Source organism: Pseudorca crassidens, chromosome 10 (assembly GCF_039906515.1).
Source record: "Pseudorca crassidens isolate mPseCra1 chromosome 10, mPseCra1.hap1, whole genome shotgun sequence".
Taxonomy (NCBI): domain Eukaryota; kingdom Metazoa; phylum Chordata; class Mammalia; order Artiodactyla; family Delphinidae; genus Pseudorca; species Pseudorca crassidens.
The window spans coordinates 37,643,342-37,787,520 of NC_090305.1; the positions used below are offsets into that span (position 1 = coordinate 37,643,342).

Sequence of the window (144,179 nt, forward strand, 5' to 3'; positions counted from 1 at the left end):
GAGCCGAGGAGTTGGCGAAGGAGAGGCTTGGGGAATGGGAAAGGAAAATGGCAAGCAGAAAAGGAAGAACAGGGCAGGAAGAAGAAAGGGAAAAGGAGAAGAACAATATGGGGAAAGTGCAGCAGATCGTTTTCCAAGATGATTGCAACAAGATCGCCCATGCCACCTGCTCTCACAGTGTGACACTGACATGCCTCACATTGCAAGATGGCATCTGTATTTCCTTCCCTTGAATCTGGGTGTGTATATGACTCCAGCAGAAGTGATGCTGTGCCATAAAAGGTGATACAGCTTCCACATGGCTTTTTTGGGATGCTCTTAGAGCCCAGCCAACCATGACGAAGTGGAGAGGTCACATGAAGAGGCCACATGTACATGTTCTGGCCAATAGTCTGAGGTCCCAAATAACATGGCAGACTTATGAATGAAGGTACCCCTAGAGGATACCAGCCTTTGAGTCATTCTGCTGAGGCCCCAGACATCGTGGAGTAGATCTAAAACATTCCTGCTGCGCCCCATTTGAGTTCCTTACCCATACAGTTTGTGACCATTACACAATGGTTATGTTAAGCCATTTGGTTTGGGGATGGTTTGTTACACAGCGATTAAGAACTGGAACAGGAAGGGTGTGTGTGGGGGGACCCTTGGAGAGTTGTTGGTTGTCTGCTTTATATATTAGTTAGGGTAGTGCTAGCTGCTGTAACATACAAACACTAAATTTCAGTGGCTTAACACAATAGAAGTTTATTTCTTACTCACATAATTATTCAGAGCAGTGTTCCTGGTCGGTGGACAGCCTTCCATTAAGTCACTCAGGAACTCCAACTACTATCATTCTGTGGCTTCTCTATTCCCCAGGGCTTGGAGTCCTCTGCATCCAGAAAGCAAAACAGGGGATGAGAGAATGGAGAAGGCACACCTTCTTCTTAACTGTCTTGTCTCAAAAGTGGTATATATTTTATTGGAGAGAACTAGTCACACGACACCACCTAGATCCAAGGAAGTTTGGGAAATGTAGTCCCCGGTTAATCAGCCAATTCCCAGAAACAGTTGTATACTATGGAAAGGGGAGCATGGATTTTGGTAGATAGCTGTCTCTGCAGACTTTAGAACTGAAGTTAATGAACTAAAATGATGATCATGACAAAGCTTTCTCTTTTCCTCTCTCCCATTTCCTTTCTTTTTATCTCCCTGGAATAGAGGTGGCATAAAGGGATGGAGTACAAGTGATCACATTTTGCTCACTCTGTGGTTTTTGTGGGACCAGCCCTTACTCAATTCAGTAGTAAACCAGAGGCTACTGCAGCATGGTAGTGAGGTGTATGGAGTTGGAGCTAAGTTGCCTGGGTTCAAATCCCAGCTCTGCTACTTATGAGATCATGAGCAAATTACTTGACCTCTCCAAGCCTGTTTCCCCATTTATAAGATAAGGGTAATGATAAGGATAGCATTTAACTTATAGGATTGTTGTGAAAATTGATTTGGTTAATTCCTGTAAGATAGTTATGCTTGGTACATAGTAAGTACCCAATAATTGCTAGCTACTGTTGAAGAATGGAGTGTCAGCTTCTGCAGAAGCTACCTCCTGCAGGTATAAACTCTATCTCCCTATGCCTCTTCTATGCTCCCTTGTCCAGGCATGAAAACAAGGTGTTTTCTTCTCTTTAAATTGGTGAAGTTATAAAGTAGAAATCCCTTCAATCAATTTTAAACTTTTATTACCTGTCTCCAAGCAAGATGGGTTTTTAAAATGTCTAAACGAGAGAGCTCTCTCTGTGAGCAAGGGTTGATTTAATCTGGGGCACATCTCTGCCAATTGATTTGAAGCATGGTTCCTCTTTGTGAGGTACAGTAAAGGTGAGGTGGGACTTTTTCATTGTGTTTTTTTGAAAGATAGAGCAGAGAAGAAAGGGGTCTTGATGTAGCATCTCAGGTGAGGTCCTGTGTTTCTCCTTAAGTACTCTCTAACCTTGAGATCACAGGCCAGGTTTTCAATAGACTGCTACAATTGGGGGTGGGGTAGGCAGTGAGTGCACAGATGGGTCTCTTAGACTTGGAGGAATTCAGGGTAACTGAAGGGAGGTAAAATCCCAGAAGGGGTGATCCAGCCTTTGCGTCTGGGGGTGGGGGTCAGAGGTGGAGAGTTGAGGCTGACGCTCCACATTCTTGTTCATTCTACCCTCTTTCTTACTCATTTATCCTCCCACCTTCTCTCCTCTGCCCATCTCCAAAATGGAAGACTCTATGCTGAAAGAATCAAGGAAAGATGTCTTTTATTTTTGAAAGAGAACTGTTTTAGAAAACAGCAAGTAGGTGAGGAGGAAAAAAGGGATCAACTGCTTTGAACAGCTTGTTTATTAAGTGCTATTTTATGTAAACATAGGGTTTCAAGTATAGAGTCGTAAGATATTTCTGATACCTTTAATTAAGTTTATTTTGGAAGTACTTATAAGTCATCGAATTTATTATATTCTGGAGTTATCTGTAATCAGTAATTAAGGTGGATGATTTGGAGGTACTTGAAATAGTACTGGAGGAAACTACCTTCTTCCTTTTTTGTTGGGGCCCTGGCAAAGATGTTTTTAAACATCTTTATTAGAGTATAATTGCTTTACAATGGTGTGTTAGTTTCTGCTTTATAACAAAGTGAATCAGTTATACATATACATATGTTCCCATATCTCTTCCCTCTTGCGTCTCCCTCCCTTCCACCCTCCTTATCCCACCCCTCTAGGTGGTCACAAACCACCGAGCTGATCTCCCTGTGCTACGCGGCTGCACCTGGCTGTTTCTTTAAGCATCTATATCCTTTAACTTGCCAAGGATCAGTATCCGGTTTAAATATTTATTACCCATCTGATTTTATTAAAGGGGGTGCGAGGTGAGGAGGTAGGCAAGAGGGAGGGAAAGAAGGCCGTGGGAATCAGGTATCAATAATTACTGCCTTGTTTTCCTCTCATTGCAGAGTTGGCTTCAGACTGTTTATTTTGCAAGTAATACATGGTACAAAGCACCTAATATAAAATCAGGCTTGGGGTGACTTACAGTTGGATCATATCACTCTGAATTGGCTACTTTGGGACTACAAAAATCACAAAGATCCCTAACTCAATTCACTTTCATCCGGGGTTGGGGAAAGGGGAGAGAGTGGGGCTATTTCTCATTTGGAGAACCTTGAGTTCTACAATCCAAGGTAATAATGCAATTTTCATCACATTTTTTTGACTCATAAATTCATTGCACTATCAGCTTTAGTATTTATTATTCAGGACTTGTTGAAATGTGCTTACATTTTTTACAGCTAGTAGAAGCCTTCTCTCTCTCACTTCCGTAGTAATGTCTGGAGCTGTGTTTTTCAAACTCAGGTTAACGGTAAAGAGTCTTGACCAGCATTTTTGAAAAATGGAATACAATAGAACAGGTCAGAGGCCATCACGCATAGGGAGGCTGGGCACTGTTTGTGAGACGTTGTTCATATTTGTGTGTGTGTCTGTACTGGGTCTCAGTGTAAAATGTGTGTTTTTACTGTACGTTGTGATCAAAACGTTTGAAGGGTTTTTGGTTCCGGACAAGATGAAATAAGCCCATTGCAGTCTCTCTGCCAACAGTTACAACTAAATATTCTCGACAAAATACAACTACCTGAGAACTCTGCAAAGTAAACAAGCAGGTAAATTAGGGAGCTTGGAGAAGCTATCTGTATTGGATAAGTTTCTCAATTTTTTTTCCTTTTTTTCCTCTCAGCTTTGACCGGAGAGTAGGCCCCAATGGGAAGCTTCACAGTAGCAAAGTCAGCAAAAACTGAGAGAAACCTAAAAGAAAACAACTCTTGTTTCTTCTACTCTACTCACAACTCTACTTCTGACACCAAAAGTGTGGGGGTTTTTTCCACACCAACCAATTCTCTTCACTCTTCAGACACCGACTGTGTGTCCTACAGCTCAATTCTGACGTTAACTACCTGGAGTTAGTGCAGACCTCGAAGGTTAAGGGCGGGCTTCCCTGGTGGCGCAGTGGTTAAGACCCTGCCTGCTAATGCAGGGGACGCGGGTTTGAGCCCTGGTCTAGGAAGATCCCATATGCCGCGGAGCAACTCAGCCCGCGTGCCGCAACTACTGAAGCCCGCGCGCTAGAGCCTGTGCTCTGCAACAAGAGAAGCCACCGCAATGAGAAGCCAGTGCACCGCAACGAAGAGTAACCGCCTGGCTTTCCTGGTGGCGCAGTGGTTGAGCGTCCGCCTGCCGATGCAGGGGACACGGGTTCGTGCCCCGATCCGGGAAGATCCCACATGCCGCGGAGCGGCTGGGCCCGTGAGCCATGGCCGTTGAGCCTGCGCGTCCGGAGCCTGTGCTCCGCAACGGGAGAGGCCACAACACAACAGTGAGAGGCCCATGTACCGCAAAAAAAAAAAAAAAAAAAAAAAGAGTAACCGCTGATCTCCAAAACTAGAGAAAGCTCCGTGCACAGCAATGAAGACCCAATGCAGCCAAAAATATAAAATTTATTAAAAAAACAAAAAGGTTAAGGGCTCAGTCCCACAAGATTGCCCGTTTCAAATGCCAGTCACAAGTCCCAGGTTGTCACCTATATTCTGACCAACTAGCTACAAATTGGGGGTTCCCATACCCTACCTCTTCCTCAGGTTCGATAATTTGCGATATCAGCTCACAGAACTCAAGGAAACACTTACTTACATTTACCAGTTTATTATAAAGGAAGATGAAGAGGTACATTAGGGGAGGTCTGGAAGGGTCCCTGTGAAGTTGGGGAGCACCACTCTCCTGGCACATGGATGTGTTTACCAACTGGAATCTCTCTGAATCTTCGGTAAGGGTTTTTTATGAAGGCTTCATCATGTAGGCATAATTGATTATTAATTCAATCCCCAACCTTCCTCCCCTCCCCAGAGGATGGGAGGTGGGGCTGAAAATTCAAAGCTTCTAATCATGGCTTGGTCTTTCTGGTGACCAGCCCCCCCATTCTGAAGCCACCCAGGAGCCCACCAAGAGTCACCTCATTAGAACAAAAGATGCTCCTACCACTCAGGAAATTCCAAGGGACTTAGGAGATCTGTGTCAGAAACTGGGGGGCAAGGGGGAGGGGGCGGGGAAAGACCAAATGCTAGAAAAAAAGATACTCCTAACACCCCTATCCCTCAAAAAATTACAAGGGTTTTAGGAGCTCTGTGACAGGAACTGGAGATAGAGACCAAATATATATTTCTTATTATGTCACAAACCCCATCTCTCTGACCAGAGGACTTGGGAAAAGGGTTCTTCCAAGTCAGAATTCTCATTAAAAATGTTTTCTCTCTCTCCCAGACCTGTCCCAAGGGCAGCCCTCAATTGTGGGGCAGTGGTGGTAGCAGTATAGGCAGCTAAAATTTCAAGAGAAACACTGTCATTCTGGTTCATTGACTAGGAAATGGAGCCCTGGTGAACCAGAGAGCATAGGGAGAATCCCAGAGAGGAGCCAGCTAGAAAGGGAATCCCCTAATTCTGTGTATGAACTAGCACAAGTTTTACAAACCCTAAGCAGCATAGCAAAGCCTCTGAAAAACTGAAATGACATCAGAACTACAGCCCATAGAAGATGAGACAGAACTTGCAGTTTGAACCTAACTGGATTGCCTGATAAAACAAAACAAAATCAACGCTCTCTACAGCAGAGGTCAGCAAACTTTTTCCATAAGGGAACAGATCTTACATAGTTTGGGCTTTGTGGGCCATACAGTCTATCACAACTATTCAACTCTGCTGTTGTAATGCCAAAGCAGCCATAGACAATATGTAAACAAAGAGGCAGGGCTGTGTTCCAACAAAACTTTACTTATAAAAACAGGAGGGGGAAAAAAAAAAAAAAAAAAACAGGAGGGAATTCCCTGGCAGTCCAGTGGTTAGAACTCTGTGCTTTCACTGCCGAGGGCCTGGGTTCAATCCCTGATCAGGGAACTAAGATCCTGCAAGCCATGCAGTGTGGCTAAAACAAAACAAAACAAAACAACAGGAAGAGAGCTGGATTTCAATAAGACCCAGAGTCTCACACACAGTATTCAAAATGTCCAGGATACAATCCAAAATTGCTCAACATAGACGACTTAGGAAATGTTAGAACCGAAAACCACAATATCTGAAATTAAAATTCACTGTATGGGTTTAATAGCAGAATGGAGATGACAGAAAAGGAGTCAATGAACTTGAAGATAGATGAAGACAGATCTGAAGAACAGAAAGAAGAAAAAAAGATTAAACAAACAAATGAACAAGAGTCTTAGAGACTGTGGCTCCAACATTCCTATAAGCAGAGTCTCACAGGAGGAGTAAGAGATTGGTGCAGGAAAAAAAACAAATTTGAAGACATAGCTGAAAGATTCTCAATTTTGGTAAAAGACATAAAATTACAGATTCAAGAAATTCAGTGAACCCCAAACAGGATAAATGCCAAAACAAACCAACCTTCCAAAAACCAAAGAAACAAAACAACTTACACTCAGACGCATAAACCCAAAGAAAAAGAAAACAAATCTTAAAAGGACTCTGAGAAACAATATGGTGGTTCCTCAGAAAATTAAAAATAGAATTACCATATGATCTGGCAATTCTGCTTCTGGGTATATGCCCCAAAGAACTGAAAGCAGGGTCTCAGAGAGATATTTATATACTCATGCTCATAGCGGAATGTTCACGATAGCCAAAAACTGGAAGCAAGCCAACTGACAGATGAATGGGAAAACAAAATATGGTATATACATACAATGGACTACTTAGCCTTAAAAAAGAAAGTCTGACATATGCTACAACATAGATGAACCTTGAGGACGTTATGCTAAGTGAAATAAGCCAGTCACACAAAGACAAATACTGTGTGATTCCACTTATATGAGGCACCTCGAGTGGCAAATTCATAGAGACAGAAACTATAAGAGAATGGTCGTTGCTAGGGGCTGGGGGGAGGGGAAAATACGGAGCTATTAATGGATACAGAATTTCAGTTTTGCAAGATGAAAAGAGTTCTCGAGATAGATGGTGGTGATGGCTGTACAACAATGTGAATGTACTTAACACTACTGAACTGTACTCTCAAAAACGATTAAGATGGCAAATTTTATATATAAAATTTGCAGCTTGCAGGATCTTAGTTCCCCGACCAGGGATTGAACCTGGGCCCTGGCAGTGAAAGCACCGAGTCCTAACCACTAGACTGCCAGGTCACCCTTCCAAAAATGCTCAAGATGGCAAATTTTATTTTATGTACATGTACATATTGTTACAATTTTTTTTAAAAGCAGTCTGATAAAAATGATTAATTAGATATAGAACAATGATTTCCATGGCTGTGGATTTCTCATTAGAAACTGTGGAAGCAAGAAGACAGTGGGACATCTTTAAAGTGCTGAAAGAAAATAACTATATCCAGAGAGAATAAATTCAGGAATGAAGGCAAAATGAAGACAATTCTCAGATGAAGGAAAACTAAGAGAATTAATTAGCATACTTGCTCTAAGAGAAGTGCTCAAGGAAGTTTTTCAGGCTGAAGGGAAATAATAGCAGAGGGAAACTTGGAACTTAAGGAATTAAGGAAGAACATACATTGTAAGTGTCTCAAGTTCTTTAAATTATGTATAACTATTGAGAGCAAAAATTATAACAGTATCTGGTAAGGTTTTCAATGTACCTTGACATAATTTATACAACAACTACAGTATAACATAAAAGGGGGAGGGTAAAAGGGTCTATATAGCTGTGAGGCATCTGCATTTTACTTGAAGTGATAAAATAATAACTGCAAGTAGTTAGATATGTATATTATAATCCTGAGAGCAACCTCTTAAAAAGTATAGAGATATAACCAAAAGTCAATAGATATATTAAAATGAAATACTAAAAAATATTCAAATAATCCAAAAAGTGGCAGGAAATGGGACAGACAGGAACAGAAAACAAATAAAACAGTAACCTAAATCCAACCATACCCATATCATTCGTAAAAAGTCTATTTTTAAATTTCTTTGGCCACACCCTGTGGCATGCAGGACCTTAAGTTCCCCAACCAGGGATGGAACCTGTGCCCCCTGCAGTGGAAGTGCGGAGTCCTAACCACTGGACTGCCAGGGAATTCCCTGTAAATGGTCTAAATGCAAAAATCAAAAAAAAGAGAGATTATCAGACTGGATTGGAGAATAAGACCCAACTATATCCTGTCTTAAGAATCCCACATTAAATATAAAGACATAGGTTAAAGGGATGGAGAAAAATTTTGGGGACCAGTGGCTTGAAGAGAAGGTCTGGGTTTTCCTCTCTCGGATAGCTGGGTGGGGTAGGACAGGTGTGTTTCGGTCACTACAGAGACAAGCATGGTATCCCAACAGCAAAAGCAGTGAATCCCCCGAGTCTGGCTCCCAAACTCCCCACCTCAGCTATCAGTTCAAGCAGGGACTTTCACATTCATCATCCAGAAGCCAGAGTTCACAAACCACCTGCTGAATCAAACTCAACAGGGATTCTCCTTGCTTCCAATAACTCTAACTCAGCTTTTGCCAAAATAAGGGCATGCTCTGATCGGCTGTAGCTGTGGCTATCCTGGCAAGCTGGCACAGGCTCCAAAGAGTCTGGTCTTGTACAATGTGCTTTATGTTCTCTGATCCTCTGTGAATCTCATCTTTTCCATCATGAGTCAAATCAAAAGTGTCTCCAACTGGTAAGGGAATATTGGAAGTCCTGAGGAGACGAATGAAGAGCTCAGTGACTGGGCCTTAGGTTCTGACTCCAATCCTTGAAGCTTTACAAAGCTGTTTGACATGGAAAGTCCAATCCAAGACAAGCCAAAAGCTTAAAATGAGATGCATGCCTCTAGGAGCAAATGCAGTCACTATTCGAAGAATCTGTGCCACTGTCCCCTCACAGATGAATAAAAACAGAGGTAAGGCCTACTTAAGTAGAACCGTAGAGGTTTTGATCGCAGAAAGAACAGATAAACTACAGGTCAAAGTATGCCAGGATTAGTTTGAAAGTTTTCACCAATTTCCTAATCATGATCAAACATATTTCAGAAAATGATTAACTTCCCGCATAAATGAAAAACAGAATTTTTGAATGAAGGCTAGTCCAGGTCAGTTATTTTCTCTACCAGCCTCAGGAACAATTAATGGTCTTCCAAATAACACCAAGTAGAAATACTGTCCATGTTTTGTTTCGTTTTGTTAATTTTTATTTTTTTATTTATTTATTGGCTGTATTGGGTCTTCATTGCTGCGCACGGGCTTTCTCTAGTTGCGGCGAGCGGGGGCTGCTCTTCGTTGCGGTGCGTGGGCTTCTCATTGCTGTGGCTTCTCTTGTTGCAAAGCACGACCTCTAGGAGCACAGGCTCAGTAGTCGTGGCCCATGGGCTTAGCTGCTCTGCGGCATGTGGGACCTTCCCGGACCAGGGCTCGAACCCGTGTCCCCTGCATTGGCAGGCGGATTCTTAACCACTGTGCCACCCGGGAAGTCCTGACTGCCCATGTTTTATGAAAAAGGTTAAATTCTAAGGTTAATCGTGAAAAATCACTTGAATTTCAGTCAGATCTACCCCCCACCCCCATATGCTTATGGGAAAGTCTGGTCTCCATTTTCAACTTATTTTCCTAAGTTCTTATTGTACAGATTGCTACCTGAATCCTAGTATCTGTTCTCCCCTTCCTCCATGGTATAGAATCCTGATTCTGAGCCAGGCAAATGGTGGCCTGGAATAGACTAATCCCCCAACCTCCCTTGCAACTAGGTGTGACCTACCATGAGACTAAGTCCTAGCCTGTGAGTTGTAAGAGGAGATATTATGGAGCAGCCTTCAGGAAACTTCTATAGAACACTGCTCACACATTTCCTGCACTCTTTTCTGTCTCCTTTCTTTAATCCATCTAGTTGCTTGGAAAGTGGATGTAGTAGCTGGAGTGCTAGCTGCCACCTTGACCATGAAGACCTGGAGGAGTCCAGGTTCCTAAAGACTTTGTGAAACAGACTCATCACACCAGCCCTGGGTTGCCTACTTTTGGACTTTCATGTTAGGGAGAAGTAAATTCCCATGTTGTGTAAACCCTGCTGTTATTTTTGGTTTGTGTTACAGGTAGCTGAATCTAATCCTAGTATAGCTCCTAATGACTGAAACCAAGAAACACTGTCCAGGGATTCCCAGGAAGACGTTCTAGGTGGAGAAACTACCATTCCAGTCTATTCTTTGTAGAAGAAAAGTGCGGTCAACTGCCTTTCTTGAGACATTTCACAGTAAGGTTACCAAGAGAAAAACCAACCAACCAACGAAACAAAACAAAACACAAACAAAAACAACCAACAACCCCAAAACCAAAACCTTAATGAAAACCCTAAATGGAGAGCCAGTCTTTGAAAACATTTTAGTTCTGCATGATTTGGTGGGAAAAACACAGTGCAGGTAAGCTGGAAGGCCTGTCCTCTTAGTTCTCATTCTGATGCTCCCTTCCTTGGCCTTGGGTTGGGTTTTCCTCTGTGAACAGTGAGGGTTGTTGAACTAGATATCTCTAGGCTTTCATACAGCACTGAAATTCTAGTCCATTTTCTAACTTCCATTACATTATATACTCCTTTTTGGATAAATTAAATAATCCTCAAGTGTTTTTCACAGTGCTTGGCACACGGCAAGGTGCCCTATAAACGTCAGCTAGGAGGGACCACGTTACTCATTGTTGTAGTTTCCACAGTGTCCTGCACAGAGGATGTGCTCAGCAAGTGTCTGCTGCATCCTCCGAGGCTGCCTTATCTTCTGTTGGTCCCCTGCCTGCCCTACAGAAAGCTTCTCCCCTGTACTTACTGGCGTCAGCACGAAGAACCTGAGAAAAGGAGACGTTAGGTTCCAGGTTACACAAATCCATGGCAGAAAAATCAGCAGTGGAGGAGGAAATACACTGTTTATTTACAATTCTTTCACTTTATCCACAATTTCCCATACAAACATAAAAACTAAAAAAATAAAACCACCACTTGGGAACACAAGTGTCTTTCTTTAATTAGTCCATCGAGGGAGGGTCACAGCCCTCTCACTCTGTGAAGGAGACTATTGAGGCACACTGAAGGGGAAAAGGAAAGGGCTAGAAAGAATGCCTGAGAAACAGCTCCCGATGAGAAATGTAACATGCCAGCGTGGTGGGCTTCACTGGCAGGCTCAGGGCCTTACCCACAGGGGAAAATTGCCTGGCTTTCCAAGAGGGTGCCGGCTGTCTGCCACCTCTTCACTACCAAACACCCAACATCCAACACAGGTCACACATCTCATGAGCTGTGTGGGGTGTGATGGTGACAGTGGGGGACACCGAACACCTCTCTCTGGGAAGAGCCCAAAACCCCAGGGACACACAGGAACCCCTCTCCTTGGCACTGACAGTCAGTCACAGCTTCTGTCTTGAATACAATGCTGACTTAAAAATGTAAAAACAAAAGCCCTCCCCAGCTTCCAGGGGAAAGGCAGGGGCTAAAACATGCAGAAGGGCTTCTGCCTCTGTAGTCCTCTCTCTGGGAGGCTGCTAGGGGAGAAGGGTGGGGAGCTCTGACCGCTGAAGACGTGTAAGGAGCACGGCAGATGCTCCACAAAGGCCTGGGGTAGGGATTGAGGGGTGGGGGGCAGGGAGAGAAAACTCTGAGACACGGATGCCTGGGTTGGCTGCCACCCGGTCTTCAAAGCAGCTCCATCTGCTTGGCTGTGCTCACTCTAGCAGACTCCCGTTCACTCCCCTCACAGGAGGGCACCCAGAAGCCAACCTGGAGGTGCTGAAGCCACCTGCCCGGCAACTTCATTTGTGCTAGTGACCTAGATTGCTTTCACATGTTGATGCACATTATAAATATAAAATCATATCTGCTACAAAGAAGACATATATTTATACATCTTTACCCATATACATAATAACACAATTTACACACAATATCTTGGAGTGGGTCATCATGGAAAAAGCGTCTGGAGAGGTAAAAAGCCCCTTCTCCCTCCCCCACCCTGATCCTTCTCAAGGGATGCTTGTGTATGTGGTCACTGGGGCCCTTCCCAGCTGGTTGCAATGGGGATAGTCTGGACACAGACATTCAGACGTGTAACTAAATGCTGATGGGTGTGTATACCCACATACACACACAGACGCAGGCACACATACAGATGTCTGGTGAGAAAAGGAAAAATGAAATTCCTAGCCCTTGGGTGTAGGCCTCTTCCCAGAGTTATAAGCATCAGTGCCTCCTCCATCTGAGAACAATGGTCTTAAAAAGCTGCCCCTCACTGGCTCAGACTTGGGCAGAAGGGGAAAGGCTAGGAATTAGGGATAGAGGGGAGGGGCCAGGAGTCTTTTGAAAACATAAGGCGTTTTTGACCTGTGAGCAAATCAAACTATGTCACAAAAAAGCAACAGTATCAGTTGGAGCTGGGAGGCAAGAGACAGCCAGTCCATGTAGGGCAATGTGACTGGAGACCCTGAGCCTTCCCCTTCTTCTGTCCAGTTTCTTTTAAAGGGGCAGACAACCCTGTACCTCCTTTTCTGTCCTCTCCCAGAGCTGGGCCCATCCACATGTCATGGAATACTGATAGTGGTCCAGGAGAGCCATCTGGAGACATGGAGTGGTGGACAGGCACGCCAAAAAGTTAAGACCTGGGTGGCGGATGTGAGCTTTTTACAGCAGGAGTGGTTCCTGGCCGGGGTCCACGGCTCGCACAGTGGCCACAGTGATCAGATTGCCATCAGAGATGGGGGCAGTCTGGGTCCCCGCGGGGAGACAGCACCTATCGGCGGTAGTGATTGGGGGCGTCGGCAAACATGTACTTGAGTCTATACGCCTCAGCGAGGAGCAGCCCAATCTCTTCGTTGCCCCAGTGTATCGTAGGTAGGTTTTGTAGCAGCATGAGGAGACCCTGGAATGCAAGAAAGGACTTTCATCATTTTATCACTGACCAAGGGACCGGCAGGCCCTGGAATGGAGCCCCTTCTCCTGGGTCATGCATCCCAAGGGTCTGATCTCCCTCCTCCCAGGCGGCACACAGCCCTTGGCCCCTAGTTCACATTCAGGAAGCCTTGAATAGCCTCTGCTGAGTCTCTGATCCACTAACACCTGCTTCTTTAATAATATTATAAATAGAGAATGACAACAATAAATAAGGATCTTTAAAAGAGAAAAATAATCACTCATCATCCAAATATACCTCTCTTAATTTCAAAGTATTCCTTTTTAGTCTTTTTTCACATGCATATTTCTTTAAATAGTTGTAATCATAATTATGATTTTACATGCTTTTTAACCATCCTTTTTTACTATAATTTTTGTGTTTTCCCATGCAGCCTTCAAAAATGATTATTCTCAATGTCAGTATTCTAGCATGTGGCTATACCCTAATTGACTCAACCCTTTCCCTTTTTCCCTTTTATTAGATACTTAATTTGTTTCCTTTAAGGAAACAAAACAAAACAAAACCTTTATTGATAAGGCTGCTATGTACCCTTTTGCATTTGACATCTTTCTCTGAATCCCAATGTTCACTTGTAATCACTTTATCCTCTTTCCTGTTCTCCAAAGACTCTCCTCAACCTACCTATCCAGCTGATTTCCCACTGTTCCCAACATATGAGCCTCATCCAGCCAAGTCCACTTCAGCCACATTTATCTGTGCCTCCAGGGTTTAATTTAGGTTGTTCCTTTCGCTTGGAACACCTCCTCTTTTCTCCTCTCCCTATCTAAATCTTATTCAGTTTTCAAAGCCCAGGTCCCTCAAACAGCTCCATGGAGATAGCCTATTAAAGAGGATATTAGAGTAAAAGATGAATGTGAGGATTTCCCTGGTGGCGCAGTGGTTAAGAATCCACCTGCCAATGCAGGGGACACGGGTTCGAGCCCTGGTCCGGGAAGATCCCACATGCCGCAGAGCAACTAAGCCCATGCATCACAGCTACTGAGCCTGCGCTCTAGAGCCCGCAAGCCACAACTACTGAGCCCACGTGCCACAACTACTGAAGCCCGCGTGCCTAGAGCCCGTGCTCCGCCAATGAGAAGCCACCTCAATGAAAAACCCACCTGCTGCAACGAAGAGTAGCCCCCACTCGCCGCAATTAGAGACAGACCGCGCACAGCAACAAAGACCCAATGCAGGCAAAAATAAATAAATAAATTTATAATAAATTAATTAAACTTTTTAAAAAATGAATGTGAGACTTTAGGTTATCTCTGTAATTTAGCTACCCATGCTTCTGCTGGTACTTTGTATTCTTTCTCTGTCTTCTTTCTGAACTGGATATTCTTATTTTTCTGATTATTAAAGAAATAGTAGCAAAACAATACCCAGAGACAGAAGGAGACTGACAGATTTGATACAATTTTGAAACCTCAATATGTGGAGGCACAAAAACAAGGTTAAAATAGAAGAAACTGACTGTAAGAAAACAGAACACTTATAAAGGACAAAAGGTTAATATCCACAATAAAAAAAAGGAGTACCTACAAATCAGTAAGAAAAAAAGGAAAACCACCAAATGGAAAAAATGGATGCGAATAGATAATACACAAAATATCAATGGCCCACCAACATGCTAGAACATGCTAGAACCCTGCCTTTGGCTGACTTGCACCATCCAGCAATGCTTTGTAGTTTTCAGTGTAGAGGTCCTGCATATCTTTTATAAAATTTCTTCCTTTAGTAATAGAAAGTTAGTGGGGCACAAAGCTGCCTCAGCACATCAAGGCTATGTATGGCCAGCATGATTAAGTTCTGGCCAATTTTGGAGACAGTGTAACTCCTGGGTTCTGCCCTAAGCTTACCCTTCTCTCCTTCCTAGAAAATGGCTATGAATAGAGGAGTGGAAGTGGTCACCTTAGACTGTAAGAATAAAGCTATGTGTTGAAGATGGCACGGCGACATGAGAGAAGAAATCCGAGTCCCTGCTACTCTGGAGCCCTGTTAGCCCTGGACTCTGTTAGTTGAAGAGAAGTAGACAACTACCTTGTTTTACACCACTGTTATTCTCCGGTCTTGGTTTCAAGAGACAAGTTTATATCATCTTAACAAACACAGGCCACATCTATCAAAATCAGAAATGCAGGTAATTCCCTGCTGGCCCAGTGGTTAGGACTTGGAGCTTTCACTGCCAGGGCCCGGTTTCGATCCCTGGTCAGGGAACTAAGATCCCGCAAGTTGTGGCAGTGCGGCCAAAACAAACAAACAAAACAAAAACAAAACAAAAAACCAGAAGTGCACATGGTCTCTGATCCAGCAACTCAACTTCTATGTACCTCTCCTTAGGAAATATTCGCACTCCTGTACAAGGGTCTGCACTGCATCATCGCCTCAAATAGTGGGGAAAAGGACACGAGGGAAGTGTCTGTCAGTATGGGACACTTAGATAAACCAGTTATCCAAATAATGAAATACAAGGCATCACCTGTAAAATGAAGCAGGCCTACATATGCCAAGGTGCAAAGATATCAAAGACATTTTAGGGGGGCGGGGGAACAAGCAAGTTGCAGAAAAATACTCATAGTACGATCCCACTGAGGTAAAAGAAAAAACACAACTATATGTTTGTATATGTACACAGGTATATAAAATTTTTAGAAGGCTAGGTGGTAAACTGTTAACAGTGGTTACCTTTGGGGATGGGAGACTTTCACTTTTTCTCATCATACGTCCCCTTGTTTTCAATTATTACAATAAAGTCTTTGTATATTACCTACTTATAAACTATTTTTTCGAGTAATACACATTCTCTGGAAGTTTAAAGTTTTGTTTACTTTATAAAAAGTAAAAAATCAGAAAATAAATTACCCTTAACTTTATAATCAAGAGGAAGCCACGTTTAAACGTTTTGGCATATTTCCTTCCAGTCCTTTTTCTGCACATTTTACACAGTTGAAATACTTTCTCTAAATAATTTTGAATCTGTTTAGCATTTATCATAAGCATTTCCTCTAATATTAAAAACTCCTTTTAGACATTTTCAACGGCCAAAGAATTTTCCATGATGCAAATGTACCATAATTTACATCTTCCTGCTTTGAGTGTTTAATCATTTCTGGTTTTTCACTATAATGAAATTATAATGAACAGCCTTGTGCAAAAAGCCATATTTTAGATGATTTCCTTGGGCTAAATTCCTAGGAATGCAATTACTGTATCAAAGGGCATGAACATTTTAAAGGTACTTAAAGCTCATCCAGAAAAATGCTTATTTCCCTAGATCTCTACCAGCACTGAATACTCTCATTCAACAAACTTTGTTAGTTGTAACTCCTGTCCCTGAGATTTCCAAGCCTGAGAACAGAACTCAAAGCCGTAAGTCAAAGGAATTCCCTGGTGGTCCAGTGGTTAGGACTCCGTGCTTTCACTGCCACTTTCACCGCCGAGGGCCTGTGTGGCGCAGCGAAAAGAAAAAAGATAAATCTGTAAATTGGAAAACCCTGCACTCAAGTTATTATTTTAATGTTTTCACAATTTTTGTACAAGCATGTACTCATGTAATGTGAAAAAAATACAAAAATGGGGAAAATCATCTCGATCTATGCTTTCTGACATTATAGAACACCCACTATATTTTGTACAGTGATAAAAAGAGGTTACAAAAACAACGCATACAAAATGTTTCCATTAACAGTTATATACATACAGTGTGTTTTTATTCATATGGATTTGCATGGCAAAATGTCTGGAAGGAGATATATCACCTTTGTGTGGTAAGATTTCAGGTAACTTTTTTTTTTTCTTTTTGCTTATTGGTATTTCTAATTTTTCTATAATGGTTACACACACTTGCATAATTGACAAGCAAAAATAACCAACAAAGGGGTGACCTCTCTAGAAGAGAATATTCTTTGATAGGAGAAGCTCTACCTGTAATTTCCAATTCTTCCAGTCTTGCTAGAAACCTCCCAGAAGCCTTGAAATATTTCTTCCCCTGACCAAAGTCAACCTCCCACCTCTCCCAAGGGCAGGGAGGCTTAGGTGGAGGTACCATTCTGCCACCTGGCGGCCATGCCTAGGAACTGCACCGCCCACACAATGCTGTAACGATGGGAACCCTGCCCATGATGCATTGATAAATTAGGGATAAAGAAGTAGAAAACAAATTATCACGTGTGGGGAAAGAAGGTGTTAATCACAAATCAGGTGCTTTAATCAAGGGGTAGAGAAGAGACACTGCTAGGGTGGGGAACAACTGAACATACGTTACAAAGCCAGCTCATGGGAGCACTAAACATAACATGCAGTCAGGTGAGACACTACAGTCGTGAGAAGACAACTTGTGGGGCAAACAGCAGAAAGTGTTTCCACGTTAACAGAAGGGGGCAACGGCTTTCAGAAAAGAAAAGCTGGAAATGGCTGAAAAAGGTACCTTCTGAGAATCCACAGATTCCAAAGGAAACGGAATATTGCAGAGGAAGAATCTGAGCCATGTGTGAGGGGGTGGGGGGAAGACAACGATTAGACAAGGGGGCCAAAGGAGAAGGGATAGTAGGTAACAAGCAAAGAGGCCTTGGTAAGAAAAAAATGCAGGGGAAAGTCATTAGAGAATGTCCAACAGATGGAAGAATTGATGAGGAAGAGGGGGACCATGAAAGATAATAGTCTTCATAATGGTAATTATCATTTACTGAGCACTTACTACTCACCAGATGGGGTTCTTCACACGTACTCTACTATCACATTTAATTCTCATATCAACTCTATGAGGCACATATTATTACCTCCATCTTACTGATGAGGAAACTGAGGCACAGAAGTTAAGGAAGTTGCCTGGGGTCAGAGCGTAATGCTAGGCTGGGATTTGAACCCAGGCAACCTGGTTCTAGAGCTTGTGCTCATAACCACTATACTATATGCTGCATGCCTGGAGTAAGAAAAGTGGGGCATGATGGAGAAGGAATGAAAAGAAGTCATAGAAGAGGCTGTTTGAAGGAAATCTGGAAGAGCTGATTAATTTTACTCGGTAATAAGGGCCAAGGACAACCAAAGAGGATGAGTAATAATTAACAGCAAAGAACTTACAGGTCACATTAAATATATACTATTAAATATGACACTGTGTACAGAATCACCTAGCAATACTAGAATACTCTTTGCAAACGTTAAGTGTATTCAGGCATGTAAAAATACTTTCCTATTCAAATAAGTATTTTGAAACAAATCCCTCTTGTTTTGAGAATCAGTGAGGTAGCAAAACAATTCCCTTGGTCTCAATAAAAACTTTCAAAAACATGTCCTTGTATGTAAACTTTTTCAGTCAAATGTATTCATAGGCTTCCCTGATGTCAAAGCACCTAGTACTTTTAGCAAGTTCCCCCACCAGAGAAAGCCGTGTCCCCCTCCAATGTTTGTTTTGTTTACATGTTGAGGAATCGTGCCCTTTCTCACACCAGCTTGTTCTTGGTGGAAGATCTTTAGGTCCCAGGGTTGTCCCTGAACCCTTCTTCTGGGCAGGATTCAAATTGGCAATTTACTGGATATCTGTGAAGATGGGGCCTGCATTTGGGCAATGTTTCACAATCCTACCCTTAAGTTCCTGCAGAAGTGGTGGGTGGACGCCATCTGGTTCAAGGGATTTATTTACATTTAGTTTGTTATTTAGGCCTGGAACATCCCACGGGCTTAGCACTATTTCATTTAATAACTCTGACCTATCTCCCACAAAAGTCACTTTCAGAGTGGGAATCTCTCCAAGGTTTTCTTCCATAAGATGAAAGCAAAGGATTCTGAGACCAGCTGCTACTCTGGTTTAGAGTCATCAGCTGTCCCACAACTCCTCTGCCAGTTCCCTTTTTATGTATTTAAAGGAACTGTGGTTATTAGTCTTAGAGTTCCCTGCGCGGGGCTTCTCAACATCACTTCTGAGCCATCTGTGGGGTCCCATGTTCTCCTAGACTCTCAAAGATGCCGCTTTTCCTGAGGGGACGCTTTAGGCTGCAGGTGACCAGGCATTTGCTCAAGTGCCTGTCCTCTCTGACTTACATAAAATAATGTATTTAGGAAATTATTACCTCCATAATAATGGAGGAGGGGGAGGGGGAGGAAGAACCTTGCCCATGAGCAGGTACCACGTAAACCGAGTTCACGTGCCCCAGGAAGTGCCTGTCCAGGCCCTGAGGGAGAGGCATCAGAGTATAATCCATGCCTGGAGCACTGGTTCCAGGTTTCTACACTTACTCCCTGGGTGATCTTGGCCTAGTCAATCTCTCCATGACTCAGTTTCCCCATTTGTGAAATGGGGGTAGTAATTACAACTTATCTTGTGGGACTGTTGCAATGAATTAACATAGAGAGACATTTAGGATACTGCCTGATGCATTAAAAGTACTAAGAATTAGCTATTATTAGATTGAACCTTATTAAATTGCCAATACTTGATTCTTTTGACCTATAAAAATAATTTCATAAGATGCAACCTAACATTATCACCATTATTCTATTACACCAGCCCAGGCTGAGGGCCAGAATTGCGGAGGCCCCCTCTACCATGAAAGAGCCTTGGTGCAGCTCTGCTGGAAGCTCTCATTTGAAGCAGCCTATGGCCCAGAGGACGGGGCCATTCTACCCCTACAGCACCTGTGCACGGACACGCCTGAGGTTCCCTTGCTCAGAGGTCTCAGGAAGGAAACTTCTTTTTTTGTTGTTGTTGTTGGCCGCGCTGCGATGTGGGATCCTAGTTCCCTGACCAGGGATCAAACCCGTGCTCCCTGCAGTAAGTGCAGAGTCCCAACCGCTGGACCACCAGGGAAGTCCCAGAAACCTCTTAAAGTGAGTCTCCTGTGTCAGTTTTTGGTCCCCTCTCCCAGGCAGACCCCAGACAATCGCCCAGCTAGGGAGAGGCAGATGCCTATCTTCTGGGAACTCTCACCACAGCTGGGGCACCGCCCTTTGCCCCTGCACCCTCTGAACACCTCCTCTCCAGCCCCATTTGGTCATCCAGCTTGGTTTCACCCAGGATTAGCCTAGCACGGTTTACTCAGAGACTTGGGTTTCTAAAGCTGTCTTCACTTCACTGCTCCCTGGACTCAGAGTACATTGCAGGAAGTAATATTAGTGCTAATAAGCTCACTGTTTTGAGGGCCATATGCAAAGTACACCAACAGCTTCACATGTGATGATTTGTATAATCCTCGTAATAGTCCTAGGAGGTAAGTACTCTCATCCCCATTTTACAGGTAAGAAAACTGAGGCATAGAGGGCCAATTTACTTGCTTAAGGTTGCACACCTAGAAAAATGGCAGAGCTAGGATTTGACCCCAGGCAGACTGGCCCCAGAGACCGTGGCTTAACCACTGTACTATTCTGCATAGTCCCCAACTTTAGAAGGAGGGTTCCTGCTTCACCCTATACCCTCAGCTGGCTCCCCTTCTCTGCTCTTTAAGGGTGATACATCGCCAGTCTGCTGGAACTGCCACAACTCTTTTATATCTGCAGCTACTTCACCTGGTTTTTCTTCGAGTCACTCAGCTTTTAGCCCTAAAAACTTCTGTCCCCCAGGCTAGGCCTGTTTGGCTCTCTGGGATACCTGTATTCACTGACAGAGCTTCCTCTGCAGTGATTTAATTGCAGGCAGCCCTTTAGCAATTAGGATGTACGGGCCTTCTTTCTCTACAGAGGTCACAGAACAGCATCTCACAACCCCACACAACGCTCTTCTGCCCTTGTTCCTCACACCCGTGCCATGCTTCTGTCTCCTAAGGGACACCGCTCGTCTATCCTAACACAGCCAGGTGCAGTTTTTCTTTTATTATTCATAGAATTATAGAACTACGGAGTTGGGAGGAACTTTAATCACCCATTCTGTTTTATCTAAAGGAAAGAGGGGAGACTCCTCTATGAGTAGGACTAGCTGAGGTGCTAATAAGCTGACAAAAAGTCCACTGTCATTCTGTGGATTAGTGCAGAAAGACCTCAGGTCCATCAGATAATCGAATATGCTACCCAGCATAGAATACCTCCATGTCTACCAGAGTTTTAAAGTCACAGACTATCGTCCTGTACTCTATCGATATTGTGAATGGCTAAAAGCCATTCCAGGAATCATGTCCACCTCCCTGAGCTAATCTCGGAAGCACTTTTATCACATATGACAAGGCCCTCTGAGCCTGGCTCATGATAACCAAATTAGACTTCGTGCTCTCGATATCCTGCCCCACCTCAACCACATTATCAAAACTGACGGCTCGCCCAGCACGTGGCCAGTCCGGGCCCTCGTCCTCATTTATCCTAGGGCGTCACACATGCTGCTGGTTGGCAGAAGCTGTGGCTCTTTATCCGCTGCCTGCAGCCTCGGCCCCATGGCTACCATCTACTCACAGAAGCCCACTCTTTCCTTTTTTCTTCCAAAGCCCTTCCTTGGGCAAATTGGGTCCTGTCTTTCCATTTATCTGCTGAACAGGCTTCTGTGCTTTAACCACCTAACACCAATTATAGAGTGGGACTTCCCCGGGGGTCACTTGGAGATGCTGCCGTTCTTGAGAACACCTATGGTATCAGTTAGAACTTAGAAAAACATTCAACCCCCTCTGGCTTTTTCCCCTCCCATTTTTAAAAGGAATATCTACCCATTAAAACAAAAACAACCAGGCTTCCCTGGTGGCGCAGTGGTTGAGAGTCCGCCTGCCGATGCAGGGGACATGGGTTCGTGCCCCGGTCCGGGAAGATCCCACATGCGCGGAGCGGCTGGGCCCGTGAGCCATGGCCGCTGAGCCTGCGCGTCCGGAGCCTGTGCTCCGCAATGGGAGAGGCCACAACAGTGAGAGGCCCGCGTACCGAAAAATAAAACAAAAAAACAAAAACAACCCCCAAATCCCTCAGTTCAGCAACATACAAAGCAGAAAAACAAAAGCCCACTGCCACCCCCGGAGATCACGACCATGAACTGCCCTCAGGACTCTCTCTCTGCAGATGACAGAGCCTGGCAACCTGTCTCCTCAATCCCCACTCCCCGTCCCCCTGTCCTGGGCCCCCTGCAGCAGCTGCCTGGCTTCCGCCACCTCTTCAGTCTTCTTCACATCCCCCCCTCGGGTTCCAGGACACTGGGCTCCCACTGGTCACCTCCCTGCCTCCTGGCCTGTCTGCCTCGCCTCCCTGACCTCTTGCGTAGGAGGGTGCAGGGCTCAGGCCTGGCCCTCTCCTCTCCTCTGTCCACTCCCACCTCCTTCGGATCTCATGCAAGGCGCTGGCTTTAAAGACCATCTAGCCAAAGGCTCCTAAACATACACGTCCAGCCAGATTGCTCTCTCTTCCGACTCCAGCCCCCTAAGGTTTATCTCCCTATTCTACCTCTCCATTCGGATGTCTAACAACATTAAGAATCCGACACGCCCAAAGCCGGACTCCTGATCTTCCTCCGTAAACGTGCTCCTCCTACAGCTAGCTTCTCACAAACTGTAAAGCCACCCTGACTCATCCCTTTGTCATACTCGACACACAATTCCTCAGGAATTCCTGTTGGCTCTACTCCTGTTGGCTCTATACCCAAGCTCAGGCCGCTTGTCACACCTCCACTCCACCATCCAGGTCCAAGCCACTCTCGTGTGTTACCTGGAGGACTTACACTAGCCTCCTGGGTGGTCTCCCTGCTTCCAGCCTTGCCCGCACCTGCAGTCCACACCAGAGTGAACCTCTGAAACCGTAAGTCAGATCATGTCCCTCCTCTGCTCAAGACCCTCTTCCACTCAGAGTAAAAGCCAAAGTCCTTACTCTGGCTATGAAGTCCTCCATGATCTGGGTCCCTTGTGACTTCTCTGGCCTCACTTCTTCCTACTCTTCCCTTGGGCCACTCTGCTCCAGGCCACACTGGCCACCATCATGGTTCCACCAACAGCCCAGGCACATTGCGACCCCATGGCCTCTGCAAGCCTGTTCCTCCTGCCTGGACGCTCTCCCCGCAGATCCCCAGATGTCCACATGGCTCGCTCCCTCACCTTCTCCCAGGCTTTGCTCAAATGTCACCTTCTCAGTGAGCCTATCCTGACTACTTTGAAATTGCAACCTGTCCCTCCCCTACCACCTAATAATCCCTTTATCCTACTCTACCTTTAAAAAAATTATATTTCTTATCTCCTTCTAACATTCATTTTAATTTACTATGTACTAGGCTTTTGTTTACTTTCTCTCCCCAACTAGTATGTAAGCTCTACAAGAGCAGAGTTCTCTGTTCAACTTTCTCTATGTCCTACTCCCTCAGTGGTGCCTAGTATGTTGCAGGCGTTCAACCAGTGCTGGTCAGCAAATGACTGAAAGGTCTCTTAGACCCGCCCAGCTGCTCTGCAGCCTTTCTGGCACTAAGACCCTTTCACACTGAAGAACTCTGGGCCCCAGTGCCTTCCTGCCAACTGGGAAGGGCACCCTCTTGTGAGCATCCTTTCTCCTTTGCTCTTTCCAGCCAGGTACCTGCTGTGGTAGCTTCTATGCGCACAGCCCCACTAGAGGGATGACTCCCATTCTGACGCTCATTCCCCGTGCGGGCTGAGCTCCAGGCCACTCACCTGAAAGTCCTCCTCATCCAAGATCTCTTTCCTCCACTTGATCAAGAAGGCTGCACACACGTAGAGATGAAAGTGGGAGAACCCTTCGGGTTCAGACTGCGAAGGGAAAAAACAGTTAGGTCTCCAAGCCCTCTCAGAGCCACTCCTTCTGCAAGGTGGGAAAGCAGAACAGCACCCCTTTAATGGCTGGGTGAGCAGAGGCCTGAAAAGATTTAGCAGAGGCCCTGCCCATGAGGCTAAGGCAGACACAGAGGTAGAAAGGAGGTGGCGGGAACTTCCGAGCAGCTATACTGCACACCCGGCAGGGAGCTGGGTGCCTCAGGGACAGCCTGGCATGGAGAGGGCAGGGGTCTCCTCATACCTGGTATGTGTCCCACAGGCGGATGGTGCAGCGAAGGGGAAGCTCCCGCATAAGCAGGTTGTTCATCCAACGAAAGGCAAACTGTAGGTATTCGACCTCGTACCTCCTGAAGTGATTATGTACCTGCTCTGAAACAGAAAGTGTCATTGGCCCCCTGAGAGTAACCTAGGGGACTGGACCCTGAAAGAGTCACATGAGCCAAAAAGGTGGTTTCCATTTCTTTTCAGCCACTCTCCCTGGAGAAGCCAGACACAGAGGGGCCAGACGGGCATCTGACCATCCTTTACGTTTGATTCCACCACCTCACAGCAACTCTGCATGGTTACGACTCAGCCCTGCATGTAGCAGAACTATCTGAACACCCCATAGTGATATTCTAGGGAATATCACTTTCTTCCTTCGCACGGCTGCTCGAGCCATAGAGCAGGAGACGTTAAGGCTCACTTGGCTGCTTGACCTTGGTACTCATCAGAGAAGAACCCAGAATGGAAAAGAACGGTGCGGGTCACCTTGGCCATCCTCCCACCAGTGAGGATTCCTCTCAGCCTCCCTGACAGATGGCAGCCAGCAGGAACTTAAACCGCCAGTGAAAGATGTTCACCAACTCCACTCAAGGGCAGCCTCGCCCACTGATGATTAAGTGATTCACCAGGAAGTGCCTCGTCGACACCAGCAGACACTAGCTCCCTCCCCACTCCCGCCCCTTGGTGTTGGTGTCGTATTCTGGAGCGACCCAGACAAGCCTGACCCGTTCTACATGACAGCCCCTCGAATGCTGCTTGACAGGATTAAAAAAAAAATCACTATCCTCCTCAGTTCCCTAATCTATAAATGGAGATAATCATCCAGACCTCAAAGCCTGGGGGAGAATAAAATGAGAAAATAAAAGTGCTTACAATAGCACCTGCATGGGGCAAATACTTAATACAATTTTTGAAAGAGTAACTATCAACGATGGTTATTTCTGGGGAGTAGAATTTAAGGAAGGGGGAGGATTTTTACTTTTTATTCTGTGTTTTTCTCAAGTGTCTAAATTTTTGTAATGAGTAAGTATTACTTCTATAATTCAAAGCATAAAGATATATACATTTAAAAATCCACCATCCTAAAGTACTGTGCCTGTATTTTTCAGGTATTTTTGAGGGCTGGAAAAAGGAAAAAAAAAAAAGGACAGGCCAGGAAGTGGCAAAAACCAGAGCTCCGACCCTCTGGAACCTGGCCCTTGTCAGACAGCTTAGCACAGGCCCTGTACCAGGATCCAAGTGAGGGATGCAAGAGAGCTGGATGTGGGCCCCATCATGGAGCTAACAGCTGGGCCAGGGCAATAATGCAAAGAGGCTAAAAGTATCCCACATACGATGCACAGGATAAAAATAGTAAATTATCAAACATGCTGGGAAGACTGAAATCCCAAGTCATAAAAGGAAGCTGGAGTGAGTGGAACAAATCACAGAAGGTTTTCATGGAAAGAGAACCTGGGAAAGGAGAAAGATACACAATCTCTATACTGGGGAAGGGAATGCTTTGGTGAAGCAGAAAAATCCATGATAGAAAACCAGACAATGGGACTTAACAGTTGTGTAGTAATTGGTGGAATTAATTGGTGCTAGAAATTCCTCTTAACAGAAGACCTCGCTGTCAGACCTCTACGTGACAGTAATTCCGACTTCTCTCCCTGGGCCTCAGTTTCCTCATCGGTCAACAGCAGGGCTTTCCGAGTTGCCTTCAGTTCTAACACTCCATGATTGCATGCCAGAGCCGAGGACTTACTGTCGGGCTCCTGTTTCTCAAAGACATTCTGCATCAGGAAGCCACGACTCATATTCCCCACCCAGACAGGTCATAGGGAGCTATGGGACGTCCTGTTGGGGTATCAGCCAGACCTGGGGACCCGGCATGGAGCCCAGGAGTCCTGAGTCACATTGCAGCATGAAGGACAAGGTCAGACTACCTCTGACTTGATGCTAAAAGCAATGGAGAGCACAGGAGGTTTCACAGCAAAAGAGGGACATGACCAGAACAGTGCTTTGGAAAGATGCAGGTGTGTGATAGATGGTGTGGAAGAGCAAAGAGTATGGAGAAGGCAAGTCCTTCTAGGAGGAAGTTGCAAAAACCCAAGCAAGGCTGGACCAGAGCTGTGGCTATGGACATCGAGAAGAAAGAGGGAATTTGAGGAGAGATGCTGAAGGAGGACTGACAGACCTCAGTGGTAGAAAACTAAGGAGAGAAAAGAACTTGACATAACAGCAGAGTTCTCACCTCACCTTCCGGTTGAGATGTGGAAGGATGCCAGCGCCGCCAACAGCACAGAGCGAATTGAAAAGGGTCGTGGCTAGGAAGGGGGCTGAGTTATGCCCACAAGCATAACTGGCTTGTGTCAGAATCCCACTGTGCTATCGCTAGAGAATTCTTCCTCTGAACCTACCATCAATCCGACTGACAAGCTCTTCTAGTGCCTTGACCTTCTTCTGGATCCCTGGTTGTGCAAAGGTGTAGTTATCCTGCGAACAACATAGGACTCAGGATGAGCAGGGATACCAAACAGTCGTGCCGCCATCCCTCAAATTCACTGAAATACATTTATAAAACACAAGCTGTTTTTCCGAAGCTGGTGCCAGTGTTTTGGGGAACAAAGGAATCTCATAGAACAGCAGAGTGTGAGGAAAGCCTAAAAGAGCCCTGTGCTGTGGAGGCAAACAGCACGGCCGGGGAGCACAGAGGAAAGGAGGGGCACAGTCTGATGACAAGGGCAGGGCAACACGGAGACCTCCTTAGGCTCCAGGGGACACTAGACGATTGCCTTTTGAAAGCTGTAAAGCTAATGAACGAGGTAAAGATGGATGGACCAAAAAGGGGAGGAGCCATGCTGGGTGGGGGGCCCTGTCTGATGCAGAAGAGCAACAAGGAACCCAAAGGGCTGCAGGGAGCCCCAACCCAGGTGTCCCACAAGGGCAGAACCACTCACCTGTATCCCATCCAGCAGTTTGCTCATGCACCAAAAGCTGTCGGCTTCTATGCTTCGCAGCATGTCCTGAGACAAATTGGTCACGTCAAAGTTCTCCACATCCTCTTCTGTAAAACAAGAGGGGAAGAAAGTCCAGAGGTCTTCTCCAAAAAATGGAGAGAGAAAGACAGAGTCTAGCATCTTCAACGGGGTCCTTAAGGCCAGGAGAGCCAGGCTAACACGATGCCAAGGAATAGGGGCCTGCCCTCCCCGTCCCCTTGTCAGGTGGGCAAACATGTCCCAGGAAGGCTCTTGAGGATCTCCTTACAACGCTGAACAGGCCATTTCTCACACCAGTTTTGCTGGGTCCAACACATCTTCCTCTTCCACTGCATTTGTTCATTTAGTTTGAGGAAAAAAAATACTTCAGGCCTCCTGTTCAAAGAGCTATATCCAGGAGCTTCCCTGGTGGTGCAGTGGCTAAGAATTCACCTGCCAATGCAGGGGACACGGGTTCGAGCCCTGGTCTGGGAAGATCCCACATGCCGCGGAGCAACTAAGCCCGTGCACCACAACTGCTGAGCCTGTGCTCTAGAGCCCATGGGCCACAACTACTGAGCCCGCGTGCCACAACTACTGAAGCCCATGCACCTAGAGCCTGTGCTCCGCAACAAGAGAAGCCACCGCAATGAGAAGCCCGCGCACCACAACGAAGAGTAGCCCCCGCTCACCGCAACCAGAGAAAAGGCCATGCGCAGCAACGAAGACCCAACACAGCCAAAAATAAAATAAATAAAATAAAAATAAATGAATTTTTTAAAAGAGCTATATCCAGCCCCCTGGAGATGGTCTGGAAAAATTCTTTGATTTCAGAAATTCACTGAACTGTCTAGCACACTCACACTTACAGGTAGTGGAAAAAGGTGGGATCAGGTAGCCCCAATAGTTCATTTTAAAGATGGGATCCCCCAGTCCTGACAAGGCAGACCCATGGTCTCACCACTCAGAAGTGAAGATGAGTGTGTGAAGGAAGATGGCCCAAACCCGTGAAAGCTCCCAGGATTTAATCTCACCAATCTGGAAGTTATCAAGATGGGCTCTGCAAAACCTCAATCCTATAGGATATTCAAGAAAAAAGGTTCCACAGACAAATATGGTTGAGAAATGCTGCATTATATAACCTCGTCTTGGAGGTTCACGAAGATCATAGCATACAAAAGGATTTGAGAAGTTATTAGACATTCTGCATTAAGTAAATCTCCTTAACCTTGCTCACCCAGCATTTCCCCAGCTTCTTTAGCCATGGGACCTCTTTGAAAGAGGATCGCCTATTAGCTTCTCATGGAAATCCCACACTAAATGACAAGAGTGAGAGGTTGTCTATCTGGTCTGAGATACAAGCGGGGAGAACGTAAGAGTCTTCTAGAAGAAGGAAGAGGCCATGTGATGTTTCCTTCCTGCCAGAGAGAGGTGGACAAGACAGGCCACCTCAACCTTCAGGTCCCTGCATGCCTGTCAGAGGCCACACATGGAAATGTTCAGGCCCTTGAGTTCTGTGCCAAACACAGCTTATGTCCTTGGAGCCCTGTTTTGAAAACAGGGTGTTCACTGCAGTCCCTGGTGCTGCAAAGAGACACAGGCATATGATGAAATGTATTCTCTTTCATTTATGAGAATTATTACTCTATTTAGACCTACATCTGGACCTTCTTGGGGAAATGTTTAACAACTCTCAGATTCTCATCCTGTATAAACAGTGTTTTTCTAATGGACATCAAGGGCTGTAAAAACCCTTTTGGGGAGGGCGGGGTGCTTTGTCAGAAAAGCTATGACCCTGGGAACACTGTAAAAGTCCATAGTTAATACAAGTAAAGTGTCAACAACAGTGCCTGGCACACAGTAGGCACAATATAGTTTATTTTAGATGAAGTTTACTAGGAATTTGTAATGACATGGGAAAGCATGTCACAGCATTGAGGGAAAGGAGTAAAGTACAAAATTATTTATGGTTTACTCTCAACTACTGCACATACAATATTTATGTGTTTGTATAATCACAGAGGAAAGATAAAGTGTATCACAAAGGTTTACAGTGCTTATTCCCAAGGTGGTAGGGATAAAGAATTTTTATTTTCTTTAAGCCTTACTATTCAAAATTTCTACAATAAGCATAATTTTTATAGTCAGGAAAAAATGCACATGATTTTAGAAAAAAGGGGCTACCATTGACTATATCTGCCTTTCACCATCAAAAAAGAACAAACAAGATATTGTAAAACAACACTAAGCCTGAAGAAATGAAGACTTCAGATAATATATAAAGGTCCGTTTAAGAAACCACGCAAAAAAAATCCTTCCAAAAATACCATCTTTCTATTTTTCTAACTTAAACACTTATTGTATAGTGGAGGCTTGTGTGTGGGGGGGGGGTGGCCATATATATACTATTAATTTATTTAAGTGATACTGGGCTCTAAGACCCAGCTCAGAAACTTCCTTTTTCTTGTTGCTTCATCTTACATTTCTAAGATCCTTCCGTGTTGCTGTACAGACCTCTAGTTCACTGCCCCACACAGAGCACCACCCCTTTATATATCCGTTCCCCCCATGGATGGATACCCAGGTGCCTCCAACTCCCACTACCGCGAACAATGGCCAGAGGAACCATATGAGAACCACTCTGGGCCACAGGTTCAAGTGACCTAACCTCTGGTACCACCAGACCACTCTCCAGGACCAGACACCCAGCAGTGCACTAGGGAAGTGTGTGTTTTCCTTTTTAGTGAGTGAGACTGATCACACCAACCGTCCAAGGCAGTAGTTCCCTCTTTATGAAAATAGGGTTGTGGAACTTCCCTGGTGGTGCAGTGGTTAAGAATCCGCCTGCCAATGCAGGGGTCAGGGTTCAATCCTTGGTCCGGGAAGATTCCACATGCTGTGGAGCAACTAAGCCCATGCGCCACAACTACTGAGGCTGCGCTCTAGAGTCTGTGAGCCACAACTACTGAGCCCATGAGCCACAACTACTGAGCCCGCATGCCACAACTACTGAAGCCCGCGTGCCTAGAGCCCGTGCTCCGCAACAAGAGAAGCCACTGCAATGAGAAGTCCGCACGCCGCCATGAAGAGTAGCCCCCGCTCGCCGCAACTAGAGAAAGCCCGTGTGCAGCAATGAAGACCCAACACAGCCAAAAATAAAAATAAATAAATAAATTTATTAAAGAAAAAGAAAATAGGGTTGTAAGAAAAAAATGAAACCCACAAGGAAGGCTCAAGACAAAACCATCCCCACTATTCATACACATTTCCCAAAAGAAAATCCAGAGTGCCACAATAATTTGAAGGGTCTTTTCCTACCTGGGCATTCTACCATTCCAGAACATTGCAGCGGGAATGTCACTGGGAATGGAAACCACACACAGCAGAGTAACAAGGGAGAAAGAGCCTGGGTCCCCAAGTAGACTGGGGAGCACAGCTGCCACATCAGCCCTGGTGACCTGTGGCTTTTCTGTCAGATATAAGAGCACGTGGCTAAGAGCACAGACTGGAGCCAGACTGTGTGGCTCAAATCCTGGCTCTGTCACTCACGAGCTATGTGGCTTTAAGCTAGTGACTTTACCTTCCGTGCCTCAACGCCTCATCTGTTAAGGTGGTAACATCCTACCAATGTCAATGCACATTGTAAGGATTAAACAAGTCAATACACGAAAAGTGCTAACAATGCCTGTCATAAAATAAGCATTATGCAAATGTTAGCTAGTATTATTGCTATTATATGAGGAACAAATAAACTTCTACCTTGTTTAAGCCACTGTTATTTTAGATCTCTGTTATTCGCAGCCAAACCTAACCTAATTCCAAACGTACCTAAAAAATAAAAGTCAATTTTCAAAGCTTTCCATTTCCACCTTCTGGTCTCAAGGAAGAAAACTGAACATGAGGTTTAAGGTGGTAAGATACAGCTCTCAGTAACTGTGCTAGTTCCAAACCTTTAGCTGTCCAGGGGGAAAAGGGACCAGACAGGATGCTGAACCCTCTCTTGGGGCCTCGAGTTGGGGGTTGTTGTTTCCCCATGTTCTGCCCTTACGCCTGGCCTGCGTGTTAGCCCATGGCTTTCACAGTCAGCGGGAGAGCTCACAGCATTTCAGAGAGTGGGAGGAGAGTTTAGTTCTGGCTGCTGAGAGGATAAAATTCACACATTCAGTCAAAAACTGTGAGCTGAGTGCACCATCAAAAAGCAGCAGAGAAAGGGAGGCCCAAATGCTCTCTGAAGGGCTTCATTCAGCATAAACAGTCTGTTCAGAAGGATCATTAAACGTCCCACTTGAGAAAATTCAACATATAATTGAAGAGGAACGGGAAACCATGCCAGCAACACAGTCTCCAATGAGGGCAGCGTCTCTGGTTGTCATTATGCAGCGTTCAGCCGCCAGGACTCAGACGGGAGGGAATGAGATTTTAAGGGATATTTTATGGCTGTTTTAAGATGCAAAGCATCCAAAAAGAGGAAACCCAAAAGTTCTTTATAAAAATCAAATTGCCCATTCCGGGCTTGACAAGAACATGCTGTCAAGCCCAGCATTATTAGCTGATAAAATGTCCCACCTGAGTGGTAGCCCCAGTCAAGTATTTATTTTTCTGAGAACTCCAGATCTCAGGCCTAAAATCAGCCTCACCTATGCCTCAAACACTCCCCTACGGCTTCGGGAAGAACGGCTTTTGCTTAAACTGACAAGAGTTAACTTGTCCATTAACTGCTTTAGGCATTTCCCAGGAACCATCTGTGATCGCAAGGCAATTTCTAGATTTTGTCATCTGTTGGGTCAGAATTAATCAGCCTGACTGGCAGGCATGAGAGGATTCAAGGCATCAGACTACAGACGGCCCTTCTATTTTCCAAAGCCTCTGGCTTACCTGATGCCTCTCTTTTTTTTTTTTTAAACTGGACTCACAAGAATACCTTACATAATATTTTCTGATCACAAAAGTAAACTGATTGAGAAAAGAAAAAAAAAATCTTTTCAGCTATACATCTAAAGAACTTCATAAAATAAAAGTTAAACATTTCATCCAGAAAAACACAGTTTGGGGCTTCCCTGGTGGCGCAGTGATTAAGAATCTGCCTGCCAAGCCATGGGACATGGGTTTGAGCCCTGGTCCGGGAAGATCCCACATGCCGTGGAGCAATTAAGCCCGTGCGCCACAGCTACTGAGCCTGTGTTCTAGAGCCTGTGAGCCACAACTACTGAGCCTGCACGCCACAACTACTGAAGCCCGTGCGCCTAGAGCCCGTGCTCTGCAACAGGAGAAGCCACCGCAACGAGAAGCCCGCGCACCGCCACGAAGAGTAGCCCCCCACTCACCGCAACTAGAAGAAAGCCTGTGCAGCAGCGAAGACCCAACGCAGCCAAAAATAAAAAGTTAAAAATATATATATATTAAAAAAAAAGAAAAAGAAACACAGTTTTAAGAAAAGTGTCACGGAATTCATCTGGTCACCTGTATGTAATAATTTTTAAGAGGTTCAAGTGCTATAGAAACTTATTGTTGGGTGTTACTCATCTGGTATTTTCAGTCAAGTATTTGATAGCAGCAGCTGAGACAAGGCCACCACAGCTGAGCATGTACAAAGTAGAGGGGCCCCAGGACTTCCCTGGTGGTGCAGTGGTTAAGAATCCGCCTGCCAATGCAGGGGACGTGGGTTCGATCGCTGGTCCAGGAAGATCCCACATGCCGTGGAGCAACTAAGCCCATGCACCACTACTACTGAGCCTGCACTCTAGAGCCTGCAAGCCACAACTACTGAGCCCACGTGCCACAACTACTGAGGCCCACATGCCTAGAGCCCGTGCTCCGCAACGAGAAGCCACCGCAATAAGAAGCCCGCGCACCGCAAAGAAGAGTAGCCCCCACTCGCCGCCAACTAGAGAAAGCCTGCGCAGCAGCGAAGACCCAACGCAGCCAAATAAATAAATAAATATTTAAAAAAAAAAAAAAAAAGGCAGAGGGGCCCCTTGGTTAAACCCAGAAAAGTCAAACCACCTAACAAAGAAAGGGCATTGAGGACAGGGAGGAGGTTAGAGGAAAGACTTCTTCTGAGGTTCCTAAAGAGCAGAGACCCATGCCGGGCTTTTCTGCTTCATGAGGACCGTATTCCAGACTGAGTGAGAGGAGACGTGCTGTTTTCAAGACACAGAGAAGCAGCTGACCATGGAGCCCTTCCCGACGCTGTGCCTGTCAATCAAGGCAGTGACTAAAAGGTAAATATTAACTCAAAATGATCTCTGGCTGTCCACTACTCAGCGTGGGGCAGCCTGGCTAAAATTAATTTTAAAAACCAACATAGGGGCTTCCCTGGTGGCGCAGTGGTTGAGAGTCCGCCTGCTGATGAAGGGGACACGGGTTCGTGCCCCGGTCCGGGAAGATCCCACATGCCGCGGAGCGGCTGGGCCCGTGAGCCATGGCCGCTGAGCCGACGCGTCCGGAGCCTGTGCTCCACAATGGGAGAGGCCACGGCAGTGAGAGGCCTGCGTACCGCAAAAAAAAAAACCATATCACTAAACTGTCTCTACTTTCCTGAGGTTCCTGGATTACTTTTACTTTTATTTAACAAACACAAGTGACTGCTGGCTATGACCTCAGATTACATGAACCTGAACTATATGAGTATTCAGGTTATGGGGCAAGGGAGGGGCCAGGTCCAGCACACACTTCACCTTCTAGGACCTGTCCAAAGACTACCCACAGAGCCAGGCAGCATGTCACCAAGACACTGTGTATGTCAACAGGCTGTAGGGAGTCCAAGGTCCCCTGTGCCAGAGGCTCCTCATCTAGGCTCAAACATCTTGACTATGTTGGCTACCTCAATTTCTCCTCTGTTATAATTTCTCATTTTTGGGGGGGTCAGATGAGAGAGAGAGCAAGTGAGCATGCATGTGTCACTTGGTTTACCACCAGGGAGAGAGCAGGCCGGGCCCTATAGTGCCGGAGATGACAAGCTACAACTCGCCCTTGGAGAGCTTACCTCCTACAGGGGAGAAAATCCAGCACTGGACATCCCACCAAATGCTCACATTGCTCTCAACTGTCCGCTGAAAGCAGCTCAGCTCAGCACTCTGACTGGGCGTCTCCACATACATGTCTGTTGCTGGAAAGAGTCTCATATGTCTCAACTATCACATATGAGGCTGCTGCATCTATGAAGACGGGGCCAGGAGGCACCTTGAAGAAAGGGGTAAAGTTCCAAACAGGGTGAGCGCTAAAAATTCAGCATCGGTCTCACTCCCAGTTCCCTCCAAACCAGTAGCATGAAAATGCAAAGGGATATCCTTACTCTATGATTCAATTTATATAAAGTTTAGAGACAGGCAAAACTAATCGAGGTGTTAGAAGTCAGTAAAATAGTTACCCTTGTGGGGGCGAGGGGAGGGCCTGGAAGGGAACACAAGGGAACTTCTGCAGCGCTGGAAATGTTCCACTTGGGTGCTGGTTATTTAGGGGAAATTTATTGAGCTGTGCATGTAATGACATATGTACTTTAAAAAGTGTATGTTATACTTCAATACGAAATTTACATTTTAAAAGGAATAAAAGGAACGTCCTCTTAAGACAATGAAAGACTACGGAAGTCTGTCCAGATTCATCTTTGGCCTCCACACCTTGCCAGGTGGGGAGGAACAGGATCGGCAGGGCAGAGTCGGGTGTGAGATGGACAATGAAGCCTCCCAGGATCTAAGAGCACGGAGCTGGAGTATAATCCACAGCAGCCCAGGAGCAAGACACGGCAACAGGGGCCACGGTACCTGGGCATGTGGGGAGTTATTAACAACAACTCCTTTCCTCTGAAAATCTGAGTGTTAACTACCAAAAATTAACTGCATGGTTCACCCCCTCTCCTCCTTCAGGACTTTGCTCAAACATCGTCTTCTCAGTGTGACCCCAGCTCACTACCCTGATTAAAACCTGCTCCTGTTCCCACTCTTGCCAACAGGGCACAACTGTGTCCTTCTTTCCTCCTCTGTTCTCCTGCGTAGCACTTAGCTCGGTCGAGGTGACAAATACCTTACTGATTTTTCTATTTATTGTCAGTTTCTGCTCATCAGAATTTACACTCAGTGGAAGAGATTTAGTTTTACATATAATTTACATACATTAGACTACACATAAGCTCACGGTTCTGTTTTGACACATGTATACATCCGTGTAGAAAAGTGCCCCAGGGCTTCCCTGGTGGCGCAGTGGTTGAGAGTCCGCCTGCCGATGCAGGGGACACGGGTTCGTGCCCCGGTCCGGCAAGATCCCACATGCCGCGGAGCGGCTGGGCCCGTGAGCCATGGCCGCTGAGCCTGCGCGTCCGGAGCCTGTGCTCCGCAACGGGAGAGGCCACAACAGTGAGAGGCCCGCGTACAGCAAAAAAAAAAAAAAGTGCCCCAGTCCAAAGAGAGAACATTTCCAACACCCTATAAAGTCTCTTCTTGCCTCTTCCTAATCAATGTCCCACCAAGAGTCGACCATCGTTCTGATTTCTATCACTGTAGATTATTTATGAACTCCATTTAAATGGAATCATACATACAATGTGTACTTTTTCGGTATCTGGCTTCTTTTGTTCAACATAATGGTTTTTGAGATGATTTCTTCCATGTTCTTGCTTTTATCAGTAGTTCATTCTTTTTTATGGCTGAGTAATATTCCATTGTGTGACTATCCATTCTCCTATTAACAGATATTTGGGTTGTTTCCAATTTTTGTCTATATTAATACAGTTGTTATGAATATTCCTATGCAGGCTTTGGGGTACTATACGCTTTCATTTTCCTTGTATAAATACCTAGAAGTGAAAGGCAGGGATTTTCGTCCACTTTGTTTATGGTCGTATCCCCAGTGCCTAGAGCAGCGCCTGGCACGGTGTAGTTCCTCAATAAGTATTTGCTGAATGAGTGATGGAACTCCATCTCCATCCCTTACGAGAGAGAACTTTTGACTATCTCAGCATAGTAGCAGAATACTGTAATTCACTGCCCTCCAGTGGCCAAGCCCAGCAAAGCTGCACTATTTCCTGAATATCTAGCAACGTTATGAAATTTTCATTCTTTCATTCATCTAGACATGTATGGAATGCCTATTTTGGACACCAAAATAAAAGCACTGGGAATATAAATATGTTTAAAATAGTCTCTGGCCTCAAAGAACCATACAGTCTGGTGGGAGAGGGTAGGAGGGAAACACAATAATTGGTGTGGTAAAGTCCTACAAAGGGGAAATGCACAGGGTTATGGAAAGAGTACCACTGGGGTGGTGGGGGTAGGGAAGAAGTCTCAGGGCAGGCTTCCAGGAAGTAGGGGTGTCTTAAAGGATGCAAAAGGACTAGCCCAGGGGATAAAGAGGTGGTACAGGACAAGGCTTTAGATTAAAACTGTCAATTTTGGATTTCTGAGTTTAAGAGGTGAGGCAGGAGGTAGAGCACACAGGGCCTTGCACAAGCTAGAGAATCTGGACTTTTTTTTTTGGCTGTGCTGTGTGGCTTGCAGGATCTCAGTTCCCCGACCAGGGATTGAACCCGGGCCATGGCAGTGAAAGCCCAGAATCCTAACCACTAGGGCACCAGGGAACTCCTGAGAATGTGGACATTTTAACTGTAGGTGATAGGACGCTAATGAAGGGTTTTAAGCAAAGGAGCTGCACTGACAAGTCTGTGTTTAAATGGTGTGAAAGATGGGAAGAACGGGACAAAAACCAGAGATGGGAAAACACACTTGGCCATTTCAGCAATCCAGGGCTAAGCTAGGGTAGTCACAGGAGGAATAGAGGGGGAAGCAGATTCAAGAAATATTTAGGACATGAAATCATCAGAGCTCTGTAACTGATTGGATATGCAAGAATGAGAAAAAAGGGCTTCCCTGGTGACGCAGTGGTTGAGAGTCTGCCTGCTAATGCGGGGGACACGGGTTTGAGCCCTGGTCTGGGAGGATCCCACATGCCGCGGAGCAACTGGGCCCGTGAGCCACAACTACTGAGCCTGCGCGTCTGGAGCCTGTGCTCCGCAACAGGAGAGGCTGGGATAGTGAGAGGCCCGCGCACTGCAATGAGGAGTGGCTCCCGCTTGCCGCAACTAGAGAAAGCCCTTGCACAGAAACGAAGACCCAACACAGCAAAAATAAATTAATTAATTAATAAACTCCTACTCCCAACATCTCCTTTAAAAAAAAAAAGAATGAGAAAAAAGAATTACAAACAAGTCTTAGCATTTCTGACTTAAGTGACCGGAAATGCTGGCAACTGAGAGAAAAGGGTGGCTGGGTATGGAGAGGAGTTAGTCAAACACTGAGTCTGAGGAGCCTAGGGATAGCAAAGATTGTCACTATACATAAATAACTATAACCCACTCCTCCTTGGTGAAAGGACCCATAAGGGTACTGGCCACCTGGGATACAGACTGTGTTTTCCAGGCTCACTTGCAGATGGGAATGGCCATAAGACTAAGTTCAGACAAGAGAGATTCAAAACCAAGTGTCATGTACTTGGGAAGTGTCCTTCAACAGAAGGAGTATGCCTTTCTTCCTTTCCCCCTCCACACTGGCTGGAATATAGATGTGATGGCTAGAGCACAAGCAGCTATCTTGGATCATGAGTACAAAAACACACGCTGAGAATGGCAGGACGACAGAGAGAGGAGGCTGGATCCCTGATACCATGGAGCCCCAGACTACTTACCTCCTGACTTTTAATGTGAGAGAAGTAAGCTTTTCTCTCCTGCTTAAGGTATTGGTTCCCTGTCAGTGCAGACAAGCTAATCCTAACTGGTCATTTATGACATATCTAAGTGTAAATGTCATGCAGGGAACACGAGTCAGAGGTATGGGAAAGACTTCCCTTCTGGGAGTTCTACTGCTGTCATGCTTCTAAGTAAAACCTGAAATGAAAATCCTGCTGTACTACTTCATGCAGAGGAGAAGAGGGAGAGTTATTTGACAGTGTTTCATTTTGTAACGAAAGAAATCACCAGGCACCACTCTTCTTCTGAAAACAGGACATGTCATGAGCCCCACTTTTCTATACAATTTCCTCATTTGCATCACTTGAACAGTTGCTGTTACGCAGCTTAATTTGGTGATGGCCACATCATCGATTACATTTGACCTTAATATGTTCCAAGCTAGATCAATAATGTCATCTAAGTCCAAAAGGTTTTGGAGATGAGAGTCTAAAGGCATTCCACCATCTCAGGGGTCACAGTCCAGAGACTGTATCTCCCCAGGGGTGACCCTCCAGCATTGTCACCTCTGGACCCAGACATAGCTGGCTTATCCACAGAGGACCCACTTCTATGTGAGCAGCTGGTTTCAGCAGATAAACAGGCTACTGGGGGGCTAAGCCAGCTACAGAAAAATCCTCTAGCAACTCAGAGCAGAGTCACTGGTTCCCCCCGTTTTCAACTATTTTACAACAAACATGACACAAAGCATGAAGCCAGCTTAGGTACCAATTTATAAAAGTAATAAAGAAGAGACAGGGGAGGAGATAGGAGAGAGGCCAAACAGTGTTCTGGTGGCATGTGGATCCCACAGCTCTACTAGGACACATCCTCCATGCTACAGCTCAGTAAGATGGGGCGGTGGGCTAAGGCTGCCTGATGATACCTGCCTGGGATGATGAGGGCAACTGCCTGGCCTGTTCCATGGGTGAAGGATACCTGAGGCCTCCTGTGGTAGGGAGAGTCATATCAGAGAGGTCATGACAACACACCTCTCACAGTAGCTGCCTTACTAGGATATGGCACTATTAGAGAAGGGAAGAAAAGCAGCATTATTACTCAGACAAGAGAACTATTCTTGAAGGCCACAAACAATGTTGAATCTATGTTCAGGAAAGGCCTTGAGGCTGGAGGGAAGTCTGTATGCCTTGTTTCTTTGAAGCTTAATTTATACCCAGCAACCGATGAACAGACAAATAAAATGTGGTATATTCATACAATGGAATATTTATTTGACCATGAAAAGGAATGACCATTTTTATGAAATGTCCAGAAAAGGCAAATCCATAGAGACAGAGAGTAGATTAATGGTTGCCTAGGAACAGGGGGGGGTGCAAGGGCTTGGGAGTGATGGCTAAGGGGTACAGGGTTTCTTTTTGGGCTGATGAAAATATTCTAAAATTGACTGTGCTGATGGTTACACAATTCTATAAATATACTGAAAACCACTGAATTGTACACTTTAAATGGGTGAATTGTATGGTATATGAATGCCATCTCAACAAAGCTGCTATCAAAAAAAGAAAAAAATACCCCAACAAACTAATTTGTAAATTTACTGCACCTCCAATAAAAATTCAGAAGGGTTCCCTACATCCTGAATTTGGCAAGTTGATTCTAAAGTTGACCTGGAAGAAGAGCCAAGACAATTTTTACCAAAGGATGATGAAAGAGACTGGCCCTGAAATAATAATAAAACACACTACAAAGGTCAAAAATCCAAGCTGTTGGTACATGCATAGAAATGGAGATAAATGGAACAGAAATAAGTAAACCATATAAGTAAAGAAATTTATATTATATTATGAAAAGGGATTTCACATGAGTGAAGAAAGGATGTACTATTTATAAATAGTGTTGAAAAAATGAACTATCCAGTTGGAACAGTAACTTTAAATCTCAGCCCCCACTGTACAGGAAAATAAATTACTAATGGAATTTAAAAAGCTAAATGTAAAATCAAAACCACAAACATATTAGAAGAACACATGGAAGAATATTCTTATAATATTGGGGTGGGGAAAGACTTCCTAAGCAATATACCGAATCTAAAAACCATAAAGGAGGAGGTATTTCCTTCATGTCCTTCTCACACTTTGCAATGACTTGTTTAATTTTTTGTGAGCCCCTTAACCCCTGCACTAGATGGGAGGCTCCGTAAGGGCAGGGCCCACATCTGTTATCTTAGTCACTCTATCCTCTGGCACATAGGAGGAGCTCAATAAATACCTGTCGAACGGACAGATTTGACCACATAAAAATTAGGAAGTGCTACATTAGGAGACACAATAAACAAATTTGAAAAGACAAATGATGGTCTGGGAGGGAAAAAAAAGAATTAGCTTGAACTATATAAAAATTCCCATGGAGGGATGCGGCAAAAATCGTTGAATATTAGCAATTTCATGTGGTTTGACCTAATATTTTTAACACATAGCAGATGAAAAATGAATATATCTAATCCGCACAAAGCTCTTACAAAACAAGACCAACAGTCCAATAGAAAAAACTGGATAGGACTTCCCTGGTGGTGCAATGGTTAAAACTCCGCCTGCCAATGCAGGGGACATGGGTTTGATTTGGTCTGGGAAGACCCCACATGCCACAGAGCGACTAAGCCCGTGCACCACAACTACTGAGCCTGCACTCTAGAGCCCACGAACTACAATTACTGAGCCCACGTGCCACAACTACCGAAGCCCACACGCCCTAGAGTCCAGGCATGGCAACTGCTGAGCCCATGTGCTGCAACTACTGAAGCCTGTGCACCTAGAACCCGTGCTCCTCAACAAGAGAAGCCACCGCAATGAGAAGCCCACACACCGCAACGAAGAGTAGCCCCCGATCGCCGCAACTAGAGAAAGCCCGCGTGCAGCAACAAAGACCCAACGAAGCCAAAAATAAATAAATAAATAAATAAAGTTATTTTTAAAAAAACGATAAAACTGGATAAAAGAATTTTTTTTCGTTTAAGCCTACAGCACCCGGTATTCCCAGGCGGTCTCCCATCCAGGTACTAACCAGGCCCAACCCTGCTTAGCTTCCGAGATCAGACGAGATCGGACACATTCAGGGTGGTATGGCCATAGACTGGATGAAAGATCTGAACAAGCAGATGACAAAAGAAACAAATGCTAATACACAAAAGAAAAGATAAACCACCTCACTGAAGAGCAAGTGGAAATAAAAATTGAAAGACAAACCATGGTTTATTTGCCAAATTGGTGAAACACAGTTAGACTAAAATACCCAGTTTTGTTAAGGATGTGAAGAGTGCACCCAAACATTAGTGGTTGGAGTATAAACTGCTGTAAACCTTTTCACAGTGTAATTTTGGAGTGGTACCTATTTGGCATGCTTTTAGGACTAGTAATTTCCGTTCTATGGGCTCTCTTTCAGGGAAACATGTATTTTAACACGAATGCATAAGAAAATATGTACAAGGATACTCATTGAAATGTTCTTTATAATAGCTAAAAATTGTAGATTATTTAAATGTCCTATTATAAAAGAATTGTTTACTATAGTAAAATTTGATGAAAGTAATTGCTGAAAGTGATGAGGTAGATCCATATGTCCAAATTTGGAAAGCTGGCCAGATATTTGTAAATGAAAACAAGCAAGATAGAGAAAAGTATGGATAAGTTTGATCCCAGTTTTCTGGATACAACAAAGAAAAATAATATATGCAGCTCTATCCGCACACAGGAAAAGGACTGGAAAAATACACACCAAGAGGTCAACAGTAGTTATCTCTGGTGATGGGGCGGGTAGCAGTGAGGTAATAAAAATTCTATATTGTTTTTAATAAATTTATTTAATTATTTGTTTATTTTTGGCTGCGTTGGGTCTTCGTTGCTGTGCGCGGGCTTTCTCTAGTTGCGGCGAGCGAGGGCTGCTCTTTGTTGTGGTGTGCGGGCTTCTCAGTGCAGTGGCTTCTCTTCGTTGCGGAGCACAGGCTCTAGGCACGCGGGCTTCAGTAATTGTGGCATGCGGGTTCAGTAGTTGTGGCTCACGGGCTCTAGAGCGCAGGCTCAGTAGTTGTGGCACACAGGCTTAGCTGCTCCGCAGCATGTGGAATCTTCCCAGACCAGGGCTCGAACCCGTGTCCCCTGCATTGGCGGGTGGATTCTTAACCACTGCGCCACCGGGGAAGTCCTTGATTTTTTAAAATGAGTATGTACCTCTACTGTATTTTTTTTTTTTTTTTTTTAAGAAAAGGAGCAATAAGAAATGTGCTGCCTGCTTTGGAGCAGGGAATGGAGAAGAGGGAGCCACTAAGTTGAGATACCACCAATCTCTAAGTTGGTGCTACCTCTAAGTTGAGATACCACCAATTCTTATAAAAAGCACAAGTATTTAGGTCAAAGACCTAGGTTTGAGTTTGGGAAGCTCATTTAAAATAGATTGATACAGGGCTTCCCTGGTGGTGCAAGTGGTTGAGAGTCCGCCTGCTGATGCAGGGGACACGGGTTCGTGCCCCGGTCCGGGAAGATCCCACATGCTGCAGAGCGGCTAGGCCCGTGAGCCATGGCCGCTGAGCCTGCGCATCCAGAGCCTGTGCTCCGCAACGGGAGAGGCCACGACAGTGAGAGGCCTGCATACCACACCCACCCACACACACACACACACACACACACACACACACACACAAAAAGGTTGATACATCTACCTTAAGGAGATATTGGGGGCTACTAAATGAAATCAGCAATGGTTTCACTGGTCAGCAAGTGAGACTGACAAACCAAACACCCAGATCAGAATGCAGTCATATCAAAAGACCTAGGTTTGAGTTTGGAAAGCTCATTTAAAATAAGGTTGATACATCTACCTTAAAGAGATATTGGGGGCTACTAAATGAAATCAGGTAAGTCAAAGTACTTTGCAAATGGTAAAGTGCTTTAAAAAATCAGGGTTATATTACTGGTTGGCCTGGCAAGTCCTAGTTTGAAAACTGGAAAACTAAGGGTTAAAGGTACAAACGCCTAAGGAAAAGAGACATGGATGGGAACTGATAGATTAAGAGAGACTTAAGAGACATATCAACCAATTAGTAGAATGTGTGGACCTGATTTGAACCCTGATTCAAACAAACTGTTAAATATATTTACGGGAATCAAGAAAATTTGAATAGTGTTATATATTAGATTATATTAAGGACCTATTATAACTTTTTAGATGTAATAATTGCATTACAGCTGTGAGTTTCTTTAATCATTATCTTCGAAAGGTACATATGGAAATATTTATGGATGAAATTATATGGTGCTTGACAGTGAGATTTGCTTACTCACAAAGATGAGTGGGTGAAGAATGGACAGAGTTATGAAGTTACATGACAGGTATATAAGGATTTATGGTATTATTTTTTCTACTTGTACATATGCTTGAAACTGAAAAGTTTTTGTAAAAAAAGAATGGGCCCCGCCTTCCTAGTTCTAGGAGGAGGTACCAAATACCCATCTGAAGTCTGCTGCAGAGGTGAAACTGAGTACAGCCTTGCCGAGAAAGGCTTCCTTGCTGAGGAGGGGCAGAGAAGCCCATGCTTCACTGTGTAAACGCTGTGGGTCAGCAATGGTTTCACTGGTCAGCAGGTGAGACTGACAAACCAAACACCCAGATCAGAATGCAGTCATATCTATCAAAGAAAGGCAGAGTGGACTTCCCTGGTGGTGCAGTGGTTAAGAATCTGCCTGCCAATGCAGGGGACACAGGTTTGAGCCCTGGTCTGGGAAGCTCCCACATGTCGCAGAGCAACTAAGCCCGTGCGCCACAACTACTGAGCCTGCGCTCTAGAGCCCTCGAACCACGACTACTGAGCCCATGAGCCACAACTACTGAAGCCCACAGGCCTAGAGCCCGTGCTCCGCCACAAGAGAAGCCACCACAATGAGAAGCCCACGCACCACAACGAAAAGTAGCCCCTGCTCACTGCAACTAGAAAAAGCCCGTGCACAGCAACAAAGACCCAATGCAGCCAAAAATAAATAAATAAATTTATTAAAAAACAAAAGAGAAAGGCACAGTGCTTGGTGCGGCTGATGGTAGCAATGGGATGGGCGCCTATAGAAGGTAAAGGAAAATTTGGTACAAAATATAAATGACAGCTAACAAGATAGTTAATATCCAATTAGAACTGCAGCTGCTGAGGATTTCCCTTAATTGGCATAAAAACTGGCAATGCCAGCGTTCAGACCTCAAATGTAGATTAATGAATGGATTAATACCTTCCTAGGCTCATCCTTGAATACCATTTCAGAAAAGTACTACTGCAAGAATCAACCCCCAAATCCCAACAGACCAGCTGCACCACTCTTTAATAAAGTTAAACCACACAGAATTAAGGTGCCTCTGAAAACTGACCTATTGATGTGAGGGGAAAATGAAAGTTCTCCAGCAAAAGCTTTATTTATATGCTTTTGCTTAGGGTCACTGGACAGAGTGGACAAGAGTGTGACCTTCCACCCTTACTCCCAGTTCTGCCCTGGCTGCTGTCACTTAAGGGGAACAGGGAATGGCATCATTAGGTTGCCTTACGTTTTGAGTAATGAAAAATTAAAAAGGCTGCCACATGAAAGACCAAAACACCACGCCTTTGAGTCCCACCAGAAAACCTGAATGGGAAGGATCAAGTGAGACATTTCTTATGCCCTCCCCCTCCAAGGGGCTCCACTCCAGTCCCCTTCTCATTACCATCCTACCCCCTGCAATGGCTTTCTATGAAAAGAATAACCCACCGCCCTCAGAGTCTGAAGAAGAGGGTTCTGGTCCTAGCCCTGCCACTAATAAGGAGGCAGGGAATCTCACAATCCATCCGTGAAATGAGGGGAGTAGACGGATAGTTTTCTAAAATCCTTTTCAATGTTCTTGTTCCCACCTGAACTTCTCTTTGACTAAGAGAACAAAGCACCAGGCCACGACAGATAGGTTTCCCTATGAGTCTTGAAGCACAAGTGACTGAGGAAACCAAAAAAGTGGAGGATCCTCGATGCCTTTTAAGACTCTGCCTGATTTAGGCCTGGCCGGAGCAGGTGGCTGGAGCTGTAAGAAAACCTAACTGCTGCCGTGACAGCGAATCACTCTATTCAAAGTGACAAGAACCCAGTGGGGTAAGAGGTGAAGAAAGAGGAGGAGAAACCAAGGTCCCAGAGCTCTCCTTGGCCCATTCCATTACCTCCAGTGTGAGCTGGATTCTGGCACCTTTCCTGCTCTATACGTCCACATCCTGCTCCTAAGATACAGCATGTGAACTGAAGTGTGAAGGCCTAATGTATAATCTAAAATTCCAGCTTTCACAGATGAGGGCCTGCATTTGAGACGAGTTCAAAATAATCCAAAAGGAACCTCAGTCAAACCATCAAACCATCTGTTTATGGCAGAACATAAATATATCAATTTGGTCATTCTTTGGCAAAGGTCTTCTTAGGTGAGATCTGCGACCATCTCGAGAGAGAAATTCCTGGCTGCTGCTGCAGCTGCTGTTAAAAGAGGTTTAGCTGTGTATTCTAAAGCCACTATCTTTTTTTTCAGCAAGACGTGCCCACTGGCTGCACTCTTGGGAAAAACAAACAGACCACAGATAAGAAAGAGCAATAGCTTGTTCAACTTGGTACTCATGCTTCTTACCGACATATTCTGAGAGGAAGACGACAAAGAACGGAGTGACCAGGTCATTAATTCCTTGGACATACCCACTGGCAGGGTGTCGGATGGCCCAAATAAATAGAATTCTTTCGAAGATCTAGGAAAATGAGAAAAAAAGACAACATGATGTTAAATCACGGGGATACTCTCCCTCCCTCCATTTACCTACCTCACAATTTAACTCAGCGTTGCTACAGAATTTGTAGAAAAAATTTTAAAATATTGTGGACAAAGGCAGTCTACAAATATAAAGTTTCTAAGACACTAACTGTTTTTAAACAGGGGTAGGTGCTTCTTGCCCTTTCTCTTTTCAGTATTTAGCCAACGTGATATAAAATTGGGAAACGTAAAGGAGAGTGACACAAATGGCTTAGAAAAAGGTTTGCTGTGGATGTCATTAATTCAGGCCACCATGCTCATTTGTAGATGCTGTTTCTCTATTTCCAGGAGCAAGATATCAGAATATCTAAGTTCTGATACATTTTCTAAATCTCTTTCGGTCATTACAGGATTTAAAGAGGAAATGCCTTCTTTACCACACTCCCCTTTCTCCCTGCTGAGACGGAAGGAGATCTAGATCTGGATTTAGTTCTAACCCAGCTTGACTAGGAACCAGTGACAGACTCTAAATGCAGGAAGTCATTTCACATATCAGGATGCAACCCAGACGTTTACTGGGGACAGGAAGTCAAATAAATCAAATCCTATGGACTCCTCCAGCCAGGAACTTGAGAACAGAGATGTCAGCCAGGGCCTCCATGGGGAAAGCCTCTGGGGTTAAGTACATTAGCCACAAGAGGCCAGAGGACTAGACTGGGGAGAAAGAAAAAATCTTTTTTTGGCCGCACTGCACAGCACGCAGGATCTTAATTCCCCAACCAGGGATCGAATCCGTGCCCCCTGAAGTGGAAGCACGGAGTCCTAACCACTGGACCACCAGGGATGTCCCTGAAAAGATCTTTATGGTCCTTTTACAGAGTCCGGCCCTGTCGCACTCTGTTACACTCCTCTCTGTTTTCACTATGCCCTTGGAGCTTTTCCCCTGTCTTCTCTCAGCTTGCTGACACTCATCCCCTGGCTCCATCCTGCTGACCACAACTCCTGGGCCCAATACATTCCTTAGACAGGCTTTGACTGGGCTGCCTCAGGTCTCTGAACCACACCAGAGGGATGACAGAGGTGGTAATGACTACATGTGGAGGGACAGGAGATTTGGGGCCTCCACAGCACCTGGCTCTGCAGAGCCCAGAGTCAGTCAGCTCTGCAGGCAAATTGAAGAGGCCCTCTCGGAGGTCAGGTGCAAGGGAGAAAAAACCTCCCATGGGGAAAAGTAAAAAGGAAGTGGTCGTATGGTTTTGGAGTTGGTTAGCCAGTGTAGGAGAGACGTGGAGAATCTAGACACAATAAAGGATGTTTCCCAGCCCTTGTGTTGAGTCTGCCTTCCAGCTGGCAGAGACAGCCAAGAAATACTCCCACCGTCAACACCCCTGCCCTCGCAGGCAGTGAGAGCAAAGCCCAGCCTGGAAGGAGTTGGCCTCTGCCTCCACTAGATGGGCCCACTTGCTCCCCGGGGCTGAGCGAAGGGTGCGGCGTCCTCATTTGTGTTAGGCCCAACACTCCAATGGGACCCCTCTTACATTCCTAGCTGCTAAATACCCTCCTCCCTCCCTTGAAACTGTGGCTCAAGCTAGACCCACCAGGAAGATCTCAAGAGTTCCCTGCTCCACTCTGTCTCCTCACACCTCCTGTGGCCTGTGTCTGTCTGGATGTCTCTGCTAAAAGCTCTTCCAGATCAATCCTTCTGAAGGACTTATCACGGCTTCTACTTCACACTATCAGCTCCTTGTGAATACACAAATCCCTGGTGACTGGCTTAAACAATGGCCAAGCGCAGGGAAGCTAGCCATTCAGAATCAGGAGACCTGCAATAATCCCTCTCTAGTAAGGATGGGACAGTGCAGACACTGTACTCACACTGTACAAGTGAAAATGCCAAAGAGATGGAAATAGATGAGCACCAAGCCTGGTTACCAGGGGAGACCATGGAATCTTCCCTACAGAAAAAGCCTGGGACAATCTTGTCTACCTCTGAGACACCTCTTCTACTAGTGTGGGTAATTCTCACTTACTATAGTCAATTCTCAAGTATCTTTAGGTTTATAAAACGAGTTTTTCAATACTCAATGTTACTTAATTTATTCTGTTTATGATAACTACAGTCTGCTAGATGGAAAGGTGAGTCAAGAAAAATTGGGAAGACTACAGTTTGAATTTCTTTCTCTGTAGGCAGGTTCCACTACTAGGAGAAGCCTTTTAAATAAACTACTTTCCCTCTCTCCAAATGTAAAGTAACCATGCACAGGCAAGAGAGAAGAATCGGAACATCTTCAAGTTAAAATGAGGAATAAGCAGGGCTGAGCCATGGGAAACTGAACGGGAGACACAAAGGGATCCCGGGCGGCTTTCAGCTTCCTTTGAGCTGACTCTTACAGGTAAAATAATGGTGTCACCCTCAAAATCTTCTTTATGCTAGTGGTAAGTTATGAGGGATCCCATCAGTAGACACATCTATATTTAAACGGAATTATGAGTATAATCTAAAGTCAAACAGAAATTATTTTGAGCATTTTTTATCACGTTTTCTCTATTATGAGGATGAGTGAAAATATAATTCAAAGAGCACTTACATCCAGTATCCTAGCTACTATGAAGCTGCAAAGGAAATCCCTAATCTTCAGGAGTTTATATCAATACTTACTGCTTGGTCAAAAGATTAACAGTCCCACTGAAACCTTTCATGTGCTTTGCCAACTTGTTAGGTCTCAACATATCACTACTAATTGACTTCTGGGTAGGTATCCGAAAGAATTTAAAACAGGGACTCAGATATTTGCACACCCACGTTCACAGCAGCATTACTCACAATACCCCAAAGGTGGAAGCAACTCAAGTGTCCACTGACAGATGGCAGATCAACAATACGTCTTATACAAATATAATGGAATATCATTCAGTCTTAAAAAGGAAGGAAGGGGGGCTTCCCTGGTGGCGCAGTGGTTGAGAGTCCGCCTGTCGATGCAGGGGACACGGGTTCGTGCCCTGGTCCGGGAAGATCCCACATGCCGCGGAGCGGCTGGGCCCGTGAGCCATGGCCGCTGAGTCTGCGCGTCCGGAACCTGTGCTCCGCAAGGGGAGAGGCCACAACAGTGTGAGGCCCGCATACCACCAAAAAAAAAAAAAAAAAAAAAAAAGGAAGGAAGGGGACTTCCCTGGTGGTCCAGTGGTTAAGACTCTGTGCTTCCTATGCAGGGGGCACAGGTTCGATCCCTGGTTGGGGAACTAGGATCCCACATGCTGCGCGGTGCGGTCAAGAAAATAAATAAATAAAAATAAAAAGGAAGGAAATTCTGACACATGCTACAACATGGATGAACCTTGAAGATATTATGCTAAGTGAAACAAGCCAGTCACAAAAGGACAAATACTGTATGATCCCACTTATTTGAGGTACCTGGAATAGTCAAATTCATAGACACAGAAAGTAGAATGACAGTTGCTGGGGGATGGAAAGTTATTGTTTCATGTGTACAGAGCTTCAGTTTGGGAAGATGAAAAAAAGTTGTAGAGATGGATTGTGGTAATGGTTGAACAACAATATGAATGTACTTAATGTCACTGAACTGTACACTTAAAAATGGTTAAAATGGTAAATTTTGTTATGTATGTTTTCTACACACACACACATACACACCACTACCAGCTAGGTAAAGCAGAGCAAACACAGGACAAGGAATTCTAGGGTGTAGTTTCTGTCTTCATTCTGTCACCAGGTAGACTCAAGATGCTAGGCAAGTCCCTTAGCCTCTCAAAGTGCTACTCAGCCCACAGGTTTGTTATGAGGATTGAATGAGAATGCATAAGAAAGTGCTCTGAAAGGACCAAAGCTCCTTTGGGAACACAAGGTACGATCACGATTAGCCTTAAACCTGCCCAAGCCTAGAGGGAGGGCTAGGCACACATCCACACAGAGGGTGCCACAGAAGAATGGGGGGAGGAGGACTGAGAATGTTGAGCACTTCCCTCACCTCCTGTACAAGTGGTTGCTGGAACAATGGAATGAGAGGATTCGTCCTTGGAATGTCGATGTGAATCTGAAAAAGAGAAGCCGTATCCAAAAACACAAATGCCAGTTTGTTCTTTTGAGAAGTTATTTTCTTAGGAACCGGAAATCAAGGGAGTAAGAGTGAGAGCACAATTTACCTTTAGAAAGAATTGACTGACATACAAAAATAGTCTAGTTAAACCTACCTACCTGTGCATCTGGAATACATTCCCATGACAGCAATAGCTTTTTGAACAGTGAGGAAACCTTCCCAAATAAACCACTTACACTAAACAGCAATAGGCTTCACAACTTAAGAGAATCACCCGCTTTTTTCCTATTGTCTGGAATCTGTTTTACTCTGGGCTGGTACTTATTTAACAGGTATGATCAAAATGTGTACGTCTCTTTCAGATTCTTACTCAACAGTTCCCAAGAAGTAAAAGAGCTCTGAAAGCTGCAAAAACATGCCAGGATAGAGAACTAGACGGAGCTGGCCTTTAATAACTGGCACTGAAAGTTCTGACTTCTGTTACCAAAGAAGTCATGATGATTGGTTTTGGCTTCGGGATTTCCCAAATGTCTAACAATCCTAAGGACTGTGTCAATAGCCGCAGAGGCTACTTCAATTCTTGGAGCTTGTTGTAGACAGTTGCCTCCCCCAGTATTTTCCCCTCTGCAACCACGAGACTCCCCTTCACACCCTCCACCTTTCTGCAGGCTGTGGGGACCACTATGCGCAACGATAGAACACTCCCTGCTAAGGCTGCTGAGGGCTATGGCTCCTGCAGACAGACAAACACAGTTGCTAAAGAGGCACTGCAGCTGCCAGAAGGACACACTGATGTCACAGTCCAGAGGGATGGACCACAGAGTGAACTCATCTTTCAGCTTGTGTCCCATAACCCTTACTACTCTCTGTGTGGTCTGTGGACCAGCAGCAGGTGGCATCACCTGGGAGCTCATTAGAAGTGAAGGTCTCACCCCAGGCCTCCTGAATTAGAATCTGCATTTTACCATAATCCCTAGTTGGGATTTTATCATAATCCTAGATGATGTGTACGCACATTAAAGTCAGAGAAGCACTGCCACTGACCAGGACCCCCCAGAATCTATCTATTTAAAATGGCTAAGATAAGAGCTACTGAATTAGAAAGAGGGGAAGTAGTTCTGGGAATAAATTTAATTCCTAAACAGCACACTGTAGCCTGAAGACTTGGAAAACTCGCACCCCAAGAGCACTTCCAGGAGCCACACCTTAAGATTATGACTAGTGAGCAAAAGGGCAGCAGGCGATGACTGTACCTGTCTGTAGGTATCCTGGTGATGTTCCTCATTTCGAGAGTCATAATACTGTTCAATGAAGCCAAAATACTCCTCCCGCTTCCGCTGCAAGGTCAACTTCCTCCTCTCGGTGTTTGCTGGGAGATAGCCCTGTAGACAGGACTGCTAGTCAGATGGGGACAGGCACTGGTTGGATGAATCCTTACTTTTTATTTTAGCCTGAGCAGTGGCTTAGAAACTATCAAAGGAACCGAAAGAAAGCTGCCAAGACACAAGCGTAAATCCCATCTTGGTTCTGGCCACCCAGTGTTTGCCCTCTCCTCATTCAATGAGATGCACATGTGGGCAGATGAAGCACGGCCAGCCAGGGTTATTTACCCCTGCACCCCCTGCACTGCGCTAGGAGCGGGTACTACTGGAGCACTGCGGAGCTCCGGAGCTGGCAACAGTAGAGAAGCGAATGTAGGTCAGTAGGAGGGAACTGGACCCGAGTCAGGACCTCCTGGGGCTGCGTGTGCATGAGGCAAACCTTCCCAGGGTCACGGGGAGGTGGCCACCTCTGTGGCATATCTCAGTGGTGTGCCACGTGAGTCGGTGCCGTTTACACATTCTTTTCTACGGTAACATTCAGAATTACCAGCTTAGGAACCTGAATGGAATCTGTGACACAGCAGCTGCAACGTCCAGACACAGAACTGCTGGCAGCAGCCCCCCTCCTGGCCCCAGCTCCAGGCCAACTTACATTATTATCCCTGGTCTAGATCCCACTCTCAATTCTTACATCTCTTGTTCCCCTTCCATTCTCACCACATCTACTTCTAATAGCATTCAAACTTAGAAGAAGCTGGGGCAATGATTACACGGCTGCAAGACTGGGGGTGGGGGCAGTCAGGAGAGAGCCATCCTCTTGCAGGCAGCTAAGGGATACATTCCATAGCGAGCGAGCGAGCAAGCGCCTGGAGAGCAGGGGCTGTGCCGTCTCCACTTCCCTATATCCTCACAGCACCTGGCACCATGCCTGGCGAACAGCAGGCCCTCAGTAAATCCTTATAGGATTTATTGAACGAATGAATGAATTTTACAGGCTCAGGAAATCAAAGTGTTCGTATCACAGTGACAGGCACAGTGCTCCGTTACTTAGTGAAAGTGGGACTAGTGCAGGCTTCTGAGGGAGGCCCGTTTATCAACTCTTCACAGTTGCAAAGTGGGTTTCAACCACCTTGGTTATTCCTACTGAAAAAGGAGGGAAGCCCAGGGAATGTGGGAGCCTGTTCAAACAAGTACTGGCTCACCCAGCCTCACTGTATTCTTCCTCCTTGGTGCTGAGAAGGCGAGATCAGGACTATAGGCACAAACGTGTGCTCTTCTACATGTGTGGGAATAAACTCTCAAGAATGTGTTTCTTTATGCAAAGCAATAGGACTACGGTCCCACAGGTCTGTCACATCCAGTAGGACTAGAGAAGTCTACGGTGCAAGACTTATGTGACCAGACTAACCTCAGCAGGTAAGAAGGGCTGTGTGAGGCTCACGCTTCTCTACACAGTGGGTAGAACTCACCGACAGGAGTCTCCAGGTTACAGGCCGAACCTCCCTGGGAACCCCTGGCCAGCTACACTTCCTCAGTTCATCTGCAAATAGATAAAGGCTTTGTTGGATTTAGCCCTTCCCACAGATGCCCTAAGACAAGCCTCAGCCAGCGCTGCCTGGTGCCTCCCACCGTTCCAGTAGGACGATTGCCATCGCCACCGCCACCACTGCTGCTGCCACCACCGCCAACAGCTACCGACAAGCACAGGGAAAAAGCCCAAAACACAGCCCTGAGCAGCAAAGTGCTCTGCAGCAGTGATCCAGTCAGCTCAGAGATTAGAGTTACAGGGGAAGAGAAAGGCCAGTAGGTGTGGATTTCAGTAAGAATCACCTGGAGGTAGGGGAGACCAAAGCCAGAATAGCTACAGGCCACAGAATCCAGTCCCACCTAATTTGGTCCCTAGTTCCTAGTAACATATTTCTGACTTAATACCTGCATGTCACTTCAATGGGCACCAGATCAGGAGATGCTGGAAAAGTAAAAGAAGGAAGAATAAAGAGCAATAGCTTCCAGGTCTCTGAGAATTCCAGTCACCGAGAGGTCCTAGCTTTGGCCCAGGGCTCACGGGGACTCACCTAAGTCGGTGTTGTGGCTGGAGAGAAGCTGACGGAATTTTTCTAGGCGGGTTTTCTCCCGGACAGTCATCGGGGGTGCCCCAGAAGCGTTCTGGTCCGAGATCCGGGCAACAAGGGGGATGATGGGTCGGAGAGGGAGTGACTGCTGTTTGTGGAGTGGGTTCCTCAGGCATGTATCACCTGAGATAATTTGAAAGAGAAAGAGAACAAGCTGTGTGAAGAGCACAGATTCTGAGAAACCTTAAACCTGACTGTTGAGCACTGGTCTCCTCCACCAGAGCTGCGGCTTCATGGTTTGTGCGCTGCCTGAAGGTGCTCAGTGTGGAGCGGCCAGGGGATGGAAACCCAGCTGCGCTCCATTCATCCGCCCAGAGGAAGGGCTGCGTTTTTATCATACATACCAAGGCACCTTATGTGCAAACAGAGACTCCAGCTGCGGTAGCAAATTTGACAACATTTTTTTGTGACTTCAGAGGAAAATCAATTGTTTTCTTTCTACCCCAACCTGGAACTTTTCTTGGTGCCTAATAGCAAGTTTTGGGGCAACGCAGTCAAAGGCAGTGCTTGCCTTCCTTTTCCACGTCACAGAGCACAGAGAAAATGACACTGTAAAGCACACCGCCATGAAAGGAGGTGGCTGCTCTCCCGAAGCCCCAGCCCTAGCCAGCTGCCCCAAGGGCTGAGGGGATCAATACCTCTGGCACAACTCTCACCTGTTCTTGGCCCACTAGTTGTGCTCTGCACACAGGTGAGAGGCTCTGGCCTAAGGCAGGTTCCTCTGCGCTCGCATATTTCTCACCAGCCAATCACATTTCTCTAATTGAAATGACAGGAACACAGACTCAAGCTGAACTCTGTGTCCAGTTCTAGACACTTCTAAACTAGATGGTAGGTAGGAGAAATGAGCAGTATAGGACTAACATTTATTGAATGCTTATTAAGGCATTATGCTCGTCACAGTTACATATGACCTCTCATCTGATGCTTACAACATACGGTAGGAATTTATCGCTATTTTAGAGATTAGGAAACTGTAGCTCAGAGAGGTGAAGTAATTTGCAAGAGAGAGCTGAGATACCACCTTAGGTCTGCCTGATTCCAAAACCCTTATTTATTTTACTACCCCAAATGAAACTCAGTTTTAAATTCTGATTGTCCTTTCATGACTGTTTCATATTCTTTACATATTAGGGCCTTAAAAAGTAGTAGTCACAACAAGAATAAAACAGTGAATACTCATCAACCAGCATGACAAGAAGGTTTACAGGAACAAGTGCCACGGAGTACTTGGCTTGGATGCCTAGTGTAACACGGGGCCTAGGAAACGCAGACCACACGCTGCAGAGCTCAGACCAGCGCGCACTTTCGGAATCAGTGACTGACAGACACAGATGGTCCCAGGAGGGAACCTCGTAACAGGAATGGTCTGGGCAGTCCTGGCTGCACAAGGGCAGCTCATTAGGGATGGTGGTGGGGCCTTCCCTCACACTGGGACCCCGTGGAGACCCTCAATCATGTGTGAAGACACTGCCACAGCCTGTAGCTGTGGCCACCCTGTCAGTGGACACTGAATGCCTGTCCTGGGCACGTCATTGAAGGTTCAAGCTGGGGCCCGAATCAGCCACGGAAAGTGACCATGGAATGATTTTAAAGGCCTTTCAGCCTAATTTCCTGACCACAACCTTAGTCTGAAACTGTAAAAGAAGTTCTCTTAGAACATGAGCCAGGACACGCGCCAGGGCTCTGGCATTCTACTTTCTTTTCATCCTTTACCAGTCAGCTGTTTGAACTTTCACTAGCTTGAGGGTACTTCCCCCTCCAGCTCAGAATAACTGGCTTCCATAAAACCCTTCAGGGCAACATTAAATACAGCAATGGATATTTAAAAGAGTACACCGGGCATCCCCAAACATCTGATAAAGCCACCATCATCTCAACCAGTTACTGCTGCCAGTTTCCTGAAAAGAAAGGGTATCTCCTCCCGCCCCACCCAACCTGGTGGGCAGGGAGCCGTGACACAGGGACTCCGTCCCTCAGGAACAGGAAAAAGACAACCTATGCTAGTGCTGTTCCCCACAGCTGAGGAAGTCAACCAACAGTGCCAAACATTTGTGAAATTCGGCCACTAACAACTGTAACTACATATAGTCAATAGTCTTCAACCTGAGCAGGCCTAAAGCAATGTGAAGCAACCAAACCACAGAAGTTTTGGACCCCACCACAGGTAAAGGAAGAAGAGAATGGCAGGCAACACTCGGGTGTCAGGAAGTGAAACCCCGGGTCCCAGGGCCAGGCAGCCATCCAGGTGGGAGAAGTAAGTACAGCTCAGGACCAGTTAGGCTCACTGATGTCCCTCAGGCTTGAGCTCGCCTATTTATCACCCAGTGGAAGATCTGAGGGAGGCCCTAAAAAAACCTGTTTTTATTTAAAATGCACTCTGCCGAAGAGGCTGAGCCTAAGGAGGGGAGCTGGACAGACTTACTGGAATTTCTGGACAGCTGGGCGTCACTGCTGGACTTTATAACCTTGTGGCTGGCAGGAACTTCGGATGTCGTGGACTGGGACCGTTCTGGTCTCACTCTCAGCTTGCTATGGTTTTCTAGCACTTGGGCAGCAGTTGCCAAAGCAACTTTTGAGTTCAGAGTTTGGAAAGAAGGGGAGGAAAAGTCCTCTTCCTCGTCATCGCCAATGTCCCAAGCATCACTGGTGTTCCGGGCAAACTCATGAAAACTGGAGGCCTTCTTATTCTTCAGAGGAACCGTGCTGACTTTTGACCGCTCTTTAATGAAGCTTTAAGAAAGGAGACACCGTTACGAAGGAATGGTCTGACACATCTGACCATCTTCACTTGCTTAATATAATATTAACAGTATTATAAACTACCTCACGCACAATCATTACCTTCTTCAAACAAAAAATATCCATTTCCATTCCTCATCTGATGCATCCAGACCACCTCTATGCTGCAGAGCCAGACAAAACAAGGACAGCAACGCTCTCCAAATATTCCATGTGCTCCTCTATACTTTCCAGCCCCCCTGCACTTAGGTGATGCTATATGACTAGTTCTGGCCAATGGGCTAAGGAGAGAAGTGAGGCAGTCCCTTCGGAGCCAAAGTATAAAAGAACAGGTGTGAGTTCTCTGTAAGCTTTCTTCTATCATGACAACTCCAGATGGTGGCGCCTCCCTCAGCCTGGATAACAGAGTGACCATGTGGAGCAGAGCCTGCCCACCACACACACCTGACTCTACTCTGGACAGGTGGTGTGAGTGAGAAATAAGCCTTTGTTGTGTCAATCCACTGAGATTTCAGAGTTAATCTGTTATGACAACATGACCTAAACTATTTTTTAAAGCAGGACATCAACTACTGGTAGAACAAGAGACAATTTTAGGTAGCCCACATGTATTACGAAACACTGAGTTCCAAAATGAACAAGTTGTTCCCTTTTTATTCTGTTGAAGTCCTGCTGCCCTTGAGGAGAGATCTGAGTTCGCTGCCACTCTGTCTTTACAACTATTTTTTAACAAAGTGAGGGCAGTCTCAGGATCAACATTTTGTAAGAACAGAATCTGGCTTAGAATTTAATTAATAAGATTGTTTTGTGTTTCACTGTACTTATTTTTAAGGTTACTTTCTATTTTTGGCAAATGATACTGGTTTTCCACTTAGGGAACTAATAAGGTTTATTTTAAAAATAAATTAACTGAGTATATACAAGTTTATTTTTTCAAATGTATTTAATAAATAATAGCATAGAATACAGCAAAAAAATCGTGGAGACAGTACATGACTGAATAATAGAAATAAAGTGCACAATAAATGTAATGCGCTTGAATCATCCCGAAACCATCTCCCCACGCCGCCCCCCAGTCCATGGAAAAACTGTCTTCCATGAAACCAGTCCCTGGTGCCAAAAAGGCTGGGGACCACTGATGTAGACCTTTCCTACTTTCCTGCACTTTTCCTCTTCTTTTTTTTTTTTTGGCTGCACCATGTGGATTGTGGGATCTTAGTTCCCTGACCAGGGATCGAGCCCGTGCCCCCTGCAGTGGAAGTGTGGAGTCTTAACCACTGTACCGCCAGGGAAATCCCCCTGAACTTTTCCTCTCTGTGAACTCCTTAAGGGCTGGGGGCCCTTATTCTGGTTCCAGGGGACTAGGTAGTTGGGACATTTCTAATTCAGTCTTAATTAGCATCCCTGAGGACTGGAATGCGAGGCGTAAAAACATCATTAAAATGCCTGTTTCCCTCAGCAAGGCAGGGCAACTCTAGACTAAAAACAAGGCTCTGCTGGAAGAGCTGAAGTTCCCCCATTTCCGAGAGATGTTTCTTCCCTTTGGGTAGAGGTGGGTGGTCTAATACCCATCGCATCTCCCTAGATATGTCCAATAGTTATTCTGAAAGATAATTGTTCCTAACATTGATAAATACAGACTCGTAACTCATACAGCTCATCGGAAAGTCCCTATTATTAACACCAAAAAAGGTATCACTGAGGCATATTTTCAAACACTAGTCTCACACAAAGGAAAGGAAAATACATCACGCTATCACTGAGGATGCAGGAGATAACATAAGATTACAAGAAGTAACAGTTCAAACGTGAAGGAGGGCTTCCCTGGTGGTGCAGTGGTTGGGAGTCCGCCTGCCGATGCAGGGGACACGGGTTCGTGCCCCGGTCCGGGAAGATCCCACATGCCGCGGAGCAGCTAGGCCCGTGAGCCATGGCCACTGAGCCTGCGCGTCTGGAGCCTGTGCTCCGCAACAGGAGAGGCCACAACAGTGAGAGGCCCACGTACCGCAAAAAAAAAAAAAAAAAAAAAAAAAACATGAAGGAAACAAGATACCATTCTCCATCCACTAAATCAGTAAAGATTTAAAGATGCATCCTCTTTGGTGCTAACTAAGGTGTAGTGAGACCAGCTCTCTAATACTGCAGGTGGGGGTGTATGTTGTACCACCTTCTGGAAAACAATCTGGCAACATACACACCATGAGCCTGAAAATGATTCATAATTTCTGACCATAAGAAAATAATCATTGAATCAAACAAAGGTGATCTAAAACAGTTTATAATGGTATTATTTATTTTGGTTAAAAACTACAAACAATATAAACATCTAGAAATTGCAAATGATGAGATATATTATGTTTCAGCCACCAGATGGAATGCTATACTGCTTAACGAAAATCACATCTTGAAGGCTATTTAATAACACTAGAAAATGATCTCAATAAAGTGAAAATTGAACCAAAATTATATATTTTTTATGATCTCTATATTTCTTAGAAAGTATATGCACAGAAAAGACCAGGAATAAAATGCATCAAAATGTTAACATTGCTTATCTCTGGGCTATGGAATTATAGGTGATAAATTTAATTTTTATAATTCTCTGAATTATTCATGTTTTCTACAATGAGCATATTATTTTTATTAATCACTGGAAAAGGTTGTTTTGTTGGCTTTTGTCAATCCCCAAAGTAAAAGTACTGAATGAACAATCAAAAATGAACAAGAGGGCTTCCCTGGTGGCGCAGTGGTTGAGAGTCCGTCCACCGATGCAGGGGACACGGGTTCATGCCCCGGTCCGGGAAGATCCCACATGCCGCGGAGCGGCTAGGCCCGTGAGCCATAGCCACTGAGCCTGCACGTCCGGAGCCTGTGCTCCGCAACAGGAGAGACCACAACAGTGAGAGGCCCGTGTACCGCAAAAAAAAAAAAAAAAAAAAAAAAAAAAAAAAAAAAACAAGAGCCCAAATCAAAGAAAACAAAACTGAGGCAGTGCAACGCAAAAATCTGCACGTCAAAAATCTATGAGCCAGTAAAGCAATTATACCCCAATAAAGATTCTTTTTTAAAAAAAAGCATCTGGAAATATTAAAAAAAAATCATCCATGAGCCAGAGGCAAATTACTTCTCTGCAGACCTCTTGAGGCTGTATGTTCTGGAGTCATCACTATGCTTCTCCTCTGTGAAAGGAGATCCAGGATCCACAACCTGCAGTACTCACCCCAGTGGGTTCACTGTCAAGAACAAATAGGTGGATGTGTAAGAAAGATCTGCCATCAAAAACATGCTGCATAGGAGTATGCGGCTATTGTTATTGTTTTCCTCCTTAGAGACCACGGGTACCTCAAGATGGCACAGGACGATTCCAATGGAGTGATAAAGAGTACTTTGGACGCCAAGGTTATTTTTTTTTTCCCTTGGTTGATGTTTCTTAAATACCCTCTTGATGTCTTAAGAATTCTTTAAATAAACCACGAATCAAGAAGCTGAATTTTAACTCAGGTCAAGGAACTGACTAGATGCTATTAGTCTAACATTGGGTGAAGCATATGCACACCCTGGAGTGGATCAAAACACTGCACCAGGGACTTCCCTGGTGGCACAGTGGTTAAGGATCTGCCTGCCAGTGCAGGGGACCTGGGTTCAAGCCCTGGTCCGGGAAGATCCCACATGCCGCGGAGCAACTAAGCCCGCGAGCCGCAACTACTGAGCCTGCGCTCTACAGTCCGTGCTCCACAGCAAGAGAAGCCATGGCAATGAGAAGCCCGTGCACCGCAACGAAGAGTAGCCCCCCTCGCTGCAACTGGAGAAAATCTGCGCGCAGCAACGAAGACCCAATGCAGCCGAAAATAATAATAAATTTAAAAAACAAACAAAAAAATACCGCACCAAGAGATGGGCCATGGTGAGTGTCAGTAAAATATTAATCCAGGTAATTCTAGCTGGGGGTACCTTTGGCTTATAGGCTGCCTAATTTTAACATGGTCCCAACTAATCTATAACTAACCTGAGGCACAATAATGCCACAGTGTGGCTTGAAGTTTAACCAAAATTACTTAAACAGAACTATATCAAAGTTACAACCAACCTGGCCTCGCATAGACACCTTCACCATACCTCCTTACATCTGTATGCCAAATTATAGTTTGTTTGTTATATGGGTTAGGAAACAAAAGATCAATCATTCTGTGATTTGATGAATACTATGTTGTTTTACTGAGACGGCTGTTCACTTAATAGAAATACAACACAAATTTATTTAGAAAAATAACGTTTGACACTGGTAAAGGGGTGTGAAGCAAGTGGGGAATTTGCTAAATCCAGTCATATCAATGACTAGTGTGGCTTCACATGAACTAGATTTATAACTCAGAACTAGGATATCAATTCAGAAAACAATAAGTTTAGAAGTTTATCATACCATCAAGTGGCCAATGGGGCCGCTCTGCGGTAAGACTAGTTTTATCTGAGCTATAAAAATTATTGCAGGCAATATTATCACTAATGGTAATAATTTGGCAAATGGAAGTCAAAATACACAGACAGGTAATGACTTGCTGTGCTCGTGCAGTTTAGATGATTGAAGACCCAATGTAAAGGCTTCTGCTGTAATGAGGATTAACCACACAGTAATTAATGGTAGCTTGAAGTGGAACGGTAATCAGGTAGCGGAGAAAGTAATAAAAATGTCCCAATAAAGGTACTCAAATAAGGGCAATAAATGTTTTATTGTAACAATCTGGAATTGTAAAATGGTCCAGTGCAGACCTAGATGTTGTCCCAGATTGTAGAGTGGTAATACCAAACCACCACATGCACAAAAAAGGGATGCAATTTATTCAGTGACAATTATATTCCTCCCAAATTGCAAAGCTAAATAACTACTTCTACTGAAAGTATGAATGCAACTCTGCTGAATGACCAGTGGAAACAGTCATGGTTTTATATCATTAATAGGTGGGAAAAGGGGACTTCCCTGGCGGTCCAGTGGTTAAGACTCCGCGCTTCCACTGCAGGGGGCGCGGGTTTGATCCCTGATCGGGGAACTAATATCCCGCATGCTGCGGTGCAGCCAACAAATGAACATAAAAATAAATTAAAAATAGGTGGGAAAAACAAGAGTATATAAAGTTTGCCTTGGCAGTGTGGGATATGGTGATATTCCTCAAGACCTGCCTTAAATACAGAATCAGGGAAAACTCAGTTGATGACAGATGCAGAGAAGGTATGGTGACTTTGACCCAAACATAAAATAGGATAGTACATCCCACTGCCTTATATACAGGTGGATGGCAGATTTTACGTTAGCCATGTGTTTACCAAAGGCCATTATAAATTATGCTGTAATGGATATATTACCAATCAACAAATCCTGGCTGCGAACAGAACTGGCTACAAGGAACAGAATACTCAACTATGACGCTTAAGTTGTAAAGACCACGATGTCAGGGCACTGAGCTGGTGTCTCTGCAATTCTCTTGTCTTTCCCTCAGGGTACAAGTTAACTGTTACAGTTCTTCACATCTCATTTTCTTTTCTTTTTTTTTTTAAATTAATTTATTTATTTTTGGCTGCGTTTGGTTTTCATTGCTGTGCGTGGGCTTTCTCTAGTTGTGGCAAGCAGGGCTACTCTTCGTTGCAGCGTGCGGGCTTCTCATTGTGGTGGCTTCTCTTGTTGAGGAGCACGGGCTCTAGGCGCACGGGCTTCAGTAGTTGTGGCATGCAGGCTCAGCAGTGTGGCTCGTGGGCTCTAGAGCGCAGGCTCAGTAGTTGTAGCGCACGGGCTTAGTTGCTCCGCGGCATGTGGGATCTTCCCGGACCAGGGCTCGAACCTGTGTCCCCTGCATTGGCAGGCGGATTCTTAATCACTGCACCACCAGGGAAGCCCTTCGCAACTCATTTTCACACTAACACATTGAAAAGCAGGAAATGTGAGTGGAGGCAAAATGCAGCTTTCTTCACAAAATGTTCTCTCTCTGGTCAAAAAAAGAAACTCCTTCCAAGAACCCTCCTTCAGGAGACTTTCTTTTACATCTCATTGGCCAGAACCAATGAGATGAGCCCATCATAGACCAGTCACTGGTATTACCAAGGAATTATTATAAAAGGCTTAAACTAACCCAGATACCTACTCTAAGTACACTGTCACCGGCTCAAGAACTGAATAGAACTGTGGTTCCTGAGCAAGGAAGAAGCAGGTGCAGGGAAGACTGTTGGGAAGGTAATTAATAGTGCCTGTTACACTGGCCAACAGACCAAAGAGTCCACGGATGGTAAAACGAGGAAATAAAATTCATTATACTTAATGAAAATATCACAAAACTACCACAGAAAACATGTTTCCCCTTAAGAAGATCTAATACAAGGTACATACTAAGAAACGTTAAGGAAAAACCCATTGTCTAAGTAAATGCAGGGACTTCATTCCTTCATTCCATAAATATTTACTCAGTGCCTACTATGTGCAACCTGCTGGTCTAGGTGCTAAGGGTACAGTGGTGAACAAAGAGCTTACACTCTAGTGGTTCCTGATATAAAAATTGTGCATTTTACAGAAATGAACAGCAGTCATGCCTCTATAGTAATTCAGAAGACTGTACCTTCTACACATTGGCCAAATTGCAAAAAGAATGAGTTTGTAGAATTATAGAAAGTTCACCACACATTAAGTTATTAAAAGAATATTAAAATATTGATGATGCATATTTGATAAGGTATTTTTCTAGGTATTCAAAATATTTTAATGTACATTATCTTTACTTCCCCGTTGACTATGAAGAAAGAAAGGGTAGATATTATCACACAGGCCCCTGAAGGATGAGAACCTGGGTCTCCTGTACCTCTCAAATCATTCAGCTTTCATTACCAGCAACAACTTTCCTAGAAATAAGTCTCTAAGATTAAGCCTGCTCAAAGATAGAGGCAAAAGTTCTTAGAACATGCGAGAAGACGACCCACCTCCTCATTTAAATTTATTGTGGCTGAATGATGGCCTATGAGAGAAAGATGTGATAAAGCGATAATTGGGGATACAAATACACATCCACACATCTTGGATTTAACTAGGGTCTCTGCTGTGTTAGAAAATAATTTACTAGAATTTTACTAGAAGAAATAGCCTTCAGGACAGGGTGTGGGGCGGGATTTAAAAAAAAAAGAAAAAAGAAATAGTCTCCAGGGAGCTTTTAACTCCATTGTCTGGCGGGGTTCCTTGAGTGTGTCAAAGAGAAAGAGGACCTGAAAACTGTCAGTCCCACAGTTATGTTCTATTTGCCTCAATTCTCAGAGAATAAGGAAGAGGGCAGACCTATATATATATTCAGAAGCAATGGGCCCCAGAAACCAGAAGAAGGTCACCAATCATTCAACTTCAGGACAATATTTAATCAATAAAGACCTTCTCACAGAACAGAGAATCCAACACCAAACCCCTACATATACCACCTTCCAATATAAGAAAAAAATCTCTGATGTAAGTTAATTTTCCCCTTAGTAATGGACTGCTTAGAGGTAAGAAGATTGCTCATCTTCTGATCCAAAACAGAGCAGAGGAGACACTAGAAAAGGTCCAAGTGGAAACTGTCATTTCAACAAAGTAGGGGAGGGTTTCAGGGTTTTAGGAGAAGTACATGCATGAAAGGAAAAATATCTTGACTTACTTTTTGGTGAGCCGAGGGTCCAAAGGAGGGTGCTGTGCTCCATACACGGGCTGGATGCTAAAAGCAAGGAAAAAAGGAAGAAGCAAGTTGTCAGGAAAGTAAATATGTTGGGTGAGTACCACCTGAATCACAACATTGGAAGGGACTTTGAGAAGCAGGTTGCCTCCAAGAACAACTATACCCAAGCCAAAGGATAGCACCCTACTCTTTAAAAAAAAATGTTCATCTTCCCTGGTGAGGTTTCAGTGCCCTACGTAACTGACTGTCAGGAAGTTCTATCTGTAAAGAAGGCAGCATGGAAAGGCTTTAGAGTTGGAGAGAACAGAGTTCAAATGCCAGTTGTGGCATCTACTACCTCTATAAACTTGCATTAAATTACCTGACCACTTTGAATATGCTTTCTCATCTATAAAATTGGAATATCACCTACCCCAAAGGACCACTTGGACTACAAGACAGTGAAGCAACACCACAAATCAAGAGTAGAGTGACCCACGGGACTCTCACACACTGCTGGTAGGGGTATAAAGAGATACGACCGCTTCAAAAATGTTTGGCTGTATCTAGGACGAACAAAATATGCATACCCTAAGACCCAGTATTTTCATTCCCAAATATATATCTTTAGAGAAATATATAGATATGTGTATCAAGAGATACATATAAAAGTGTCCATAGCATTATGGATCCTTTTAGCCCCAAACTAGAAACAACCCAAGTGTCTATCAACAGAGAAATAAACTGTCATGTGTTCACATAATAGAATACTTTACAGCAACGTAAATAAATGGAGTAAGGCTGAAAGTAATGTGAATGGATCTTACAAATGTCATGTTGAGCAAAAAAGCAAAGAATAAAAGAGTAGATACTATATAATTATATATATATATATACACTTCAGAAACTGACAAAAATGATTTCTATTGTTTAGGGATGCATCCATAGTAGTAACACTATAAAGAAAGCAAGGACTGATTAACATAAAAGGACGTGGTTATCACTGAGGGGAAGGAAGGAGGTGTGAGAGAGAACAGACACGGGGGATTCTGGGGTGTTCACTTTGAGATTATTTATCAAGTATTATACCAAACAATTGTTTCATGTACTTTTCTGTAGTAGTTCACAGTTTTTAAAAAAAAAAGAAAAAAAGAGTGACCTGAAAATAATTGTTTATCAATCCAAACTGTTAAGTACAAAGGTGACAGAAAAACATGTTTCAATATGTAAGAACTCAGGGAATATGGTCTCCCTGACTCCTTCCTGAAGAAACTACTAGAGGAAAAACTTCTATTAATAATGAAATAAATGGAGAAACTATAGCAAAAGGACTGATGGAGAGCATTTAATTGATTTTACCTTAAGCCTGAGTCTTAAATTTGAGGCTTTATGGTTGCAGAAGAGAATGTAAAAATAATGTAATTGGCAAATGTTAAAGTGGGATGGAGGAAAAAGTAGATTGAAATAAGTAGACTGATTTCCTTATCTTTTACTGACAAGGCTCAAAAGATATTTAAAGCTGATAGCTCAAGTAATATAGGTATAAGTATGTTTCAAGATATAAAATAAAACTAAGAAAAATAATCAACTAAAAGCAAGTGAGGAGGAGGCAGGAAATATAACTACTAATTTTATCATTACTCATGGCAGGGAGTCAATAGATACTGTCTGAAGAAATATGGTAAAAAGTTATACGCAATCACTAGAATAAAAAGATAAACCTTTCAAATCATCAGAATATACACATGCACACCCACCTCCCAAAGCAAGTACTGTCCTGATTGTGAAAGATTTTTTTAAAAGAAAATATTAAAAATAGAACTAAAACCAAATATATCAGTCTTTCCAATAAATATAAATGGGCTGAACTTTCCTATTAAAAGAAAAAGGAAAAAAAATAAATAAAGAAAGAAAGAAAGAAAAGAAAAGAAAAAGGATTATTGTCAATGGGGCTGGTTAAATAAATTACAGTACATCTGTTAAAAAGAATTAGGCAGTTCTACATCCACTGACATGAAACATTCATTGAAAAAAGATGCAGAGGGCTCTTCCCTGGTGGTGCAGTGGTTGAGAATCTGCCTGCCTATGCAGGGGACATGGGTCGGAACCCTGGTCTGGGAAGATCCCACATGCCACAGAGCAACTAAGCCCGGGCACCACAACTACTGAGCCTGTGCTCTAGAGCCTGTGAGCCACAACTACTGAGCCCATGTGCCACAACTACTGAAGCCCACGCACCCTAGAGCCTGTGCTCCACAACAAGAGAAGACACTACAAGGAGAAGCCTGCGCACCACAATGAAGAGTAGCCCTCGCTCTCCGCAGCTAGAGAAAGCCCGCATGCAGCAACGAAGACTCAATACAGCCAAAAATAAATAAATAAATTTATTTTAACGAAAAAAGATGCAGCATTATATGCACAATAATACCTCCATTTTTGTAAAAATCTTTAAAATAAAATATATCCACATAATTATATATGATCATGTCTATGTATTTATAGTGTATCTCTGAAAGAACACATAAGACACCAGTAGCAGTGGTATGGAAGTGGAACTGATGACTGGAGGGCCCTGTGACAGAGACTTAGTTTTCAGTGCAAACCTTTTTGTACCTTTCTGAATTAGTATTGTGTACATTATCACCTTTTTAAGAACTAAATTAAGCAATCTTAAGAGGGTTGGGAGGTTTAAATGGGATAATGTGTAAAAAGCCCTTCAGCACAATTTCTGCAGGTAGTAACACTAGCAAGTAGTGAGGTGAACGCTGCCTGGCACACACTCAGTGCTTAAGAAATGTTGGTTTTCTTCCTCCTTCCAATTTTTGTAATTTATTCCTTACCTAACATTTAGAAAATAGAACAAGTTTACCAAGTACCTACTTTGACATAACAGATGTGATCCTAAAGTTGCTTTTAAATAAAAATGTAGCCAATTCACGTTGATTTCTACTAAGATTCCAAAGGGGATATTCTTTTTTTTTAAAACATCTTCATTGGAGTATAATTGCTTTACAATGGTGTGTTAGTTTCTGCTGTATAACAAAGTGAATCAGCTATACATATACATATAACCCCATATCTCCTCCCTCTTGCGTCTTCCTCCCACCCTCCCTGTCCCACCCCTCTAGGTGGTCACACAGCATGGAGCTGATCTCCTTGTGCTATGTGGCTGCTTCCCACTAGCTATCTATTTTACATTTGGTAGTATATATAAATCCATGCCACTCTCTCACTTCCTCCCAGCTTACCCTTCCCCCTCCCCTTGTCCTCAAGTCCATACCCTATGTCTTCGTCTTTATTGTGTTAGCACGCGGTATTTGTTTTTCTCTTTCTGACTAACTTCACTCTGTATGACAGACTCTAGGTCCATCCACCTCAGTACAAATAACTCAATTTCGTTCCCTTTTATGGCTTAGTAATATTCCATTGTATATATGTGCAACATCTTTTTTATCCATTCATCTGTCGATGGACACTTACGTTGCTTCCATGTCCTGACTATTGTAAATAGAGCTGCAATGAACATTGTGGTACACGACTCTTTTTGAATTATGGTTTTCTCAGGGTATATGCCCAGTAGTGGGATTGCTGGGTTGTATGGTAGTTCTATTTTTAGTTTTTTAAGGAACCTCCATACTGTTCTCCACAGTGGCTGTATCAACTTACATTCCCACCAACAGTGCAAGAGGTTCCCCAAAGGGAATATTCTTGTGTACAATCTTTAGTTATGACTATGTCCCTGACTTTTTTAGTTGTAAGAATCCCTACTCCCTGAACTTCTCTGGAAGGTTAAGTAATTTGTAAATTAACCATCACATGTAGGACCACAGAAATACAAACAGTACTACTTGACTGTATTTATAGAGTATCCTAGGCAGAGGAAAAGAAGAGAGAGGGATTAAAGAATACAGGAAAGTTTGGCTTAGGGAGAGAAAGCTTAGACAAAACAAAAAGCACAAACAAACTAGAAAACCCAAAGGGACATTGATTTCTACTTTAATGTTTGCAAATACTCTGAGTACACCTGAACTCTCCAAGTCCATAAGCTTCTATGTTAGTAAAATATAAAGATCAGAGAATAAACTTTGCAGGAAGATTTCAATGGGTAAGTTGGATTGGGTGACTGAGTAGAAAAATATGAGAGAATCCTTAGGTTCTCTCCATAAATGAGTATTACCACCTGCCAGTAATCCATGCAGAAAAAAAACAATCCTAATTGTGCAGGTTTAAAGGCCAAAGGCATCAATTACCATCCAAAGACTAAATGAAGACAGACAGGAAGATCCTGGTGATTAAGGTGCTCAATTTCCTGGCATGTATAATTCACCTATCAACCTGCACCATCTACTCCTCCCAAACCCAAACTCAACTCTAGAGCAGGCTGGTCTCCACTCCACCTTCCAAAAACACCTTAAATACTAAACTGGGCTCTTCTGCCTACTCCATTTTCAAAATCTTATCTGTCCTAAAAAATTCCTTCAAATTCTACACCCACTGCCCCATAAGACCTTCTCTGAGCATCCACTAACCCATTCCTTCTCTGATTCCCTAAAATGCAGACATCAGGGCTTATATTGCTCAAAAAAAAAAAAAGCTATTTTTTTAAATAAACTAGATTTAGACCATAATATAGGGTACACCCAGGTAGATGCTTAACACCTACATAAGAAATAAGACCTTATTGGACTTCCCTGGCGGTTCAGTGGTTAAGACTCTGCGCTTCCAATGCAGGGGACGTGGGTTTGATCTCTGGTCAGGGAACTAAGGTCCCCCATGCTGCGTGGCACAGCCAAAAAAAAGAAAAGAAATAAGACACTATGGAGTTGAAACCCCAGCACAACGCTTCCTCCCTTCCTAGGAAACCATTTTATTGAATCTGGCATTTTTCACCCTCATTTTTGTTTTTACATGTTCTATGTATGTATCCCTAAACAATATATAGTGTTGCTTTGCATGTTTTAAAGACTTTATATAAATGACATCATACTGTATTTATGACTTACTTTGACGCTAAATCATAAATGCTACTTTAAATACTACTTAATTTCATGGCTGGCTGGCTGATTTCTCCAACACAAATTTAAGAAACATTTGCTCTACCACAAATGTAAAAGGCATTTAATTCACATTTTCAAAAACAAAGAAAAGTACAGAGAAGGATACAACATCCATGTACCCATCACTCTGACTTAACAAATATTAACACTTGTCACATTTCTGTTTTTAAGAAAATAAAGCGTTAGAGAGGCTTCTGAAGTCCCAGCTGCAGTCCCCAGCCCCATTCCCCTGCCTCCCCAAGAGATAACCACTATCCTGAAGTGGGCACAAAATCCTTCCCGTCTGCTTTTATACTTTTACATATATTCATGTATCCATAAACAACATATAATATCTTTTTTATGTTTTAAAACTTTACATAAAAGACTGCATGTACATATCGGGCTACATCTTGCTTTTCTCACTCAACAATGTGTTTTTACCCAGCTCTGCTTTTAAGTTTTTCTGATTACAGAAGTAACATATGTTAAGTGGAAAAACTGGAAAGGCAGTAATATACAGCATCCTCACCAGGGGAAGCTGTGCTGCCAAGGAGTTTTTCAGCTTCTACTGAGCAGTGGTGGCACCATGTCTTTTTCTGGAGTCCCCTCACCACCTGGCAGAGCATGACACACACCAGCAGGCACTTAACAATCCTTAGTGAGTCAAGGCTGGAACTATACAAAACCCAGGCCTCTGTTTAAGCTGACTCCTGTCTAGCTAGACCTAAAAACAAGAGGCAATCACACTGCCTCTCAGAGAAATCACACTGCACACACAGAGAAAAGAATGCCACGGGCTGTGCTACAACAAAGACAAAATGAAGCAAAAATCTCGGTCAATCTCTGTTGTTCTCTTCAATAAACCAACGCCAAAGGATGTATTGGCATAGCTGGTTCACGTAGTCGGAACGGTGCATAAAGCTTGGCAGGAAAAAATCAACAGGTGTTTGTTCAGCACTGACAGAGGAGCTAAAGCAAACATGGGAACAGAGCTATCCAATTCAAAGCCAAACATGCTGGCAATCAATGCAGGGTCACACACTCACTTGATGGAAGTCTTCCAGAACTGGCTGTTTCAGGGATAATTCAGTATCTCCTAGTCACTGACTTTATCAATAAAGCATTTCCAAGCTAAGAATAGGTGGTAATGTACCTGCCCAGATAGGCTGGGACCATTACACTGAGTCTACTATCAGATTCATTAGTGTTATGAAAAATGACCAAATGACAGAGACGGTTTCAGTTAAAAATCCATGGGCTCCTAAGTAATTCGAGTGATTAGACACTTTTCTCAACTTCACTGAATGTTCAAAGAGCTCCTTGACTTTCACAATAAACACTTTTGCTTAAAAAGAGGGAGAAGCCCTCCCCAGAAGGGTTGGAAATAAGAACGTGGGAAATGAGCCAGGCTTTGGCTCACATTTGTCTCTCCTACTCCAAGTCTCATCCGCATCTTTTCAATGGCAGCGTCCACACCCTTGGACTGGATGAGGTGCTTGGACAGACGGTGTCTAAACCTTCGCAGAGATTGAGGGAAGGGGGAAGCAGTAGCAGAGTGTGGATCAGAAGTCAAGAAATTTACAGTGTCCTTTGGGGCAAGTCACTTTCCCCCTCTGGCCTCAGTTTCCTCACTGGCAGTGCTCTTAGGGTGGAATTCTAACATTCTACAATTTCGTGACACTCAGATGTTCAGTGGGGCCAGTGATTCACTGCTTTCAAAAGCACAAGACAGAAAAACCCACTTCTGGCGTGCCCCCCCCCAAACCTACTCTTACCTGTAGATCATGCTTTTGTGAGTGACAGAGCAAAAGAGAAATATCCAGTGACACGAGTTGGAGTTGGCAAGTTTAACATTCAACGTCAGAACTGGTAAGAGCCTCAGAGCTCACTTAATCCAGACTTCTCATTTCATAGATAAGAAAACTGAGCATGGAGTAGTTAGTACGTTGTCCAAAAATGTGGCTTTTTCTGAGGATAGGACACCACAATCTTACCTGACCACTCAAGCCAGAAACCTGAAGGTGACATCTCTTTGGCACCTCCTTCTCCCTTACTCCCCAAATCCAATAATTTACCAAGTCCTGTAGATATTCCCAAACATGTCCTTTATTGCCATTGCCCTAGTCCAAGCCCTCTTAACCTCTCCCTCTACTAACTGCAGTAGCCTCCTAACTATAGCTGACTTGAACAACGGGGATTAGGGTCACCGACTCCACTCACAGCAGGGAGACCAGTTAGGAAGGTATAGCAGTGGTCCAGGCAAGAGAGGACTCAGTCTGATCCTGGTAGTAGGGGGAGAAGTGGTGAGAACAGCTCATATTCAGGATATATTGTGACAAGCCAACACAGGACTTGCTAATGAATTGGATGCGGCAGGAAGATAAAGAGAAGGATGAAAGACATTAGGATTTTTGGTCTGAGGAACTTGGTCAATGGGCCATTAAGTGAGATGGACAGAATACCTTTGCAGGAGTGGGCAGACGTGGAAATCAAGAGTTCTGCTTGGATGTGTTACGTGAGAGATGCTATTAGACAGCAAAACAGAGATGCATTAACTGTATGGTATCCAGGGACTTCCCTGGCAGTCCAGTGGTTAAGACTCTGCACTTCTACTGCAGGGGGCACAGGTTCGAACCCTAGTCGGGGAACTAAGATCCCACATGCCTCGTGGTGTGGCTAAAAAAAAAAAAAAAAAAAATTGTTCAGTATCCATACGGCAAAAGCATCCAGCACTAGAAATCAGGTTTCTTTCAGTCTAATTCAGGGCTATTTTTCTCAGTGGTTCTCAAAGTGCAGCTCCCAGATTAGCAGTAGCGGTATCCTTTGGGCACTTCTTAGAAGCTCAACTTCTCAGGTTCCACCTCAGACCTACTGAATTAGAAACTCTGGAAGTGGGCTTCCCTGGTGGCGCAGTGGTTAAGAATCTGTCTGCCAATGCAGGAGACATGGGTTCGAGGACTGGTCTGGGAAGATTCCACATGCTGCAGAGCAACTAAGCCCGTGAGCCACAGCTACTGAGCCTGTGCTCTAGAGCCTTTGAGCCATGGCTACTGAAGCCCGCATCCCTAGAGCCTGTGCTCTGCAACAAGAGAAGCCACTGCAATGAGAAGCCCGCGCACCACAATGAACAAACACGCAATGCAGCCAAAAATTAATTAATTAATTTTTAAAAAAAGAAACTCTAGAAGTGGAGCCTGGCAATCTGTGTTTTAACGAGCCTTCCAGGTGACTCATTACAGTTTGAGAACCACTGCTCAAAATCATACTTTTCATCGCTAACGAACACCTGACAGCCACAGAGACCCTGCATTAGGCTTCTTTGTGCCTCCGTAAACCCTCTGTCTATTTAACAATAGGTGGTATTTTTTTCCACCCAGGACTCACTGGGGGCTCCAGACACACCACTGATCAAAGTTTTTCAATTCCAGTTTCAGAAACTAGAGCAACTAGGAGAAACAAATAAAAATAGGAGCTACTGTAATCACAACTATCATTTTCATAATGGCTAATATTAGTGAGTACCTTCTATGTACTTTCTATGCATTATCTCATTTAATCCTCATAACAGCCTTATAAGGTAGTCTGTCCCCATTTTACAGATGAGGAAACTAAGGCACAAAGAGGTTAAGTAACTGCCCAAGGTCACACAGTTAGAAAGTGGCAGAGCTGGGATTTGAAACCAGGCAGTCAGGTTCCAGAGCTTGCATTCTTTTTTGTTTTTTCTCCTTTTTTGGAGATATAATTGACATATAACATTGTGTAAGTTTAAGATGTACATTCTGTTGGTTCAGTACACTTACAGTCGCCCTCCGAAGTTTGATCCACGGTTGGTTGAATCTGCGGATGGATGTGGAACCCACGGATATTGAGGGCCAACCATACTGCCATTTCATATAAAGGACTTGAGCATCTGCAGATTTTGGTATCTGAGGGGGTCCTGGAACCAATCCCCCCCAACACTGAGGGCTGACTGTACTGCAATATGATTACCACTGTCGCATTGGCTAACACCTCTATCATGTCACATAGTTATCATTTCTTCTTTGTGGTTAGAACAATTAAGATCTAGTCTCTTAGCTACTTTGAAGTTTATAATACAGTGTTGTTGACCATAATCACTATGCTGTCCATTAACTCTCCAGAACTTATTTATCTACTAGTTTCAAGTTTCCAGAGTCTTAACCACATGGTACATACTATGTCCTGTCTTCCTAGGCATCCACACAAGGACCATTTGATGTATTAAGTACATGGGGCTCTTATGAATGACTGAAAGAACTTAAAAAAGATGTTTAATTCCATCAAATTACCATATGACCCAGCAATTCCACTCCTACATATACTCAAAAGAATAGAAAACATACTTTCACACAAAAACCTGCACGTGAATTTCATAGCATTATTCATAATAGCCAAAAAGTAGAAACAACCCTAATGTCCATCAATTAATGAACGGATAAACAAAATGAGGTACTTCCATACAAGGAATATTAGTTAGCCATTAAAGGAATGAAATACTGATACATGCCACAACATGAATGAGCCTTGAAAACATTACACTTAATGAAAGAAACCAGGCACAAAAGGCCTCATATCACATTATTCCATTTATAGGAAATGTTCAGAATAGGTAAATCCATAGAAACAGAAAGATTAGTGGTTGCCAGGGGCCAGAGGGAGGAAGGGATGGGGAGTGACTACTAATGGCTATGAGGTTTCTTTTCGGGGTGATGAAAATGTTCTGAAATTAGTGGTGATGGCTGCACAAAACCATTTATACTCTAGATGAATATACTGAATACCACTGAATTATACACTTTAAAAGGGTGAATTTTTATGATATGTGAATTATCTCAATAAAGCTATTATTTTACAAAAGGATGTTGTTGTTGTTGTTTTTGCGGTACGCGGGCCTCTCACTGTTGTGGCCTCTCCCGTTGAGGAGCACAGGCTCCGGACGCGCAGGGTCAGCAGCCATGGTTCACGGGCCCAGCCGCTCCGCAGCATGTGGGATCTTCCTGGGCCGGGGCACAAACCCATGTCCCCTGCATCGGCAGGCGGACTCTCAACCACTGTGCCACCAGGGAAGCCCCAAAAGGATGTTTAAATCATTTTGAACTTGAGGCTATTTTACTACATAAAATTCCTGTTTGTTGTAATTAAGGTTGCTGGATCATGATCAAAGAAACTGAAAGTAATCTGCCATCTCTTTGAATTTTTACCTTTCAATTTGCAAAGAGTAAACTAGTTTCACTTCTAGGTTGCCATGGACCTAGACACAGTTATCTGTGTCATTTCCCCAACCAGAGAAAGTTTTTCTTCAGTATGACTGAAAGAGCACAAATGCAAAAGTTCTGTTCTTGAGAAAACGTCCTAATATTTTCCTTAAATCAAAGCACGTTCTATCTAAAAGACCTTTAGTTTTCTCCCATAACCAGGGGCTCCTGGAGCTTCCCTGCTAAAAGCACACAGCTGAACAATGTTTCTCTTCAACAAGCAAGGTACTATTATGAATTCTGGCAACATTTTAATGCCTTAAGATAAACAATGAAAATAAATACCTAGCACTGGAGTAAGGATCAGAGAACCAGTCTTTTAAATGTTTACTTTCTCTAATAATAACAGTAATACTAATAACTACTATTTATCAAGCAACTATAATGCGCTAAATAAACACTGTCCTAGGTTCTTCACAAATACGGTGTTTAATTCAGTCCTCACAGGAACCTTTAAGAAAGTATTTTTATCCTCATTTCACAGATAAGGAAACTGAGGCCTAAAGAGATTAAGTAAATCATTTGCCCTTGATCACACAGATAACAGCCCCATAATAATCCAAGTCTTTCAGAACTCAAATGTTCTCTCTTCTATTCCTGTATATTCCTCTTCAAAATGAAAAAGGAAGCCAGAAACTTGAAGAAACTGAAAAGACTGCTCTTCCTATCTCACAAAAGTAGTGCTTTGCAAAAAAGATGACTGTTTCTACAATCCAAAAGAGGAAATATGAAAACAAAAATTGTTAATAACGACCAGCAGTCAGTAGGCACAAAATACTTTGCCATGTCCCACATCTCAAACACTGCTTCCTGATTTAACAGTTTTCCCATAGGTTCTGATTATAACCTTCAGATGTCAAAATTTAATGATCTCACCATGGAAATCCCCAGAGAACAGCAGTTAGCGAGACTGGAGAGCTCCCTAGACCAGGAAGGAAAAAGAATCAGTTGGCAGGAAGTGGTGCCTATCTAAAAACATAGAAGTCTTTAGCATTAATATTAACACTGGGATTCCACAGCACTTTAACCTGAAGCTATTTCTGCATTACCTTGTATTACTTAAAGCTGATCCCCAGATGTCTAACAGGATCCTAAATAAAATAAGACTGCTGCATAACAACCACTGACCCTCATTTCTCTCTTGCTATTTAAAAAAAAAACCCACAGGTTTAAAGGATTATCCCTGAATCAATCAATAAGGAAGGGTAGCACGTGGGGCACAACCAAACATGAATTTCATTATCAAGTAGACTGTGGCTGTCAGAAATCTTAAATTTAAGACTGTAATATACACTCCTTTTACTCCTTAGGACTACCCCCAAACAGATTTAAACTATAAACCAACAGTAGACTGACGAATGTACAATTGCTAAGAGACTCAACATATACCAAAAAGGGGGTGATGGTGGGAGTGGAGAGTAACTTAGAAAGTCCGTTCTCCTACTAAACAATTTAATGCAAGAAGTACATTACCAGGCAGAGGGGAAGAGGTCACTTGGGGTTGAACAAATCCTTAGAAAACGCTAAAGAAATATTCTCAATTCTAGGTCACCCTGTAATAATTCCTAACGGGAAAGGGCCAACTCAAGATAAAGTAAGGTCGAGCTTAAGAATTTTCCTCACTTTTCTTGTCCCCCCCGCAGACGCTCCCACCAGAACTTTTTTGGGAGTCCAGGAGAAAAATTCGTACGTGCAGAGCTGGGGGAGCGACGGAAGGGGCCATCCTCGTGCAAACAACTACCTGTGCGCGGTGGAGACCCCCCTCCCCCCACGAAGGAGTTCTGTTTAAAGTGAAAAGCAGCTCTGGGGATGGCCTTTCAAACCCAGGACCGACACTGATTATTCACCCAATTCCACTGTCCCCTATGCCCGAACTCCGGCCACCTCCCGGCCGAGGGCAGCCCCTCCAGAGCCCTACGCCCCCAGTCCCGGTTCTGCTCCCACACCCAGCCACCTCCAAAGCTCGGTGCCCGCTCCTTTGCCTGACAGCTGTCCTCCCGCCACCAGGCAGCCCCAGCTCCCCCCGCCCAGGTTCCCCAAACCAGCCTTCTTGGGTCGCTGACGCCCCAGGCCCGCGGGATTTAGGGTTTAGGATCTGGAAGGGTTTGGTCCAATCCCCTCTTCTCAGCGTCCTAGGCTCACCTCCCCGGTAGCTTGGCGCTCCTCTTCCAAAACTGCTTGCTGTTCTCGGCGGCCATTGCTCCGGCCCGGGGAAGGCCCTGTAGGCTGGCCAGGGGGGTACCCAGCGAGATGCCCCCAGGACCCCGCAATCGCAGGGCCAGCCCAGGCCGCTTCCCCGCTGCCGGTCACCCTCTCCCAGCTCCCGGGGGCGCCATCTTGGATGTGGGCACCCTCCCACCCAGCGCCGCTGCCATTGGTGGGTTGCGCAGGCTGTGGTCAGACAGACCAATCGGGAGCTGGAATCCTGCAGGCCGCTGAAGCCAAACGGTAACGTCAGGGGCTGGGCATACAGGTGAACCGGTCAGGAGGAGCTTGGACGAGCCGGGAGGCGGGGCTGAAAGTTCCTTAACCCAGGCAGGAGAAGCAGCAGGTAAAGAAAGGGACCTATGGGAAGGAGGAGAGGGTGCTGTTTTCTTTGGGGGGTAATGAGGTTCCTGAGTCTAATACTTTTTGGAAAGAGAGAGCATATATATTTATATACATAAATCTTTGACCTAAAAATAAAGGCCCATGTGTTGGTTGCAGCCCATTTTTAACATCTCCCAACTCAACGACACTCGTTATTACCTTCTCCCCTCCCCCGTTCCGTTCGGACCCTGATATATTTTAATCTGTGGAGGAAGATCGATACTGACCCGATGGCCCAGAGTTGCTAACTGTTCAACACGTGAGTAACGGTTGGTTCACAAGAGCCTCGCTCTCCTCAGGTAATTGATCACTATTAAAGGACTTGTGCTGTAGGTGAAATTCAAATGATCAAATCTCCGTTTCAACCAATAACTGTCACTTTCTGACTATGAGAACCCAGATGCTGACAAACTTCTTATTTTATCTATCCGGTTCAGACTACAAAGTAACATTTCTTGAGAGGACATAGCGCATCTCCAAGGCATGAATCACAAAGATTAAGGATGTACCCTCAAACACCCTTAATGTCCCTTATTAATCAATTATATATCCTTCGCCCTTGAATTTATTTTCAACCTAGTTTTGACTCAGAATGAGATTTAATATTAGCATTTTGAATCCTTTTAATGTCTTGTCGGTGTTTTTTGCTCTTTTTGAGTTTCTGTGGTTGTATACCACAGTGACTGAGGTGGGGCCGGGCGGGGGGTGGGGGTGGTGCAGGGAGCACACCCTAGTCCAGAGTAGTTTTTGTCCCAACGAAGGACTGATGAGATAGGCTGATCGTTCTCCAACCCCACTCCTGGTTACTGCTAGCACAGTCCTTCCACATACTGGAAGGTCTAAAGGACCTTCTTTTATATGCCCTCTGATGGCCCCTTTCTACACAGAAATACCTCCATTTTCAACCTTCTTTTGTCCCCTGATTTTACAATCATGAGATTGTATGAAAAGGGCTATTTTAATTTTCTCTGAATTTCTCATCTTTTTATAGACTTTCATCTTATTTTGTCTCAGATGGTCACCTTTATGGGCATTTGCTCCATCAAACAAAAACTTCTCTATCCTTTTAATCCTTTAAGCTGCCTTTCTTTGGCTCTTTTTCTTAGGATGCGGTGGCTAGCACTGCATGCTGAGATCCAAAAGGGATTTCCTGAGGTTTTTGTTGAAACTGATGCTTTGTCTTTACTCTGGACCACCAGAACTTTTACTGGCATTTTGGATTTTACAAGAGCTGATGTCTTGAAGGGCTAATCTACAGCAACTTCTGATCCCTTTCCTCAGTGGCAGCTGGCAGTTCAGAGTTCATTATCTTAAAGATGTCACCTGAATTGTCTCCCCCTATGTGAGCTGCCTTACACTTGTCCACCTGGCAAGTGACCTGCCACTTTCCAGCCAATTCACATAGCTTTAGAAATGTTCCAGGAGATGCCCCCTGTTGACTTGATATTTTCCTATGTGGAAAGCAGAGTATAATTTGTGTACCTAGAAATGTCTCAAAGTATTCCTTTTTCTTGATCATTTATGAAATGTTAAATAACACTGATTCCCAGGGGATGCCTTAACATTGTTCAACCCAGAGAAGCCCTTAATATTCTTACTCTTTATTTTTTACATCTAAGCCATTTTCCCATCCAAGATAAAAAAAAAGTTTACTTGTCTAGCGATAACTTTAAAAATACTCTTTGTTAGGGAAGTTGAGATTGTTGGGCCTTTTTTCACCATGACCACCCAAATCGAAACCACCCACAGCTTTACAGCAGCCTGCTATTAGGCCTCTTGCTTCCACTCTTGCCCCCTTAGAGTCTGTTCCCCACACAGCAGAGAGAGAGCCTTTTAGAATGTCAGATTATGTCACTACTCTGATCAATATCTTGCAATGGCTCCATCACACTTGGCATAAAATTCAAGCTCCTTAAAGACCCTATATGATTTGGTTCCACTCTCTTCCTTGCTTAATCTGCTCCAACCACACTTACTGCCTTTTTGCTATTCCTTGAACACTCCAAGCATGTTCCTACCTCAAGGTCTTTGTATTAGCCATTTCCTCTGCTTGGAATTCTCTTCCCCCAAATATCTGGATGGCTTGCTCCACATTCCATATTCCCAAGTGTCTTCACCTTGGGGATACCCGCCCCTACCACCCACCTTAAATAGTGGGCTCCACCACTCTATTTTTCTTTAAAGCACTCTCCCTACCTTCTGTACTATATACCTGTTTCTTGTCCATCTCCACCCCCTAGAATGTAAATTCCACTAAGGCAAGGATTTTGTCTGCTTTGCTCTCTGCTCTTCTCTGCTATTCTCACCTAGAATAGTGCTTGGCACACAGTAGGTGCTTAATATTTACTGAATGAGAGAATGAAGAGTATAAACTATTCTTGTCTTTTGGTTCTATGTTGTTCACACACATTTTTTGTTGGAAAAGATGATAGGAACCATTTTTCTCACCCCTAGCAGGATGTGTCCACTTTACCAAAGAGTCTATAAGCTTACCTATGCTCTTGGTTGAAGAACAGTCTTCCTTGCTTGGGAAAGATTGTCCTCTTCAAACCATTTTGCATCTTCAGAGGGATAAACCTGTACCTAAAATGATGAAGGAGGGAGGCCACACACCTAGCCACCTGTCCATCAAAGGGTGATAGCTGTGACAGCAAGATCACCGTCACACCAAACTTTGCCCAACTAAAGGTGAAAATCATTGGTTTGAGGTTCCCAAGCGGTCCTTGGAGTACTTTTGATGGAGACTCTTAGTGATAGGCACTCACTGGTCCACTATACTGGTGCTTCTTATACGTTAATGTACATGTGAATCACCTGGGGATCATGTTAAATGTCTAGATTCTGATTTAGTAGGCCTGGATGGAGCTTACAGTTATGCATTTCTAACAAGCTCCCAGGTGACACTGATGCTGCCGATTTGCGGGCCTCACTTTGTAGATCTTCTGTTACTTGGCACAATATGGCCTATGATCCTTAAATTTATCACAAAGGTTTGATTATTTTGAAACTCTAAGTAGAAGACTCTCAATATTGTCTGCCTGCAAGCTCTTTGGAGCAAAGGGAATGAGCTATGTCTGGGTTGAATGCACACTCAAAAGAGTGGGCTATCCCAATCCTTAGAGAAAGTTCTATGGAAGAGATAAACTGTGCATAGAGACACATGCAGGCAAAGAAAGAGAAAGACCTGAAGGACCTTTCAGAGTAGCAGCTCCAGGGGGAGATAAAAATCAAGAAAAAAGCCTTTGGACTAAGTTACAAAGAGATCACTGGCTGACTTTAACCTCAGTGTAGGAGTGGAGTGGACCCTGTGCTAAGAGGAAGGGTTAAGAAATGAGAGCAAGCAGCAGCCCTCACAATGCACTGCAGAATGTTGGACCACCAAAGGGACGGTGAGGTCAAGCTGGGATCTAAAAGCAAGAGAGCTTTTGCGGTACCTAAACAACCACTAGACAGAGCCAAGTGAGAGAGATCAGTTATGTTAGGGAAGGCAAAGGGCTAAGCAAAAAGACTGAAGAAGCAAGGTTATAGGAGTAAAGAAAGGAAGAGAGAGTAGTTAGAGTTTGAAGGAGTGGAGGGAAGGTTAAGAATTTCTTTCCTAGGAACTTATTCTAAGAAAGTAAGTCAAAAGGAGGGGGAGAAAAGCTCCGTGTACAAAGGTATTCTTTGCCTAGTAACCAATAATAAACGGGACAAATCAAAAGAATATAAAGGTTTAAACATGAGAAGGCAGTTACACAAATTACGGCGTGTGGTTTGTAAACTTGAAGCATGCTAGGTCATTAAATGGTGCAAATTTGAATGCTACATTGTGCGTCAAAAAGGTTTATGAAGTGAGGTACAGCAGGGAAAAAGCAGAATGCAAAATGTCTTTGCCCGATTTCAATAAAAATATATGGGTTTTGTCAGAGTAGAAGAAAACATGGAGAAATTTAGAAAATTTTGTTAGATAGTAGAATTATACATCATTTTATTTCCAGAATTCTTCTCTAATGCTACCATATTTTTTATTATTATGAAATACATGTCACATAATAAATTAGGGGGTGGCAAACATTTTTCTATAAAGGTCCAGGCTGTAAATAATTTTTGGCTTTGTAAAACTAGCAAGGCTGTGTTCCAATAAAATTTCATTTGTAGCTACAAAAATTGGGATTCTATATGATTTTCACATCACAAATTATTCTTCTTTCAGTTTTTTTCCCAAATATTAAAATATGTAAAAACCATTCTTAGTTCACAGACCATACAAAAACAGTGCACCAGATTTGGCTCACGGGTAGTAGTTTGCCAACCCTGCAGTGAAGACTAAAGAATAGGGAATTCCCTGGCTGTCCAGCGGTTAGGACTCCACACTTTCACTGCCGAGGGCCCAGGTCCAGTCCCGGGTCGGGGACTAAGATCCTGCAAGCCGCGGGACTTCCCTAGTGGCGCAGTGGTTAAGAATCTGCCTGCCAATACAGGGGACATGGGTTCAATCCCTGGTCCGGGAAGATCCCACATGCCGCAGAGCAACTAAGCCCGAACGCCACAACTACTGAGCCTGCACTCTAGAGCCTGCGAGCCACAACTACTGAGCCTGCGTGCCACAACTACTGAAGCCCACACTCCTAGAGCCTGTGCTCCGCAACAAGAGAAGCCACTGCAATGAGAAGCCCGCGCACCACAACGAAGAGTAGCCCCTGCTCGCCTCAACTAGAGAAAGCCCGTGCGCAGCAACAGACCTAACGCAGCCAAAAAAAGAAAGATCCTGCAAGCCAAGTGGCAAAAAAAAAAAAGAAGAAATAACAAGATTAAGAAACAAAAAACCTTATAAGTCCCCATTTTGCCCCTCCTTTATCCCATTCCCCTCCTTCTCCAGTGGAAACCAGGATCCACTCTCATCCATGTTGTCGACTTTTACTATATATGTGGGAATCTATAAACATGTTTTTCATGTTTTGAAACTATAAATAGCAACACACTGTACATATGCTTCAGCAACTGGGTTTTTTCACGCTGCATTCTGTTGACACAGGGAGCTCTTGTTTGTTCATCTTAACTGCCCTATTGTGTTCCACTACGTAAATATTCCTCAGTTGTCATCGCCAGTTATTTTTATTTTGAACGGTGTTCAATTAACATTCTTTAACACATTTACCGTGTGCAAAATTTTCTCTACTATGGTGTTTTTCAAAGTACAGTTTGTCAACTATTAGTGAGTTGACATTAAAGGTTGTGACCTTTAATGAAATCAAATAGGAACATTTATATCTTAAAGTTACATAATGTGTCAATTACATCTCAGTTAAAAAAAAGGAGTAGACAGGATTAGAAAAGGTCAGATCATGTTACATGTAATAGGAAAAGGCATTGTGGTGCAAAATTTTAATTTCAACTTTATACGCACTTATACATACATGTGTTTGTGTGTGTTTATGTGTACTTGATTGTAATGTAAAATGTATTTCTTAGTAAGCGGTTGTCACAAAGTTTGAAAAACCCATTGCTTTAAGGCACCTAGGGACACCCAAGAAAAATATTGCAGGATCACAGAATATGCACAGTTTCCACTTAACTAGACTCTGCAGAATGCTCTCTGAAATGGTTTTTCCAATTTATATTGGTCCTCACCGCAATGAGCTTCCATTGCTTCACATCCTCACCTGTAGTAGGTTTTTCTCATGGGATGTTAAATATACCACATACACGAAAGAATGTATAAAACTAATGTGTATCCGCCTGCCAATGCAGGGGACACGTGTTCGAGCCCTGGTATGGGAAGATCCCACATGCCACGGAGCAACTAAGCCCGCGAGCCACAACTACTGAGCCCGCGAACTGCTGAAGTCCGCGTGCCTAGAGCCCATGCTCCATAACAAGAGAAACCACCGCAGTGAGAAGCCTGCACACCACAACGGAGAGTAGCCCCCGCTAGCCACAACCAGAGAAAGTCCGCGCAGCAACGAAGACCCAAAGCAGCCAAAAATAAAATTAATTAATTAATTTTTAAAAAATTAATATGTATAGTTTGATGAATGATAATAGCATTTGCCTGCATGTACCCACTCCCCACACTATGCAACAACAGGACATCACCAGTACCTTAGATGCCTCTTGGAGGTCCCTTGCTCTGGGCATTCCCCTTTCTCCCCACTTCAGGTGTTACCACTGTGCAGAATTTTGTATTAATCATCCTCTGTGTATTTATATTTTTCAACCTACGTTTGTAACCTTAAGTAAAGTATTGTTTATATTAATGATATTGTATGGTATCCATTCTCCTGTTGCTTGATTCTTTAGACAACAGGATGGTTTTGAGATTTACCCTCATTTTCCACTGCTGTATAACATTCCATTTTATAAATAGCACAGTTTATCTATGTTACTACTGGTGAGCATTCAGTTGTTTCAGTCTGATCTGCAGCCTGAAGCAAGAGTGAGAAAAATAGATGCTTGTGGTTGTAAACCACTGGGTTTTGCATAATTAGTGTGGCCATAACTGATTATTATAGAAGTGGAATGGAAGAAAAGTAGAAGAGAAAAGTCAGCTAGGTGTACTCTTTCAAGAAGCTTAGCTGTAGGGGAATTCCCTGGCGGTCCAGTGGTTAGGACTCTGCACTTTCACTACAAAGGGCGTGGGTTCAATCCCTGGTTGGGGAACTAAGATCCCACAAGACACATGGCGCAGCCTAAAAATAAAAAGAGAGAGAGAGAGAGAGAGAAAGAAGAAGCTTAGCTGTGAAGAGATTGAGAGGCTAGTTTCCTCCTCTTCCTCCCCCTCATCACTGTTGTTCTGTTTTAGTTCTTTAGTTGCCTGTAATATAAACCCCTTTCCCATGTACGGAGAATTTTTCACTCTATGAAACTTTGTGAGAAGCAGAGCTCACCTACCAGTATTGCAGCTAAAAATGGCAGCTACTTAGTTTTCCATCCTTCCTTATGAACTAAGTCATATGCACATGTCATAGGCTCTGCTAATAAAATGTTCCCAAACTAGACTTTGAATCAGGAGGAGCTTATGAGGCAAAGAAAAAAGAGAACAAGAAAATCCATTCTTCGTGGGCAGTGCCAGCTGTGACAGCAACACCCAGTTTGGGGGAATAGCTCTGGCAACAGCAACATCTAGAGTCTGGTGCTAGAAGGCCTCTCTCTCAGTGTAACTATGGTATCAAATGCTCATTGCTGGCAGCAGCAGTGTCTTCAGTGGCCCAGCCCTGTGGTGTGATATTGGCTACCATCCTGTAAGCAAAACCTCTGAATGTGGTGTGGTAGACTGATGGCATTCATGCCCCAATTCTTCACCTCTCCCTACATCCGTATTATCTTGTGAGACCTTCTCATTCTTTTTTTTTTTTTTTTAATATTTATTTATTTATTTGGCTGCACTCGGTCTTAGTTGCAGCATGCGGGATTTAGTTCCCTGACCAGGGATCGAACCCAGGCCCCCTGCATTGGGAGCACAGAGTCTTAACCACTGGACCACCAGGGAAGTCCCATGGGACCTTCTCATTCTGACTCTGGACTGACGATTGTGACTTGCTGTGATCAATGGATGTTCGCAAACGTTACACAAGCAGAAGCTTGAAAAGCACTTGGGTGGCTGCACTTGCTCTCTGTCTTAGTCTGTTTGTGATTCTATAACAAAATATTACAGACTGAGTGTCTTGTAAACAACAGAAACTTATTTCTCACAGTTCTGAAGTCCAAGATCAGGGTGCCAGCGTGGCCGGATTCCGGCCAAGGCTCTCTTCCGAGTTTCAGACTGCCAACTTCTTGCCATGTCCTCGCATAGTGGAAGGAGCAAGGGATTTCTCTGGGATCTCTTCATTCAGGAGGGCTCCACCATCATGACCTAATCGCCTCCCAAAGGCCCTTCCTTCTAATACCATCCCATTGGGCATTAGATTTTCAACGTATGAATTTGGGGAGGACAAAAAGCATTCAATCTGTAGCACTCTCACTGTTGTCCTCTGCCATTGCCATCACAACATGTCTAGGCTAGCCTGCTGGATGATGAGAAACATGTGGCCCTCGGCCAAGTCTCCCTGAGTTATCCCAGCTGAGGCCATCTTAGATCAGCCAACAGCCAGTTGACCCTCAGGCACATGAATGAGCTCGGCCAAAATCAACAAAATTGTCTAGCCAACCAACAGTTGACCCCAGACACTCGAGTGAGTCCAGCTGAAATCGGCCCAGCTCAGCCCAGCCCCAGATAAGCTGAACCCCACAGACTTGTGAACTAAGTACTGTTCATTGTTACATGCCACTGAGGTTTTGTGGTTGCTTATGTAGCATCATTGTGGCAATAGATAACTGGTCCTTTCCACACATCTATGAGCTATGCCTTTTTTGCTTAAATCAGCCAAGAGCCAGTATCTGTTGCTTGCCCTAACACAAAGCCTGAATGTAAATCAGAGAGAGACACAGGGTCAAAGGAGAGATTGTCTGAGCTGGGAAAGACTTTGGCATGCTTACAGGCAGAGGATTGGAGGCAATTGTGTTTATTAGGATATAAGTTTGGCTGCAAAATAACAGGGCTTTAAACATGATAGGAGTTTATCGTTTCCCTCTCTCATGTAAGAGCCTAAGTAAGTGGGCAGCCCTGCTCTGGGAATCTTCAGAAGCCTAGATCCTTCTCTCTGTGTTTATCACGTCCTTGCCCAGTTGGTCTGAGATGACTCCCTACTCCATCCACGTTTCAGCCATTGGGAAGAGGGAAAGGGACGACATGACTCTCCTGAACACCTGGTGGTTACATTCATTTCTCCCCCTTCCAACCCACTCTCAGAGATTGGTCACACAGTTACACCCAACTGCAAGGGAGGCCAGAAAAGGCAAACCTTATTCTGGCCAATCATGTGTATATCTAAAAATCCTTCTTCTGTGGAAGAAGGGGCAAACAGATAGTAAGAGTTCTTGCCATGTCATTGGGGAAGAAGGGATAATTAATGGAACAGGATCTCTGTGGTAGACTTTATTAGCCATTTCCTTCCTTCTTCCCCGTTAAGGGGACCCATCTTTTGGAGAGGTGAGGCAACTGTGTTCCCAGTCTGGGCATAACTCATGATATGTCTAAACTAATGATGGCAATTCTACTCAGCTTTGTCAGGAACTGGTTTCCCCAACCTCCCCTGCAGCTGTGGATGACCATGTGACCCAGTTCTGGCCAGTGAGCCATGAAGGGAAGGCTGCTGGGGGGGTTCGGGAAAGTGGTTTCCTTCCCATGGAAGAGACAAAGAGAGCTGACTGTCGCACTCCTGTTTGTGATACTGGTGTGAGGCTTATAACCATAAAAGAAAGGCCAAGAGAATTACAAATGCCAAACTAGAGCCCTGGCACCTTCTTGAGGATTCCAGTGACCTTGAGGGATGAGTGTGAGTGAGCCAGGTGGAGAAAGGGAGAAAAGATATTTGAGAAAGTAAGAGTATTATAAACATGAGAAGGGATGCTCAGAGATGTTCCTGGAAAGTTGGACTGGGGTCACATCGTGAGGACTTTGTATGCAGCAGTGCGATTTGTTGTCAGAATTGCCTCATTCAGAGTCGGGGCTGGTTTCCTGCTTCTTGGTTGATACACCACCAAAGCATGACAGGCATTTTTCCTTTGTAGGTTTAAGATGACTGAGCATCTCTTCCCCCGTTGGAGAGTTAAAATACTTTTGTTTTGGAAAATCTAGGCTCTCAAAGGCAGAGATTAGATGATGTGGGTGGGTAGCGGGTGTAGATTTGAAAAGATGAGGGAGAAGGGAATCATTCCCAACCCCTACAGCAAGTGGGATTTCCCTGCCCTTGGGGAATGGAGAGGTGCCTGGCTCTGACCACCTTGGGGCCTGTGTTTGACTCCCTCCCAGACCCCAGAGTGACAGGATGTCTGTGTGGACCCCAGGCTGGGGACTGAGCTGTGAGCCACAACCTTCGGGGCTGTGGACAGTGGGACCACTGCGGCTAGGACATCAAGCCTCTCACAGTGGGCAGCCACACCCGCCTGAAGTCTAGAGCCCTTCCTTGAGTTTCCAGGATTGGATGAACTTGGGAGTTCTATGTGACTCCAGCAAGGAGAGAGGGGAGTGAAAACAAACAACAAAAACAACTGATTGAGATAGAGTTTCTCCCTAACTCCTTGAGGAAGAAAACTGAGTCCGATTTAATATTATTTTTTAAAAATAAAGGGAATTCCTCCCTGGCGGTCCAGTGGTTAGGACTCTGTGCTTCCACTGCAGGGGTTACAGTTTCAATCCCTGGCTGGGGAACTAAGATCCCACAAGACATGTGGAAATATAAAATAAAATAAAATAAAATAAAATGAAATACTGCTTTCTTGCATTGGAGTGTCCAATTATGGTACGAACTGATTCTGTGGTATACAAAGCCAAAGGAAAGGGAGTAAGAAGACGTTATAAATTATCTCAGTAGCTTTTTTATTTAAGTCGATAGATTTTTTTACAAGAGACTGTAGAAGATGTGTCTCTAAGAGCTCATATATGCAAAGTATTCATTTTCATTTTTTTTTAAATAAATTTATTTATCTTGGCCTGCATTGGGTCTTCGTTGCTGCATGCAGGCTTTCTCTAGTTGTTGCGAGCAGGGGCTACTCTTTGTTGCGGTGCGTGGGCTTCTCATTGCGGTGGCTTCTCTTGTTGCGGAGCACAGGCTCTAGGCGCGCAGGCTTCAGTAGTTGTGGCTCGTGGGTTCTAGAGCACAGGCTCAGTACTTGTGGTGCACAGGCTTAGTTGCTCCGTGGCATGTGGGATCTCCCAGACCGGGCCTTGAACCCATGTCCCCTGCATTGGCAGGCAGATTCTTAACCACTGCGCCACCAGGGAAGCCCTCCACAGTCTTCTAACTGAGATCACACACTTGGTTTTAGGACTTAATGAAATTCAGGTTCTTGATGTCTCATCGCCAAAAGAATTCAGTAAGAGACAAAGTGACAGGTTAGAAGCAGATTTATTTAGAGAGAAACACACTCCACAGACAGAGTGTGGGCCATCTCAGAAGGCGAAAGCGGACCCAGGATGTGGGGTTGTCAGTTTTTATAGGGGTGGGTAATTTCATAGGCTAATGAGTGGGAGGGGTATTCCAGCTATTTTGGGGAAGAGGTGGGGATTTCCATAAATTGGGTCACTGCCCACTTTTTGACCTTTATGGTTGGCCTTGGAACTGTCATGGCACCTGTGGGTGTGTCATTTAGCTTGCTGATGTGTTACAATGAGCGTATATTGAGGCTTAAGGTCTAGTGGAATTCAGCTTGTCATCTTGGACCTATTTGGTTCTAATCAGTTTACTTCGAACCCTTGGGCTATGTCATTCTTTTAAAGGTTGTGCCCTGCCCCCTTCTCTCCTGTTTCATAACTACTGGACTGCCAAGGAATTCGCAATAGTAGTTTTATATGCATAATAAATAGTGGTTACCCCTTGGCATAAAGCAAAAATGATGATAGCAAAAACTCCTACATAGTACAGTGCTTACCATGTTCCAAGCATTGTTCTGAGTGTTTTAAATATATTAACTTGTTTAATCCTCACAGCAACTTTACAAGGTAAATGCTATTATTATCCGTGTTTTGTTTTTTATTGATCTTCATATGCTCACAATTAGACATCATAATCCTCGGTGCATGACATATTCCTCACTGATCCATGCATAGCTCTTTTAATTACTTTTAAAATACTAGTTATTTTTAATAAAGTAATATGTACCCTCAAATCCTCTACCCAAAATAAAATTAGGATCTTGTCAGTAATTCAGATCTGAGTATATGAGCTGCCCAACCCATTTCACTTCCTTCCTCTGGCCCAAGGTGATCGTAATTTAGAGTCCTAAATTCATCATTCCTTTGCTTTCCTTATATAGTTTTATTGCTTCTATATATACAGTCCAAAAATTGTGTGTGTGTGTATAATATATATCTATAGTTTTTAACTCTATATCTTCTTTTGGTACTTTTTTTACTTACTATTACATTACTAAGATTCATTCCAATTGTGTGTTGCTACAGTCATTCATTTTGATGACCATTTAACATCCCATTGTGTGAATATGTAGCAGTTTATTCATCCTCAAACCATTCTTTACTGAAGTACCTATTATATTCTCAGTGTAAAAGTACCTATTACATTTTTTTTTCTGGTTATTAACTGGACTAACTTTGTCACATCCAGGTTTGCTAATAGCTTCATGTGATTTGAAGCTGTTCTTAATATTGATGCCTCCCTTACATTGTCTACGATCTATTTCTTCCCTTGCCTTTTCAGGATACCGTGGATGGCTCAGAACATGACTAATTAACTCACTCCCCCAGGGTTGAACCTCCCTACCCCTGAGGTTGAACCTGGCAGGGCAGAGCTTCCAAAAAAACAAAACAGGGAATTCCCTGACAGTCCAGTGGTTAGGACTCTGCGCTTTCACTGCTGAGGGGCTGGGTTCAATTCCTGGTCGGTGGGGAACTAAGATGTCGCAAGCCCGCGCAGCGTGGTCAAAAAACAAAACAAAGGGCTTCCCTGGTGGCGCAGTGGTTGAGAGTCCGCCTGCCAATGCAGGCGACACGGGTTCATGCCCCGGTCTGGGAAGATCCCACGTGCCTTGGAGCGGCTAGGCCCGAGAGCCATGGCCGCTGAGCCTGCACGTCCGGAGCCTGTGCTCCGCAACGGGAGAGGCCACAACAGTGAGAGGCCCGTGTACCGCAAAAACAAACAAACAAACAAAATAAATAAATAAAAAATAAACATTACACACTTCTACTGAGTTCAAAAAGTATGATGTTAAAGTGAAGTGGAAGGATAAAAATCAACTCTTTCTTTTACAATATTCTGTTATATTAATTTTTTTATTTTTCTAGCATAGTTTATTTAAAAATCTACGTAGAGATATCTTTAACTTAAAAACCATTTAAAATGTTGTAACTATTCAAAGATAGAATCAGAATCTCTTCTTGTTGTGTAGTAGTTGAAATGATGTATCATTTTCAGAAAATTTCATAAATAAACAGAAAAGACAGACTTCCCTGGTGGTGCAGTGGTTAAGAATCTGCCTGCCAATGCAGGGGACACGGGCTCAATCCCTGGTCCGGGAAGATCCCACGTGCCTCAGAGCAACTAAGCCCGTGTGCCACAACTACGGAGCCCACGTGCCACAACTACGGAGCCCATGTGCCGCAACTACTGAAGCCTGCGTGCCTAGAGCCCATGCTCCGCAACAAGAGAAGCCACCGCAATGAGAAGCCCGCGCACTTCAACGAAGTGTAGCCCCCTCTTGCTGCAACTAGAGAAAGCTCACGCGCAGCAGCAAAGACCCAACACAGCCAAAAATAAATTAATTAATTAATTAATTAAACAGAAAAGACTTTGCACTATCACCAACCACTTTCCATGGTAACATTTTTAGCTCTTGGTTCAGACTACCACAGAGTTATCCAGCAAACCTTGCTCCCATGAGGCCAGCAAACCATTTCTGGGGCTACGAACATATTGTATTAAAGTTACACGAGCCAAAAGGGAGCCAGTGGGATTTATTTAATGATCTGGATTTATTAGGAATTCATGGAACAACTATATCTTCATAAATTTATTTTTATTAAAATTATATAAGTGTAGTAATAATACTTAAAGGCTTATAATAAAAACTTCAGTCCTCTGTACTCCCCTCACCCCTAGTCATACTTCCCACAGGCAACCACATCAATTCTTCTATTTCCCCTCCTATGTACCTCTTTATCTCTAAATTACATACTTATACTGCTATTTCTTGATTAATCATTTTTAGACATTATCTATTGACTTCCCATCATGATAGTGAGGACTTCTTATCCCATACACACATAAGCACTGCCTTTCCTCACAAACTCCCAACATGGCTGGGTCACCATGCATGATTATATCAAGACTACAACGGCATAAGTAGTGTTAATCACAGAGGAGACATGGTGGTGATTGGGCTATGGTGGTGGCAGTGGAGATGGGAAAAACAATAACTGATTCGAGAGATATGTGGGAGGGAGGGTAAATGGAACATAGTGTTTTTCAATGTAGGGAATGACAGAAAGGCAGGTACATGGGGAAATGGGCAGGTGGACGCTGATATTTACTGAAATATCAGAAGGTCGTAGCAGCAGGTGAGGGTGGGGTGGGAGAAATTGTAAGCTCAGTTTGGAACATATTGAGCTTGAGCAGTCCAAAGACAGTTCCCAAATGGAGGCAGAAGAGTTTAGTGTGCCGGTTTGGATCTCCAAGTAGAAGACTGGACTGGACTTGGGAGTCGTCAGTGTGTAGATGGCAACTGAACCACGGGAATAAGTGACGTTACCTAGGAAGAGAGTATAAAGTAAGAAGAGCGTCTTGGTTTGTGCACTGAGGAAGACTAACATTTAAGAATAAGCAGAAGGAGGGACTTCCCTGGTGGAGCAGTGGTTGGAAATCTGCCTGCCAACGCAGGGCACACGGGTTCGAGTCCTGGTCCGGGAAGATCCCACATGCCGCGGAGCAACTAGGCCCATGTGCCACAACTGCTGGGCCTGTGCTCTAGAGCCCACGAGCCACAACTATTGAGCCTGTGCGCCACAGCTACTGAAGCCCGTGCGCTTAGAGCCCGTGCTCTGCAACAAGAGAAGCCACCGCAATGAGAAGCCTGCGCACTGCAACGAAGAGTAGCCCCCGCTTGCCGCAACTAGAGAAAACCTGCATGCAGCGACAAAGATCCAATGCAGCCAAATAAATAAATAAATATTTAAAAAAAAAGAATAAGGAGAAGGAAGCTAGTAAAGGGTCTGCTCTAATCAAGGCTCTTTTCTAGTCAAGGCCCTCTGTTAGGAGCTGTGGGATAAATAGAGTCTCTGAGCTCTCTGAGCTCACAAATCTCTGAGGCAGATAAGGCACAAGTGGGTTGAGTGTTAAGACTGGTTTTAGAGCCAGGCAGGTGTGAGTTCAAATCCTGATTTTGCTACTGACCAGATGTACAGCTTTAGACAAAATAAATTAACTAACTTCTCTAATTCGAATGTCCTCATTGTTAGCCACTAGGATGACTATTGTAAGTATAAAATTTTATACTTTAAAATGGGTAAGATGGTAGGTTTTTTTACATGTATTTTACCAAAATTAAAAATAAAATAAAAATTTTAAATAATTCAAAAAAATGTCCTAATCATAATTGTTTAATAATGTGGTATTTTTGCAGTTCTGTTATTTCTGCTGGTTCTCACAGTGCCTTGTTCCTTGTATGCTCAGTTATTTTTCACTATGTACTAGTCATTGTCCCTGAAAAATTACTGATGGTGATACTTTGAGGACCAGCACAAAGATGTATCCTTCCAGAGAAGGCGTGAGTTTGCTTCTGCCAGGCACTTACAGACACTTCAGTTTAGGACTACTTTAAACTAGACTTAAAAGTTTTTTTGAATACTTCATGTAATTTGGGCTACAAATCTATAAAAATGTTAGTTATGATTACAAAGTCTCAAGGAGAGTTCCCCCTGCCCCCCGCAGCCCCCGCATAAGTTCAGTGTAGTACTAAGTTCACTTTCCTTGGAGTCTCTTGGGACAAGATGTGGGGGTAAGTTTACTTCTGATTCCCCTTTACGCTAATCATAGACCTTTGTGGCCATGACTAATACAGGGAAGGCCTTCTAATAGACTCCCCACCAGGACTTCCCTGGTGGCTCAGTGGTTGGGAATCTGCCTGCCAACGCAGGGGATATGGGTTCAATCCCTGGTCCGGGAAGATCCCACATGCTGTGGAGCAACTAAGCCCGTGAACCACAACTACTGAGCCTGCACTCTAGAGCCTGTGCTCCGCAACAAGGGAAGCCACCACAATGAGAAGCCTGTGCACCGCAACGAAGAGCGGCCCCCACTTGCCGCAACTAGAGAAAGCCCACGCACGGCAATGAAGACACAACACAGCCTAAATTAATTAATTAATTAATTTAAAAAAATAGACTCCCCACCTTGGTGGACGCTGAACTTTAATTTCATTCCTCCTTACCCTACAGAGTTCTCATAATGAAATTCAAGTTTGCCCAGATTGGCAAATACCCTCAGAGCAAATTTGACTTTCATGTTTGCTTACCTGTCCCAATTCCTGAATTCCTATAGTCTTTGGTCTCCTACCTCTTATCTTGTCATCTCTTCTGTGCTTTCAAGAATATTTTAAAACTATTTTATACAGCAGTTTTTAGTTGTTGGGGTTTTTTTTGGCAGCAAGTTGGCCCCAATAACCTTAGCAATCAGAAGACCCTCTGCTTTATCTTTTCTTCCTTTTTATTGATTTCTGTTCTTTTATATATTTTCTCCCTCCTTTGTTTTTTGTTCTTATCCTTGGTTGTTTTTTTTCCCCCTTACTTCTTGGGTTGAATGCTTAGTTCATTATTGCCTTTTCTTTTTCCATGATAAGGCTATTCTATTCTAAGTTTCTAAATTTCCCTTAAAGTACGCCTTTCATTGTATTCCTTAAGTTTTGGTATGTAGTGGAGGAGTGATTGCTCAAAGCCTAATTGTCTTCATCAACTCACCCCAGCAGGGCTATTGCGCTACCCTGATTTTTTTCCTGTGATACCTGTACTCAATGTCTGGATAATGCGGCCAATTTTCCCCATCAGGGGGCAGCAATGGTTGCCCAAAGCAATGCTGGAAGAGATAAGAGCATAATTTAAACTAACTTTTTCTGGGACTTCCCTGGCAGTCCAGTGGTTAAGACTCCACGCTCCCAAAGCAGGGGGCCCAGGTCTGGGAACTAAGATCCCACGTACTGCAGCTAAGCCCACGTGCCTCAACTAGAGAAGCCTACAGCCAAAAATAAATAAGTAAATTTTAAAAATATGTAAACTAAGTTTTTCTATTCAGTGTTTTTCAATACTGCCTACATATGAAAATCACAGGGAGGTTTTTAAAAATACTGATACCTGGGTCCTACCCAGAGAATGTTCAAATTGGTGTGGGGTGCTGACTTTCAGTGACTGTAATGTGAAGCTGGCATTGAGAGCCACTTCTCCAATTTATCTGCTCACTGCCACCAAGGCCCAGACTTCATCTCCCTCCTCCCCACTCACGCTCCCAATTAATTTTAAACAGTCTTCTGTCTTTCTCAAAGCTGTTACTGCCTGGTTTCCATATTTCTCTCTATTGTTTCTCCAAGTGAATTTGGGGAAGGAGGCAGAAACCCTGGTAATATACCACATTGGCAGGAATCAGAATTCTCCCCCATGTTATTTGTCTTCACAGGAGGTCTCAGCATGAGACGGCAGCACTGGTGTGGGATGACTGCCAAAATGGGCTCCATGTTATCAGGGGTCTTTACCATCATGGCCATCGACTTGTACCTCATCTTCGAACAGAAGTACTTAAGGAGAAGCAATTGCACTGAGCTTACCCCACAGACCAAGAGTACAAGTATCCTGATAAAACAGTTCATGATCTGCTGGAGTTTGACTATCGTCTTCTTCCTATCTTTCATCACCATCATCATCTGCTTCTTGCTCCTATACTCAGTATATGCCCGTATGTACAAGGGCCTGGTGATCTACATCATCTGGATCTTTTTCTATGAAACTGTAAACATTGTAGTACAAACGCTTACCAATGATGATTCTAACATTGGAGAGGTCAGAATCATGCGCTGGTTTGGTTTGGTGTCCCGTATATTGGTGCACTGTTTTTGGATGTACTTTGTCATCACCTATGCCTACATGATCTACGAAAATCAAAGCCAGGGCAATATCATTTCCTACAACAGACGTATTTCTATAGGCAGTGAATTCCCACGGCGGAAATCAAAGATAATACACTTTACCCACCGGCCACTATAGTGAACGACGTTGGCCCTTTTCCGTGATAGGCAGATCTCCCAGGTTCTCATGGTAGTTCAGTTTCCATCTCTTTCACTTTTCAGCAAGCAGAGACTCTACTGCCACTCTTTTGGGGGGATACGGAGAGAAAAGTGATTATAGTCACAACTGGAACACGCTGCTCATTAAGGATGTTTAGTTAAAGGACACTTATTATCAAGCACTCTGTGAGTTCCTCTTTCCTTGTCTTGTCATTACCTCCTTATTGGTCAAAACGAAGAGGGTGAGGAATGAAATCAAACTGAACTGCAGTCTGGCAATCCTTTCATCTTGGTATATCTTCATCAGGCTTCAACCCACAGCTCTCTGATTTAACCCAGCGACAGGCAAACCTGTATTTATATCTGAGTGTCATAGCACAAAGAATAGTGTTGGGGCCTTGAGGTCGCTTTGTGTTACGGTTTTCCCCCCATGTCCTCTATACTATATTCCAGATAAGTGAAAGAATAAAAATAGAGAAAAATCATACTTCATTTTCTGTCTTGACTCCCCAACCCCCACGTTTTTCAAGGAGCACAAAAGACACTTGTGGTTAATCAAAAGGTATTTGTTAAACTTTTCTGTCACTGTGCTGGACACTGCAGGAGGATACAGAAAAGTATAAAATATGAGGCCTGGCCTTGAGGATTTTTCAGTTTAGTGGGAGAAATGAAATCATGTTTATGAATCAATTAGCCAACCACATAAGACAGTACAAGATTACACACTATCACATAACAACAAACTTCACTTTGAATTCAGGTTCAGAAATTGTCAGAAGCAGTTTAAACCAGAATGGAAGAAAAACCAAGCAAACCTCTACTTCAAACATTAGACATTATGTTAAGTGTCTGTTTACTTAATAGCTTTCTTGAGGTATAATTGACATACAGTAAACAGCACATGTTTAAAGAATATAATTTGATGAGTTTTGACACTAGTATATCCCAGTGAAACCATCACTGTAATTGAATTGGTGAACACATGTATCACCCCCAAAAGTTTCCTCCTAATCCCTGTCTCCTGCCCCTTCTTGCACCACACACCCCCGCCATCACAAGGCACTGATTTGCTGTCCCTATATATTAGTTTGCATTTTCTAGAATTTTACATAAATGGCATCATACAGTATATAATCTTTATTTTTTTTTTTTTGGCCTGGCTTCTTTTGCTCAGCCTAAGACCTTAAAGATTCACCCACGTCATTATGTATATTGATTGTTCATTCTTTATTGCTGAGTAGTATGCCATGGCATGAATGTACCACAGATTGTTCATCCATTTGCCCACTGAAAGACATAGAGTGGTTTGTAGTTTGGGGCAATTATGAATAAGAACACTATAAGCAATTGTGTACAAGGCTTTGTGTGGATTTATGATTTCATTTATCTTGAGTAAATACCATTTTTACTTTTTAAGATACTAGCAAACTTTTTTCCAGAGGGGATGTACCATTTTATACTCCCAGTGTATGAGAATTCCAGTTCCTTCACATCCTTGCCAGTACTTCGTATAGACAATACATTTTTCATTTTAGCCATTCTAATATATATATATATATATATATACATATATATATATATACATAGAGAGAGAGAGAGAGAGTGAGTATATAGTGGCATCTCATTGTGGTTTTAACTTTCATTTCTTTAATAACATGATGTTGAGCATCTTTTCATGTGCTTATTTAGCATTCTTATATCTTTTTTGGTAAGGTGTCTGTTCAAATCTTTCGCCCATTTTTTTGTTTTATTCACTAGTTTGTCTTATTTTTTAGATTCCATATATAAGTGAAAACATACAGTATTTGTCTTTCTCTGTCTGATTTCACTAAGCATAATACCCTCCAGTTCCGTCCACGTTGCTGCAAATGACAAAATTTCATTATTTTTTATGGCCGAGTAGTATTCCATTATATATATATGAATACGCATATTATATATATTGGAATATATATATAATATATATTCCATTCATCTGTTGATGGACATTTAGGTTGCCTCTACCTTTTGGGTATTGTGAATAATGCTGCTGTGACTATGGTTGTCCTCAAGTTTCATCCATGTTGTAGCATGGGTCAGAATTTTCTTCCTTTTTAAGGCTGGGTAATACTCCATTATATGAATACACCACATTTTATTTATCCATTCATTCATTGATGGGCATTTGGGTAGTTTCCAACTTTTGGCTATTGTGACTAGTGCTGCTGTGAATGTTGGTGTACAAGTATCTGTTTGAATCTCTGCTTTCAATTCTTCTGGTGGGTATATACTCAGAAGTGGAGTTGCTGGATAATATGATAATTCTATTTTTAATTTTTAGAGGAACTGTCATACTGTTTTCCTCCACAGAGGTACTATTTTACATTCCACCAACAGTGCACAAAGATTCTAATTTCTCCACAACCTCCCCAGCACTTATTATTTTGGTTTTTTGATAGTAACCATCCTAATGGGTATGAGGTGGTATCTCACTCTGGTTTTAATTTGCATTTCCCTAATGTTTAGTGATGTTGAGCATCTTTTCATGTGTTTATTGGTCCTTGTATATCTTCTTTGGAGAAATGTCCACTGAAGTCCTTTGCCCATGTTTAATCAGGTTATTTGTGTTGCTGTTGTTGGGTTATAGAAGTTCTTTATACATTCTTATTTATCACATATTTGATTAGCAAATACTTTCTCCTGTTCTATGGGTTGCCTTTCCACTCTATTGATGTGTCCTTTTTTTAAATTTATTTATTTATTTATTTTGGCTGCAAAGGCTCTTAGTTGCAGGATGCTGGATCTTCATTGCAGCATGCGGGATCTTTGGTTGGAGCATGTGGGCTCTTAGTTGCGGTATGTGGGCTTCTTAGTTGTGGCATGTGAACTCTTAGTTGCAGCATGCATGTGAGATCTAGTTCCCCGACCAGGCATCGAACCCAGGCCCCCTGCATTGGGAGTGCAGAGTCTTACCCACTAGACCACCAGGGAAGTCCCTTGATGTGTCCTTTTATGCATGGAAGTTTTTCATTTTCGTGTGGTCCAATTTATTTCTTTTTCCTTTTTTCCCCTATGCTTTTGGTGTCATATTCAAGATATCATTGCCAAATCCAATGTCATGAAGCTTTCCCCTTAGTTTCATAGTTTTAACTCTTAGATTTAGGCCTTTGACTCATTTTGAGTTAATTTTTGTATATGGTGTAAGGTAAGGGTCTAACTTCCTTCTTTTGTGTGTGGATATCCAGTTTTCCCAATACCATTTGTTGGAAGGACTGTCCTTTTCCCCGTTGAATGGTCTAGTCACCCTGCTGAAAATCATTTGACCATATGTATTAGTCTGCTCAAGCTACCATAACAAAATGCCATAGACTGGGTGGCTTAAAAAACAAAGGCTAGAGATACATGATCAAGGTGCCAGCAAATTCAGTTTCTGGTGAGAGTTCTCTTCCTGGCTTGAAGATATCCACCTTCTCTCTGTGTCATCGTACGGTCTTTCTTCTGTACACAGGTTGGGAGACAGAGTGAGCTCTCTGGTATCTCTTCGTCTTTTTATAAGGATACCAATCTTACTGGGTTAGAACCCCACCCTTATGACAACATTTAAGTTTTATGACCTCCCTAAAGGCCATCTCTTCAAATACAGTCACATTGGGGGTTAGGGCTTCGACATATCAATTTTGGGGTGGGGGACACAATTTTGTCCATAACACCATATATGCAACAGTTTATTTACGGGTTCTCTATTCTATCCTATTGGTCTGTATGTCTGCCTTTATGCCAGACATTCACATGTTTGATTAATATAGCTTTGTGATACATTTTGAAACCAGGAAGTGTGAGACCCTCAACTTTGTTCATCTTTTTTGAGATTGTTTTGGTCATTGGGGGGTCCCTTGAGATCTTATATGAATTTTGGGATGTTTTGGTCATTGGGGGTCCCTTGAGATCTTATATGAATTTTAGGATGGATTTTTCTATTTCTTAAAAAAAATCCTGTTGGGACTTTGATAGGGATTACATTGAATCTGTAGATCGCTTTAGGTAGTATTGTCATCTTTTTTTTTTTTTAATAAATGTATTTATTTTATTTTATTTATTTTTGGCCGCGTTCAGTCTTCGTTGCTGTGCACAGGCTTTCTCTAGTTGCGGCAAGCGCAGGCTACTCTTTGTTGTGGTGTGCAGGTTTCTCATTGCGGTGGCTTCTCTTGCTGCAGAACACGGGCTTTAGGCACGTGGGCTTCAGTAGTTGTGGCTCACAGGCTCTAGAGCGCAGGCTCAGTAGTTGTGGCACACGGGCCTAGTTGCTCTGCAGCATGTGGGATCTTCCTGCACCAGGGATCGAACCTGTGTCCCCTGCACTGACAGGCGGATTCTTAACCACTGCACCACCAGGGAAGCCCACTATTGTCATCTTTTTTTAATATATAAATTTATTTATTTTATTTTATTTATTTATTTTTGGCTGTGTTGGGTCTTCATTGCTGTGTGTGGGCTTTGTCTAATTGCAGTGGGCAGGGGCTACTCTTTGTTGCGGTGGGCGGGCTTTTCATTGCAGTGGCTTCTCTTGTTGCGGAACTCTAGGTGCACAGGCTTCAGTAGTTGTGGCACATGGGCTCAGTAGTTGTGGCTCACAGGCTCTAGAGCGCAGGCTCAGTAGTTGTGGCGCATGGGCTTAGTTGCTCCGAGGCATGTGGGATCTTCATGGACCAGGGCTCGAACCCATGTACCCTGCATTGGCAGGTGGTTTCTTAACCACTGCTCTACCAGGGAGGTCCCTGAACTTCATTATGTCTTGAGACCAGGTGTGATCTCAGTTAAAAGACCATGGGGGCTTCCCTGGTGGCGCAGTGGTTGGGAGTCCGCCTGCCGATGCAGGGGACACAGGTTCGTGCCCCGGTCCGGGAAGATCCCACATGCCGCGGAGAGGCTGGGCCCGTGAGCCATGGCCGCTGGGCCTGCGTGTCTGGAGCCTGTGCTCCGCAGCGGGAGAGGCCACAACAGTGAGAGGCCCGCGTACCACAAAAAAAAAAAAAAAAAAGGCCATGGGTTCAAGTCCCAATCTGAGTTACACGGTTTCAAAACCACTTCTTTCTGCCCCTCTCCCAGCTCAGCCAGGTAGAAACTCTACTCCAGACTGGTGCAGCCAAGAACACAGGGCTACCTTTCCCTTATCCCCCCAGTCAGGGTTTTCTTCCCAGGAGGAGCCAGACATTGGCATTTCTCACCTTGTGTCCCAGGTACCTGTTGCTGAGGCTAAGAGGTGGGGGCTCCCTTCTGATGCCTAGTCCCTACTCATGGGATGGAGGCATTACCTTAGGTGTGGCACCACTGAGAATATTGGGGCCCCAATTGCCCTTGTCCCAGGTTGTAAGGTAGTGGTTCCAATGACAGGAGAGGCAAGCCAGGAAGACCCCAGACTACGGTCTTCCCTTTCCCACAGAGCACTCAGCTCCTAAAGCAGGAGTATCACTAAGACAGAAGCATACAGTTGTCCCCTCCCCCAATGCCAGAGCCGTGGACCAGAGGTTTTAGCTGAGGCTGGGGAGAAGTAAGCCATAAAACAGATATTTGCAATCTCTCCCCCAAAGGAACTGGTTTTCTTTACAACAGAGCAAGAAGTTCAAGCCTAAAGGTGTTCTAAATAGTGACAGTTGTGGCAAAAGGTAATTGAGAGATGTGTAGATCACACAGGAAGATTCAGGCTAAACTGTAGGCTAGCTAGTTTTCAAGAGAGAAGTGGGGAAAGAAACAATTGGAAGAAGCCCTCCTGGGGTCAGAACAAACATCAAACACTGACTTCTGGAAATATTACTTCAGAGGAGACTGAATTTGATTGGATGGTCTATGGCACAATTTATACCCCATGTCAGTACTGAAAACAATAGGGCAATCGGCCAGCAATTAGTAGGCCTTAACAGCTGGGTGTGGTCAAAGAAAGAGGGGGAAGAGTTCTGGCAAAACCACTGTTATCCTAGAATCACTGTGGGCATATCCTAAGCTGCACCTCTATGAGAAGCAACATCAGAGGCTTCACATGTGGGTGTTGGGTGGTGAGGGGGTGGGGTGGGGGGAAGAATGTAATTTACTAAAATAATCCAGCCAGTGACACTGAGCAGGGCCCTGTGGGGCTCCTGGGCACAGAGCCTTTCTGTGTCCCCCATTTCTTTGATTACTGGAAATAGCCTTCATTCAGCCTCCATTACCTTCCCCGACTTCCAATGGACAGATTCAAGCAGTTGTTATTTAGGAAAGGGAGGGGATGCCAGACAAGGGAGAAACAAACAGTCAAGAGAAACAATAGTGCAGCCTTGGGATAAGGTCACACAAAGATATCTTTGAGCTGTTTTTCAGATACTGAAACCCCCTCCAGGTGGGAGAAGGTAACGATTAATGATGGTATGCTGCCCACAAGCATGTGGACCCCAGAGGAGTTGAAAATTGAAGGTTGATGATGCTGACCCCTACTTACCTCACCATCAACCCATCAGAAGAATGCAAGCCCAACACTGCCTTGATCCTTATCACCTACCCCCCACCACAAGCCCTGTCTATAAGACCTCTCCCTATTCCCCAGGGAAGGGGCACAGTTTTTGAGGCCTAGCCTACTGTGTTCCCTCTTTGCCTGGCAAAGAAATAAAGCTACTCTTTCTCTTTCCTCTGAAATTCTGTCTCTGTATTACTATTTGGCACCAGGGTACAGAATACAAATTAATTTTTTATTTATTTTTGGCTGCATTGGGTCTTCATTGCTGCATGTGGGCTTTCTCTAGCTGCAGTGAGTGGGGGCTACTCTTCATTGTGGTGCATGGGCTTCTCATTGTGGTGGCTTCTCTTGTTGCAGAGCACGGGCTCTAGGCATGCGGGCTTCAGTAGTTGCAGCATGCAGGCTCAGTAGTTGTGGCACATGGGCCCTAGAGAGCTTGGGCTTCAGTAGTTGTGGCTCATGGGCTCAGTAGTTGTGGTGCGTGGGCTCTAGGGTGCGTGAGCTTCAGTAGTTGTGGCACACAAGCTCAGTAGTTGTGGCTTATGGGCTCTAGAGCACAGGCTCAGTAGTTGTGGCGCACGGGCTGAGTTGCTCCAAGGCATGTGGGATCTTCCTGGACCAGGGATCGAACCTGTGTCCCCTGTATTGGCAGGCAGATTCTTAACCACTGAGCCACCAGGGAAGTCCCACCATAATTTTAAAAAGTAAAGGAAAATACAGTGGCAATTTCACATCAAATAGAGAATATCAATAAAGAGATAGAAGTTATAAAAAAAGAACCAAATGGAAATTCTGGAGTTTAAAAGTACAATAACTGAAATGAAAAACTCACTAGAGAAGCTCAGCAGTAGGTGTGAAGTGGCAGAGGGAATAATTAGTGAAGATAAGTGGTAGAGATTATGCAATCTGTTTTTCTGAACAGAGAGAAAAAGAGGTGAAGAAAAATAAACAGAGCCTCACAGAAATGTGGGACATTATTAAGCATACCAACCAACATATGCATAATGGGAGTATTGGAAGAAGAGGAGAGAGAGAAAGGAACTGAAAAAATATTTTAAGAAAAAAAATGGCTGAAAACTTCCCAAGTTTATTGAAAAAGATTAACCTACACATCCAGGAAACTCAATGAATTTCAATTAGGATAAATCAAAGAGATCCACAAGCAGACACTGCACAGTAAAAATGCTCAAGTCAACGTCAAGAAGAAAACCTTGAAAACAGCATGGGAAGTAAGTCACTCGTCACTTAATAAGGGAATCCCAATAAGATTAACAGCTGATTTCTCAGCAGAAACAATGGAAGCCAGAGGGTAGTGGGAGAATAGCATATTCAAAGTGCTCCCCCTGAACCACTGTTAATCAAAAATCCTATATCCAGCCAAGTTATATTTCAAAAACAAATGCTCAGATTCCCTCTGAGTTCCAGGTTGATGGAGGTGACTTCATGGTCGACATGTCTATTTGGATGTCCCAGGGGAATTCAAACCCACCATTTCCCAAAAATGTCCTCATCATCTTCCCCACCCCCATAATAAGGAAAAATAATTCCTTCCTCCATGCTCTCCAGCTCAGTGCATGGGCCACCCTCCACCCAGGTGCTCATTCCAGACTCCTTCTCGCATAGCCCCAGGCCCCAAACACACAACCCCACATCCCTCTTCACCCCATTTCTTTCAACAGCCTCTCAACTTCTCTGCTTGCATCCACGTTTGCCCCCTTTCTGACGCATGGCCCCCACAGGAGCAAGAAAGATTTTTCTTAAATGCTCTGGAAGCTGCTCTGTGAATAGAGATGAGGTTTAGTTGATGCGGACAGGGAAGTATCGGTGCAGCTATCCACCGGCCAGCACACTGCCTCTCCCACCCGACATGGGACCCTTCAGGGCCTGGGGTGCAGTGAGAGGTCTGTGTCTCAAGGACTGAACTGTGGAGTCACACACAGTTGGGAGGTTGGTGGGGAATAAGGTGTAAAAATATTTGGGCTGAACCTTGAACATACTGTGCTGGTGGGGGAAAGGATAAACTGGGACATTGGGATTGACATATACATGCTACTATACATAAAATAGATAACTAATAAGGACCTACTGTATAGCACAGGGAACTCTACTCAATACTCTGTAATGATCTATATGGGAACAGAATCTAAAAAAGAGTGGATATATGTCTAAATGATGTACTTTTCTGTACAGCAGAAACTAACACAACATTGTAAGTCAACTATACTCCAATAAAAATTTTTTTAAACCTAAAAAAAGAAAAGAAAATACTATGCTGTGAAGTAAGCCAGACACAAAAAGACAAATACTGTATGATTCAATTTATATGGGGTACTTAGAGGTAGTCAGATTTATACAGACAGAAAGTAGAATTAACAGGGGCTGGCAGTAGATGAGGGAGGAAGAATTAGTGTCTGATGAGTACAGAGTTCTTTCTTGGAGAATATGAAAAAGTTGAGGTGGGGGTGGTGATGCTCGCACAACAGTATGAATGTACTTAACGCCGCTGAATGGGACACTGAAAAAGGGTTAAAATGGTAAGATTTATGTTATGTATATTTTATCATAGCAATAAAACAATTGCTACTGACAAAAAAAAAAAGAATATTTGGGATTGATAGAGTGAGCGAGGAGAAGGCTGGAGGGAGGCGGATGGCAGCCTGTCTGTGCTCTGACAGGACTGAAGAGGAGCCCTGTCCAGCGACCTTAGAAGGAAACCATGCCGAGCTTCCAACTGGTTGTCCCTCATCGGAAACACATCAGCCAGAGGCCTGCACGCGTTCCCCTCGTGTGTGACTCTTGCCCCTCTCTCTGCCCTCACAGTGGTAGCTGGCCAGTGTGGGGAATGAAGAGGAGGCAGCTTTGCTCTGGAGTTCTCCCAACTGGGAGCCAGTAAGAAGGCGATAGGATCTGGGAGGGACGATTGCTCCAGGGCCTGCCCTACCACAGCCTTGGGCCCTCCGCCATAAATACCTTCAACAGGTCTACGTGGGAGCTAGGCAGCTCCACCCTGGCTGGAGCTAGCCGCTAGAGTTCAGGTCTAACCTAGGTTGCAGCTGGGGGTCGGCCTGCTAGATTTTCGCCTGAACGACCTGGCTTATCGTTGTGGCACCTTCACCCTGGGCAAACGAGATAGTCAGCCTTGGATCCGTAAACCTTCTCCCATTCCATTCACTGCTGGCTGAATCCTGTGACTTGGGACAATTCTGGGTCAGACCAAGGGAGTAACTCAGGGAAATTACATTTTTAAGGGCTTGGAAGGGAAGAAAAGGGGGCCGAGGGGAAGGTCAGGGATGATTCTAGGTCCTTGAGAAGCCATGCTAGTTTTCTGAGAAAATGTGTTTCTTCGGAGAAACGAATATCCCAGTAGGAGCCCAGAACTGACTCTACCATTATTCCAGATACAGGAACTTCCTAATTCCCACAAGCCTGACACCAACAGGAGTACCCTTTGTGCCACCTTAAAGCATGGCTGCTGCTGGAAGAGCAGAGCTACCTGAAGATTATTCCAAGCCAGTGATGCCCTCACTTCCCAGTGATGTGCTCACCTGTAGCTAGTGAGGCCAGAGCAGCGTCAGAGCCCGTGTCCCTTGACTTCCAGCCCATTGTCTGTCTATATACCCTTATTACTCTTGGCTCTTCCATTTACATCTAGTGGCTTGAGGATTTGTCCTGGGCTAGCCACTGCCCTCTTGTCAGGTATCTCCACAATTTTTTTTTTTTTCTGCAGCCGATGCTCCGGTAAAACAAGTATAAAATGAATGACAAGAAGTTCTCCTTCATGATGGGCATCTTCTGTATCCTCAACACCATCCAGTTCCTCATCTTTGAAGTGAACGAGGTTGCATACATCGGCTACGAGGACAACTTCAGCATCTACAAGGAGACAAATTCTGAGCTAGTCTCTTGGGTCACGACCTACAAGAAGCACATCAACATCTGCCTATCCACCATCACCCTCATGGTCAGCTCCTTGTTCCTCTATTGCATCCACATCAGCAACTACGTGGGGCTGCTGTGTTACACCATGTGGATCATCACCTATGAGCTCCTCAGCTTCTCCGTGGTCCTGCTCACCAACGGGACCATCAAAGAGCAGTTCAAGGAGCTGAGGTACTTGCACTTGATTTTCCAGGTCTCCCGAATGATCCTGCACTTCTTCTGTCTGTCCTTCGTCACCAAGTATGCGTACTCCCTTTACAAGGACCTCAAGGCTTTAAGCAAGACAGGCCGCCGCAAACGCTCCTCTGTCGGTACAGTTGACTCGTGGTCACCTGTCGGGCTGGGAACCTTGTCCCACAAGTTAAACTAAACTGTGCCAGGAAGAAGGGAGAGAGAGGGACAGCACTCCCCAGCGGTGGCTCGCCCTTCCCTGCCTGCCTTCTGCTGATTCTCCTTGCCTTTTCCGGCTTCTCGAGTTTTATGCGCTTAAGAATGACCCTTGGGGGAGGGAGGGTTGCGTGGATCAGTTATTATACATGTGTATTTGTGACTTGTTTTGGCATTTAATTATAGACCGCCCTTGTGCTTACTTAACCATCTCATTGCTGTATCCTGTTGTCTCTCATTGTACCCTCCTCTCTGCACTTTTCTCTTGTGGATTGCCCAGTGATGCCTGGTTCTGCTGAATCCTTTATGAGCAGCGCTATTTGATAGAAATTTCTGCGCTGATGGAACAGTTCTACATCTGTGCTGTCCACTAGCCACATGTGGCTACTGAGCACTTGGGACATGGTTATTACAATCTAGGAATCAAATTTAAAATTTTATTTGGTTTTAATTACTTTCAGTTTCAATAGCCACACGTGGCTGGCTTGTGGCTACCATGTCGCAGAGCACAGTAATCTGGAGCCTCATTTTACTCCTGCATATAACTGTAGACCCCCTTTCCAACTTCATGCATCACTCTGCTTTCCTCATAATGTTCAGAAAGCAGTTCCTCATGTTGGTTCATAACACGGCAAGAAGAATCCCCATTTAAGAAAGTTCCGGGCTTCCCTGGTGGCACAGTGGTTAAGAATCTGCCTGCCAATGCAGGGGACACGGGTTCGAGCCCTGGTCCAGGAAGATCCCACATGCCGTGGAGCAACGAAGCCCGTGAGCCACAACTACTGAGCCTGTGCTCTACAGCCCGCGAGCCACAACTACCGAGCCTACACGCCTAGAGCCCGTGCTCCGCAACAGGAGAAGCCACCGCAATGAGAAGCCCGTGCACCACAATGAAGAGCAGCCCCCGCTCACCGCAACTAGAGAAAGCCCGCACCCAGCAACGAAGACCCAGTGCAGCCAAAAATAAATAAATAAATGTATAAATAAATAATAAAATTTTTAAAAAGTTCCAAGATTTCTCAACTCAAGCACTATTGACATTTTGGACTGGATAATTCTGTCTCATAGGGGGCTGTCCTGTGCATTGTAGGATGTCTAGCAGCATCCCTGGCCTCTACCCACTAGATGTCAGTAGCATCCCCAGCATTTTTTTTTTTTTTTTTTTTTTAGCATCCCCCAGCCTTGTGACAAACAAAAATATCACCATGCATTGCCGGTTGTTCTCTGGGGGGCAAAATTACCCCCGGTTGAGAACCACTATTTTAAAGCAACACACCCCCAGTGCTTAGAGCTGGTATGCCACTACTATTAACTAATGGAGTGTACCTTTAATAAGAGCTCTTTACATTTACCACCTTGTATAGTTTTTGTGTTGTTTTGTTTGTTCGTTCGTTTTATTTTGCTTTTGGCTGCTCACGGGTTTTCTCTAGTTGCAGTGAGCAGGGGCTACTCTTCATTGCGGTGCATGGGCTTCTCATTGCGATGACTTCTCTCGTTGTGGAGCACGGGCTCTAGGCGCACGGGCTTCAATAGTTGCAGCACGCAGCCTCAGTAGTTTTGGCACGCGGGCTTAGTTGCTCTGCAGCATGTGAGATCTTCCTGGACCAGTGATCAAACCCGTGACCCCTGCATTGGCAGGTGGATTCTTAACCACTGAGCCACAAGGGAAGTCCCACCTTGTATAGTTTTTAATTCTAATGTTCCCATTTTATGGTTTGATGAAACTTGAGACTCAGGCCGCTTAAGTGATACGATCAAGGTCCCATAGTATCAAAATCAGGATTTGGATCTACATCATCTAACTTCTTTTTTAATTAATTTATTTTTGGCTGCACTGGTTCTTCGTTGCTGAGCGCAGGCTTTCTCTAGTTGAAGTGAGCGGGGCTACTCTTCGTTGCAGTGCACGGGCTTCTCATTGCGGTGGTTTCTCTTGCTGCAGAGCAGGGGCTCTAGGCGTGCGGGCTTCAGTAGTTGTGGCACTCAGGCTCAGCAGTTGTGGCTTGTGGGCTCTAGAGCACAGGCTCAGTAGTTGTGGTACATGGGCTTAGTTGCTCCGCGGCATGTGGGATCTTCCTGGACCAGGGCTCGAACCCGTGTCCCCTGCGTTGGCAGGTGGATTCTTAACCACTGCACCACCAGGGAAGTCCCTAGATCATCTAACTTCTTATATGACTGTCCTACTTGGTTCCCTGAAGCACTCTTACTTTTACCAAGTTAAGAAGAGGGACCTCCTTTTAGAATAATTCCTTTTCCTTCAAAAAATGTTGGGAGTGAAGTCAGGGACACTGTTTTGACCATGCTCCTCCAAACCATGCGTACAATGACAGCAGCCCAGTTTTACTGAACACAATTTGTGCCAGGTGGCATTCTAACCATTCCCTCAATTCTTCCCACCACCCTGTGAGGGACAGATTTAGATCCAGGCCAGGTCCCAAAATGACCACCAGATGGCAGTCAGCAATCAGCTTTTGCTTAGTGCTGTTTGCCTTCTAACCCAGGTCCTCTAGGGGTGGCTGACTTTAGGATTTAGGGAACCTCAAGCTGATGACTGAGGATTAATAGCATGTGTCTCCACCCTAGTCTCATAATGTGTAACTTGGTACCAGAAACAAAAAACAAAACAGGCCAACTTCAGGGTTCTAATCCCCTGTCCCAGCTGGGGTAGCAGTGGGAAGGTCGTGTGTGGGGGTGGGGGTGGGTGTGTGGGTGTGGGGTGTGTGTGTGCAGAAGGGGTGGAGAGAGAAACAGAGTTCCAAGAATCAGCTCAGCTAAGAGTTACCTGCTGCCCTCAGATACAAGGCTGTGCGCACCTCGACACCAAGAGTCCTTGGAAAGTGCTGTGTCCACCTCCACTTCCCAGCCTCCCATTCTCTCTGGAACTCCTTCCACTCCACTGAGACAGCTCTTGTTAAGCTGATCTCCACGCTGCCCAATCCTGAGCTCAGCCTTCCCTTGCCAGACCTCTCCATGGCTTTTGATCAGCTGATCCCTCCCTGTCCTGCAAACAGGTTTCTCTTTTGGCCTACGGGACACCAGGGCCACCACTCTCCATTCACCACCTACATCACTGGTCCTCCTCCATCTCCTTTGCTGGTCCCTCTGCATGTCCCTGACCTCCAAACATTGACGAGCTCCCAGGCTCAGTCCTTGGTCCCCTTCTCTTCTCCGTCTGGGTCACTCCCAGCTGTCTTGGCTCAGGCCCGTCATGGGTAACCCCCATATGGACAGCTCCTGTCTGGACCTCTCCCTGAAATCTGTACTTGTTGGTCCAATTGCCTCCTTGCTGTGGCAGGTGCCTCTACATGGTTCCCAGAGGTCCCTGCCAATTGATATTCACACTCGTCACCTCCCCTTGAGTGCAGGCTGGGCTAGCAACCCTCTTCTAATAAATAAAACACAGCAGAAGTGATAGGATGTCATCTCTAAGATTAGGTTACAAAACCACGATGACCTCAGGGTTGCTCGCTCTCTCCACGGGAGGCCAGCTGCCACACTGGGAGCATCTCGATGGAGAGGTTGGCATGGTCAGGAAGGACGTTGCTAACCAACAGCCCCCAAGGACCTAAGTCCTACCAACAGCCTCCTAAGTGAGCTTGGAAGCAGATCCTCCCCAAGTCGAGTCTTGAGAGGGGCCACAGCCTCAGCTGGACACCTCCACTGCAGGTGAGAGCCCCTGAGTCAGAGGACCTGTGCCAGCTGCGCCAGGTTTCTGACCCACAGAAACTGACATAGATGCGTGTTCTCTTAAGCCGCTATGTTTGGGGGTAATGTGTTACAAAGCAATTGATAAGTAATACATGTGCCCAACAGCTATCTCAAAACCTGTTGCAATGCATACTTGTGGTGGTTTTCTCCCATAAAGCTGCCCTAACGCCCAGTCTTTCCCTCCTTCATCCTTCCAGTTGCTCAGGTCAAGGACCCAGGAATCATCCTTGGGTTCTCTTTCTCTCTCTCAGCCTTTACCCAACTCCTCAGAAAACTCTATCAGCCCCACCTTCAATGTGCATTTAGATCCCACCACTTCTCATCTCCCCCCCCCCCCATCACTGCCCTGGCCCTGGCTGTCACTGCCTTTTGCCCCGGCTGTTGCAGTAGCAGCATCCTAACTGGTCTCCCTGACACCACCCTTGTGCCCTCTGCAGTCAGTCCTCCACCCAGCAGCTAGAGGGATCTTGTTGAAACCTAAGTCAGATCATGTTCCTCCCTCTACTCTGCTATTCACATCCTGCCAGGGCTCCCCACTACACTCAGAGGAAAAATCCCAAGTCCTCATCATAGAATGTTGGTGCTAAGTGATCCAGTTCCCTGTCATCCCTCCAATCTCCTCCCTAACCATTCTGTCCTTCCTCCCTCTGCTCCAGCTGCCCTGGCTGCCTTGCAGTTCCTCTTACACACCCAGCCTCAGGGCCTCCAGCCTCAGGGCCTTTGCACCTGTCTCTTCAGCCTGGGATGTTCTTACTCCAGGGGTCCACTGGCTTCCTCTCGTTTCCTTCAGGGGTCTGCTCAAAAGCCATCACAGAGCTCTTCCCGACCAACCTATGTGAAGCAGCTCCTCCCCCCACCCCTCTCTAACCCACTTACCCTGCTTTACTTTTTCCATAACACATATTATCACCTGACTTACTATATACAGTTATCTCCCCCCAAAATATAAGCACCATATTATCTTCATTGCTATTTTCCCAGCACCGAGAACAACACCCAACACGTAACAGGTGCTCGATAAATATTTGTGGAATGAACGGGCCTGTACCCTCAGCAGAACAGAATGGCCTGTTGTTGCTTGTTTTCGAAATGATGCTTACAGTAGCTGGGCTGGTGGCGGGCAAATTACTACTCTGCTCTTTTGGCCTCCTCTTTCTACTCCTTTTTTTCTCTCACTCACTTCTGGAGACTCTGGTGAAGACTGTAGGCAGTTACATGTGGGAAAATACCCACAAAGGATACAAGAATATCAGCTTCCTTGCCCCTTTCCTCCTTCCCTAATACTTTTCCCTGCACCAGCTGCTGACACTAGAAACACCACCTCATCTCCCAGCGCCACCTTACCAAGCCTAAAACAAGCCTTTCAAACAATGCAGGAGTCCCTGGGAAGGGCAATACTCTGAGAGCTGTCACCCACTCCTGTGAAGATCTCTGGCCTTCCATCCTCTGTTTCTTCACTAGGTTTGCTGAGTATCTACCGCATAGCGGGCTCTGAGCTAGGAACAGGGGGATACCCTGAAAAGTAAGACACAGCCCACATTTCAAGGGGCTCCCAACCTAGTGAGGGGTGGGGGTCATTCAGGGCCATTTGGACCCAGTATGATAGGTATTGAGGGAAGCACCGGGGGCCACAGAAGGAAGGAGGTTGGAGAGTCAGGGAAGTCTTCCTGGAGGAGGAGACCTTTAAGCTGAGTCCTAGAAGAAAGTTTCATTTAGCCCTGAGAAGGGAGGGGAGGAAATGGAAAGGTGGGAGCCTGAGAAGGTGCAGATACCCCTGGGACAGTAGAGCTGTGCACTCGTATTCATCATTTCCACCTCAGGGTGAAGGAAGGGGCTCTGCACAGGGGAACGGTGGTGTCAAGAGGAAGCAAGCAGGTTCCAACTTCCCCAGAGAAAAGAGCGTCTCCCCTTTTCCCACGGCCTCTGCTGGCTGCTCCTGGAAGGTGCTTGCTCTTAAGCATATAACCCCCGAATATTTCTGAGCATCTTTCCCACCTCACTGCTGTCACCTATAAGTCCAATGTCCCACGAAGGACAGAGTTCGTTCCATGTTGACGTCTCCCCACTGGTTTCAAGGTGTGTAAACATTTCTGTAGGTCTTACTTCTTTTTTCCTCCTGGCCTTGGGTCTCCATTCCCCCTGCTTTCTTTCCCCCAGAAGTCCCCACATCGATTGCTACTATTCTCAGCCTTTGAAGCCCTCATTTTTCCTTTCTTCGGTCTCTTCTATCATCGATCTCTATGCACAGACTGATGCTATACTTTTCTTTTTCCAATCAAATTGCCCACCCAGCAAGTGGTTGATGAGGGTCCCTGAGAGTCGGCCCCTAGGTGAGGCTGCTGTGGTGTTGAAGGCTGAGCTCCTGACTTTTCAGGACAGCCTTTCACAGGGCGAGCTGCCTGGTGAAACCCTCCTAAGCTTCCTTCCTCTTCCCTCAGCCCCTCACCAGTTGTTAGTAAAATAGATTTTTTACCATTTTCAATGCTTAAAATTTTTTTTAAACGCAATAAATTATGATTTTCTTCCCTAGGAAACAGGTCTTACAAATATCTTTTGACTGTATTAATTTTGTTTCATAAACAAGGGCGTTGCTTTAGGTTTGTGTGTTCGTGCATGTGATTCTGTGTGTCTGTGTATCTGTGTTTGTAAATGTTTGTATGTATTTGTGTATGTTGTGTGTTTGCACGTTTGTGTATATGTAAAAGGCTGAGTTAAACAATTATTTGGTGATTGTCAGAAATAACTTACATATTAAAGATATAAAAAGATCAAAAACTTTTTAAGGCTTTATATCTTTCTAAAATTTTCTTTTGCCTCCTACGAAGGCTACCTTTTCCCTTCAGAAATCTATCCAATGAGGGGCAACACTGAAATGCACTTTGTTTTTTGGCCGCACCGCACAGCTTGCGGGATCTTAGTTCCCTGACCAGGGGTTGAACCTGGGCCGCAGCAGTGAAAGCACCGAGTCTTAACCACTGGACCGCCAGGAAATTCCCAGAATGCATCTTTTTTAAAAGGGGATGTTTGGTTTTTCTCTTGTCCCATAGCACAACCCTGACAAGATGTATTTTATGAATGATGTGGAGAATGGAACTCACGGCCCTCTCGCTTCTCAGAGTTTTAGGGGGACAAAAGGATCCCATCCAGAGGAATTGGGAAAAAGTAGTTGTAAAAAGTGTCCAAGAAATGAGAGATCCGTATCAAGTCTGCTAGTAGACACCTGGCAGCTTCTTTTCAAGGATTCTCAGCTCCTGGCATCTTCCTCTGCCCAGGCTGAGCCTCCTGTTAGCTACCTTGAACTCAACCTGACCCCATCTGCCTCTCACTCTGATCAGAGGATCTCTTGCATTTTCTGGCCTGATTGAGATGATTTTATTTAGCATTTAATCACTTTTCTGCAATAGCCACCCTCCTTCTCCACTTTATTACATCCTAAAACACACCCTTTCTTCCTTAACATGTGCATTCACGCCTTCTTTCTCATGTATCCATTCATCAAAATGCAGGGCTTGTCAACTATTTGCTGGGCATTATGCTAAGAAGTGAAGCAAAAATAAAAAAAACAAGATGCAGTCTTGGCTCTGAACCAAGAAGAGTGCCTGTGAGGGAGTAATTACAATATTATATGGTAAATCAGGTAACAGAGGTAAGTCCAAAGTGCTATGTTCTCTCTATTTTTCAGTGGTTTGTTCAACAAATGTTTATTGAGTGCATGCTATATATCAGGTATGTTAGACGTTGGTCACAGGGATGAAGAAAATAAAGTTCCTACTCTCATGAAACTTGCATTCTAAGGAGGGAAGACAAGTGATAAACAAGTGAACAGATAAGTATATATAATAATTTCTGTTAGTAATAGGTACTAGGAATAAAATAAAGCAAGGTGATATAATAGAGTTTTATCCCAGATAGTGAGACTTAGTCTAGTAATTCCATCCTCTTGCAATTCACTGTTTTAGAAACAGGCCCAAGCCAGTGGAGAGGGGCATCTAGGAGGTCTTTGTATGAGGAATGTCTCTCTGGGGAGGTGAGGCCATCTAGGAGGTCTTTGAATGAGGAATGACTCTGGGGAAGTGATGCTTAACAGGACTCGGAAGATCTCTGGGAAGGGCATTCCAAGCAGAGGGAACAGCAAATGCAAAGATCCAAGCATGGGGGAAAAGTTTGGTGTGTGCTGACAGCAGCCAGAAAGCCAGTGACTGGAGCACAGTGAATGAGGGCATGGGGGATATATTGATCAACTGGTCCAGCATCCCTCTCAATCCCTCTAGAGTACCTTCCTTAGTCTCAGAAGGGAAAGCTAAGACCAAATGCTCCAGCCTCCCTTGCAGCTGTGGTTCTACAGGCTAGACATGGATTGTGAACTTGAGAAGGCAGAAGTGAGGCAGAGGCCATCTTCCTGCCACCTTTGACTGCTTCTGACAAACAAGGTCGTAGAGTCAACCTTTTTCGCTGCAGCAATGTTCCAGTGATCGGTCACTAGCTTGTGGGCAGCTGTAGCCTCCTGATCCCTGGGTTGCTATTGTGGTGGTGTTTTCTGGAAATCAACAGTCCAAAGGTGGCCTCCTGATTCCTACCTCCCCAAGGGGGGTGATGGCAGCAGCTCTCCTAGCAGGCAGGTTCAGCAGTGTTATTCCAGGAGTCATCCCAGAGGCCTAGCACAAAGCCTCTTGTACTCTTCCAGAGATTTAGAAGGAAGCAATTCCTTATTCAATCCCTTTGTGCCTCAAATACCTGGAAAGGTCTCTGGTTTCCTGCAGCTACAAGGGGTGCTGAGTTATATGGGGGTTTGGGAAACCCGGCTCTCCACTTTGGGATACCCCACATTTAAACAGAGGAGTACCCATCGAACCCAACTTGCTGTTTCCCAGGGCAGAGCCAACTTCATATTCATAACAAAACATTTTTTCCTCACTCAGGGTAGTTCAAACTTGGTCAAACAATTGTTGACAATCTTAATAAACAAGTCCACAAGTTTCCTTTTGTCTGCCATGCTTGATGACTTGCTCAAAGAACTTGAATAGATGTGTCAGGCTTGGTTTCCTTTGGCTATGTCTTCCTGAGTAAGTTACACTTGGTTGGATGTTCACTGACCTGCCCTTTATTACTAGGCTAGCCAGATATGGAAATGATACTGGTATGGATATCCAGGTGACTTGCCAATTAAAGTCAGCATATTTATGGAGGGCTACTTTGAGCAAGTCTTGTACAAAAAGCACCAAGGGAAAGGTAAAGCTTCTCTTCAGGTGCTGACAATCTAGTAGAGAGAAATAGGTAGATAGACCATAATAACTTATGCTGATAGAGTGTTTAGGTACTGATTCAAATGAATGAACTCATTTAATTCTCACAACCAATGCTATGAAGTAAATTGTATTGTTTTCCCCATTTTACAGATGAGGAAACTGAGGCCCAGGAAGGTTATGTTATTTTTCTAGAGTCACACATAAAGTGGCACTGCTGGGACTTTAACCAGGCAGCCTGGCTCCAGATGCCCGCAGTTAATCACAACCACTGTGTGAGGCTCAAGGAAAGCATTACGGGAGCAAAGCAGAGGTAGAACTAATTCAGCCTAAGGGAATCAGAGCAGCCTTCCCCCTCCACCACCGAAAGAAATCTCCCATTTTTTGGTCAATTCAGCAAACATGCATTGGACCTGGACTTTGTGCTGGATATTGAGAAAGGTGCTGGTGGTATAAAGATGAATGAGACCTGTTTTCCTGCCCTTGAGGGGCTCACAAGGTAGGAGGAGAAGCTGACAGCTGAGAACATTAATTGTGAGAGACCTAGCCAAGATGGCAGAGTAGAAGACCCTGAGCTCACCTCCTCCCACAGGCACATCAAAATTACAACTATTTAACAGAGCAATTATCTATGAGAATAACCTGAAGACTAACAGAAAAGATCTTCTACAACTAAAGATATAAAGAAGAAACCACCATGAGATGGGTAGAAGAGGCAGAGATACTGTATAGCCAAGACCCACACCGTGGGTAGGTGACCCACAAATGGGAGGACAATCACGACAGCAGTGGTTCTCCCCGAGGAGCGAAGGGTTCAAGCCTCACATCAGGTTCCCCACTTTGGGGTTCCTGCACTGGGAAGATGAGCCTCCAGAACATCTGACTTTAAAGGTTAGCAGGGGGCTTCCCTGGTGGCGCAGTGGTTGGGAGTCCGCCTGCCGATGCAGGGGACACGGGTTCGTGCCCCGGTCTGGGAAGATCCCGCATGCCGCGGAGCGGCTGGGCCCGTGAGCCATGGCCGCTGAGCCTGCGCGTCCAGAGCCTGTGCTCCGCAACAGGAGAGGCCACAACAGTGAGAGGCCCGCGTACCACAAAAAAAATTAAAAGAATTTTAAAAAATTTAAAAAAAAAGGTTAGCAGGGCTTACTTTCAGGAGAGCTGGAGGGATGTAGGAAACAGAGACTCTGATCTTTTTTTTTTAATAATTTTATTTTTGATTGGCTGCACAACTTATGGGATCTTAGTTCCCTGACCAGGGATCGAACCCTGGCCCCCAACAGTGGAAGCACGGAGTCCCAACCACTGGACCACCAGGGAATTCCCCAGAGACTGTGCTCTTCAAGGGCACATGTGAAATCTCACACACCCTGAGTTCCAGTTCACAGGCAGTAATATGAAAGGAGCTTGGGTCAGACCCACCTGCTGACCTTGAGAGCCTCTCAGAGAGGCAGGAGGCAACTGGGACTCCCCCTGGGGACATAGACACTGGTGGAAGTCATTTTAGGGAGACTGTTCTACCACAAGGACACTGGTGCTTGGCAAGCACCATCTTGGAGTCCTCTCTCTAGTCTATTAGCACTGGGGATGGGGGGAGGGAAGCACCAACCCTGAGAACCCCCCCAGGCCATGCAGCCAGCTGCCCTGGGACCCACCCCTCCTCAACCAGGAGGCCAGCAGTCACAGCATGAGGCAGGGCCTGGCAGCCAACAAGGCCAGGGGCCAGCCCCACCTACCAGCATGCCCACAGTGCTCAGCCCCACCACAACAGAAGGACCCATGCAACCCACATAAGGGGCACCCCCAGAGCATATAGCTTTGGTGACCAGAGGGGAGTGTGCTGCTGGGGCCTATAGGACATCTCTAATATAAGGCAACTTATTCAAGATTAGGAAATGTAACTGACCTAACACATAGAAATAAACACAGATTTTTTTTAAAAAGAAAGAAAAATAAAATAAATAAATACAGAGAATTAGGCAAAATGAGGAGACAGAGGAATATGTTTAAACAGACAAAAACCTCAGAAAAAGAACTAAACAAAGTAGAGATAAGCAATCTACATGATCAAGGGTTCAAAGTAATGATCATAAAGATGCAGAGTGAACTCAGGAGAAGAATGGATGAACACAGTGAAAATTTTAACAAAGAATTAGAAATATAAAGAAGAACCAAAGAGAGCTGAAGAATACAATGAATGAAATTTAAAAAAACACTGGAAGGAATCAACAGTAGCTTAGATGATACAGAAGAATGGATCAGCAAACTGGAAGACAGAGAAATGGAAATCACCCAAGCTGAACAGAAAAAAAGAATTAAAAAAATAAAGGTAGCTTAAGAGACTTCTGAGACAACACCAAGCATACTAACATTTGAATTATAGGGATCCCAGAAGGAGAAGAGAGAAATGGGCTCAAAACTTATTTGAAGAGATAATAGATAAAAACTGTCCTAACCTGGGGAAAGAAACAGGCATCCAGGTCTAGGAAACATAGAGAGTCCTAAGCAAGATGAACCCAAAGAGGTCCATGCCAAAACACGTTGTAATTAATATGGCAAAAATTAAAGATAAGAGAGAATCTTAAAAGCAGCGAGAAAGAACAATTAGTTACATACAATGGAACTCCCATAAGATATCAGCTGGCTTTTCAGAAGAAACTTTGCAGGCCAGAAAGGAGAGGTACAATATATTCAAAGTGATGAGAGGAAAAAACCTACAACAAGAATACTTCACCCAGCAAGGCGATCATTTGGATTTGAAGGACAGATAAAGTTTTACAGATAAGCCAAAAGAGTTCAGCACCACTAAACCGACTTCATAAAAAATGTTAAAGGGACTTCTCTAAGCAGAAAAGAAAAGACCCAACAAGAAATATGAAAATTATGATAGGAAAAGTTTCATTGGTAAAGGCAAACATAAAGGTAGTAGATCAACCACTGATGAAGATAGTAGAAAGGTTAAATGACAAAAGTAGTCAAATCCTCTTTATTCACAATAAGTAGTTAAGGGACACACAAAAAAATGATGTAAAATATGAGGTGAAAAAAAATTTAAAGTGAATAAGGAGGAATAAAAATGCAGCATTGTTAGAATGCATTTGAACTTAAGAGATCATCAACTTTAAATAATCATATATATATGTTGTTGTATACAAATCTCGTGGTAACCACAAACCAAAATAGATACACACACAAAAAAACAGAAAGGGAACCAAAAGTAACACTAAAGATAGTCATCAAATCACAACGGAAGACTGCAAAAGAAGAAGGAACCAAAAAGAGTTACAAAAACAACCAGAAAACACAAAACGACCATAAGTACATACCTATCAATAATTACTTTAAAGGTAAATGGACTAAATGCTCCAATCAAAAGACATAGAGTGGGGCTTCCCTGGTGGCGCAGTGGTTGAGAGTCCGCCTGCCAATGCAGGGGACGCGGGTTCGTGCCCCGGTCCGGGAAGATCCCACATGCCGCGGAGCGGCTGGGCCCGTGAGCCATGGCCGCTGAGCCTGCGTGTCCAGAGCCTGTGCTCTGCAGCAGGAGAGGCCACAACAGTAAGAGGCCCGCGTACTGCAAAAAAAAAAAAAAAAAAAGACATAGAGTGGTTGAATGGACTAAAAGAAAAAGACCCATATATATGCTGCCTACAAGAGACTCACTTCAGATCTAATGACACACAAAGACTAAAAGTGAGAGTATGAAAAAAGGTATTCCATGCAAAAGGAAATGAAGAGAAAGCTGCAGTAGCGATACTTATATCAGACAAAATAGACTTTAGAACAAAGACCGTAGCAAGAGACAGAGAAAGACATTACATAATGATAAAGAGATCAATCCAACAAGAAGATATAACAATTATAAATATACATGAACCCAACATAGGAGCCCCTAAATACATAAAGCAAATATTAACAAAAATAAAGGGAGAGGAATTCCTTGGTGATGCAGTGGTTAAGGATCCACCTGCCAATGCAGGGGACAGGGGTTCAAGCCCTGGTCCAGGAAGATCCCACATGCTGCGAAGCAACTAAGCTCGTGCACCACAACTACTGAGCCTGTGCTCTTGAGCCTGTGTGCCACAACTACTGAAGCCTGTGCACCTAGAGCTCCGCAACAAGGGAAGCCACTGCAGTGAGAAGACTGCGCACCACAACGAAGAGTAGCCCCCGCTTGCTGCAACTAGAGAAAGACTGCACATAGCAATGAAGACCCAATGCAGCTAAAAATAAATAAATAAAAAGGGAGAAATTGACAGTAACACAATAATTGTAGGGGACTTTAGCAGCCCACTTACGTCAATAGATATATCATCTATACAAAAAATCAATAAGGAAACACAGGCCTTAACTGACACATTAGATTAGATGGACTTTATATATATATATATATATATATATGTGTGTGTGTATATATATATATAGAGAGAGAGAGAGAAAGAGAGAGAGCATTCCATCCAAAAGCAGCAGAATACACATTCTTTTCCAGTGCACATGGAACATTCTCCAGGATAAAACACATACTGGGCCATGAAACAAGTCTCAATAAATGTATAAAGATTGAACTCATATCAAGCATCTTTTCCGACCACAGAGGTATGAGACTAGAAATCAACTACAAGAAAAGAATTGTGAAAAACACAAATGTGGAGGCTAACAATATGCTACTAAACAACCAATGGGTGACTGAAGAAATCAAAGAGGACATCAAAAAATACCTGAAGACAAATGAAAATGGAAACACAATGATCCAAAATCTATGGGATACAGCAAAAGCAGTTCTAAGAAGGAAGTTTATAGTGATACAAGCCCACCTCAGGAAACAAGAAAAATCTCAAAACAAACAAACAAAGCAATCTAACTTCACACCTAAAGGAACTAGAAAAAGAGGAGCAAACAAAACACAAAGTTAGTAGACGGAAAGGAATAATAATGATGAGAGCAGGCCAAAAGCCTGCCATAAGGCCCTGCCTCGGTGGATTTCTCTCTTCTAGAGGTCCTCAAAATATCAAGATTCCTGCACCTGCAAGAAGAGTCTTTCCCATTCACTTAATAAGCCTGCTCAGAACCCAAGAGTCTCCAATTTCTGGGGGGACCAGGCAGAGAGAAAACAAAAATATCTCCATTCTACCTACAGGTGTAGTTTACCAAATTGCTGTAAGTCATAACTAACTTGAGGAAAAGGCTTCCCTATATCTGGAAAACACAGATCAAAACCAGTAATATTCCAGATAAAAACCATAAAAATTATAACCCTATTCACCAGTTCACTCAGTAACCAATCCTTTTGTTAACTTTTTATGAAGCCATCAGGTCTTCCATTAGGATTCTTTAATTTCTTACCCAGTCCAGCCAAATGATCTAAAATTTATCAGAGACCTGTACTGGTCAAAAGGTCTTTCCTACGAATCTTCTTAAAGATGAAGCACTTTTCAAATGAAAACTACAATGAGGCACCAACTCACACCCGTCAGAATGGCCATCATTAAAAACACTACAAATAACAAATGCCGGAGAGGATGTGGAGAAAAGGGAATCATCCTATCCTGTTGGTGGGAATGTAAATTGATACAGCCACTATGGAAAACAGTATGGAGGTTCCTCAGAAAACTAAAAATATAGTTACCATATGAATCAGGCAATCCCATTCCTGTGCATATAGCCAGACAAAACTCTAATCCAAAAAGATACACGCACCCCTATGTTCACAGCAGCACTATCCACAGTAGCCAAAACACGGAAACAACCAAATGTCCATCGACAGATGAACAAGTAAAGAAGATGTGGTACATATATACAATGGAATACTACTCAGCCATAAAAAAAAACAAAATAATGCCATTTACAGCAACATGGATGCAACTAGAGATTATCATATTAAGTGAAGTGAGTCAGAAAGAGAAAGACAAATACCATATATCACTTATACATGGAATCTAAAATATGACACAAATGAACCTATCTACAAAGTGGAAACAGACTCACGGACATAGAGAACAGACTGGTGGTTGCCAAGGGGGAGGGGATTGGGGAAGGGATGGAATGGGAGGTTGGGGTTAGCAGATGTAAGCTTTTATATATAGAATGAATAAACAACAAGGTCCTACTGTAGAGCACAGAGAACTATATTCAATATCCTATGATAAACCATAATGGAAAAGAATATTTAAAAAAAAAAGAATGTAGGGACTTCCCTGGCGGTCCAGTGGTTAAGACTCCACACTTCCACTGCAGGGGGCACAGGTTCAATCCCTGGCTGGGGAGCTAAGATCCCACATGCCGCAGCATGGCCAAAAAAAAAAAGGTATATATATGTATAACTGAATCACTTTGCTGAACAGTAGAAATTAACACAACATTGTAAATCAACTATACTTCAAAGAAAAAAATTAAATTAAAAAAAGATGAAGCACTTTGCAATAGCATCATAGTACAATAACTGTCTATAAATGACAAAAGACTTAAAAAGGCACAGTTCAACAGCTGATTACCATGTAATCAATGAAAAAACTTGGTTACAATAACTAGAATTATGACTGATTATAATCTCAACCTTTAAAAACCTTAATCTCTAGCAAAAACCAAGAAGCAAATAATTGTGAACTCTGTCATATCAGCATTTCCTGACTGGAAAACTTATGTTTTAGTTTTCCTCTTGTAAGAAGGCAAAGACCCGACAGCAATTAACGTTCCAATATTTTATCCTATTTGAAATGACCCAGAGATTTCAGTTTTCCTGTTAGAGTTTAAAAAGGCCTTTTTTTTTTTTTTTCTTCACTCTTAGAGATCACAAATGATTAGATTAAAGTTCCTGAGAGCCCAGGTAGGTCATTTACATCTCAAAGGCACAGGAAGAGAAATATCCATTCCTTCTAGAAAGCTAACTTTCTCTAATGGCATATGCAAAAACCAGTTTTAGAACAGCAAAAGATTCCCATTTTGGCCATTTTCAGGGATTTTTTTTTTTCAGTTTCTAAATAGCCAATTCAGTTTAAACAAATAACAGTCATAGACAATAATACATATTCACTCACATTCACATGCCTCACTTTCAGAGGAACATGAATCAGCACTCAAGTCAACCTTCGCCTCAGCTGTTAGCTCAGCACCTGTGGCCTTTCTTAACACAAAAAGCAATGCCCAGCCCACAGCTGCGGCCACTGTCTTATTGTCTAACTTCTTTTTCCCCACTGTAATGGCAGCCAATGTCTCCACAACAGCCTTAGGGGTGTCTATGAGTTCTTTGTGCTCTCTTGGGGGCCCCCATTCATCAAGGACAGCCACCCCAGAAGTTCCCCTGCAACTTTGGGGATCACTCCTGCAACTTTCAGCCCCACATGTTAGTGGACAGCCCCCGCAAATTTCCATTCCCCATCCTTATGTCCCAACATCTCGTGCTCACAGGAGTTTCCTTGGTCTCCTGGCTGCTCCACCAATTGCTGGGCTGCACCCCACAGATCCGCAAAGCCTGTACTTGCCCAGATTCAAGACTGAAGAAAGAGCCCAGAGTCAGCGACAGAGCCATCAATGGTTTAATGCAGGGGTCCCTAGCCCCTGGGCTGCGGACCAGTACGGTCTGCGGCCTGTTAGGAACCGGGCTGCACAGCAGGACGTGAGCGTCAGGCGAGGGAGCGCAGCTTCATCTGCGGCTCCGCATCGCTCCCCATGGCTGGCATTACCGCCTGAACCCTCCCCACACCCACCCAGAACGTGGAAAAATTGTCTTCCACGAAACCGGTCCCTGGTGCCAAAAAGGTTGGGGACCGCTGGTTTAGTGGATGGGGGAGCTTACACATCTGAAGCAAGGTCCTGGAGCAACTCCCCGCCATGTGCAGCAGACGGTGAGGGGGCAGGACATGGCGGCAGTCTTTGCTCCCCTGGAGAGGGGGAGGTTACCAGGTGTAGGGGAAATTGACATCACGTTGGCTCATCAGTTACCAGGGAAACTCTCAGAGGAGCACGCCCCTCACCGCCCCTTTGACAAGCTATCATGGTGGAGATGTTCTGATCTAAAGGTTAGAACAATCACTAGCTGGGGTAGGGGCAAGTATATAGGAAGGTCAGTCATGTGAGTAGGGTGTAATATATATATATATATATATATATATATATATGTGTGTATATATATATATATGTATATATCTCAAATGGAATATTACTTAGCCATAAAAAGAGAATTATTGTCATTTGCAACAACATGGATGAATCTAGAGGGTATCATACTAAGTGAAATAAGTCAGAGTAAAACAAACACTATTGATACTTGATCTCACTTATATGTGGATTCTAAAAAAACAAAACAAACCCTTAGATGCAGAGAACAAACGGGTGGTTGTCAGAAAGTAGGGAGGTAGAGATGTGGGTGAAATAGGTGGAGATTAAGAGGTATAAATCTCCAGTTATATAATTACTAAGTCATGGGGATATAATATACAACATAGGGAATGTGGTCAGTAATATTGTAATAACTTTAGGGGCAGATGGTAACTAGACTAATTGTGGTGATCATTTCATAATGTATGCAAACGTCAAATCATTATGTAGTACACCTGAAACTATCATAATATTGTATGTCAACTATATTTCAATCAAAAAAAGAAAAAGAAAAAGAAAGCTATTAGAGCTAGTTACTCCTACCTCCTCCTACGAGTCCTAGTGCAGATAAGTAACGCAGATGTCCATTAGCACACCTGAAATCCCACACCAATGTGGCTTTCCACGGGCAGGGTGAGAAAACTAGAGGCCCACAATTAACTTCTTATAAGCGAATATCTATGTCCCTTTTTAAAGTGTAATTTTCCTAATATCATAATAAAATCCCCCCCCCCAAAAAAGAACATTAATTACAATATGGGATAATAAGGAGTTCAGAGATATCACAGAGGGGTGGCTCAACTATGCAGGTGACTAATGGATAAGAAAAGACTTCTTGGGACTTCCCTGGTGAAGACTCTGTACTTCCACTTCAGAGGGCACAGGTTTGATCCCTGGTCAGGGAACTAAGATCCAGCATGACTCGCAGTGCTGCCAAAAAAAAAGGACTTCACACAAGTTAGGCTTTGAACAATAAAGATGATTTGCCATGCTGATAGTTTGGAGGGGGCGGTGAGGGAAGCAAGAGTGGGCAGAAGGCATCCCAAGACAAGGAGGTGGGGGACACAATGGTGTGTCCGAGGAGGTGGGAGCTCAGCTGGATTGCCACAGCCCTGGTGGGCAGCAGCCAGAAAGGAGGCTGCAGAGTGAGCGGCAGTCATGTCTTGAAGAGGCCACCATACTGTGCCCAGGAGTTTGCACTTTGCTCTGGGGATGTGTTTTTCAAAATGAGGGTTGTAATTCATTCAAGTACGGTGAAGTGAATGTAGTAGGACAAGACCAGTATTTTTAAAAATAAAAAGGAAATTAAATGTAGAATAAAATAGAGAAAAATGATACTCTCTGTATTAAGAGCAAGTACCAGGAATTTCCTGGCAACCCAGGGGTTATGTCTCTGCGCTCTCACTGCCGAGGGCCCTGGTTCAATCCCTGGTCAGGGAACTAAGATCTTGCAAGCCGCGCAGCGGGGCCAAAAAAAAAAAAAGTAAGCACCATTTTGTGAAGATGGTGTTTGAGTTTTATATATTATGGCAGATACTACAAGTTTTCCATCAATCCATGCTCTTCTTCATTTTAATATTCAGATCCCCAAGTGCTGGCACGTGGCCACCCAGCAGGAGTCTACATTGTCCAGCCTCTTTTGCCGTCAGATGTGGCCATGTGCCTAAGTGCTGGCCAGTGCAGTGTGAGCAGCCATGGTGTGTGCCACTTCTGGGTCCTGCTCCTGAAGGAATGGTATGCAGTCCTTTGTGTCTTTCCCTTTTCCACTGGCTGGGATACAGACTTGATGGTAGGAACTAGAACAGTCACTTTGGGCCCAGAGCTGAAAGCTGTGGTTTGAGTGTTAAAGCCTTGAAAAGCAGACTATAAAAGAGAAGTCAAGTTATGTAAAAGACAATTTCTACCTTAGTTAAGGGACACTTAGGTTTCTGTTACAGTATCTCAAACCAATCCCTAATACACAGATGTATGTGTATGTGTGTATGTACATATGTGTTCATATATGGATATATGTTCACACACACACACATCAGGCCACATATAAATTATATAAGGATTGTGGTTTAAAAAAATAGAGAAACTGCCTGCCCTTAAAATATATTTGAAGCAAGTGAGCAATTTGATCAGATTTGTGTTCCCAAGCTGAAAGGAATCTTATGGATCACTTCGGCCAGTTAGTCCTTCTTCTTATGGATGGGAAACTGAGGTCCATACAGGTTAGGTAACTGACTCAGGGTCCTAAGCAGCAAGAGCTGGTCCTTGACCCCTGACCTCTGATTCAGGACTGGGCCCTTTCTGTGTCGCCAGGTGACAAAGATTTATCTTGCTCTCTCTTTCAATCCTCAAACGCTGTTCTGTGTCATATTGTTCCCCTAGATTTCTAATTAATTCGATTCAATTCAGCAAATATTTATTGTAAACCTAGTGCATACTAAGTTGCAAAGACATAGGAAGGACCTTCATAAAAAGTTCCTTAACTGGTATCATAAATAGATACATAAATAGATCTGCGTTTAGGCACGGATCAGTATCTGTACATACATTTCCTAACTCTGGGCCCTGAGATGGCATAGAAGCAGTGACACCCCAGGAGCAACTGAGCACATCTAGAACCCAGATTTGGTTTTTAAATACCATTCTTCCATAAAAGGAACCAAGGTTCCTTAGAGAAGTGGTTGATTCTGGGCTAGGGAGGCAAAACACAAGACGAGCATAGGGCATCTTGTTGTGACAGGAAGTAGGAGAGTGCTCAGAGAAAGTTGGGAGCTCTTCGAAAGGACACAGGAACCAACCTGAAAGCTCTTCCAATGGCCAAAGCTGGAATAGTTTGTGCAAGACAATAAGTAACCATAGTTTTGGATTTTCTAACCCATAGAATAAAATAAATAACCATGACTCCATACTGATATAAATAACTCATTGCATAAAAAAAGACTTCTTTAGGGCTTCCCTGGTGGTGCAGTGGTTAAGTATCTTCCTGCCAATGTAGGGGACATGGGTTTGATCCCTGGTCTGGGAAGATCCCACATGCTGCGAAGCAACTAAGCCCATGCGCCACAACTACTGAGCCTGTGCTCTAGAGCCCGCGAACCACAACCACTGAGCCCCCAAGCCACAACTACTAAAGCCCACATGCCTAGAGCCCGTGCTCTGCAACAAGAGAAGCCACTGCAATGAGAAGACCGTGCACTGCAACAAAGAGTAGCCCCCGCTCACTGCAACTAGAGAAAAGCCCACACACAGCAACGAAGATCCAATGCAGCCAAAAATAAATAAATAAAATTAATTAATTAATTATTTTTAAAAAAGCCTTCCTTAACTGAGTATCTAGATGACTAGAAATTTGAAGATGTCAAAACTGAGTGGCAGTTGAGTAGGCTTGAATAATTACATTTTGTGGTAACTGAAACTAAAACCCACTTGGAGTGGACAGACAGAAGGTTAAAGACTTAGTTCTTGTCTTGTCTCTGCCACTCAACATCTATAAAATGAGGATAAGACCATCTACCTTGCTGACCTCATGATTCTCCAAAGAAATAAAGTATATGAAAGAAAGGTTAAATGCAAAAATAAATACATAAACAAATGAAAACAAAAACTCCTTAATCACCAAGGACTTCAACCATCCATATCATGATAAAATTAATCTTTATTATCTGTGGATTCTGTATTTGTCAATTTGCCTTCTCGCTAAAACTTATTTGTGATCCACAGATCAATATTCACAGTGCTTTCATGGTAATTTTAGATGTATGCAAATTGTCAAAACATTTGTCACCCACCATGCATGACTTGCCCAACACTGCCAGCTAAGGTGGGGTAAGGTGATACTGCCTTCATGTTTCAGCTATCATACTGTAAACAAGTGTCCTTTTGTGGTAAATTTAGTGCCATGCTTTTGGCATTTTTGTGCTTATTGTTGGTGACTCTGCTGTTTAAAACTGCCCCCATGTGCTAGATAAGCTTCCCTCAGGCATGAATTATAGGACTGTTGGCCATGAGTTTAATGTGAATGGATCAATAATATATATTAAATAACACGAAGCACACCTGAAATGTTTGTGCCCAAAGGCTCACAGGAACCTAACCCTGTATTTCCCCTAAGAGTAGTGATTCACTATTCACTAATTCAGTGTTTGCAGCAACTTTATAGAACACAGCTCCTGTGAATGACAAAAACTGACAGTATTTAGTAGCACCTTCTATGTATCTGGCCCACCCTATACTTTCTTTTTTTTTTTAATTAATTAATTTATTTTTTGGCTGTGTTGGTTTGTCGTTGCTGCGTGCGGGCTTTCTCTAGTTGCGGCGAGCGGGGCTACTCTTCATTGCAGTGCGCAGTCTTCTCATTGTCGTGGCTTCTCTTGTTGTGGAGCATGGGCTCTAGGCACGCGGGCTTCAGTAGTTGTGGCACATGGGCTCAGTATTGTGGCTCGCGGGCTCTAGAGTGCAGGCTCAGTAGTTGTGGCACACGGGCTTAGTTGCTCCGTGGCATGTGGGATCTTCCCAGACCAGGGATCGAACCCATGTCCCCTGCATTGGCAGGCGGATTCTTAGCCACTGCGCCACCAGGGAAGTCCCGCCACCCTATACTTTCTTTGACATAATCTCAAATATTCCTGACAGCATCCTAGAAAAAAGGTTTTTGTTTTAGGCTTCTGCCCGTCATCCAAGTGCTGAAGTTGGCTGGCTCTTCTGTTATTTTCTTACCCCTGACAGATGTCTAATTAGCTGGGTACTTTGTAGTCACATTTTTTTTTTCAAGTAGGCCAGTAATCTTTCTTGATTACTATATTCAGTCCTTGCCAATTTGAGAGAGAAAATATTTACTGAGGTGACAAACACTTGAATTTATTTTTTCAAAAATTTCCTGCAACTTCTTATTAAGAAAGACTTCAAACTGAAAGAAAGCTTGAAAAAAATAGTAAAACGAATACCCATAAACCTTTTGAAGACTTGTTAAATGGGAAAGTGATCAGTTTCATGTAGAGTTAGAGAGTGGAACTAGGACCAAGGAAGGAAAGGTAGCATAAGACAAACTTCAGCTTGAAACAAGGAAGAATTTTCTCTCTTGCAAGGAGGATGGACTCAGCTAAGGTAGAATGAATGCCTACAGACAGGGGTATGGTGGAGCTGATCGCTGTGCTGGGTAGGAGGGAGGTCTAGGCAACAGGTCAAGCTGTCTATGAGTCCACAATCCACTGCTTTTTCTGAGTTCTAGGATTGCCACAGTATTGTTTTCATAGTGGTTGTATAGTATTTCGGCCACCTCATGTGTTAACTCAGCATTTGAGGGCAGATCTGAGAGACCAACCTCCATTTGTAATGTGGTTTCTCTGAAAAGATGTGTTGAATTTCAAACAAGTGATAAACAAACTTTTGAAACATGACCCTATGGAAGCTGGAGAATTGTTGTTCTTCTTTTGACTTGTCCTTAAACTCCTTGAAGCATCCCAGCTGCCCTTCTAACGCTACTGTTCTGGGATTTGGGGACTCTTGTGTTTGCCTTATTAAATTATAATTTCCTAAACTTCAGATTCCAACATGGATTTGACCAGACAGGAAGGAAGAAGACCTGAGATCTGGCCCTGCTGAGTCAGATTCTCCTGGCTCAGCTCCATGATTTTGTCTGAAGTATATGCCTAGGGTGGCAGATAATCTTGCCCCACTAAGAACCTGCCATGACATCTTCAGCCAACATTCTCTTCTCTTCATTCTCTCCTTATGTGGCTATTTGTATCTGTACAACGTAGACAACATATTTTTGGTGTGTATTTTATTGTGTAACCACAATATATTTTGACATTTTATTATGTATCTTCTTGTCTGTTCTCCAGTTGTTCTGTGTGCCTTACTCTCACCTTTTCATAAGATTGTAAACTTTGACCTTACATCTGCCCCTAATATATTCATCTTTTAGGGTCTCTGTAAAACCAAGGGCAGCAGCAGTGTGGTGTGTAAGGTGGGACCATAAATTTGGAGTCAGATAAACTTAGGATTCTACTCTGCCATTTACAGTCAGCCCTCCGTCTCCACGGGTTTCACATCCGAGGATTCAACCAAAGGCAGATAGAAAATATTCGGGAAGAAAATAAATTCCATAAAATTCCAAAAAGCAAAACTTGAATTTGCTGCACTGGTAACTATTTATATAGCATTTACATTGTATTTACAACTATTTACATAGCATTTGCATCATATTAAGTGTTAAAAGTAATCTAGAGATGATTTAAAGTATATGGGAGGATATGTGTAGGTTACATGCAAATACCATGCTGTTTTCTATAAGGGACTTGAGCATCTGACTATACTAGCCATGTGACCTTGGTAAATTATTTAACTTCCAAGTCTTGGTTTTCTTATCTCTAAAAGGGAAATGATTACGCACTTGTAAAGTGTCTGTCACATGCTAGGCACCCAATAAATGGTCATGCTCAAAAATGACATGCTGTATGACACCATTTAAATGAAATTCTAGAACAGGCAAAACTAATCTATAGTGACAGAAACTAGATCAGTGGTTGCCTAGGGCTGGTGGGGGTGGGTTGGGTAATCAAGGAAAAAGGCCAAGGGAACTTTTGTGGGGGTGGAAATATTCTATGTTGATTGTGGTAGTGTTTATATGGGCGTGTACGTTTGTCAAAACACATGGAACAGTGCACTTAAAATAGGTGCGAGTTAGTATATGTAAATGATCCCTGGATAAAGTTGGTTTCAAAAAGAATGTTCATTCCCTTCCTCTCTCCATCAATGAAAATGTGTTAGATTAAGGCATACATTCCAGGGCCAAATATACATTTTATCTTTTATTTTAGATTATTCATATTACCGTATAATTTCCCCCATGAATCGGTATAAGTAAATGAGACTCGGCTTGATAACAAATTTCACTTTTTAACTGACTTGTATTATAAAATTGGAGAGATGTGTCATGAGGGGCGTGAGAGGGCAGACACTGGTCTCCAAGATACAATGAAATATACTTAAAGACACCATACATTTACAAAAAATCACTCACTTAAGGGGAAAATATTTTTCTGGTGAAATAGTAAAAGCTTGTCATAAAATAAAATGATAGTGATGAGGGCTTGGATGAATGGAGTGGCATGAGGGAGCTCTTTACTTTTGCTTACTCTGCATGTATCCCCTCCCCACAACCACATGACCCTCTTCCCATAATAGCTCCTCCTTCCATCCAAAGGGGAAGGGTGCATACCAGATGTCTCTTAAGGAATTTCCTTGGAATCTGCTCCCAAAACTCTTTTGCTTCTTTTTCACTGGGCAGAACTTTGTCATGTGTCCACAGCTAGCTGCAAGGGAATCTGAGGGAGTTAGTCTTTATTCTTAAGAAAGGCCATATGACTAGCTAAAAAATCAGAGGTTCTATGACCAAGGAAAGGAAAGAGTAATAGATGTTGACATAGGCAACAATTCATCTTTGCCCAAAGCCATATCAGGTAACAGAATATTTCATATATAATGGCAGAAAATTACAAACTACCAAAATTAATAATGTACACCCATACTGTAGCCGTATCAAAATGGTTATGTTTGTCCATAGTTCTTGAAATGGAAGCACTTCGATAGTACATTGTTAAGTGGGGGAATAACAGGTTACCAAAAATATGAGCTCTGTTCTATAAAATTATATATAGATAATATGTGTGTACATATAAATATATACATATTTAAATATAAATATGGATGTATTTCTCTCTGGAGTGGTAGAATTACATCATATAGCTTTAATTGACTTCATACCATTATTTTTACTAAAAAGCTTGTATCATTTTTATAAGCAAAAAAAATTCTTTTCACTTACAAAATATGTGGGCATTTGTGTCTCCAAGGAACTTCATGAGCGGAGCTGAAAGGTGAGCAGTGGCAGGGTGGAATTCAGGGGTTGGGAAGGTCTCCATCATTTTCCTGCAGGCACTCAAGTGATATTCAGTTCCTGGGTTCCTGGGAGCCCCTGGGCAGTGGTATCTAGGAGGCTATTGATCCCCAGGCCTGAAATCAGGAGAGAGGTCTATGCAGGAGTTGTGGCAATCACCATGAAGAAGACGGTCCGTGAAGCCAGGGGAGGAAGCACAATACAGCGGCGACCATGCTGGGCGTGTTCCCTTGGCCTCCAGAGCTATTCCCCACCCTTCTCCAGCTTGCTCTGTGCCTGGAAAGGCTGACCTATGTGGACTGCCTCACACCAGACTCCCTGCCTTCTGGCTTTCAGCTGGGTTCAGTCCATGGGAGGCCCTGGTAGGAGATCAGAGGATGGGAAGAGAGAAGCACGGGTATTTCTGTCTCACTCCCTCCATGCAGCGTTAGCACAGGGTGACTGCTTCTCTCGAATGAAGGTTACAGCTCACATCAGGCAGGGTTCCTCCTCCAGCCCTCAGGCCTGAGCGAGGAAGTGCTCCCACTACTGCTAGCCCCAGGGTACAGCACTGCCCCATGTGGTTTCCCAGCACCTGCCCCACACCTTTGTAAATAGTTCTTTTTCATACTCTTCCCTGCATTACCCAATCTGAGTGTGCCATCTGTTTCCTGCCAGGATCCTGGCCAACACAGAGGGCTTGGGGGTGAGGAAGGGAAAGAACACCCAAGTTTAAAGGGCAAGGAGAGGGAGAGGAAATGGGGCCTAATCGACAGAGGAGTGAAAGGCAAATCAGGAGTTATGAAACCAGTGGGCGGCCAACAGTTTTATGAAGATTGCAAGGTTAAATAAGGATGAGATCTCAAAGGTATATTGGGATTGGCCATCTGGAGGAGGAGCTGGGAAGAGGAAGAAAGAGAATTGGGTGGGTGGTTCTGGGAAGAGGGATCTGAGTTGAAGATCGAGAAGAAGGTAAGAGGTGAAGAGAGGTGAGAGAAGGGAGTGGGGCAGAGGAGAGAACCAGGGCAAAGGTAGGAAAAGAGGCAGCAGGCCATGGGGTGAAGAAATGTGACTCTTTAGTCCAGGTGGGGAAGCAGGTAGTACCTCCAAGAATGAGTGTGGGGACTTCCCTGGTGGCGCAGTAGATAAGAATCCGCCTGCCAATGCAGGGGACACGGGTTCGAGCCCTGGTCCGGGAAGATCCCACATGCCGTGGAGCAACTAAGCCCGTGAGCCACAACTACTGAGCCTGCGCTCTAGAGCCCGTGAGCCACAACTACTGAAGCCCACGCGCCGCATCTACTGAAGCCTGCGTGCCTAGAGCCTGTGCTCCGCAACAAGAGAAGCCACAGCAGTGAGAAGCCCATGCACTGCAATGAAGAGTAGGCCCCACTCGCTGTAACTAGAGAAAGCCCGCGTGCAGCAGGGAAGACCCAGCACAGCCAAAAATAAAAAAATAAGAAAATAAAAAAATTTTAATTAAAATAAAGAATGAGTGTGTATGTACCGAGGCACAACACATACTTACACATATACAACACCCACACCTGCACGTGCTATACTCTACATTCACATGAACACACACACACGCAAATACGTATACACCACCATGCTTCACCACGCACACCAAAGATACACATAGTTGCACACATACACACACCTCACCATATCATCATCCCTGCACCATTCACAACAGTCACAGCTGTAACTGCCAGATCCATAGATCCCACTGGACCCCAGGCAACGTCGGATCTTTGCTTTGCTGTGACATTTGTCTATTTGCTGGCATCACGTTAAACCCCGAGAAAAGCCTGATTCTGCCCACTCACGCATGAAAAAGGAGTTCTCAGCGTTTACAGCGTGGTGCCCGGTGTACCGTAGATGCTGCGTGGATAAATCTGGAATGGCTCCACAGTCCCTGGCTCTTACCCTGGGGTATGGGGCAAGGGCTATGCCTGGCTGTATGTGCTGACCTCCTAAGTAACTTACTCAGTGGGACCCTAAAGACTGGCCTCCAACGACCACAACCCAAATGCCTGTCCATACGATGGAATATTCTAGAGTGAAAATGAAACACGTGCTAAAACATGCATGAATCTTTATAACATAATGTTGAGTAAAAAGAGCAAGTTGCAGATCACTACATACCTGCCTGATAATCTTTTTATAAAGTTCAAGAACAACGGAAACGAAACACTACATAATTTAGGAACACATGGCTATGAAATAAAAACTTTTTTTAAGAAATGTAAAAGAATGCTAAGCACAACATTCAGGACAGCAGGTTATGTCTGGGAGAGGCAAGGAATGGACTAAGAAAGGATCATATAGGTAGATGGATGTTATTGCTGATGTCTGCTTCTTGAATGGGATTCACCACCCAGTATAATATAACAGCAGGCCAGGCTCGAACCAAGGATGAGACTAGATCATGAACCAAGGATTATGATTAACCCAGTTCTGTACATCAGATGTCTTGTTACAGTAAATAAAAATAAAGACTGTCCTCTCAGCTTGACCCTAGTTCTGCTTATTTTTGCACTTCCTCCCACAGCGATGCTGAGGGGTCACTGCAACCTTGCTCTTGGCAATCGGAGTTACTAGTGCAAGGCTGGGCAGGAAATGAACTGGGGATGAGGCCATATCTGCTTTAACACTGTTCTCGATGGGTCCTTTGTGGTAAGGGTTTCCAAGAACCAGCAGAGCAGTTGAAGGAGCTGAGTAACATTTACAAGAAATGTGTGCCTGCCCCACCCCCTAACCACCCCGCCCCATCCCCTCTCTCCTCCCTTTACCGCCTCCAACTCTTCCTCCCCACCGAGGCCCAAGTGAAGGGTAGCTCACAAGAGCCAGTAATGAATATTTCCATGGAACAAAACTGTTTACCTGACTCTCTGGAGTCTGGGGAAGAACTGCCCTGACGTCCACCCAGATTCTGGGCCCTGAAGGAAACTTGAGATGACTAATCTACACAAACATTTATTAAATAGCAGTATAGCAGAGTGGTAGTGAGCATGGACCACCTGGGTCCAAATTCTAACCTGGCCACTTCTTAGGTATGTGACTTTTGACACAGTACTTACTGCTCTGCACCTCAGTTTTCCCCACCTGCAAAATGGGGATAAATAATAGTATCTCCCTCATGGAGAGTTGTTGTAAGACTAAGACATGCAAAGCATGCAGAACAGTGCTGGGCACATGGTAGGTACTGAATGAGTGTTAGCTATTATCGCCAAGTGTTATAAAAGGTGCAGATGAATCAATGAGACCATGCTCTAGTGCAGGAATTTGCAAACTTTTTTCTGTAAAGGGCCAGATAGTAAATATTTTTGGCTTTGCTGGCCATAAGGTCTTTGTCACAACTACTCAACTCTGCCATTGCAGTACGAAAGCAGTCATAAACAATTCGTAAACAGATGCGCTTTATTTATTAATGCTGACAATTAAATTTCACATAATCTTTACCTCTTATGAAATATTATTCCTCACTCAGTCTGTTTTCAACCATTTAAAATGTTAAACCAAGTCTTAGCTTACAGGCCGTGCAAAACCAGGTAGTGTGCCAGACTCGGTCAGCAGATTGTGGTTTGCCCCTCCCTGGTCTAATGGGGGGAAAAACATTAGCCCCTCTGGATTTCTTTGCTTTACCTGTATGTTCTGTGCCTCACTTCACAGGTGAACAAACTGACGTTCCCTCTTCAAAGTCCAGTTGAAATGCTGCCTCCTCTTTGAAGCCTTCCCAGATCACCTCAGCCAAGGGCAGTCATAACTCCATCTGCTGCCTCCTTTGTGATAAGCACACATTTATTCATTACTTTTAAAATTTTATCATGAAATATTTAAGACAAACCAAAAGCTATAAAGTATAATGCAGACACTCCCCTGGCTGTCCAGTGGTTAAGACTCCACGCTTCCACTGCAGGGGGCACGAGTTCGATCCCTGGTGGGGGAACTAAGATCCCACATGCAGCGAGGCGTGGACCAAAATAAAAAAAAAGTATAATGCAAAAACCTTAGTCCTCACCATCTGGTTTATGAAATAAAGCATTGCCCAAACAGTTGAAGGCCCCTATGCAGATACCCCTCCCTAAATCACAACCTCCCTTCCTCTTCCCCAGAGGAAACAGTCACCATCCTGACTCTGGGAATTTATTGCCGTGTACTTCTTTCTTAGTACTTTTACTACATATAGAAGCATCCCTAAGCAGGAGGTAATATTTGTTTGCATGTATGTACAGCCATTATTTAACTGGATTTTCTTAATAATCCACTCAATGAATATCTCTATTTAGAGATTCGTCTCAGAGGGTGTTATAAGGCCCAAGGGATCCAGTTAAGTAATGGTGGTAAAATCCAAGGCTGATTCCCAAGTCACGCTCTTAACCATTGCTCCCCTCTATATTCCTGTGGCCACACAGTCATGTTTGTTATCTGACCCCCTTTCCACACTAGATTTTAAACTGCCCAATAGAAGAGACTGTGACCTTTCACCCCTCCTATACAACCCCTAATATCTGGCACCCAGTATCTTGGCACTTACTATCTTGCACTCTTCTTCAAAGAGACACCATCTTCTATCATCCCTAGCAGTCTCAATAGAGGATGGGGAAACTGCCAGAAACTCACTTCAAGGGAAAGAAGAGTGGGGCTTTGATAGATTTCAACACATTTAGAGCAACTTTTAAGCCAACTGTCAACTTTACTGTAAAGGATGAGGCATGCAATCCTCATACTCCAAGAGATTGGGAAGAGCAAGGAGGATAGAGAAAAGGGGAACTGAGAAAATCAGCCCCCCAGAACCGAGAAATTCTTCCTTCCTCTCCTACCGCCACATGGGAGCCGAGCTAGGGTTTGGGATCTAGTCCAAGCTTAAGGAGTGAGGAGTGACAATGAGTGAGCGGTATTGTGGCCTGGACCCTCAAACAACCTGACAAGACAGCATCTGGGCCAGTGTCCAAAGGGTGTGTGCATGCACTGAGGGGAGGGAGCAAGATGATGAGGAAGGAAGAATGTTGTAGGCTGCTATTGATGCTTCCAAAGAAACCAGAAACGAATATTTACGAATACTTGACATGCATTGACAGTGGTACTCACTCCACTGTTCTTTCAGGACGTAGTCAGGCCACGTGCACTAAGTGGATTCATGGGTTCTACCATCTAGTTTAAACTGAACTCTCACAAAATGAACAAGAGGCTTAAACAGATCCCTGCAAAGAAACCACGGACTAAAAATGCTAATTATCCCAGCACAAGCAGTAAGAAAATGGCCGGGCTAACATTTCACCTACTCCCAGTATAAGCTTTTTGTCGGGCACATTGGAGAGGAAAACTGCGTAAGTCAAAACAACGAATGCATTTCCACACGTCTGTTATCAATGACTAAACTCCACACTAAAGATGAAGGGAAATTTACACAGGTATATAGTTTCCCAGTAAACACTTATTAAGAGTACGTGCTCAAAATGTTTTACTAGTGGGAGAGACAATTGAAAAAATCAACTGGTAGTTTAACAAAATTTTGGTATCTTCTAGGTCAGCCTTGTCCAGTGGAACTTTCTGCAATGATGGAAATGCTCTATTGTTCCACAGCTATTAGTCACCAGTGGCCATTTCATGAATCTGACTAGCACTGGGAAATAGCCACATATGCCATATTAGCCCAGCTCTACTAGAATTTGCATTGGGAATAGAGGTTGGGATTGCATTGGGCCCCTCCAGCCAAATCTTGTCCACACAAGATTGGTTCATCTACCCTTTGGCCATACATTCATTTCAGAAAGGTGACTATCCCAGACGTCCTACTGAAGGAAACCAGATTCAGGCTGAAAATTCCCTTTTTCCTCCCAGGATAGATTTTGGCATTTACCAAGCGTTCAATTAACGCGCATTAGCATGCCTCTGCATGGACAACACTTAAGCCACATATTAAGACAAAAGGTATTTTATTCAAAAAACGCCAAGTATAAAAAAAAAAAATAAGATCTCTTTTATTCCCCTGTACAGTATTTCACTCAGATAAAACCAGCAGGCTACATGCTGCTCAAAACACAGCCCCAGAGAGGATCCGGAAGGCACACCATCCAGAACTGCTTTTCATAAATCTATGCTATATACACAAGTCAGCAATGCCCCTCCCCCATCACCCACAGACCCCATGCCCACTCGGGTAAGCAGGCGAGGGGGCCCGCAGCAGTCAGGGAGCTGCAGCAGCTGTCCCGCCTGAGTCCCGTCACCCTATGAACAAACAGAGCAAGCGTTGCAGCCTTCCCCAAAAGGTCCCCAAGTCAGAGGAGGAAAGGAGAAAAGAAAACTATGGCGGCAGCTGTGGAAGCTTGGAGCAGGAAGGGAACCAAATAAATAAATAAATAAATAACATTGACCTCCAGGTTAGAATGCGCGTCTTTCCAAGAAAAAAAAAAAACCCAAAACAAAACAAAAAAAAAACAGGTAAAATAATTTAAAGGCAAAATTAAAAAAGAATTAGATCAACTACAACCCTTTTGTACACTACCATGCCAACTGTACACACATTTACAGTTTTTCTGTTGATTTGCATTGTTTGTGCATTTTTGTGTGTGTGTGTGTGTGTGAGGTCTTGGCTTAGAAACAGTTAAGTAAAAACCAAAAAGGAAGACCAGTTCACTTGGGAGTTTTACTAAAGGAGGTGGAAAAAGGGCAGGTGGCTCAGCATTTGGCCCTGTAGCCTCTTCCATGGCACCTTTCATATGAAGGATGGGGGGAAGGGGTGGGGGAGAAAGAGAGGGAACCAAACCCAGGCAGATTTTTGGAGAAGCAGCAGGTAAAAGAGGCAAGTTCAAGTATTTCTCCCAGCACAGCCGGAGTCCCCACAGAAGGCACTCAGAAGAGTCGGAAGAGGTGACAGGGACTTAAAATGGTGCTAGTCCTATCCCACCCCAACCCGATTTCCCCCTACCCGACCCATCACGGCATTCAGCAGAACTCTTGATGAAGGGAACAGTTCCATGGCTGGATTCTGATCCACTCCCACCCCACCCGCCACCCCTGGGATTTTGCAAAGTCCAGCAATGCTGGACACCGATGAGAAGGAGAGCTTCTATGGGAGGAGTTGAAGCCTAGGACGGCTGGAGTGGAGTCTCTTCCTCCCTTTGGGAGGCAGCCTCCAGGGCCTGGGGTCTGGAATGAGTTGTAAATGTTGTTCCTGTATCAAGCACTGTCCTGCTCGGAGAGAAGTGTCACTGGTACTTGGGAAGCTGGAAACAGACACTTCCCCTCCCTTGAGCATCTGACAGAGAGGGGAGAACCTGCCCGAGAAGCTATTTGCTGGGCCCTGGCAACAGGCTGTGGAGATGGATCTCAGCAGTTTCCTGGGGCAGGAGGACATCTTGCATCCATGGATGGTTCTGGATTTCTTCAAAGGATGGCCGATCTGATGGTCTCAGGGCCAAGCACCATCTAATGAGATGTTGACACTCTAGAGAAAGCAAGATAGAGGTTATGAATGACTCAACTTGTTTTTGCAGTTCAAAGGTCTTCCCACTTTGCTTCCCAGGGGCCCACAAGTCAGGGATCCAACAGAGAGCCTGCCCTTTCTAGAATGCCTATTCTTCAATGAGAAGGTATTAACTAACACCTAGATGCTCCAGTATGCTTTCAGCTAAAAAACAGCTCCTCTCTTAAACCTGTAGTTTTCAAACTTCAATAGCTAGGGCCTTTCCCACGACGCCCACTCAACAGAAATAGGAAAGACGATGACAAAAGATTTTGATGAGACATCACTAAGTACGATGAGGTGATTCAATTCACCTACCGACTTACAAATATGAACACCACCCACGATGAGGTCACTGGAACCACAGTATTTAAGAGAGCCTGCCTGCCTTAAGGGAGAAGGCTCAAAGAGCCCTCAATTTTTCACTCCCTGGCAAAACAGCCAGGAGTTGAGGGATCAGGATCCTTTGGTACTTAAAAAAAAAACCTTTCAGTGAAACTAAATGGTCTTTTCTTAATATTCTCACACACGCTCTTCCTCTGACCCCCCACCAAGGCACCCTCAAATGCAAACCATTTGATTCCTGCAGACCAGCTCTCAAGTGTGAATCATCTGCCTAGAATTCTAAGGCGAGGGCCATGGTATCTCCTGGAGACTGAAGCTCTCCAAACTCAAAGACCATCCCTGAGGACTAACAGCCTCGTGATTCCTGCCTCTCCTCAATAAAGGGCTTCGCAGAAGTTACCTGAAGAGACCCTCTGCCTGAAGAAAACTTGGCCCCTGATGATCTCCTCATCGTGCTCAAAGGGAATATCTCCACAGACCATATCGTACAGCAGGATCCCCAGAGACCAGACGGCTGCCGACCTGCCATGGTAGCGATGGTAGCGGATCCACTCTGGAGGACTATACACTCGGGTCCCTGCAAGCCAGGGGAATAGGAAGGAAAACATACTTTTAGCAAAGATAAAACACAAAGCAACTGAGAGGTATGCTGAGTAACTCTTAAAAAAAAAAAAAAGCACCACCCTACTTCTCTCAGCAGCTGGGTGAACTCCATTCCCCCCGCCAGGACTAAAAGGAGTGGATGAGAAGCTTATGGCAGCTCTCCAACCCAAAGCATTACCCACTTCTCTACCAGCTCAGACCATGAACAGCTCCAAGAAACAAACAGGGCTGGCCGCAGACCCAAAGCCTGAGGCCTGTATGTGGTAGGACCACCCTCAATGGGAGGAGGGGATGAACATCTGCAAAATCAAGGGAGGTATCCCACAGACTATCCTTAAACTGCATTAAATGTCCTTGCCCAGGAGCTGGGTGAGAGTCTCATTTCAGATATGACCCAGGCAAGGACACTTGTACAGTATCCTAAGTCAGGGTGCCCTTTGAAAGGCCTTCCTCCCCACCCTCTGGATGTATGGGTAGACACCCACACCCCTTCCTCCCCACACTGGAAAGGTAGAGAGGCAGGGCTGGCTTCAGACCACGTGATTCCTGTTTACAAACTTTGAGTTGTAAAAAAAAAAAAAAAAAAAGTGGGGCCATCCCGCTGGTGCTCACCAGGGGGCAGCAAAGACTGGAAGGAAAAAACATGGGAGGACCCGGCCAGCCATTAACTGTTAAATACAAAAAAATGCAGCCCAACCCAGCGTCCTCCAAGGGCAAATAAACACAAACCACAAGCCCCAGTCACAAGTTTTGAAAGGCTGTCGTTTGTTAGGTTAAGCCGCTCAGATGATGACCCACCCTCCCGTGCTTTGATCTCAAGCTCTCCCTTCTTTTCTGAAAGAACCCTCTCCAAGCCCCTCCCTAGGATAGGTTTTCATCCTCTCTGCGGAGACACCCAACTAATTTTCAAACCAGCAAGAGATCTTATTTCACAACATTCATTCCCGACTCCCTCACCCCACAACACCAAAAAAAAAAAAACCCAACAACAACAATGAATTATTTAGCGAAACTACTGTTTCTATTCCTTATTCGTCCCTAAATCAAAGGGGAGAAGAAAACCTGCAGCTCTAAAAACTACCTTACCGAAAACTAACTCCCTTATAAAAACAAAACAAAAATGACAAAACCGGCGTCAATTTTCATCTCTCCCGCTCTCTCCTCCCCCTTCCCCCCTCCCATCCTTTTACTGGCGGGGAAACTGGGTCAGACTTCAGAAATCTGGGCTACGGCCGGTTGCCCGCAACCTCTTATTCATCGGGAAAGCTTGGAACCCACTGAATTCCACTTAAAAAATAAAATCATGCCAGAAACATTACAGGTTCAGCTGGCTTGAAATCCCCGGCTTTCCTACGCTGGGAAGCTCTCCTTCGCCCCACCCCTGCTAGCATAGAGCAAGGCGGCCCGATGACCTTTACAAAGGGCCGGAGAGGAAAGCCTACCCAGGCCTCCAGGCCAGGCCGAGTCACCTGGGCAGTTCCCTCCCGGGCAACTCCGCCCCCAGGCCTGGCTCACCATCGAAGTCCGTGTAGACGGTGTCCTTGAGCAGCGCCCCCGACCCGAAGTCGATGAGCTTGAGCTCGCCGCGACTGAGGTCGATAAGGATGTTCTCGTCCTTGATGTCGCGGTGAAGCACCCCGCAGTTGTGGCAGTGCCGCACGGCCTCCAGCACCTGCCAGAAGAAGCTGCGGGCCAGCTCCTCCTGCAGGGCCCCCCTTTCCGTGATAAAGTCGAAGAGGTCTTGCACCGGCTCGGGCCTCTCCAGGATCAGGACGAAACTGTCGGGCCTCTCGAACCAGTCCAGGAGCCTAATGACGCCGGAGAAGCCCGAGCTCACCTTCTTCAGCAGAACCACTTCCATGGGCACTCGGGTGCCATTAGGCTGCAGAGGGGTGAGGGGGCTGCGTTAGGGCGGGAGTCGGAGGGTGCCCCTCACCCCACCCATCCTGGGGGTCGCCCCCTCCAGGGTACTCACCAGCTCTCCCCAGTCTGAAATGCGGTCCTTCTCCACGTGCTTGATGGCCACCTGGAAAGCCCCCCAGAGAGCGTTAGGTTCCCTCGCCCGGGCCAAACACACCCGTGCGCCCCCCGTCCGGGCGGCGGGCCGCCCACTCACCGGCAAGTTGTCGGCGACACGGATGCCTGAGTAGACCGAGCCGAAGCCGCCGCTGCCCAGGAGCGGGCCCACCTGGTACTGTGACTCCAGGGGCTCCTTCTCCTTGCCTAGGAAAGAGGGAGTCACAGGGGACTCAGTGCCGGCCCGCGAGCCCCCAGCTCCTACCCTGGAGGTCCAGCCGCCACTCCATCCTCGGGTTGGGGGGGGGCGCTCACCGGGCGCCAGCTTGGTGGCGTGCAGGTCGTTGCAGGGCGCGGCGCGCAGGTGGGCAAGAGAGTTGATTTTGGACAAGAGCATCCCAACCTCCAGGATGTCGGCGTAGGGACGGTGTCTGGAGGAGCTGCAGCAGGAGCTGGGGTTGTGCCGGTGGCTGTGCCTACGGCTGGGGCTGAGGCTGCGGGTGGCGTTGCGGCTGCGGCTGACGCGGAAGGCCGAGGGCGAGTCGGAGGACGACTGGGGGCGCTGCCGGGGGCTGGCGGCTGACGGACACGCCGGCGGGGTCAGGCAGCACTGAGGGCGGAGGGGTGGGCGGCTCGTGGGGCTTGTGCCGCAGCGACGCGGCACAGGGAGCTTGTAGCTGCTGCTGCTGCTGCCGGTCCCGCCGCCGCCGCCACCGCCGCTGCCGCCAAGTCCTCTCGGGCCTCCTCCGCCACCGCGGCCGCTGCAGCAGACACCCGGCTCGCCCTGCCGCCAGGAGTAAAGGGGCGGAGCGCGCCGGCGGGTGGGGGGCGCGCGGGCGGGCGGGGATGGGGCGGGGCCTCTCCGGGAGGCCTAGGCGGGGAGCTGGGCTGCTGGACCGGAGGAGGGAGGAGAGGGGGTGGGGAAGCGGCGGGACAGGGCGACTCCCCTCCACCCCCGCCCCTCGCGCTCAGTCGCCGCGCCCCGGCCCCGCCCCCGCCGCCGCATCTCCAGCCAACCAGAAGCCGATTGATCTGCATAACACGGCGCGCGACGCCCACGCCCCCGCCCAGCTCTTGCGGTCAGAATGGTCTCTACGCCGCCACGACGTGGCGGGAAGGAAAAGGCGCCAAAATGGAGGGGGAGGGGCGCGGGGCGTGCGGGTAGGCGGGAGCTGGGTGTCGAGCCGCTAGGGAGGAAGGATGGGGAGGGGCGTATCGATTCAAACCCAAACAATAACAAAGCCATCAAAGGCCGCCCGAGGCCGGCTCTGTAGCTCTCCATTTCTCGGGGTTTTTGGGTCAAGGGCTCGAGCTGGAGCATAACAAGTTGCGCAGAGACGACGGGCGTTGGTGTCTCAGGCCGGGCGGCCGGCGCGCCGGGGTGTGAGGGACTGTGTGTGTGTGGGGATGCCGACGAGGGTGGTCTTTATGTGTGACTCAGACGCAAGACCTCCAAGTCGGCTTGGGCGGGTTGACCACGCGCTGTGGGCTCGGGTTGGATCTCCCGGGGGTTGTGTGTTGGGAGCGCGTAGGGGGCGAAAGATCTGCAAGATATGAGTCACGGCGGCTTCACGGAGGGAGTGGAGGTGTCACAGGCCTGGAATAAAACGGGGAGAGCTCCGCTCACTCGGGGGAGGGGTCCAGATCGCGGTTGTCACAGCCGGTGAAAAGATCAGCCCCCAGATTCCCTAGCAGATTTTTATTTTTAAAATGCTGAAAGGTTCCAGTGAATCCTGATGCCTAAGAAGTGATGTGTGTCAGAGTGCCCTGTAAAGAGGAAATCACGAAGCAAATGTTAGTATTGTGATGCCAGATGCTGTCTCAGCCCCTTCTGTGAGGGCGGGAGAGAGAAGAAAATTCCTCATCTAAAGCGAGGGTGGGAGGGCGCGCTTGATTTAATCAGAGTTTTCACGTTGTATTCACCTTTTCATCAGCCTGTTATTACCAGTCAGGCAATACTAGCAATTATTGGCTGCCCCCGAGTCTTGACTCAAAGGAAATCCGCCCCCCTACCCCGCTTGGAAATAACATGGAAACTGACCAATTCGACTTTCATCCTTTGTCCTTTTAAACTTCTTGTAGAGTTGATAACGACGTGTGAAATGAGTAAATTAAAATTCTATGTAATCCATAAATTGAATTGTCAGGGCCTAAGTAATTGAAAGCTAACTACATCCTATTTTAATTTTTTTCAAGTTCCTGCCACTTAAAGGAAAAATGAGGAGATCCAAGGATCTGAATAGCTGCAGTCATTAATGAATTTAAATGTTTCATTAAAAGTTTTCTACAGCACTTGTTATATAAAAATGCCCAGATATTTCACAACTTAATTTATCTCATGAAATATTACATATTTTCTTTTTGTTTGTGTACTGTGGCCTAATTCATTCATTTTTGATGACTAGGAGAAAACCCAAGGGAACAAAAATTATTCCTTCTTTTACAGATAGGAAAATGAAACATAAATAGGATGATACAGGGTCATACGACAGCTAAGAGAGGAAGAGATGAAATGACCCAAATTCAACTCCTGAGTATTCAAAGTTTTCCTCTTATTGGGGTCTAAAACTGTCCTTAGCACTGAGTAAGACATCAAGTATCAATGTACGTGACCCCCACCTCTGTCCCCTCTACCACTCCTTTCCTTTCATAAGCCCTACTGGACTGTTCTCACTTGTTCCCACTCACCTAGCACTTTCCACACTTTCTGCCTTTGTAGAGGCAGTCAACCTGTTCTGAGAATATCGTCTCCTCTTCACTTTTATTTAGTCTTTCCAGACTTCAGGACACAATTGTAGTTCCACCCCAGATTGCTAAAGAAACACCAAGCATTCTTTCACTGTCTATTCCACTTATCTGACAATCATGTGTTTCTTTTTTTTGGTTTTTAAAAAAAACTATTAACTTTTCAGTTATTTATATCTTGTCTTCCCATTCCTTGAATGAATACTTTATCCAACATTTGTTAATGAAGGGGAAGATCAAAATGGGTCTCAATGAAAAGGTCATGATTAAAGTCAATTTATACCAAATTTAAGTGAATTAAGTGGGCTTAGGCAAAATAAAATAAAGGTTAAGAACAACATTTAACCTGAGTTAGCCTGCTTTCAGACCTGGGATCTGGCACCTACTAGTTATGTGACATTCGTCAAGTTACTTAACCTTTCTAAGCTTTAGACTTTGAATGGAGATAATAATAGCACCTACATCATAGGGCTGTTGTAAGGTGCAAATAAAATTCTGCACATAGGGCTTCCCTGGTGGCGCAGTGGTTGAGAATCCGCCTGCCAGTGCAGGGGACACGAGTTCAAGCCCTGGTCCAGGAAGATCCCACATTTCGCGGAGCAACTAAGCCCGTGTGCCACAACTACTGAACCCCACGCCTAGAGCCCATGCTCCACAACAAGAGAAGCCACCTCAATGAGAAGCCCGCACACTGCAACGAAGAGCAGCCGCCGCTCGCCGCAAGTAGAGAAAGCCTGCGCGCACAGCAACGAACACCCAACACAGCCAAAAATAAATAAATAAATTTATATTAAAAAAAAATTCTGCACATAAAGCATGTAGACTAACAGAGTAAACTAATAAATATTAGCTATGACGGCAATGATGCTGATTGTGATTATGACAATCATGATGAAAAGGAAGAATTTTGGAATGGTCTTGCACCTTGGAGGTTTCAAAGATAAAATGCTAGCTAGTTTGATTTTAATCATCTTGGGAGAGAATGTGATTCAAAATAGTTCTATAGGGACTTCCCTGGTGGCACAGTGGTTAAGAATCCACCTGCCAATGCAGGGGACACGCGCGTTCGATCCCTAGCTCTGGAAGTTCCCACATGCTGCGGAGCAACTAAGCTCATGCACCACAACTATTGAGCCTGTGCTCTAGAGCCCTCGATCCACAACTTCTGAGCTCGCGTGGTGCAGCTACTGAAATCCACGCGCCTGAGCCCGTGCTCCGCAACAAGAGAAGCCACCCCAATCAATGAGAAGCCCACGTACCGCAACGAAGAGTAGCCCCTGCTCACTGCAACTAGAGAAAGCCCGCATGCAGCAACGAAGACCCAACGCAGCCAAAAAAAAAAAAAAAAAAAAGTTGTCTACATTAAATCAAGTTCAATCCTTTTCACTTTCTCTAGATCTTTGTA

At 44.5% G+C, this 144,179-nt stretch overlaps 4 protein-coding genes and 1 non-coding gene across 5 annotated transcripts; 2 read left to right on the forward strand and 3 right to left on the reverse strand.

Annotated features, from left to right (window-relative positions):
• Positions 1–10,899: 10,899 nt before the first annotated feature.
• TBC1D22B (TBC1 domain family member 22B) lies at positions 10,900–75,843 on the reverse strand. Its single transcript, XM_067753129.1, has 13 exons — positions 75,651–75,843; positions 63,197–63,253; positions 55,222–55,529; positions 52,740–52,919; positions 52,134–52,204; positions 50,596–50,724; positions 49,274–49,339; positions 45,171–45,285; positions 26,813–26,919; positions 26,273–26,348; positions 23,848–23,975; positions 23,487–23,582; positions 10,900–12,900 (listed from the first exon to the last, which is right to left on the reverse strand). Exons 1-13 carry the CDS (start codon positions 75,704–75,706, stop codon positions 12,772–12,774), a joined length of 1,518 nt encoding a protein of 505 aa, XP_067609230.1. The 5' UTR covers positions 75,707–75,843; the 3' UTR covers positions 10,900–12,771.
• Positions 40,517–40,635, reverse strand: LOC137233157 (5S ribosomal RNA). Its single transcript, XR_010947327.1, has one exon. It is a non-coding gene; the product is annotated as a 5S ribosomal RNA (ribosomal RNA).
• A 17,427-nt stretch (positions 75,844–93,270) lies between the features above and the next one.
• On the forward strand, positions 93,271–93,873 carry TMEM217 (transmembrane protein 217). The gene has a single exon (XM_067755838.1). It carries the CDS (start codon positions 93,271–93,273, stop codon positions 93,871–93,873), a length of 603 nt encoding a protein of 200 aa, XP_067611939.1.
• Positions 93,874–104,102: 10,229 nt separating this feature from the next.
• Positions 104,103–104,942, forward strand: TMEM217B (transmembrane protein 217B). Its single transcript, XM_067755839.1, has one exon. It carries the CDS (start codon positions 104,111–104,113, stop codon positions 104,663–104,665), a length of 555 nt encoding a protein of 184 aa, XP_067611940.1. The 5' UTR covers positions 104,103–104,110; the 3' UTR covers positions 104,666–104,942.
• A 30,577-nt stretch (positions 104,943–135,519) lies between these two features.
• On the reverse strand, positions 135,520–140,815 carry PIM1 (Pim-1 proto-oncogene, serine/threonine kinase). Its single transcript, XM_067753130.1, has 6 exons — positions 140,345–140,815; positions 140,130–140,236; positions 139,989–140,039; positions 139,529–139,895; positions 137,811–137,987; positions 135,520–137,047 (listed from the first exon to the last, which is right to left on the reverse strand). Exons 1-6 carry the CDS (start codon positions 140,424–140,426, stop codon positions 136,890–136,892), a joined length of 942 nt encoding a protein of 313 aa, XP_067609231.1. The 5' UTR covers positions 140,427–140,815; the 3' UTR covers positions 135,520–136,889.
• Between the last annotated feature and the right edge of the window lie 3,364 nt (positions 140,816–144,179).

Coding starts and splice junctions, on each gene's coding strand:
- TBC1D22B (XM_067753129.1), bottom strand. CDS start 75,706: ATGGCCGCCGAGAACAGCAAGCAGTTTTGGAAGAGGAGCGCCAAGCTA. Junction 23,976..26,272: donor GCTTGTCAGTCGGATTGATG/GTAGGTTCAGAG, acceptor TTTCTGTTTCAG/AGCAGGTACATAATCACTTC. Junction 23,583..23,847: donor GCCTGTGGGACACATACCAG/GTATGAGGAGAC, acceptor TTCCCTTCGCAG/TCTGAACCCGAAGGGTTCTC.
- TMEM217 (XM_067755838.1), top strand. CDS start 93,271: ATGTTATTTGTCTTCACAGGAGGTCTCAGCATGAGACGGCAGCACTGG.
- TMEM217B (XM_067755839.1), top strand. CDS start 104,111: ATGAATGACAAGAAGTTCTCCTTCATGATGGGCATCTTCTGTATCCTC.
- PIM1 (XM_067753130.1), bottom strand. CDS start 140,426: ATGCTCTTGTCCAAAATCAACTCTCTTGCCCACCTGCGCGCCGCGCCC. Junction 139,896..139,988: donor TTTCAGACTGGGGAGAGCTG/GTGAGTACCCTG, acceptor ACCCCTCTGCAG/CCTAATGGCACCCGAGTGCC. Junction 137,048..137,810: donor CAGGCAGAGGGTCTCTTCAG/GTAACTTCTGCG, acceptor TGCTTTCTCTAG/AGTGTCAACATCTCATTAGA.